Source organism: Falco rusticolus, chromosome 5 (genome assembly GCF_015220075.1).
Source record: "Falco rusticolus isolate bFalRus1 chromosome 5, bFalRus1.pri, whole genome shotgun sequence".
NCBI classification, from domain to species: domain Eukaryota; kingdom Metazoa; phylum Chordata; class Aves; order Falconiformes; family Falconidae; genus Falco; species Falco rusticolus.
Window position 1 is genome coordinate 41,332,620 of NC_051191.1, and position 144,179 is coordinate 41,476,798.

Here is a 144,179-nt window from a genome sequence, read left to right on the forward strand (position 1 = left end):
CTTGCCCTCTTGGCTCTGACGTGGATGGCCAGTGGCTCTGTGCCTGTTTCTCACCTTCACCCTGATGTCAATTCACCTTACTGGGCTTCTGTCAGGTCACTGGGGTAACTGATGTGAAGAGGTGATCGTCCCTCTAATCTCCTACCAGGCTCTTTTCTCAGCAAGAACCCATGTTGGATCCAGGACATTAAACATCTTGTAAGTAGACAGCATTTTCTAATTCTCTAACTTTAGGACCTTCCTGTTTCATTTAAATTTGAAGCTTTCTGCTGCTACCTCCATTTTTATGACATCCACTTAGAGCAAAAATATATAAAATGAAGTCCAGGGAGTTTAACACAATAATGCTACCTAGCAGATACTCTAGTTTAAAAAAGAAATCTAACATAGTTTAGCTTTTTTCATAAAAGTTTTGCTTTTTATTTTATACTTTGGTGCATTAAACAAACCTAAAAACATTATGATACAAAAGTGGATACACTGTGTGTGGTGAATGTAACTTGCAAGTGTTTTCAGAAACTGGAAGATTTTATAACAGAAAATGGAAAACTGGAGCGAATAAGTTGAGCAAAGCTGAAGCAACATGATCCAGAATACTATACTGATAGGACTATCTTCTATACGTGTGATGAAGAGTTCTTATTGTTAATTACTAAGAGGTCTTCCTAACATATTCCGATTTAGTACATCAAGCAAGGAATGTTTCTGCTGCCCTGTAGACTTTTTCCTACAGTTAAAGAGATCAAGTTCTAGCTATTTTATCATGTATTTGAAGGAATGACCCGAGTAAGGTAGATTTCTGATTGTCTAACAGTCTGTCACAATCAGTCTTTGCAGCTAATAGTTTTCATCTTGAAGACACTGTAGTAAAGTTACAGATAATTATATTTAAGTATTCCTCTGCAACGTATTACGTGTCTGCCTGTAAATGAGAACGAAGAGATACCAGACAAAGCTGGTGGAGTTCACTAGGCACACACAGTGCAATTCACAGAAAAGTTTAGCCCTGGGATTTCTCTAAATGTGGAAGGAGATAATTATTTTACAAAAAGGAATAAGATACAGAAATAATAGTAGTATTATGCAAGCAACACGGGTTAATTTCCACTGCCAGATAGTTAATGTCCTTGCCATATTTCTGAGTGAGTCTTTTACTATGTCTGAAGTATGATATAATGTATTACTGAGTGCAGACAAGAGCATATTGTTAGGGCATTCACTAATGCAAGCTATGTGTGTCCAAGCAGACTGCTAAAATCTGAAAGCAAAGTTTCCATGTATTGTCAAAAATTATCTTTTAGCAACTAGAGAACATAATTCTCCCCAGCATGCTTTTCACAAAATTGGATGCAAAATGTTGCAAAATCAGAAACTGTATCTAATGGACACAATTTATGAGTAAAAAAAACCCATCTAAATACCAAATATAGTGTACAGCCTTGAGTCATCTGTGACAACAATGTGTGTGTGTATATTTGTTACAGTTATTAGCAAAATCCTTTAGAAACAGAAGTTTAAAGGAACTTCATTATTGAAAACAAAGTTACATATTTTATGCATGATACATAAAGAAATGTTACAGGTATATCTACTGCATTTTAAAAATCTGTTTCTTTGTAGGAATATGTACTGAATATGTGTCTTACTGAATAAACTCCAAGAAAGGAGAAAAAAAAATCATAATCACTGTAAATGAAAATATTGTTTAGAAAAGGCAATAACAGAGCACATGACATTACTTCATCAAATAAATATGATTGCATATTTTAAAGTGACATTTTCTTATTGCAATTCCTGGAGAGCAATGCATGTAGGAAGAGGAGAGTGACCAGCATGGTCATTCATGGCAGTCTGAAAGCAGAGAAGATGGCAGGCACAGACAGTGTGCACACACTGATCCACTAAGTCAGTGGGTAATGGACATTTGACAATAACTTTACACTCATTTTAAGGAGCAAATTACCAAGTATTTTTTTAAAAAAAACACCTCTAAGGAAAGTAAGCAAACAACACAGATAGGCTTAGTGAATTAACTTTATGAAAAAGATGAATTAAGATTAATATATATTTTAGTCACCATAACCAGTTAAATTATTTGTCAAATGACTCATTAAAATGCATCTTAAGGAGGAATAGTGTTTTTCTCTGTTTAATATTAATCTTTCTGATGAGACTGATTTGCTTTTTATGAAAAGCCTGACTGATGCCACCACCTGCTAACTTGGGATCACTGAATCAGATTATTTCCTTCTACCACCTGCTGTATGGAACAGAGCTGGAATTCAGCTGATGTTTTTTACATACTGCCGACAAGATTGTAACTGTTTCTGTAACCTGCATTTTAATCTATGGGGTTCCCTGGGAATATTCTGGTAATTTTAACTAGTTCAAAATGCTGCAATTATGAACTAAAGAATTCAGAATCTGATGACTCACATTTTAAGAATAGTGTTTTCCTGTCTGAGGTTTGGTTTGGTTCCTTAGCAAATCCAAATACTGAATTTACTGTAGTTCTTCAAATTTTTTACTCAATTTGTACTTGTTTTGCAGCGGGGTCATTGGTAATAAGATGCCAAGCCATGGCATAATACCTGTAATAATAAAATCTCATTATGTATAAATTAGAATGTAGACTGTGCATGTCTTCTAGAAACAGCAACAGGAATTCAGAAATTACTGTAACTACTTTTTTTGCCTGAACAGTTTCACAGGAATGCAAACATGACAGACCCACATGTAATTTCTCCCTGTGCGCACTGATTTGATGTGGCCAGTCCTAAAGAATGGCTAATTTCCAGGTAACTCCGTAGATACACTTATCTGTAGTCCCACGCTTTGTAGCAGTAGTTTTCAGGAGGAAGTATGCATGTGAGAGAAGTACATTTCCCCATAAGAGGACTGCATGCCACTGAAGTCCTTTTCAGGCCTCTAGCTAATTCTGTGAGTAGGGAACAGTCTTATCATTTTATTAAGTATTGAATAAAAGTGCTCGTTATTGTCTCAAAGTGTAATGAAAGGGCTTATCGTTATGCATGTGTGGGAGACTAATGTTTAAATTACAGTGGAACTAAGGGTTTCTCATTCTTTAGTAACAAATGTATTATTGAATACAGAAGCTTAATATTTCTCTGGTTTTAGAAATAGAAATGTTTAAAAGAAGAGCAAACTAGTCTTAGGAAGAAAAGAGGGAATTAAATTGTCTTGTTGGCTCAAATTCAAAGTATTTTTATTCAAAGTATTTTTATTCAAAGTACTATTACTCAAACATTGTTCATTTTGTGACTCTCCAAGGTCTTAAATCAAATGGCCTGATGATTTTGCTTCAGGGCTTAGCAAACAGGATCTACAACACAACACCCTTTGCTTGGTAGGGAAGTCTTAGGATCATTAGTAACAGTTATTTGGATTTTGCTAGTGAAGTTAAAGTTTGTGTTCCAGGTTACAGAAAGCAGAAACACTCTGTCTAATACTGGTTTCAGCCAAGTGGCTTGGGTTTGTACCTCTTGCTTGCTGGAAGTGACTTTATAAGCCTTACATGAAGTAGAACAGAGGCATCTCAGGAAAATATTGTAAGCTTTTCTTAAATCAGTATCCTTGTACTATACCAAACTCCCACAACTTGCAAATTTAGTACACTTGGTGACCAGTCCATTCAGCAGACTAATTTTTAAATCTGTTCAGGACCATAAATATTCAAGGCCTATATTTTGGGTCCTGCTTGGCACTATATAAAATTATTCTTTTTGTTCAGTGGCTGAACCAATTTTTTATTTTAGTTCCTTTGTTCATACCTAATTTAAATATTTTTCCCCAATATTCTTGACCAGAGAATGTAGAAGAAAAAACTGGAAAAACTTCCGCCCTGATGCCATTTCTTTCAAGCTGCCAAAAGTCATGCAAATGACTCCAGCGATAATGAAAGAAGTTCTGCCCAGTAACCGTGACTTAAAGACCTCAACAAGAATGATGCAGGATCCTTGAGTTTATTTTCTGTTGCTGCCTTAATGAGATATGAAACCATGCAACAGAAAGCTGATCTAACTGCTATACTGTAACGGATTTTCCACTAGGGAAATGGAAAGTATGTAATATATAGTGGAACATCATCAAGAAAATGGGTTACAAGCATGCCCAGCTTACTTTACTGAACAGCTAATGGAAACACAAGGTCAAGTCTTCTTTGGAAGAAATAGGATTAAACATGGGGTTTCCTCTTGATGTATTCTGTAACTGCTGGCTGCTCCTTCATTAGTTTTGTAAATCTACAATTAATGCAGCCAAAATAATCTACTGAATTTGGATTTATTTATCATAATAACAATTCCTCTGTATTTTCCTTGAAGATGTAATCAATCAAAAAATCAGTTAGGGCATCACTACTTTCTGCAAAGTCAGCATCTACAATCGAGCTTTCAGAAAATAATCTTTCAGATTTAGTAAAGATGGAGATAGAACATTTCCAAGCCTTACAGAATAATGGATTCCAAAAGAGGTTGAAAATATAGCTGGAATGAATTAATGTTGTTAAGTTACTTAGAATTATGTAAGCTAGATAAAAAAATATCAAAATTATATATGACTTATCAAAGAACAAAACACTAAAACCCAAAAGTTCAGGGTTCCTCCGCCCATAACTTTGAAAGTTGAGCTTATATAGGCCTGGTACAATAAACATAGTTCTGTACATACAGTTTTGTATTGCTTTGCCATGGAAACCTTCATCCATCCTTTGTCTTGGTGGTCAGTTTGGTATTTTTCTTGTGAGTGTCCCAGCTGGGAAAAGTAGTGTATGAAGGAAGATTAAAAAATCATGTGTTTGAAAAAAGGAGAATCAAGATGTTAGCTTCTGGTGTGCTAATTCAGTGACTTATCAGCTGGCAGGAAGCTGACAACTCTTTTCCTAGAAGTTTCTTGCAAGACATGAAGCATATACTCTCCCCAGGAATAGCCTGTTAACGCTATACACTATTTCACTCTCCTTTTGTCTTCAGCAATTGTGTAGTCACAGTTATGAATTCTAATACATGAATGGTATTCTAACAATAAGTGAGAATATCTTGCCTACATAGATCTACATAATTGCCTACATAGATACTACAAAGATCCGTGTATTTGTGATGTTCGTCTGCATTTGTATCATATGACTATAAATCAGGACAGTAAAATTAGTGCAAAACAAGTTCACACCTCCTCTGAAACACAACACTGTGATATAAGGATGTCTCATGATGCTATTGTTGTGCTCTAAGTAATCTTTTTTATCATGCTATAGAGCCACACCTAGAACAGTGAATGAAGTTCAGATTCTTCTGGATCCTTGTAGTCATTGTGCAGCTCACTCATATGGACATATACTTTAATACAAATTTCTGGTTTTGAGGAGCTTAAGTCCTACGGAAGCTAGCAGTTCTAAATGGCCCAGGATACCACTGGGTAAACACAGATTTGAGTTAGCACTATTACTAATAATTTCACTTGCTATTAACAACTTGATGCTCACATTTTTTGACTGCTGTTTCTGTCTTGGAATGTTAAATTTACATTCCCTTGTGGACTAATTTTAGGGTACTACCCAGAGTGGGACTCTGGAAATGGCTGGTAGCTAGGAGAGTGCTATGTGAGCCAAATTATCCCTGGCATAACTAACAGGGTTGATATGAGAGATGAATTGGGCCCTAAGTCTCTGTAAGGAATACTTTCTCTCAAGCCAAAGCAACAGCTGCAGTGTCCTTGTGACTTAAATAAAAAAAGTTTGCTTTTTTGGCAGAGTGTGTGCACATGCCTTTGTCTTCACGGTACAGTAATTCTTATTTTTCTGAATGATTTGTATGGGCTCACTTGTACATCCCAGGTTAGAGGGCTTTTTTCTTATGCACTCTTCTCTAAGAGTATGCAGTGACCTACACTTGCCTCCCCTTGAAAGTTGAAATTCCCCCAGCTGACACAACAGGTGCACTGTGCTGATGGAGCGCAAAGATGGGGTGAAGTTCAGAGCAGGATTCCTGCCCCAGGGGTAGCAGAAAGCACAGAGCAGTTTTCCAGCTCGTGTCCTGGGACACTGAGCCAGGGTACGTCCATGGTGTGTGCACAACATTGGCTGTAGTACCTTGCAGCTGGCATATGCCTCTTCGCTTTCCTTCCCATGGGATTTGTAATGATGTCAAAGTGCTTGTCTTCACTTAAAACACAAATAAATTGTTTTAATCAATCATAAGCATCTTAAATTAGTAGCTATGACTGCCTGGCATATATTTAAATGATTGCAAATAATACATTTTGTCAGTAAGTTAGTATTTCATAGACAATGCTGCAAAAGTATTCATACTGAAAATAATGCAGGAACTCAATGAAAGCTAAGGGAAGCAAGTTCCAATTACATGGTATGGTATGCAGTACCCGTCAGTCTCTAAGCCTATATTTCACAGAATAAAACTGGGCAAAAGACTTAATGTTAAATAATATAAAAGTAATGAACTTTCAGTTACCTTTGATTGAGGGAAGAGTAAATGTGCAGGCATTAACATCAGAGTAAGCTACCATTGTTTAAAAAATATTATAGTGTGAAAGCAGATAGTAGCATAAATGTATACATACTGTAGGAAAAAATGTATTTTTCAGAAGACCTTTTGAATCAGCCTAAGAATGAAAGATTATTATATCAAATTGTTGAATCAATTTATAATATGGTTCAAAATGCTACTGGTTTCTATAAAATGTCATTGATTTCACTCCCTTTAAATTCTGTGGGTTCATGGGTTCATGAGTTCGCCTACAGGATCACCCCAAATTGCTCCCCTGTGCTCTGGTCTCCTCAGTATCCACACTGCACACACACTGACTCACTGACCAGATGGGTTGAAGACACAGTCCACTCCAGCTGCAAGCAGTGAGGGTGGATGAGACTATGCGAGGGTTAACTTCCTGGCTCACCAGAGAGTATCTCCCACAGCATCCCTGCTGTCCTCACACCTTCACCCTTCATTATACACTACTCCAATGCTTACAGACCTCCCCATCCCGTTCTCAAGACTAGACAAGACCTTAGAACTATGCTATCCAGTGTGGGTTGGCTTTTTTTACTTCATACTTGACCCGTGATAATTTTATTTTAAATGTCTTTTATTTGGAACCTATGTCATTTAGCCTCTAATTTACTCATGTCAGCAAGAATACAGTTGTATTTCATTGCAACATATATGCTGTCCTTATGTACTCCAGGGGTTTCACGGCTAGGTCTTCCCCTCCCCAAGCAGTCCCTGGAGTTGCAGCTGGGCTGGCAGGTGGACAGGCACTCTTGGAGGGAAGCTGAGGACCTGGCTGGATGGTGTGGGGTAAGGCAAAAGAGGACAGAGCAGAGTGGAGGAGGGCACAAAACAGCATTGGAACTATGTCAGGTTTAAGTTATTTGGAGCATGCCTAGAGTCCTTGCTGAAAGGCAGTCTCTGACAGCGTTTTTATGGGTGATGCTGCTGGCCCTGAGTTTCACAAAAAAAGCCAAAGATGCCTGCAGTGGCAGTGGCTGGGCATGCAGGAACAGCCCAGCTGCCACCGCACACAAGAGTACCAATTCTCCTGGATGCAGTGATCCATCCAGCCATCTCCCTCCAACAGCCCCAGCTTCAGCAGTTGACTGCAGATAGACTTGCACAGGAGGCATGGCAGGGTGCAGATGGGAAGATGAGATAGGCATGGAGCCAGGCTCGCTGCAAGGCTCAGCCTCTGGGCAAGGCCAACCTGCTCCAGACAACAGTAGCCTTGATCAACAGGGACTTAAGCCACTTTTGACCTGGTGCCAGGAGTCAGGTGGTTTTATGGTGTGTGCGTGTGGGTGTGTGTGGGTGTGTGTGTATATATGGTATAAATATAACCTTTGGGAATTCCCCAGATAAGCAACAGACAAGGTGATGAATAAGAGAAGTGACTGCAAGGTGGGCAGGTTTGTGCAAAGGGTTTGTTGTCCTGACAAGAACAGTAAATAAAGAGCCTGAAGGATTGATTTAAATTGTATTCTGCAAGACAGAAAAATGCCAAGTTATGATAATAAGGAAGTAAAAGATATACTTCATATAGTCTCCTTTTCCAAATAAAATTTGTTCATGTCTGACTTTTTATAACAATTTCACTTACTTAAACATTGGCTTTGCCTTTTTTTAACAACTGACTTTTACATTGCTACTATTTTGAACTTTGTGATTTTCAGCCAAAACCACTTACAAAAGACCACTTTAAAAAAATGGAGGCAAAACTAAGTTGAAGGATTTAATAGCTAATCTGTGGTAGGTTGTACTGGACCTAAGAAAGAAATTAATTAACTACTCATTGTGCATTTTTACAAATCCTACTCTTTTATCTGGTAAGCCTTATCTACTGCAGCATGTTAAGTGTACATTACAAATATTTCAATAATTATGACATAATTGCAATTCAGTTTGTCTATGCAATCCTAATGAAACCCTGAGGAAGGCAAGTGGTTTCAGTGAGCACAGAATATCCTTGTATTTCATTCACTTGCAAAGTAATTGGCACAACATACTTCATTCCAAACATATCCGCTGAAAGAGATAAGTGAAAAGCATAAACAGTGTAAATAGATGGATTTATTTCGCTAGCGTAGGAGGCATTTTAAAGGCAACTGTTCAATAGCAAGCTTTAATGTCAATGCAGATTTAATGAAGTCAGAATACATTACATTGCTGAGGACTGCATTTGGAGATGTAAACCAGCATAATTCCACTGTCTTAGCTGGAGCTTTAGCAGTCTGTGACTTCCAGCCTTGAAAAATCTTACCAGATATTCTCAGTTGCTTCTGCTTTATTCTCAGTTGCTTCTGCTTTCTTCCTCTTCTGTTTCTTTGTAGCCTAAGGCTATTTCCTCTTGACATCCCCCTGCCCTCCCCACATCTCTGTTCTTTTAGTAGATCTAATGATTCTCTTCTTCCTTTTGACTTTGGTCTCTTCAGCTTTCTCCAGGAACCTTTTTCTCTTTGTTTCATAGATTCAAAGAATAATCTGGGCTGGAAGGAACCTCTGGAGGTCATCTAGGCCAACTTCTTGCACAAAGCTGGGCTAATTTCAAATTAGTTCAGGTTGCTCAGGGCTTCTTTGTCCAGTTGAGTTTTGAGTATCTACAAGGATGGAGACTGCACAGCCTCTCTGTGTCCTTGTTCCAGTGCTCAACCCCTCATTTGAATTTCTATTTTTAATATCTCATTATGTATTGTTGCAGTTCTGCTCCTTTAAACAGCTTCCATAATTCCCAGCTTTGTTTCATCCTCGTGCCTGTCTCCGCCCTTCTACCTCAAAGTTGTAGCAAACATATTATTTCCATGCTTTCTGAATTTTCTGACATATTTCTTCATAATAGAAATACACTCCTTCCTTTGATATACAGGGTTATATTTGCTCCTCACAAGATTCAAACTGATGCCATATGGGTAGAGGTCAGGTTGAATGACCGCAGCTTATTGCCCAAAGCCATTCAGATAACATGAATACTACCTAAAAAACCCCTCTTATTTTCCTTTGCTCCTGCACAGCTAACCCATCTTGCATTCGAAAATCAGACTTGTGCCTAATACCTGCAGAGCTTCAGTGGTTTCTGACAGCGTGCTGGCTGCTAAGTATAAAAAGGTGTTTGATTTGAATACCTGACATTGTCTGAATCACCAGATTCACATTTGGAAGTTTGCTTCTTGTTTAGGATGAAAATTTGAAAAAACTTTTAAAAACAATTTGAAAGAATTGGCTTATTTGGCACTGGATTTTGAGCAGTAGTCCCATGGCATTGCCAGTAGCTACTGGAACAACATTGGCTATCTACATAAATATTGTCAATTTTAAATTGGTCTAAACAGTCAATCTTTAGACAGAGATGGACTTTCAATGTTTACTATAGAAGAGCTAGTGTTCCATTCTAATGGAGAATACAAGGGAAGTTAGCCATATTAACATGAGATTTAAGAAAAGTAATCTTATTGGGTTTAAAATATTCACATTTTGAAGTAAATATTGCTTTTTCTAAAAGATTATAAATGCATACATAAATTGTTAAAAAATTGAGTCATCTGCTTGTATTTCCTTTGAAGTGGGCTACAAGTAAGCTTCATGCTTTAAGTGGGAACACTGAACTTTGACTTCCCTGATGCTTAATGCTTCTCTTCATTTTTAGAAAAAACGACTTTTCAAATCATAAACAAGTGAAACCACATCTTAGTGGGTATTTGCTTATGCTTAACGAAACATTTACTTCATCACTGACAACCATTTAAATTTACAAAGGAAGGAGATAACGCTGCACTCTGATTACTGTTTCAATGACTGAGATTCAAAAAAGGGGTAAATTCTCATTTGCTGGAGAAGTCTCAGCCATGTGCAACAATTGCTCCTCTCAATTTAATTTCTTCCCATTGTTCATGCATTTTACAAGAGTCAGCAAAATCAAAGCATTCATCCTTAAACAGTGCTCTACTACTATATGAGCACCCCATGTGCTAATTTTCTGCAACAGGACATCACAGGCCACTGAAACGAGCCTTGTACCTTCATGCTTTTGTGACGGTGAGGATGGAGTTCTTTCCACCCACCTCCAACTCTTTCTCACCACCCAATGCTCAGAACCTGAATTTTGTTTACATGTCGTGATCAGTATTCTCCAGTGTATGCAGTTTAAAAGAAATAGATTGGAATTCTTGCTTCGTGTTGGATTACTTTGATATTTAAGATATTTGGAGACATAAGCTTTCTGGGTTTTCTCACTTTGAAAGAAGTCTTCAGATTTCAAATATTTGTTTCTTGTAATGACTGGCCTTGTCAGTGACCCACACAGAGCAAACAGTTTCATATGCATCTGAGAGCTGCCATCTTCAGACTATTCAAGAAGACAACTCAGTATTTCCAACAGGACTCAATGTTCTCAAGGTTATGCTGGCTAGCAATATACTTAGGAACAATCCAGGCAACCCTTCTACAATCCTGAACTCTGAAAGGGGATATCTGACTTGACTCTAGCAGTGAAGGTTCTTCCAGTACTCTTCACATTCATTCAAAGCTTGATCAGCTCATTCCCTTATTTCAGGAGAAGGAAACGTCCTTCAACTCTGTTTTACCTGACAAAGGTTCCTAAAGTAACAGGTGAGTCAGATCACAAAACAGCCTGAAGACGTAAAAGGCACTTCAGGCTGAAAGGCCATCCTTGAGGCCACTTTGCCTTTGACAGAGCGGCCACTGGCTCCTCTGGTACCCCAGTAAGAACAGAGGGAGAGGCTGGATGACCTCAGTTCCACTTGTGCACTCTGTTCCCTCCAGACATACAATAAGCTGGTTATCAGTTCTGAAGTTGTTTGTGCTATCTTGGCCACCAGTGCACCGATGAACAAATGCACTGAAGACAGTACTTGCAGACACTGTAAGCATTTCTGTTTAAACCTTTTATCTGACTCACTTTTTGTTGAAGCAGACAAGAAAAGATTGAGACAAAGCACTTAATACAGAGGAGACAAAAGGAATATTTGAAAACAAGTTGTGTGTGCGTTGCATATTTTCTGGAGAGCATTGGTGGCTGAACAGGCAGATCTCACTGCCTGTACTGGCTAGACCCCGCGCCGGCTCAGAAACCCAGCTCACCGTAAGTATCTGCACTGTAGATACTTTCGTTTAGATGGATGCTGCTGAAAATGATTCACCTATCTTTGACAGTCATTAGCCATCAACGAAATGGATTCTCCAACTTGTGGGTTTTTTGGTTCGAGGCGAGATTCCTGCTCTCCCCCTCCCAAGACGTAGGTTTAATCACAGTTATAAGAAGGACCAAACAACTGAAAATTACATTTCAGCAAAACAAATTCCAGAGCTGCCTACTTTTCCTGAAAAGGAACCATTGTACTTGTACAGGGATTGCCGTGGCAGGGCCTCCTGACAACCTCTTCGCAGTGCGGCTTGGTAACCCCCGGGCTCCATGTGAGGGGCGCAGGCCCCGAGTGCGGGCACAGGCGGTTTGTGAAGGCTTTGCCCAGGCACAATAATCGAAGCCCGCGGGGCCCCGGCGTTACAAGCCCGGCCTGCCAGCGCCCCGGCGTCGGCCTCTGCCGGCAGACGGGCTCCCCGCGAAGCTGCCGATGGCACCGCCCTCACGCCGCCGCCGAGGCGCAGGGTGGGGTGAGCGGTGGGTACGCGCGGGCAACACGGAGCCCGAGGGGGCGCCCCGAGCCCACGGCGCTGCCTCCGCCGTTCCCGGGGCGAGTTCGGTACCGCCGGGCTTCCCCCAGGCCCGGCTGGCTCCGAGCGGACACCGCCCCCGGGCTCTGCGGGGGCCGAGGGGCGGCAGGCGGCGGGAGCGGGCCCCGTGCCCCGGCCGAGGTCCCGGCGCGGGCGGGCGGTGCGCGAGGGGGAGGTGCCGCACGGCGGCCGCGCGCGGGGCTGCCCTGCGCCATTGGGCAGCCCCAGCCCCGGGGGCGGGCCGGCGCCCGGGGCCCGCTTTGAAGTGCGGGTCGGGGGATGGCCACCGCCTGAGGGCAGCTGGGCACCTCCTCGCCTCCCCGCCGGCGGCGGGGGCAGGGGCACGGGCTTGGGCACGGCAGGCGGCGGAGGAGGAGGAAGGGCCGGGAAGGGCCGCCCTCGCCCACCCCGGTGGCGGCGAGCGAACTGGGGCAGCGGAGGCGCGGGGCTGGGAGGAGAGGGAGCGCGGGCGCGGCGCGGCTTCCCGCGGGCGCGGCCGTGTGAGGGGAGCGCGGAGCAGCGGGGGGCGCGGGGAGCATGGAGGAGCCGCGCGGTGCGGGGCCGGCCCCGGCCGCCGGCGGCTGCTGAGGCAGCGGCCCGGGGGCGCTGCGGGCACGCCCGCCGCGAGCGAGCCATGCGGGTGGCGAGGTGGCTGGCGGCTCTGCTGTGCCTCCTCTGCCCGCTCCTCATCGAGTCGCGGGGAGCCCGCTTCCACCCGGGACAAGGTAAACAGGCGGCAACAAAGGCGGCGGCCGTACCGGGGGTCCTGGCCCCGCGGCAGACGCCGTGCCCTGTGGGGCAGCCGCCGCGGCGGCGGGCAGGGCGGCGGGAGCGTTTCCTCACGGGGGGCAGCGGGGCCGCCGTTTGGGGGGGGTGGCCCTTGGGGCGCCCCACGGCAGCCGCGCGGGACGGCGGGCGGTGGGGCCGGAGCGGCCGGAGCGGGGTGTCGCCGGGCGCGCTGGAGGCAGGCCCGCTGTCCCCGCCTGTCACCGCACCCCTGGCTAGCGCAGCGAGTGCCGGGTGCGAGCGAAGGTCGCCGCTGTGCGGTTGCTTCAGGCCGAGTTTTTTGATTTCTGTTGCAGAGACCTTAGTGAAGCAGCTCTCCTCCTATGAAATCGTCACACCTGTCCGAGTGAATGAATTTGGAGAAGTTTTCCCTCACGCGCATCACTTCAGCAGGAGGAAAAGGAGCTTGGAGGCACCACTGGAGCCCACCGCTTTCCGAACACATTACCAGCTCAGCGCGTACGGGCAGGTCTTCCAGCTCAACCTGAGTGCTGATGCGGGCTTTGTTGCCGCTCAGTACACTGTGGTGCACATAGGGGCCCCGCAGCAGCAGCCCTCCCCTGATTTGCGCCACTGTTTCTACCGTGGGCATGTCAATGCACAGGAGATGCACATGGCTGTCTTCAGCATCTGTGGTGGCTTGGTAAGCATGTTGGTTACTGCCTCCTGTCTCCATTCATATTCTTCTCACTGAAAGAAACATAGTGGGATGCCTTTGCTGCAGAGCTGAGCTGGAAATCCTCAGGCATCATTCCAAGTAGTTGGTCATGAAATGTCTTGGCATCGGCAGTGTGCAGTCATGATGATACTTTTTGGTGGGATATACAAATGCTGCTTTCAAAGGAGCCATTGCTGGCCTGCAGTAGAACTGGTTGGTGTAACTCCTGACACCAAGAATGTTATAATGGAGGAAAAAACATGCCTCAAACACAGTAAGCTATTGTTTTGATAAATTGATGCTGTTATTCAGCATCAGTTATGTGTGTGTAGCTTTATAGATACTGTGTGGTTATGAGTGAGGAATAATGGTGCTTGAGACAATGAGAACAACTAGTGTTGCTATCTTTCTTCATCTACTTTCAGCAATGCTGAAGAGGTGTGTCATGTTCTAATAGGTGTGTAGCCATGTTCTCTAGTCATGTTTCATATGAAAATGAGTGGGAAGGTTCCTCCAAATTTCAATAGGAGTGTGTCTATAAAACACTTCTGAAGAATTGAATTGAGCAAACAAATCAAAACTCCATTGATATACATCTTTTACTTATCCCTTGATAGCATTGCTTATGTCTTCCAAAGTGATAATGAAGAAGTAGTATAACACCACTGTCTATTAAAACAGTTGTACTGTGTTGCTATATTTTATTGTGTCCAGAAACAAGACTGATACCTAGTGCTTTACCATTTTCTGTTTACTGTTTACTGAAATGCTGAAGACAAGTATTTCTGATATGCACACTGTAAAAATACGATTTTGTAAATATTACTGTAAATTTAAGTTGAGGTTGTTCCATGGTTTCTGCAGTCACTCAGGAAAGTAAAGATGCAGAACTTTTTCTTTTTTTTTGGGGGGGGGGGCCTGGAGGAACTGAAAAAATCCAACTTTGTGTTCTAATCTCTTCTACAAGCATATAGAAAATAGAATGGAGTTGACTGGATGGGTGCAGGAAGGTGTAATGTGTGTTATAAGAAGGTGATGGAAAAGAGGATCAGAAATAGTTGGTACTTGAGAGAGACACCTCTTGTGCTTATTCTTGGATATATGCCACCTTGTCTTTGGATTGAGGTCTGTAGGCTTGGGCTTCTCCTTGGAAATTACTGGAGGAGTAAGCATTTGAAAACGGTAGTTCTGTATTTGTTAGTTTTGCCTATATATCTTGCTTTACAAACAGCTGTCACTGGTTCTTGTCTGCATTATCCAAAACCCAGTTCAAACCTGTACTAAACACCCCAATAGGCTGCACTAACTTAAAGAGGGAGTAGCAAAGAGGAGGAATCACAAATATGGTTGGTTGATCTCATGCGTTAGTAGATGCTTATATAACCATGGCATTGACAGTAGTATCATACTCTATAAAGAATAAATATGAGAAGTTTTAAAACCTTCTCTTTTCATAACTTCTGTTGTCTGTTCTAATTCTGTCCCTGCAAACCATTACTTTTGATTACTTGAAGGGATCACATGTGCTGAAAATAATTTTTCTGAAAAACATGTACCTACTGCACTCGAAAGTTGTCTCAGCTACCTATTATTTAGCATTTCTCAGGCTCTTCAGCACAAGACTCTCTTCAGTAACAAATGTCTCACTTCTCTTGTTTCTCTGTCTACTTTACTGGTACCTTACAGTTCGCATCATGTATGTGTCCACTCAGAAATCCCCAAGTGCCTTTAAACTGAGCCTTTGCCTCTTCTAGATGAGCCTCATGAACTTTCATTGCAGCTTCTGGCTGGACTTCACGTCCTCAATTGTTGCCTGGTTGACCAGAGTGCATTACTGAGCCACCAGCAAAGAGGCCTTGCTGTCCCAGTACTCTAAGGACCTTCTCTTGCTGCTCACTTTACCTTCTGCCCAGCAGACATGGTTTTGCAGGCAGTGTAGCATACCCAACATTGTGGCTGCTTTCCCCTTACTCATGAAGCTGGTAAGGTTTTCAGAAGAGGAAGCAAAGCTGTGCCATGGCTGGTGGTACACTTTGTGTGGGACATGCCTGTAGTTCCCCAGGGGAGGGATTGTGTGGGGATGAAGAGGCGGTTGTAGCTCGCTGGTTGTCTGTATCTGCGCAGAGTGCCCTCTGACCTGACTTGGAGCCTTCAGTCTAATGTTCCTCCTCATCCTCATGTATACAAAGTAAATGTTCCACTCCTCATGTGACTGCCAGAGGAGACTACTTTTTACCATTGAGACAAGAATGGATGTGAAAGGAGGGAGACAGAGGCCAGGTGGAATTTTCCTCTGAGACCTTGTCCTCCCTGAGTGCATTCCCTACTCTCAGGTGGGGCTGCCTTCAAAAGTTAGTAAAAAGATGTTTTTTCTCAGGGTTCTTACAATTTCATAGCTTTTTGCATTCAACAAATGTACCTGCAAAAGTAAGCCAGTCAGTTATTGCTCTTCTATTGAACAGTACCATGCTTAACAAATACACACAGAGATTTAAGTGGGACTGCTTCTGAGGTAAGATGCTATTGTGAGTGAGATGGTAAAAACTAGAGCAGTGACTCAGTAGCCCTGTATTATGTTTGAGTAAAATACCGGGGTGTTTTGTTGTTTTGTTTTGTTTTTTTTTTTGTAGGATCCATTTTCCTCAGTGCTGAACTTGAGCTTGGTGTATGGAAATTAAAATAGAAGAGATTGCTTTGTACTATTAGGAATAATTTTATGTTCCAGCTTTGCATATATAAGGCAATTGCTGTAGACCAATGCTGTAAAAACTAGGGAGGAAAAAAGGACTTGGACTTAGATAAAAAGGTACCAGAAGTTTAACAATGTAATTTTAAAAATTGCCTGAGTAATGTGAAGATAAACCAGGTACTTGTGTTGACTTTATCCTGCAGGCATCTATTCCCAAGCTCTGCACTGCCTTCATTCACAGCTTCAGTGCTGCTTCCAAAGTTTGTTTTCTTTTTCGCTTTCTCAAGTTGAGCTTGTCCTCATCCTCAAGCTCTGCTTTCCCTTTTCACTCTCTGTTAAGCTTTTTTCTGAGTGTGCCAAGAGCATGTGCAACTGAGTATCCATGGAGCATTGCTTAATGGCTCCTGGCACCCTGTATGCAGTTTTGTTCTGTTGCATTTCAGAGCATGCCCTGAGTTCAGGGGTGCAAATGGCAAAGAGGGGTTAGAAGGTCAGCAGGGAGTCTGTAGTAATTGCAAAGAGGGAGTGTGTAATTAGGGAAGTTTGGGATGCCGTCAAAGGCAGAAGGTCATTTGGAGTGATGGCCTGGGTGCCTAGTTGAACATCTGATCACATACAGGCGTATTTCATGCATCTTTAGAGTAATTTTTGAAATTTCATACTTTATTTTCCTGAGTTCTGTATTTTATTTTTTTTTTACTTTCACTGCAATAATCAGTTGCAGCTTCCTACAGATAGGGGAAACAAGATCTTCTGAGAATGTCCTCGGATGTATGTAGACTAAATAGACCTCTCAAATGTTATCCAGACAGCAAAATCAGAGGGAGAAGAAAAATGAATCGTTTGACAGCATATGGCTTAAAGTTTATTGACAAATATGAGCAAATACCAGTGAATAAAGTGTCTTACAGAGGGAGCTATCACTATTCATAGCTAGAATGAGCCTTCAATTCTTAGCAGCTCCTTGTCTGTAGGTTTTTTTATGTTGGGTTTTTTTTTTTAATATATAATCTTGAATGAATGCTATAAAAAGGTTGTTTAGTCCTTTGAGAAGCCTGGTGTTCTTTCTTGGAGATCAGGAATGTATTGACTGATGCTGAGGATAGTTAAAATCAGTTTTTGTGAGCTGGGAGAATGCCTAAGTGCCAAAGGTGTTTTATGTGGCTCTACTGTGAGAGAGGGAAAGGTAAGAAAGGAGGAAATGGACATCTGCTTGGATGTACAGCCTCTGTTGTATAGAGTAACGTCACATGCTGACTGACTGTCAAATGTTTGTAGGAAAGTACACAGGAATAAGATCTTGCATGGATTTGCTAGCTGTCAGCTTTCTGCAGTCTACTAGTGCTTTGTTCTGATGTAGCTTCTGGAGTGTAACAAGGTCTGAGTGACAAATTCCTTCCTTGAGAGTTAAAGGAAGCCCCTCAGTAACACTCCTTTACTGCACATCACAGTTACTTTTGTCTGGAGAATGGCAGGAATACATACCTAAGTGTGAAACTTCAGAATTTCCTCAGTACAAGAGGTTAGTTTTTTGTTATTTTTTAATATGGATGAGTGGATTACCTTTCTGGGAGATTTTGAAAACAATTCTGTCAGTTACTATGGATGAGTGCAGTGGTTCCTTTCAAGGAAAAGCAGGCAGTCCTGGAATTTATCTTAATGAAATGTATTTTTGAATTCTTGGGTTAAAAACCCCCAACCCAACAACAAATGTAAACAAAGAACCAAACCAAACAATTTGCTAGAAACTAGTGCTAGCATAGTATAGCTACCATCTAGTTTCTTGTGGAGATCTAGTGCAGGTAACAGACTCCAGACACTTGCTCCCCAGTTCTGTGCTTCTTAGCACTAATAACTTCAATAAGTTAAACTGCACTGGTTTTCCAATTAATACTTCGAACTCGAAGATACCCTTACCTTGGTGAAACTTAATGCTTTAATTTATGGGCTGTCACTTCAAAAAAAGTTACCTGCTAAATCTGAAAGGCAGATTAGTATTCAGCAGTATTCAGCATTCAGGTCACATTTATAAACCTATGAGCATCCATCCATGAGCCACATACTAGTTTTTATAGATTTTCATCTTAGTGTAGAGATTCCATCATATGGTGGGGAAAAAAAGTCATATTTAAATGTCAACTCAAGACAATCAATTCTTGTTTGCTCAAACTAAGTCTTTCTGCTGCTGACTGGCTGATGTGATGACTTCGGCTTAATAGTTCTGGTATACAAAGTGAGACTCCAGCCCTGAGTCTCTGCAACACAGCAGTCAAAAACTTCAGTGCTTCCATAATCATGCTGTGCATTTGTTCTATCTCTTACTAGCAGCACAAAACTGTTTCAAGTACAAGGATTGACTTTGTAAGTAAAAGATAAATGTTCTTTCTTTCTGAGTGTTGTTTTCATAGCTAAACAGAACAGACAAGGATCAGGAAGTAGACTGAACTCTACCTTCCGTATATTGAAAAGGTCTGGATAAAGATTTTTGTACTTCATAGCTTCATTTGAATTTTTCACTTTTCTTTTTGCTGCTTTCTTCTCTGATTATTTATTCTTTTGGTCTTGACTTAATTTCATTTGTTTTTTATTTCATTCACTTTAATTTGTTTTCCTATTAGTTTTTCCTTAATATGTATTCTCACAAGCGGGGCCAATTTTCAGTATTTCCACTTGTGTGACACTTGATCTAGCATTTTTCAACAAGAGTCTGTTTTAATGACTACAGTTTCCTGAAGCCTTCCTAGTCTTGCTCTGCTAGGCACGGAATGAAGGGCACACTTCTTTTGCTATCTCACTTGTTTTTAGCTTTGTTTTCCTGCATATAGACACTACATGTTTTTTCACGTGTCTGATTGTAGAACATAACGCTTGAATTTACTTGAATATGATCCTGTATTCCAGAGTCAATTTCTGCCTGGCTGCCTTGGCAAAATCACTATTCATCACACAATTTGTTATAAAATAGTAAGACAGTTCAGGTCTCCCCTGCAGCTGTTACAAAAACCCTGAAATATCCCCAGTACATTTTCCTCAAGCTCTTTACATCTCTGCTTTTCCTGAAAGTATTTCCACAGATACTATGCTTTTACACATGGAACAGCACAGATCAGCAAATGCAGGTGGTAATTGCAGTTGCAAACTGAGAAAATACACAGGGTTGCAAATTGTGCACGTGAAGGTCTGTCACTGAAAATGTCTTATCAGAAGCAGTAGGATCTGAATGTGTGTTTACCTTCTCAGCAGCAATTCTGCATGAATTGTCCTTTAGACAGGCTGGGACGTGCCTACATAACAATTTATGTCAAGGATTCTCAGCCATCGCTGACCTGCCTTTTGCCCACATCCTATGTCTGGGAGCCTTCTTCCCTGGCTGCTGCTTGAGCGTGTTATGTTTGCCAAACTGTTCTGATGGCTGCAGCCTGCTCTTAACTGCTGCCTTTACAGGACATCGACAATCTTTTTTTTCCATCATTTTGGGTTTATGTGACAATTTAGGTTTATTTGCTGGAAAGCTGTGGGCAGCCACAGGAGGTTGGATTTACTTTTGTGTGTGTACATCTATGTATCTGTATATAAGAGTGTTCATTAAACTTCCAGGAAGTATGCATAAGGTACTGTGCCTGAACATAAGTGACAGGGATGTCAGAGGTGGGCAGAGAACACAACATATGGCCATCTGCTGTCACTAGATAAGCTGTTACTGAAATGGTGTGCAAAACAGCTTGGTTTGGGGTTTTTTTGTCAATGTTTCCAGCCCCAGGTGGCAGTTAACAACTGTTACAGATCTTGGGAAACTTTGTACTCTTGGGGAATAGATAAGCTTTGCCCATGAGATAACGTATCTGCAATAGTCTCAGTTGTCATTCTGTTTTGGATGTACCCTCATGTAGAAAATGGCAAGACTGTGGTAGCGAAGTCAGACACTGTGAGAACAGGTTGTACCTTCTGGGTATACACATATTGACAAAAGTACTCAAAGTAACTTACTGTGTGGTTGACTATAACAGGTGAAAATCTAGCCATACCTTATGTGTACTTGTGATAAGTGCCTGATGGTGCATCTGAGGTTGAAAGGACTTTAGGGAGCTACTCATTTACAGTGAGAGAAAAAGGTAGTTCTGCATGTACTTAAAAATATCAAAGCTAGGAAGCTCTCTTTAAAGAGAGATAAGTTGCAAATGTAAATTTGCTTGACACTTACTGAGACAGACAAGATTATATGGTGGAGCTTTCTCCAAGATTAAGCATATGGATCCCCTAGGTCTGTGTTCTGTGGGAATACTTGGCTTCATGATGTTTTTAGCACATGAATAAACTACCTCCCCTAAAAACCAAGTCAAAGCCAAAAACTCTGTTCCTCCCAGAAAAAAACAACCAAACCAGAAAACCCCGTTATGTATATATATATATATTTTGTTTCACCAGTTGCAACAGGTATTGCAGAATAGCTGCCTTTCTATAATGAAATCGGTATGTATATATCTATGAAAAAAGCTGTTATACATAATTTTTGACTTGTCTAGCTTGTTCACTGTGAATTGTACATAAAGGTAAAAATAAATAAATCGCCTCTCTCTCTTCCTTCCACTCCAATGAATCTTCTTAATTGCCATGAACCCTGCTCTTTCCAGCTGTCTTTGAGATTGTTATTGTAATGTTCCCTCAAGTTGTCTGCTATTTAGCCAGTCTGTTGTTGTTACCAATTCTATTTAGAAACTCCTGGAATACCATTTTTACCAGTTCCAGCCAGGCTTTCTTGCCTGCAATAGACTTACAAAGCGATGTTCAGGGTACATAGTGCTGGCTTCTACACTTCCTGCAAGAATATTCTTTTTCCTATGCATTATGCCAGAGGTAAATACCATTTTTATTTTCTGGTATGTGTTTCTGAATGAAAGTAACTCAGTAGTAAGGATGCTGGATCCAGTGCTATGGTTATCAGCATGGCTAGATCAGCTGTGATCTAAACATACAAAGAGGTAACATCCCTGTATGAGTTTACATGGAATTCAAATTCCAGTCTGGAGTTACGTAATTTCATTTAACTAGTGGTTAGGTGCCTTTCCAGACCTGGAAGCTTCTGAGCATGAGTGGATACCTCATCAGTTCTGTTCAAGGTGTGATTAAGTGTGCTAAAGTTGTGATTACTATCTCCTCATGAAATCTTAACATCCCAGAATTTCTAAGGAAATGCAGTTAGATCATAGTTAACATGATTCCCCCCACCCCCAATAAGCTTTTAGGATTTTATTCTATTTCTCTCTCAGAACTTCAAATGTAATGTTGCTTTCAATCACTTCTAAAAGGGTGTTCCACCAGAAAAGTTATTCATTGTTGGATTTCTTCCCTGCTGCTTAGCTAGTGCATAATTTATTTTATTACTATTTGCTTATTTCTATTATATTGGTTCTTGTTTTAATTCATGTGTTAGCTTGCAAGCACTACTTCTTGTGTTTCTAGCTGAACTATCTTCTAGTAGAAATATTTTTTCCAGATGTTGGCTGTGTACCATGATCAGATAACCTCTAATAATCTTTTCTTCAGTGAACTAATTAAGCTATGCTGCTTAAGTCTTTCAGTAGAAAATGTTGTAACAGTGGAACAGGAAGAAGAAGGTGAAGAGCTTCTCACATGACTCGGAGCTTTGAATTAATGCGGGGCGGGAGGGGGAGAGAATAATATGAAAGGAAGGGATTTTGTAATTTGACCATGAATGTGTTCTTACTGTAAACCACTTGCAGGTTTTTCTGTTTGAGTTAAGAAGCCGTAGCATGAGGGGATGAAAAATACTAGAGCACAGGAGTGGAGCTTACCTGGGAGGGAGTCTGCCAGTTTAGAGTCATGTTTTCCAGAACTTCAGTTGTTCTTCTAGCATTTTTCTGAAACCTTTCCAATTTTGCTGTTGGACATATTAATTCCACATTTCTGAAACCTGTTATATATCCCTTATGTTTTCCATGTGTTCTACAAACTTGCTGTTATACACAAAGATGTAATTTTGTGTATGGGCATGGTACATACTTTAATCATAACTTCTGCAATATTTATTACTACTACTCTTGGAATAGAGCAAATACACTGATTAAGACTATATAGTTTGAAGCGACTTCAAACCACCAAGACATACTGTATATAGTGAGTAGCTGTTGATCCATTGAACCTTGATTTAATATAAAGTGTCTAACTCATCCAGAGTACTCTAAATCCAAGAAATAAATTATCTTTCTCATGTGGGTTTGCTCATAAATTTCCTCAATCTATGCATATGCATAGTCCTGCATAGCACTCCCTCTTTGGACCACTTATTTATGATGTGCAAGCGGCTGTTTTCGATTTTGTACTCCACTTCCACTGAAGAGGTCTTTTAAATGTACTTTTACCTCTTTATCTGAGAACAGAAATAGAATGTTTCAGGCAGAGTTCTTGTTATATGGTTTGAGAGGCATCTGTAGATGATAAGTAAATCCAGTTCATTTCTGATTTCATTTCCTGCAAATGCTTGGGCTCCTGTTTCAGCAACCTGCCTCTGTACATCTAAATGACTTCACTTTATTTGGTTTTACCAAAAGTATTTTTCGTTTGGATCTTCCAGCCTGTTTCCTTGTGCACCTAACTCACAGTAATAGCTCCACTTGTATCAGCAGAGTCTGTCACCGGTTTAAGTATCACTTTCATGAATGAACAACTTTAAAACAGTGTAGCTGGTCACTAAATTTTTGTAGATCTATGTGTTAGGAAAATGAGGAGATAACCATCTGTAGTTAATCAAAATCCATCTTTAGTCTTCACAGAGAATTTAAAGGATTGGAATTGGTGGCTTCAAGCTCAATGTCTGCTTGGGTTTTAAATGACAAATATACCCTTCTTAAGATAGAGTACTGTTCTTATCTCTTATCTTTTGCTCTTTCATATACAATATAATGAGTTCTTCATAACTTGTATAGGGGATGTAGGAAAAAAATTGTTGTACACTACTGGTAGGAGGTCTTCCTAATTGGTCAGTGGTAGTACTTACTTGTTTATCTATACGTTGGTGAAGAGAATTAATTGAGTAAATAATGAAAGTTTTTGTTGCATTATAGATTTTTGATCAGCTTTTTCTTCTATGCCTAAACAGTCAGTCCGGGGATACTTTGCCAGAATCAGTGGGCCAGAGAGTGAGCAAGTGAGAGGAAGCCTGGCACCATTTTTCTAAAGTAGTTAGTCCAGATATCTGGAAAGATGGGATCTCCAGTCTTAAAGACACTATTGTGCCTTCTTGTAGTAATCTTTTGATTTAAACCAAAAAGCTAAGAGTAATTCTGAGGTCATGAAACATAATATAGGATTCTTCCCTTCCAGCTGTCTGTTCTAACTTTTTGGGCTGTAAGTTTATGGTGTGTTTTGTATTTCTTGGGTATAATGGAGGAGACTTCATTCTCTTGCTTTCTAGGTACTTCCTCTAATAACTTACTGTGAAGATGAACACAGTTACTGCTACTTCTGAATATCTTTTAAAAAAGGGAGTATTACCTGCTTATTTTTCATCTCCCTAGAAGACTTTGGTGCATGTGTATTCAGCACAGGATTCTGGATTTCAGTTGAGATACACGTGTCGGTTCTGATTGAGGACTATAGAGTAATGACAGTTGAGCTACAGACATTGCAAGGCATTTTATATTGCGCATGCATTGTTAGGCTCAGCGTGGTGTGCAGGCTTTGGGGCACCATTCTGAGTTGCTTGATGGGCTGCTTTTGCAGGAAGCTTTTGCTGATAAAAAGTTGCTTTTTTGCCAGGAAAAACGGTTCTCTGTTCCAGGTGGCCCTTACTGTTTGAGTTGAAAAATATTGTTCTTTGGTCGGAGGGATAAATTCTTAACTACAGAGTGGGTACGCTATATATAACTTGCATTGCTAGTTCTTAAAGAAGTGTGGAGTGCATATCTAGAGGGGCAAGGCAGGAATACCTCTTTTGGAGTATCAGCAGTCCTAGATGGACTTGGATCAGTCATGATGCCTCATGATGACTATTCCTGATCCACTAGATAATGATGTGTGCATAAATATGGTTTAGAATTCCTAGATAGGATTTTTCTTCTGGCTGCACTGGGTTGTCTGAGCATGGGGTCAGGAGTCTGAGTGGAATTTTCATAGTCATCAGACTTACTTTTAATTTTTAAAAATTTATTTTTCTAAATTATTATTTTTTAATTATAAAACGTGTGCAATTTTAAATTTAAAATAATTTTAAATAAAGTATGAAATTTTAAATTATATTTAGTATGAAATTTTAATTTTAATTTAGTATGAAATGGTAGAAAAATACAGCCTTGTTCTTGCAATTCATCTTTTCCAGTGGAAGTCTGATATTTTGGAAGATGAGTTTAGTTTAAAATGTAGCATAAACACTTCACTTCTATGTTCTATGCTTCTACTAGTTCTATGCTGCTATTCTCATAATCTGTATATTTGTTGTAACTGAAACAATTTCTTTGTTAAATCTGAAAACCTGTTAGTCAGAAAAGCCATTGAAGGAGCAGATACGGAGTATGTGCTCTAGCTGTTAGAAGGAGTAGGAGGAAAGTAAAATGTATGTGTGGAATAAAGCAGTAGCAATGAAGTTTTTGCTTAAAGTATTTTAAATGCCTCTCATCTAGAAAATGGTTTTACAGTAAGTCGGGGGAAAAGAATTAGTTAGCATTTTAGTGTTCACAAATAGTATGGGGTCATATTTATCATGCTTTGGTAATTGGGACTTCAGTAATTTATGTAGTAAACATCAACTTGAATTTTAGCATGGGCTCTCACTGCTTTGCCCTTGAGTGACAGGCTCTTTTTGTCTGTCCCTGTAGTTTTACCTAGAATGTTGCACCTACTTAGGACTAACTGACAAGCTGTGGCATATCTGTTTTCATGAGGCCCTTTCCAGGGAAGCACATAGTGTTCTCGGTATGCTCAATCTTCCATCCCTTACAAATCATGTGCCCTGTAAACACTATATGTGAGAAGGCTGAACTGAACATAGGAAGGTTCTAGCATGAAGACTACTTGCAAAGAATTTTGCAAAGAAACTGAGAGGAAAAAGTGTTTCTGTGAGTTAAATTTGAAAAGTCTTGAAAGGAAAACAGTATTTAGCTGGGTCTCTTTTCATTCTGCAATGAAGGTGATGCAGAGCATCCAAACACCATGGGTTTACAATAACTGTAACTCTGGATGATATGTGTGCTATGTATTAGGCAAGATTACAGACAGCCTGACATATGCCTGAAGCCTCACAAACTTTTGAACATAGAAAACTTGTAACTGCTTAGAAGGATTCCAAAATCAAGGGGATATGATAATTCCAGTACAATATACTGGACACTAAGGTAGTCTGCAGCAGATCGTAAAAGACTATTTGTAGGTTGCTTGAAAAAAAAAAAATCAGTAACATATTTTCACTTTTCTTCTTGTGTATCTTGCTCTGCCATTCTCTCTGTAACCCTGAGTTTCAATGTTGAGATGAACACTTAATCTCTTAAACCATATTATGTAGATTATCACCATTCTCTTATTGGTCAACATGCTGTTAATACAGCAAAACAGCTGAGAGGATGTACTGCACCTGCTCGCTCTAGGTACTTAATTGGCTGAAGAAGTTGCCAAAAAGTCTGAAAATAATTTGATGAAATTCTTACGTGTTTTTTCTTCCTCATAGTCTTCTGAAATAAGGTACTTAAGCCATAGGAAACAGAATTTGGTTAGAAGCACAATGAGAAAGAAGAGATTCTCTTTTAGGATTTCATAACTGAATGGATTATGGGGCAGGGGGGTGGAGGGAAGGAGCTTAATTTTTGTTCTTTTTCTTTGTATATGTGCCAGTGCTTTTGTTGACAACCAAAAGAACCTGGTTACTATTACAGAGTTACCCATGTGTGTCTGCTATGGCGGGGGGGGTAAGTGGGTGGGAAATAAAGGAGAAAAATGTATTAATGAAACCATCAACTTTGAATGCCTGGAACTCCTTTCAAAGTCTTTAAAAAAGAGTATTAGATTAATGCTGTTTCTAATCTATGGGTAGAATGCAGCGTTGGAAGAAAAATATTATATATTATATACAGGACAGAAGGCAACAAATCAGTCTAGAATTTGGACAACGCCTAAATTCTGGATTGCTTGATGGTCTCCACTCCCTTTTGCACAGTTCCAAGCTGGTCCTGCTTGGTTTTACCTAAATTGTCTTTACTTTTGTAATCTCCTTTGTTTCATTAACTCTGTATAGTGATTACCTATGATACAGTGTTCATACACAAGCTGGTCTATTATGAGTTATTCTGGTGGAACAAGTCTGAAAGAATACTTCTCTTTGCCTCACCTTCAAGCTTCCATCTCCAGCTTCCACTGAAGTTTGCGCTCATGTGAATTTACTTCCATTAATTTTGAAATATTATAATGGCTTAATATTTCAATGAAAAATTTTTTCACATCCATACCTTTAGTGGAAAACTAAATCAATTGCTTCTCTTGCTTTCAGATGGGCACCTTTAAGGCACATGATGGTGAATATTTTTTAGAACCTCTGATGAAAACGGATGGAGGTGAATACGAAGATGAGCACAACAAGCCACATCTTATATACAGGCATGAAGAACTTAAAAAAAAGTATCAGAAATCCCATAAACCTTGTGAAGTTTCAGGTATAGTCATACTTTAAATTTCAATGTAACTTTTTCAAATGTCAGATGTTTAAAAAAAAAAATATTATTTATGAAAATTAAATCTTGCTCTTATTTCCAGATTGTTCCATTAGAACCTACACATTTCCTTTTTGTAAGCTTGGCGTCCATTTCTTTATTTTGTACCAGTAGATAATTCAAATATAGGACAAAATGTATATATAAAAAATAAATACATGATATTGCAAAAGCTTCTCTATGGGTTTACTTTTACACCTACACTGTCCCATATGTAAATGTTTAAAGGGTAGATCTGCAGAAGTGCTTGTTGCTTATATTCACTAAAGATAATGAACTTACTGCATGTCTAACAGGTAATACAGGACATCTGCCTTCCTTAATAATGGAACTATCTAACATTACCCTTTAATGTAGATTTTTGTCCTTATAAATATTTCTATAATCATACTACATATTAATAATACTTAATTTAGAGTAACTTACAAGTATGCTATCAGGATAGGTGACAAGTGAATGGTTGTACTTTCACAGATTCACAGTATGTAGGTTACTGACTAAGCAAAGTAACTAAAGAGTGTGAGTGTATGAAGTGAAAGTGACTATGAAAGGCAAAGCAACCATTAATACCATGAAGCAGTGGGTAGAAAGCACTGTGCTTTAAATGAGTATGTTTTTAGTGGGGCAGAAAACTTTCAGTAGTTTCATAGCTATGCATGTATCTATGTAGTTGGAAAACAGTATGATGAGAGACACGCAGCTACCATCACAGTACAAAAACTAGACAAGAGTGGGATTAGAAAGGATTTATTTGCAACTGTAGGTGTCAACAGACTCATTCTAAACACCGAGATACTATCTGCTTTGGGATATTAATGATGTAGAAGCCTTTGAAGATCCTGCCTGAGCAATAAATTTCTTAACCTTTACTATTACACTAGTGCCATTTAAAAAATATTTTTCGTTGTGTTGGAAACATATTTTTTAAGCCTAGTGACATAAATGCTTTTATTTTGCTTTTGGTAGAAGCATACCGGCTTTATTTATTTGGCTTCAAAGAAAATACAAATGGTGGAGGTTCACAATAGGAGAAAGCAGCTTATATTTGGTTCAGCTTGGCATTTAGAAACAATCTGTCTAATTAAAATTCTGCACCTTTCATTAGATTGAAATCTGTGTTTATGCATTCTGAATGTACTTGCACTTCAGGAACGTCTAAGCAAGGCTGAGTACATAAATATACCTATCTAAAGAAAAGGAAAATAATAAAATTTCAACTTTAATTTTCTTAAGGAATATCTTTCCTGATGTTTGAAAGTATAAATTACAAAAATAATGGTATAGCTTGGATAGCTAGTGTTTTTTTAATTTTGGAAAATTCTTAAAGCATATTTTATACTTGGAAACAATATGTTGAGAATTCTGCTTTTCCGTAGATACTAAGGCCAGAAAGCAATCATTATGATCATCTTGCATTCAACAAATTCTAGTGAAAGGTTATTTCTTTAGCTCTAATTTAGGAAGCTGATGCTACCTATTCATTTATTCTCATTGCAGAATAAGGAGTTAGTACTTAAATCAAGCAAGTGTTGTTATTCCCGATTCTTTTTTTTTTTTAATGATTAATATCTACAAAGTAGAGGTGTGTTAGTTTGTGTGGTTTGGTTTTGGTGGTTTTTTTTTTTTTCCCTGTTGCATTTCAGAATTCTATTAATATAAGCAACCTAGTGTGAGAAAAAGGCTCCAAGCATTAAGAATTTGTCATTTCCCCCCCTTTAAATTTATTGGAGCGAGAACAAAAGATTGCTCCCCCCAAAATGACAGTAATCCCTGGCTCACAGAGTTGCAGGAATATTCGTGGAGAAAACCCTTGTGTTATATTTCTGTCCTTCTAAAGAGATTTGTCTCCTTTAATGCTAGTCTTGCCTAGTTATTAAAGTCCTTCCTTCAAGGAAGAACGGAATATATCTGGCAGTACTTGTCATCATGAGAGTTTCTCTTTCTCTAATAAGTGAACCTTGACAGAGGATATGGAGAGGCATAGCATTCAGTACGTCTTTATAGTTTGAAATTGCACTGTGATAATTATTTCTAAAATTGTCTAAACTCATCTTTTCCTCATTTTGTTCTGGTTTCTTCTAAACTAAATTCATAATGAAAAATCAATTGGAAACCTTGGTACAAGCCTTAGTTAATTCAGGATAGGACATCTGCTGCATTTCCTCTGTCCATAAGTCCTGTTTCCTTAATACAGGGAAGCTCATCTGGGTTTGCCATAATATGTTTTTGATAAATGTGATACCTATTACCAATCCACTTGTTAGTTTCTGGTGTTTATAAACAAAATTAGTTTGATTTGTTCTGGTATTGAGTTTATCAATACATTGAGGTAATCTTTAAAATCCCACTTTAAATATAGATGCTTTTTCTCATTTTGCCAGTACTCTGAGGGGGCTGGTGTCTAGTTAGGTGCTTAAGTTCTGGAGAGTAGTGAGAATTCAGATGTCTTCTCAGTTAAGTAATTTTGTGGGCTGTTGCCAAGGTGACTCCCTGATCAATGCATTAATTTTATGTATTGGGCATCAGAAACCTCTGGTGGCTGGACCAGTGTAATTGGCAGTATTACAGTACTTAATTTGGAGGTATCAGGGTAGGTTCTGTATTTGCTTTAGAAAGTGATCCTACCTAATGGATATTAACAAAGCTGTCAAGGAAATCACTGAAGGCTTTTGACGTGTACTTGCTTATGAAGTAAACTCTGTATTTATATGATGTTATATAAATGAAAAAGTCAATAGGGACTTGAGTTCAAGACTCAGGCCTAATCTTTGCTATGGCTTGTTTTGACTGTTTCTATTGGTGTCAAAGGTTTGTGTGTAAAAAATGCCTATTTTGTCTAATTAACTTCATTCCCTTGCACTTAAGCTGTACTGCTTGTACTGCTTATACTGCATTCTAGGAACTGTATAATACTATCTTTTAACTATTTTTTAACAATGAATCCATATATGGTAGAACTATATAATAATGTACTAGACATCTAATTTGATGTTCCTATTACAGCTTTCCATGTTTTACATAATTTTGAAATTCTTGCACTGGTTCTCTTGGAAATAAGATCATAAATATAAGTTTGGTTTGTCTATTTTGGGCAGCCTTATGCCTGTTTCTCCTTAAATTTAGAAACTGTATTCAACAGTAAATCTTCTTTACCTTACAGAAAAAGAATTGAAGAGCACTTTACTACATCCAACCTTCAGCAGTTTAAAAGAGAGCAAGGTTTTACAGAAGTCTCTCAGTTTACAGTATGCTTTTAATAACCTATCTATAGAGGATGGTGCCAATCCACATTCCAGGAAAAAACGTTTTCTTTCCTATCCAAGATATGTAGAAGTGATGGTTACAGCAGACACCAAAATGGTTCGTCATCATGGGCAGAATTTACAGCACTATATACTAACACTGATGTCAATAGTAAGTGAACTTAGTTCATAAGTATTAGCAATTTCAGTTATTTATGTTCTGGTTTTTTCCTTCTGCAACTTCCCTGTCTTCTGATTTGACTGAATTCTGACTTAAAATGTTTATAGAATTTTTCTTTTAAAAAACCAAAACAAAACAGAAGTGGGGCCAGAACTTCAGATTATGCATCTTTTCAGTTTAATGCAGCAAGGTGTGTAGGTGAAATGCGGTGACCTATTTCTTGATCTGCTGTTGCATTAGAAGAATTCTTAAGCTTCAGTGAGTTAAACGTATAGATTAATTACAGCAGACAGAGGTTAAAAGGTATTGTGGAAAAAATGCTTGGCTGTAGTAATCCTAGTTTTTAAAGTAATTTCAAATTAATATGGGTCAGACTGAGTTGGCATCATTTAGTTGAGCACTTTCTGCGGTGAATTCTTTCTTGGACCAAAAATCACTTGTATTGATTCAGGACCTAGTACAATAAGCTCTATAAAATCAAAAGGTTTACCATGACATACGTTGAACCATTTTTTAGGCAAAGATGTGCTAAAATATTCTGCATAGTAATTATTTCCAGATTTCTGTCCTTCCACCCATTAAAGAAGCTTAATTTATATAAAACTGCATCTATCTTCGGGCTTTCAAATTAAAACATCTACATTTAGGTATCTATAGAGATACCGGCCTTAAGTAAGGGAGCTAGTCACTTGACCGGTTATAGACATCTTGTGGATGAACAAAATAGCTTTCTAGTTTCCACTGGGGTCAACTTGCTTCATAGGAGTGTCCAGTGCCATTTAACATGCCATAGCACCTCTGACTTGGCCTCAGCTGCTCCATTGCAAAGTTGTGAAAGTCTCCTCAGACCATGTGTCATACCTACCAGTTCTGTGTAGGTGTCTGATAATGTATAGCATCTCTAGTTAGGCAACTGAACAGAGTTCTGCTCACTGTAATGCCTAGATCTCCAGCTGATGGCAGTAGAGGTGCTGTTACCTATTACACAGATGTAGGCACCTAAATTTAGAAGGTGAAGTTTTCTTTAATTGGTTTATAAGAAAAATAATTAAATTTTAAGGGAGATTAGCATACTTTAATTTTATTAACTCTTCTGAATTTTTCCACTGGCAGTGATGTGAAAGTCTGAAAGTACACGCGTATATATGTAAAAAAAGGAGTATTGAAGGGTGTTTTTTTTTCCTTTAAATTAATTTGGAGTTCTTTTAGAAACAACTAATCCCAGAGATGCCTTTTTTAAATAAAGTTACTTTTTAATACAGAGCTGTACTAAGAACTAAAGTGGTCAAAGCATTATTTTAAAATAGAAGCTGTTTTTTTAACGAAACTTTACAATAAGAGGAAATGGAACATTTATTGTATAATTTTCATGAGGCACTGTTGTGATTATAGCTAATGTAATTCCTGGTGTGTTTTGGGTTTTTTTAAGAACAAATATTTTTCCTGCATGTGTAGATGTTAGACATTCAACCACTATTCCTTACAGTGCAATGTTTCCTGTGTCTTTTCACTTTACATAACTGGACTTCTAGGTAAATAGGATATGCATTGTATAATTTAGTGTTAATATTTTTAACTGTTTCTAAGATCTAGCATTTAACATATAGATGTATGAGTGAAAGAATACTAGTTCTTAGCTAAAAAGCTTGTGGCTTCATTCCTGCGCTTGCCTATCTATAGCATAAGACCATAAAACTAAGGCTTAGGGCAGTTATTGCTGGCTTGGAGGTAATGATACACAATAAAACACTAGATCTTTAATGTGGATTTGATATCTTTGAATACCACAGTTGTTAATGCGTATAAGAGCTGCAAAAAGGTATCAGCTGTTAGACATGTACATCTGTTAATTCTGAAAGTAATGTTGAAACAAGTTTAAGATGTTATTTCTAGAAATGTTTAGCTTTTATAAATGCAGATTATATTTTAAAATATAAAATCAGATCTTAATACTGAAAAAAATCTTTCAGAACAGTTAACTTTGTGTCCCCCCCTCCCCCCAATACATATCCCAGCTCATACCCCTTCTCCTTGAAGCATTTCAGCAGTGTTGTAGAATCACAGAAAAAGTAAAGTTGTAAAGGACTTTTGAAGTCATGTGGTCCATACAGCATTGTCAAACAAATCCAGTAATGCATATGAAGATACAGTCTTCAGTCTCTTCCTTTCTCTTCCTTCTCATTCCCCATAATAGTTATTTTTTCAGTAAGCTATTAATAAATGTGAAAAATAAGAAAACAAATAACTATACTCTTTGCTTTGTAATCTGTATTAGAATTTGTCAGTATGCAGGTGGGTGATTTCTTGATCCACAGCCTGTTAGTGTTTAAAATAGAAGCATTGTTAGTCTTGTTTCATTACCCATAAAGGCAAGAAATGAAACTATTAAATTTTATCTTTTCTGCCATTATACAGATAGCTTTGATTATTAAATTTAACTGGTAGTTGTGTCTGGTCAAGCAACTTCTCCCTTTTATGGGAAATTGTCAGGTTTCTGGCATTTTAAAAGACCCAAGTATTATACTCTACTCTTTTATAATCATTCTGAAACTTTTAAGGATATTCAGTTTTGGCTTGGATTTTAAAGAAACCTAAAAAGTTTAAGCATAAAAATACCATTGAAGTTTAATGAACTTAGACATCTAGCTCCCAGAAGAACCTTTGAAATCCTGGCCCATTTTTCTTTTTTTTTTTTTTTTTTAGAATCAACAAAGCCACTAGAGTAAACTTGCTGCTATAGGATACTGTTTTATGAGTGGAAAATAAGAGCTGAAATATACTGCTCAATATTTTTAGGGGTTTAAGTGTCTTGTCACTCATCCAATTCAACCCAAAAAGGCTTAACTCTCAGCATGCGAGTAATCCCATAGAACTGGAACTGGAATGTGTTTTCTCATTTCTTTAAAATTGCATAAATGTTGGCAAGACAAGTATTTACAGTATTTACATGTCTTGGAAATAAATGGAGTTCTGATTGAAATATGTATTGAAAGTCCTAAGGCAAAGGTATTCCTTGCGCTTTTATTGTATTGAAATACAAAAGTTTTGATAGAGTAGCATTATTTAATATGAAATTATAAATTAAATTTGTGATAGTTTAACTCACAACGTTCTTTCTTGTTCCTCCAAGTGCTGCATCAGCAGAACAGGCAGTATGTGCTGCCTTAATAGTTTTAGTAGCTGGAGGACTCTTTTAAGCATATTATGTTCTGACAGTTTGAAGTCCCTAACACAAAGGTTTGATTTTAGCAAGTGAATAACACATTAAGACACTGGAGTTTACTGTAACGGCACAAAACCCTCATCAAATCTGGGTCCATAATGCATTTTGAAGTGCTCTCCTCTTTTTCTGAATTTGGTACCTGACAATTACTGACATATTTTTAAGAAATGTTCTGTTTATATAGTTTGGGAATAAAAACTTTCTTGGTCTGTTCTTAGTCTGCTTGCAGAAAGACCTTTGTAATCTTGCCGTTCTGAAAACGTGACATGTAAAACCACCTGTGGTAGGGCTATGTTAGCCAGTTCAGATCGTGAACTTGGCTGACTGCCTAGTCATGTGAGTGCTAGAGTTGGAGCATGGGAGGGGAGCAGCCATGCATTCAATGAGAGGATGAAGGCGGCATCAATTTAGATTGCTTAATTTGCAGTGAGAATCGTAAAATAGCATTATGTGACTGTAAAATAGTACCATTATAACATGATATTAAGAGCTGGTATTTTTAATTTTCATCAAGACAGGTTCCTAACTTGGACTGTGCATAAAGAACAAAACCGTGGACAAAGCCATTTATGTAGACTTTCAAATATGTGCAAATCAAACTGCCATTGAAGTATCTTGAAATAGTTACTGTTGTTCTAGTAATATTTTGTGGCTGTGGTAACTTACTGAGATGTAAATTGTAAAGCAGCGAGTAATAGGTCTTAACAGTAAAAAAAATTCTAGTTGTAGTCTTGGTTATACTTTTTTGTTGTTGTTGCCATTCTGACAGCTAATAATCAGCACTGATGGTGAAATATTTACTATGTGGAAAGATCCCCTGTACCAGTGTGCTGTCCCTATCATAAAAAAACAGCTGAATGATTTTGTCATAATGCATATGGAATTAACTTAAAGAATATTTTCATACTTTCTTTGCAGTTCATACCATAAAGTGGTTAACAGTTTACCTTTCCATAATACTCTGGAAAAACATAGATGCATACTAGCATTTAAGAATATTTGACATTACTGATTCTGCCATATAGTCATCATTTAAAAATAGGCAGTAGACTTGAATAATTTATAGGTTAAAAATGTCATTTGTATGACTAGCATCTGAAAGGCAATAAATATTTTTAAATTCAGAATTTAGTTCCTTGCATTATTATTATTCCTTGCATCTACTACTCTAGACTACTAAGATTGTATTTTACCCCTTTTTCTCTTGGATCATTGTATTGCTACTAATGCTGTAGGAATGTTCAGTGATTTTTATCTCTTATTCAGTGAAATCTGGAGAGCCAGCACAAAGGCATTTGTTTCATGCTTAACTCTGTACCTTATCCTGTTTCTTCTGTATTTATATAAAACCACATGATCCTGTGCACTTTGACATGGTTAAAATGAAAATAATTATTTGATTATGAACCAATGAATATACATAGCTGGAAACCATTATTTTCAAAGGGTCATTCATACAAAATTCTCCGAGCTAGATGCTTATCTTGACATATGGATTTCTATATGGGTATAAAAAAAAAAACCTGCTATTTTTTGATTTGTGACTGTCTGTATTCCAGCTCCAAGGTGCCTGTATATTAAATGTCATGCCTCATACCTCTCTAAATCTTGAGGTCCACCAGCTAATACAGTTATTAGAGCCAGCAGTGTGCCCAGGTGGCCAAGAAGGCCAATAGCATCCTGGCTTGCATCAGGAATAGTGTGGCCAGCAGGACTAGGGGAGTGATGGTCCCCCTGTACTTGGCACCGGTGAGGCTGCACATCCAATACTGTGTTCAGTTTTGGGCCCCTCACTACAAGAAAGATACTGAAGTGCTGGAGCGTGTCCAGAGATGGGCAGCAAAGCTGGTGAAGGGTCTGGAGCACAAGTCTGATGAGGAGCAGCTGAGGAAACTGGTGGTGTCTAGGTTGGAGAAAAGGAGACTTGGGAGACCTTATCGCGCTCTACGACTACCTGAAAGGAGGTTGCAGTGAGGTGGGGGTTGGTCTCTTCTCCCAAGGAGCAAGTGATAGGATAAGAGAAAACGGCCTCAGGTTGTGCTGTTGGTGGGGTTTAGGTTGGATGTTAGGAAAAACGTCTTCACCAAAAGGGTTGTCAAGCATTGGCACAGGCTGCCTCGGGAAGTGACTTGAGTCTCCATCCCTGGAGGTATTTAAAAGCTGTGTAGATGTGGTGCTTGGGAACAGGGCAGTGATGGACTTGATGATCTTAAAGGTCTTTTCCAACCTAAATGATTCTATGAAATTTTGCAGTATGTGTGCAGGCATATAGTTGCCCATCTTTACACTTCACTGCTGTTAGTGCTATTTACTGCTATTGTTATTTAGATGATGGTGGTGGTTGTTAATTAGAAATCTAATGATTAGACTAGTCCTTGTCTCTGACTTTCTCCTCAGCAGTACAGGGTTCAAGGCCTATCCCTACAGTGAAACCTCAGTACTGTTTAATTATGACAAAGGCCTTCTGTAAGCTACCTGGGACTCTTCTCATGTATAAGAATGAGACATTCTGCCAAACAACACTTGTATGTCTCTCTGAGTAGCTTCTAATGGCTAGAAAAGCCTGGCTATGGTTGTGCCTTGTGAAATGATCTTTTTGGGCAGTTTCTTTCAAATACTGAAAGGAAGGATCCTTTGACATCTGAGCTGTACGTGATGGCATTTGATGTGATCTGATTATAGCCTTGGTGCATATTTTCATCAAAAGGTTCTAGATGATGATGACTAAGTCAACATTTACTGACTTACTGCAATATTAAAGGGATATCTTTGCAACCATCACAGCCCCAAGTTAGAGATAAGACAGAGCACAGCATTCCTAGCAGGGCGACTCAGCCTTTAAAAGGGATGTGTTCTTCCTTTTTGCCTTCACTAGAGCACAATAGGGAGTCATCTGGAATCTCTTCTTGGTTAACTTGAGGGATGGTAGATTGGAGAGGACTTGGATGAGGGGACAAGAGATGACCTAAAACTCATAGGAGGCAACTCTGAGGTGTGTAGGTGTACTTGCACAAGTCTGCATGAGAAGTGTCTGCTGGCTTTAGGTTCCACTGGTGAAAGCACAGGTATGTACCGAAATATGGATGGAACAGAATGGGAGTAACACCAGCAGAAATAACATAGCTCTTTCTCATTCTCTCAGTGAAGCAATAAATGCTGTGATGACGACTCTATCTTATGACTTCAGACAATTCTAGGGTCTTACAAAACATATGAGAGAATCAGCATATGACAATGGAAGAGGTGAAAGAGAAATTTCCCAGATCCCGAATATCTTACATTCTTTCCGCATTATAGTGATAAATGAGAGATTGCTGGAGCCTGCAAAAGACATCAGCTAAGAAAGTGATACCATGTTTCCTTCAGGGTTTATGAATGTTTGTGTTCTCCTGATATTATGGTTGTGTGTAACTGACAAGAGGAAAGAAAAAGAGGTTTTGTGATAGAACATTTAGGAAAAGAGATGAAATCAAATTCTGTTTGGTTATATAATGTATTTATCTTCCAGCCTCTAGATTTACTTGCTTGTTTACTAGTCCCTTTTCTAAATAGGGCATTTTGACACAATTCAATCCTGGTTTAATGGACAGTTACAACAGAGGTATCAAGAGGAACTAAACTTTGTTGTGACCAAGTTGCTTCCAGTCACCTAGAAGCCACAGCTGTAGTGATGACAAGATCTGGCTTAATCCTTGAGAATTTAATGAAAATGAAATCTGTGATTCTTCCACTGAAGGGTAACTAGCTTGATTTATGTATGTATTTCCTTTCTTTGTTGCTGTGAGGTCTGAACTGTTCTGTGGTGTGGATGCTCATTTTAAGAGTCTGAAAAATCTCTTGAAACTAATTTCCCTTTGTCTTGGCTATTACCTCCTACTTCTGTGAAGCCTGGATTTAGATCACTGTAAGGCTAGTAGATCTGGAAATTGCAAAGAAATGGTGTATTATATCAAATTCCTATCCCATTTTGTCATCATTTTTCATGAATGCTTCCAATAAGAGCACTGAAAGAGGTATCCTTACAAGACAGGAGCAGGGAGAACTTATGCCTTTATTTTTTTCATTACAAATAAGAATCTCATATTCCAGATCTTTGATACTTGCCTGCATTCATCTATCATTTCAGGTCTTAGTTGATGATTTCAGCCTGCATGGTTCCCTAGGTAAACCATCAAATTTGCTTTGTGGTTTTCAGCTCTCAGGATTTTTACTTTTCATACGTGTTCAACCAACCTGCAGAATATACCTTGCTTCACTGGTAAGGGCATCTCATTATCAGCACAGAATCTTGCCCTTTGATCTTTTGAAAGAATTAGTAATAACTAAATGATTGGAGGTCATGAAAGTGCCCATGAGACAAAGGATCCATACTTGGATTCAGATGTAGGGTTAATGAGAGCAGTGTTACTTTGACATTTAGCATGAGCTTACCTGTTTTCAGTAAGAGAGAAAGCGTGCTTCAGTTTCTGGCATAAACCACTGGCCTCTGACATCTAAGTGACATTATTTCAGGCATCAACTGTTCTCCAGACAGAGATAGCCAGTAGGTAATTCAGATAGGGCATTGCTATGGTGTTGAAAGTCCTGCAACAGATTTTCTTCAAGTGTGCAATCAGATTCTTCTCTCTTCTCTTCTTTGTATTTACTCAGTCTAATGCATACCTCCTCTGAGGTATGACTAAGTTATATTGGGTTTTGAAAAAATACTTCTGCTCAATTATTTTAAGTGGACATTGTGTCAAGAGGCAAGAAGGAGGACACCTGTCTGGGTTTTGTGTTCTTTGCCTCCTCTTTGTTATCAGATTTTGTTAGCAGATAACATCAACAGACAGCACTTAAACAACAGTAACAGATATTTTTTTTAAAAAAAAGGATTATTAATGTACACAAGGGAACATCCATCAACTATAGTAATAACCATAAACAAGAACAAGAAATGCTAAGTTTTAATCCCAGGAAGCCTTCAGCTTTGACTCCTTGCCCAGATCATTCTAATCACCCAGGATCTGAAGTGAGCCTTCCTCTCACATACTATGGTACAGGGGCCCTTTAAGAAACTGAGGGGTAATGCTGCACTGAAGATTGACAGTTGCAGTTTAAGCACTCGTGGTATTCTTTGGTGTTAGCTGAACCTAGTGAACTCCCCCATCCAGTTCTTAATCCCTTTGCCTATTCTACCTGATATATACCGTTGTAAAATGGGACAAATCCTGTATGTTTTGGTTTTTTTGTCCACTATGTCAAGTGTCACTACCTCAGATGACCTACATGCTCTTTACTTGTCAGTCAGTGAAATGCAGCTATTACCTGAATTTCAGAGCCTACTGTTCCAAAACAAGACATTAACTAAACAGTTTGCAAGTTAATGAAAAGATGTTTCTGACTAATCTAGTGGCCTTCTGTGATGAAGTGACTACATGAGTGGACAAAGGAAGAGCTACGGTTGTCATCTACCTGAACTTCTGTAACGCCTTTGATATGGTATCCCCCAACATTCTGACTGCTAAATTGGAGAGATATGGGTTTGATGGGTGAACTATTAGATGAATAAGGAGTTGGCTGTGTGGGCACATCTGAAGAGTTACAGTCAATGGCTCAATGTCCAAATGGAGACCAATAATGAGTGGTGTCCCTCAAGGTCCTGTATTGGGATCAGTACTATTTAATATCTTCATCAATGACAAACAGTGGGATTGAGTGCACCTTCAGCAGCTTTGCAGCTGACACCAAGATGTGTGATTGCTTGGGGGAAGGGATGAACCCCAGAGTGACCTGGACAAGCCTGGGGATTAGGCCCATGTGAACCTCACAAGATCAACAGGGCCAAGTGCAAGATCTTGCAGCTGGGTTGGGTCAGTCCCCATTATCAGTACAGACTGGGAGATGAATGGATTGAGAGCAGTCCTGTGGAGGACTTGGGGATACTGGTGGATGATAAACTGGACATGAGCTGGCAATGTGCGCTTGCAGCCCAGAAAGCAAATGGTATCCAGGGCTGCATAAAAAAATCCCCAACCCTAGCTAGCAGGTACAGGGAGGTGTTTCTCACCTTCTACTCCACTTTCATGAGTCCCCACCTGGAGTACCGTGTCCAGCTCTGGGGCCTCCAGTACAAGAAATATATGGACCTGTTGGAGCATGTCAGAGGAGGACCACTAAAATGATCAGTGGTCTGGAACACCTCTCCTGTGAGGAAAGGCTGAGAGAGTTGGCATTGTTCAGCCTGGAGAAGATTCCAGGGAGACCTTATTGCAGCCTTTCAATATATAAAGAGGACTCACAAGGTTGAGAGACTTTTTACCAAGGGCTCTAGTTGACAGGACAAGACGTAAACCAGTTTTAAATTGGAAGAGGGTAGGTTTATGTTGGATATAAAGAGAATTTTTTTTTATGATGAGGGTGGTGATACACTGAAACAGGTTGTCCAGAGAAGTTGTGAATGTGCCCCACCCTTGGAAGAGTTGGAAGTCAGATTGGATGGGGCTTTGAGCAATGTGATTTAGTGAAAGATGTCCCTCCCTGTAGCTGGAGGGGTTGGTCTAGGTAATCTTCAGAGTCCCCTCCAAGCCTAATCATTCTAGGTTTCTGTTACTATATTTCTGTAGCAGTGCTTGTTTCATCATTAAAATCTAGATATGAAACAGTCTTGCTTTGTTTACCTGTTCCATAAAATTATGTTAATGCTGTATGCATGTAATTTTCTTTACATTATAAGCCAATTTCTCGCAGATCTCATTTCAGATTCCTCTGACATGATTTTGGAATGCCATATGAACCCGTATTGTTTCTTCTTTGCTAAAAAGAAATAAAACTTGAAATAGTTTGGCTGGAATTAGCCTCCCCTGGCCTCATACATCTGAAAATTAGACCTCTCATCTTCCTCCATAGTAAAGGGATGAAGAAATAACTTATTTTACTGTCTTGTATGAAAATACATATATCAAAATATGTATCTTCAGAGAGGCATGTCTACACAACAGTTCATCCTTTCTCTTTCCCCATTGATTATTGAAGGAATTTAGACAGCTTTGTTAATGTTAATTACATGAGCCAAGATGAATGTGACAATTGTGTTACGTTACTCTAAGTCAACAAATGTACCTTGACTGTGGTATTTCATGGGGAGGATAAATACCCCAAAATATCCTTCCTAGGTTTATTAAAGTGGATCTTAAGCTATAAGAGCACAGTATGAGCTTGATAATTTGTGGTAATTTAAAATTAGTTTTGATAGTAGCAAAATGGTAGTTTATTCCTTTCATATTTGGATAACCCCTTCTGCCTAAATAGCGCTTGAGCCTTTACAGGCACCTTTTTTTTGATAAAGGTATTCTGAACATGCCTGTGCCTAGTTGAAGTCTTCAGTGTTTGAGAGGTGCATCTCATTCCCACCTCAGAATAATTGGAGATTTGCTGGTTGGTAACCAAGAATGGAGTCCATATGGGAGGAAGCAGACAATAGCTGTGCTGTTCTGAAATGTGTTCCCCACATGGAATCCAAGATGCAGGTTCCTTCCCTGCCCTTATTGAATCCTCCATTTCCAGCTTGTGTATCAACAAAGGATGAAGGACAACGCTATGCATTGTGCTCTCTCTAGTTTAGAGAAAGGGTGGGTATGAGCTGAGAGCCAGTGCTCTGTCAGCTCCAACTTTTCAGCAGAATTACTTGGTCTTAGCTACATAGGATTCATACACAGCAAGGCTGTGTTTTTACAAGCAATTTGAGCCAGTTCAGTTATAGGCTACTTTTGAAAGAAGTCTGCTGTTCCGCATGTTTCCCTCTGTCAGCACCTGTGTTGTGGGGGCTGCACCAGGAATGAGATCATGTTGATCAGTATAACAAAAAAAGAAAAAAAAACCCTGTTTTGCAGCTGGATTAGTTCCTTGATCCTGTTACTTTTGTAGTCTTGTAGTCTTAGCACAAGACAGAAGGGAGGAAAGCCAGTCCTTCTGTGTTTGGTGGCAACTCTTGTTTAGATAAGGCTGTCATTCAACAACTGCTTTAAGCCAAACTGTAGAATCCATATGGATGGGATGTCTGAAGCTGTTGAGAATGAATCTATTGAGAATGAATAAACTTATTATTGCTTTTATGAAGAATAACTTTCAAAGTGGTTCACTTTGGCGAGTGGAATTGACTTGAGATTTTTACTATCTGTCTGCAAGATTATATGTAAAAATGCCTGTTGGTATGTAAATACAAATTTTATGAATGAGGAAAGAAACCTTTGTATGTGTCTTGTATATTTCCAGTATGGGTTTACAACTCAGTCCAGCTTCCATTAAAAGCAAGGGCAAAAACTTACTGGTTCAAAGTTGCCTTCTGAAACCCTCTAATATTTTAGGTATCGATTCTACAAATCATCCGCATAAACCAGCTTACATCTATGACAGTTGCAGTAACGCTAATTTTGTCTTTCTTTGATATTTTGTCAATAAACTACAGGTTTTACAGTGTGTAGTAAATACACTTTTTACACTAGCATTTCAGCATGTTGTCTAAGTGTTTGGAAATGAATAGCTATTTGTATATTAAAACCTGGGCAACTATTTTGGGTTTGTTGCAATATCCTTGGGTGGAAAGGTACAGACCAATGCATGAGATGTCTGTTGTATAGCAACTTGTTTTTCTTTGATAACTTGTTTACGTGACAAAAAGAGAGGGTTTATCAGATGAGTTTCATATTCTAATCTTCTGACTTTCTTCTCTTTAGGTTGCAGCAATCTATAAAGATTCAAGTATTGGAAATCTTATAAATATAGTTATTGTAAAATTAATTGTAATTCACAATGAACAGGTAGGAAAACTAAATATTGAAAAGATTTCTTTCTAATAGAAGAAACTAAATACATGAATTTGCATTGTAATTCCGAAGTTTAAAATGTTTTAGTTTTAAATACAGAATATTTTCTTTAACTATAAAATTATCTTTTAAAATAAGAGACTCTATGTCAAATGTGAGGTTAGCTGCAGAACCTCTATTTAATGCCTGTATTTCCCCATCTCTCTACTAGCACCTCCTGTTGACTTAAATGGACATAATTTGAACTAAAAGTTTACAAATGGAAAACATTTGAATATTGGTATATATTCTTCCTGTACACAAATCGCCTCATACATCTGAAGTTATGCTTATGGCATAACTACCGAAAGTGTGGTTATTCACATAGAAACATGACAGGGAAATGAAAGCTTTTATAGAGGGTTTTCAGCCCTAACAGCTGTAATATTTTAAGATTGTAAGATGTGTACACTTTTCAAATACATGACTCTATATTTATTTATCGTAAATGTCTTGTCACTCTATTAAAAAAAATATTTAACACCTGGTGCATGCTCACACACATTGATTATAATAATGTGTTTCCATGACTGGTGACTTGTAGCTAAATTAAGATCTGATCCTGCAAACAAATCTGTGTGAGAGAACTCTTATTGTGGAGTCGCGCTGACTTCCTATCCACACACAGCCATTGTTTTGCAGGTTAGGGTCACAAATGACAAAGTAATAAGTGCAAGGGCATGAATATTAAACCCCTTACTTGTTTTTTTTTTGTTGTTTTTTTGTCTTTTTTTTTTTTTTTTTGCCATTTATTGCTTAGGAAGGACCAGCTATCACCTTTAATGCAGCTACCACTCTTCGTAACTTTTGCTTATGGCAGCAAGCACAAAACACTTTGGATGATGCTCACCCTTCTCATCATGATACTGCTGTTCTTATCACTAGGTACAGTATTTGAAATAACTGTTGTTACAGAGCTAGGTGAGACAAATGCTTTGGGTATTTTTACATCATTTTTTTAACCATTTCACTGATGTTTTTCATAGATAATTGAATTCAATGAAGACTGTCTTGCACTTCCCAAACGACTAATTATCAATACATGAGCTATTACTCTGACAGTGATATATGTTGTTAACTAACCATCTGATGAACCTTTCATTAAAGATGATGGAAATTACTTAGACCTGGGATTGCTACAAGGAAATGAAGTCTTTAGTGATTGTACATATATGTGATAGGAATGGAGTGTTGTATGTAATGGAATCAGCTGAATGATGCAGTGACTGTGAGCTCCTGGTAGCCCAGGCATAATTTGAACTAAAAGTTTACAAATGGAAAACATTTGAATATTGGTATATATTCTTCCTGTACACAAATCGCCTCAGTGAAGGTTCTGATGTTCATCCACTGAGATTCGTTTTCTCTTTTGCTGTTCATTTTCATTTTTTTCCCCTAGTGTTCAAGTTAGACACACTCCAGCACTTCCAACTCTGATATTTGTCCTGAATTTTATGTTGTTTTGGCAGATGGTCCACTACATAAGTTAGTTTCAAGTATACTGTAATCTTCATGTTTTTCAGCAGCGTTTCATGCTTGGTCTCCCTTTTTCATTGTAGAGAACTAACATAATATTTGAATTTTTATTCTTTGCAAGCCAGATAGAAGGCAATACCGTGAGCTTAGTCAGGTGAATTTAAATGACTTCTTTCACTGGAATGCAAATTGTTTGGACTGTAAGATTAAAAATTGAGAATCAGATTTGCAGTTGCTCTAATTAAACAGCAACAGTGAAATACTTTAAAAATGTTATTTTATTTGTTGTAATATTAAATAAATCTTTTCCTTCAAGGGAAGATATCTGCAGAGCTAGAGAGAAGTGTGATACTCTTGGTGAGTTACTCTTTTTTTTAATCAGTATGATTTTATAACAGAAAATATATGAGCATTTCCCTGTAGGGAGAAAAATCAATTAGGAATAAATCAGAAAATAAATGTAAAAATTAAGTCACATAGACAAAGAAATCAACTTCTCAATGCCATACTGCCCCGGTATGTACTTTGGTGCCAGGTGGCTGATCATTTTGTGTAAATCTGCTGCATAGTTGAGGCATGACTTTCAACTCAGGTGCCATAGTATTTTCTTCTAGAGTCACTCCTCCTACATGAAAATTCATTCTGTTAAGCTTTTATATAAGGATTCAATCTTGCAGGTTTAGCAGAGCTAGGTACAATGTGTGACCCACTACGCAGCTGTTCTGTAAGCGAAGAAAATGGATTGAGTGCTGCTTTTACTATAGCGCATGAACTTGGACATGTGTAAGTACCTATTTTCCGGCAGGTAATTTTTTTTTTATTATTATTTCATTTTTAGTATGACCAATCTCCTGTGATGGGCTCTATTTCTAGAAGGATGCAGTCTGCTACGTTCTTTTAGAAGTCATTATTTTTGCCCCTTGCAGTGAGCTAGCTCTACCCCAACCTAGAGACAGAAAAATAGTGAATTTTATAACCTGGTTTATATCTTTAATTGTGGGAAATACTGGCCATACAGCTGCCTTCTGTCCTTTTGTCATACGAACTGGTTGGAACACTGGGACAGGTATCTTCAATGTGCAACTACAGTCCTGTTAACTCCAGCTGCATTCTAGTGCTGATAGGAATTTACCTTTAAGAAAAAGCAATTAATGTAACGCAGAAATAATCTTCCTTGTGTTTGATCCTTTCAGAATACAATAGAGTAACACAAAGAGAAATACTTTACACAGAAAAATAAGAGGAGATGACAGCATTTTATTTTATGAAGCATACCTCATCAGTGATGGCAGAAAGGTGCTATACTCTAGCTCCATGAGGCATGCCACAGTGTAGGTAACGACGACGTTACAGAGCTCAGTAGCTAGCTTGTTAATTTTCATGTGCCTGGAAGTTCATTTAGATATATGCCATTTGCCATGGTACTTAAACCATATAAAAGATATACAATAAGAGGATGTGTTAGTTGCATAAATATTATGTTGATGTGCTCTGTAGTTTGTTTTTGTTTACTGAATAATAAGAGTTAGGATGTGAATATTGGGGTAATATGTTATGGATAGTCTAACGATGGCCTGTGTATTCAATTGAGGAAATGGGATGTTCATTTAAAGTGGCATACTCCCAAAACTGGAATTTCTCTGGTGAACTAAAGAACTATGTAATTGTAAAATTCTTCATGTGCCCAGCATTATATAATAAGGAGCATTTTGGATAAGGAGAGAATTTTGAAGGCATTTTTCAGATACCTATTGCCATAATGTCAGATAGTCATATTAAGTGTGTCCCATTAAATTTTAAGGCATTTTCAAACTCAAAACTCAAGCATTTGCTGCTACAACAAAGAGAGTTTCAATTAATTATTGCTGAATTTGTTTTGGAGTTTGTCTGTTTTCCTTTTTAGATTTAATGTGCCTCATGATGACAGTTTTAAATGTAAAGAAGCTGGAATTAAACATCAATACCATGTGATGGCTCCTACTTTAAATTACCATACAAGCCCATGGACCTGGTCAAAGTGCAGTCAAAAATATATTACTGAATTTCTTGAGTAAGTATCAATATAATGCTATGGTTTTGGGTTTGTTGGGTTTTTTTGTTGGTTTTTTTTTTTCCAATTCCATGTCTTTTTTAGAAGTATTTTAAAGGTATTGCTTAAATAGCATTTAGTGTTGTTCTTGGGTTTAACCAGTGACTTGTAGGGCCTCAGTCCTCCAGAAAAATGAGTGCATTTACTTCTTTGCATGATTCATAACCTTCTTAAAGTTGCACTTGGCATATAAGGCTATGAAGATTTATTTTTTTTTTATAAATATAGTGGCGTTGGCTATTGAAAATATCTGTACTATGATTTTAGTAGGTTAGAATAGGCACACTTTATTTCTGAAAGTTTTTCTTTAAAAAATAAGTGGTAGGTATAATTTGGCAGTACCATCTTTTTTCCTGTAAGAGTGTGAAAATGAGAAATGACAGCCAGAACACAAAAAACCTTAAGCTTTGTTTGGTGCATCTAATGCAAAATCCAATAAAAGAAAATCAAGTGACCTGGTTTATTTTATTAATTTTAATTAAAGTCATTATATAGGCATGCAAACCCATAACTCCACCAAGATATGCATGTGTAAGTGCTGTGTGAGTGGGCTTCCAATGAATTGAGTGTTCACATTTTGTTTCTGTTTTTACAACAGTACTGGTTATGGTGAATGCCTCCTAGACAAACCTAGTGGAAGAATATATGATCTTTCCTCTCAGCTGCCTGGGTCAGTGTATGATGTCAACAAGCAGTGTGAACTTATGTTTGGTCTTGGGTCACAAGTGTGTCCTTATCTGGTGAGTGAACAACACACAGTCACACTCATTCTATACTAAAAATTCCTGAAAGGCAGGTTTAGAAATGGAATTTCAGGACTTGGGGTTCTGGAAGAATTTGGAAGAAATATGTCTAAGTTCAGGTTATATTCTGTTGAAGGGGGAAGAGTTCAGTGGGCAGCATTGCTGCTCCATATACTAGAAATATATAGAATTAAAAAGTAGGATGCGGTCATTTTGATTTGTACATCTGTGAATGTGATTATAATTACTTTGGAAGATCTAAAACTACATAAATTAAGGCTTCCTGCCACTGCTGAAAGGGAATTAGTTCAACACTTTCTACAAATGTTTTCACATTATAGCTCCTATCTTACACTAACAGGTCTTTCTTATCTGCTTCTTTTAGTGCTTTTTAAAAATTTATAACTTGAAAGTTAATATGTTAATTCAAATATTTGTTCTAAATATTTGACCCAAAGTGTAGATTCCCTCTACTCTGTCAAGAGTCAAAAATATTTTCATGCCTGTTAGAATGTAATATTTGTATACTTAACCAAAAATTTCTTTAAAGCAAAATTGGGATCTGGAAAGGAAACTTGAGATTAATATTGAAAAGTTGTATTTTGAAAAAATAATGTGGTCAGTGCAATATAAAATAAATACAAATATAACGTTGTGACTTCATTACTGTCAAGATGTCATGTAGAGTTAGATTTTGGACCAACTTCTTAAATACCTCTACTAGTATTGCATGGCTTGTCGGAGCTGTTTAAAGGACTGAATTTCAGATCAGATTTGGAATGAATTAAGCGGAGTTTTTGGTGAGGTAGAATGTTTAAGAGGAGTCAGGCTTTATGGGAATATTATAGAAAAGTAAAGAAGGATTCAAAGAGCTGAAGATGGTGTTCCTGAAGAATGCTTTGCAAATTTTTTAATCCATAAAAGTTATTTGTCCATTAAGAGTTGAAAAGGAGGATTTCTCTTCCATTTTGTAGTCAGTGCATTTTAGGAAGAATTCCAGTTAGAGTATTTTTCTGGGGATTATATGCAAACTGTGCTGTATAGAATCAACTGTAACCTCTTACCTCCTTTTTTTTATTAGATTTTCTACTAAATTAGAAAGTTAAGTTATCTATTACTTCTAGTGGGATCACTTCCAAATATTCCACATTCCTGCCTAGCCTTAAATTAAATTAATTTTGGTTTTGTGAGGTTTTATCTGTGGAAAATGGTAGTACTAATAGCAAACGCTAAGCCCACATAGTGCAAGAAAACAATACAAATACCCAGCTAATGTCTAAAATGGTGTTACAGGTACAACAGAAGTAATCTTGTTTTCTTTTTAGAAACAATGCAAACGCTTATGGTGCACAAGCACAGAAGGTGTTCACAAGGGTTGTCGTACTCAGCACATGCCTTTGGCTGATGGAACAGTTTGTGGTGTGGGAATGGTAAGCCTTGATTTCTTTCTTGGTACTTGCGTATGGCAAAATTGTTGATGTAGATAAAAATCGGTGCTTGCTGTGTGGCAGTACCGCACCTGTCGCATCCTGGTTGTGTGAATGGTATCTACGTGATACCTGCAGTTTCTCATAGTCCTATAATATTGTGACATAAGTAACATAGGTGTCTGTTCAGAATAATTAAATAAATTTACAGTTGCCACATTGGTTAAAAATAGGTGGAAGACCTCAGGGGAAAGTTGCCATCTTTCCTTCTGTTTGAAAAATTCAGATCATTTTAACAAGTAGGGTGTTTTCTTCATTGGTAGTGCTCCAAAGTTGAATTTCCTGGATACAAACCATATCAAAAGCATGTTTCCCGCAGTTTGTCTTGTGCAGGCTGTTTCACTGAACCAGAACAAATTAAGTATGAGTGAGTTAGGTGGAGGAGTACACTTTTTTGGAAAGACTGAGTCTTTGGGTTAGAATCCTGGTTTGAGTAGATATTTGCCCATTTTATCTGTTTTACACAAAATAAGAAAGCATGTATCAGTACCTCTTCACCTACTCTAGTAAGTTCCTTTACCACACATAACTCAAATTCATATACTGTCTTGCCTATTGTAACATAATTCAGGATGCTTGGATCTGTTAGTGCTAAAAATCAGGAGCTGTCTTCTCACTTATACCCTAATGCATAGGGCTGCCTGGTTATATGAGGTATGTACTGAATGCTTTGGTTACAAAAAAAAAAAGAAGAAATGGAAGCTGGGTTTCCTATACCCAGTTCATTCCTTTATTTGGTAGAGTGTTTGGATGATGAGAATGCAGCTCACTCCTTCATCTGGCAGGTTGTTTTTGAATGCAGATCTTGATCTGTATCCTTGGATAATATAACTTTTCTTGGGCTGTCCATGAGGATCATGAATACCTAATCAGGACATGTAGTCAAGGGAGTTACAGAACCTTGATAGAAACTGTAGTGGTGGAGGCTAGTTGAATCCAGAGTTATCGGTGAAGATTTGAGGGGTTTAGTTTTGGATTTGTATGTAGTTTGGGAAGTGAACAGAAATTAGGTGGTTGAGTTCTATGCTGATCTGGTCTTTGGCTTTTCTATGTCTCAGTTCACCACCAGCACATAAAAGTATTTTCTTACCTGTCAGGGGATTGGGAGAATAAATATTTCAGAGATCTTTTACAAGCTCAGTTATGACACTGATTATCAAAGTATAGCTGGTTATGTTGAGCTGCTTTTAATAGTAGTGTGCTTTGGCAGCTTCAGGGACTGTGGGAGCAATGTTAACTTTTTATCTTTTGATAGTTTTAGAGGTTCAGAGATGATTAAAAAAAAATGTAGTCTAATTTCTATGTATAATAAGCTGCTACATTTCATTCAGTTATTACTAAATTTCCCCCAATATTTTTTAATCTTTACAGTTGCTTTTTTTTCTTTTCCTGTATTTGGTAAGATAGTAGTAGTGATCAATTTGAAGATACTGTCTTAATGGATCACAACTTAGTGGATAAACTGTCTCAAACAGTTTCATTCTCTCTTGCAAGATTAGGAAAAGGTATTTGAAGGTTACAGTGGAAGCTTTGCTTGATTAGATCCTATGCATGCAGGTGGTGTAATGTTTAACCTATTTTTCAGTCAGTCACTGATCAGAAAGGAAGTTCGTCTTTATGTAAAACTTCAGGTGTAATCTTTAGTTCAATTGACTCTAATTTGCCAATATCAGATGACTTCTTTTATATAAGAATACAAAAACCTATTTTGTGCAATTACTCCAGTGAGCCAGTTTTCTGTAGGAAGTGAAGAGCTAATTACAGTCATTACCTCTGAAAGATGTAAGAAAGAGCATCAGTTGATCTGACAAATTATCATCTGTTCCTGTCTAAGGGGTAGCTCCTTTCAAGCTCAGTCAACAAGTTCTGTTGATGTTAATGGAAATAAGAAATGGCTACTAGGAATTGTAATTAATATTTGCCAGCAAGCTAAATAAATTTAATAGTTGGCATTTACAGCATTATTGCTGTGATAAATACAGAAAAGATCTATTTAGGGCATTTGTAATTTTAGTATCTACTTTTTAAGCTTAGATTTGACACATGAGTATTTTCACAGTAGTCTTTGTTTTTCTTCAGGTTGGGTGTCTGCTTAGTGGATCTTGCTGTATGGACTGTTCTAATAGTCCTTGTGTCTTTCCTTCCCCCAAAATACAAGAAGATATAAATCTACTAATAGCAGGGATACTCAAGTGAACGAGTAAACAGCTTTTCCCGAGTGCCTGCACATCCTAATGGAATATCTTCTTGCCATATGTATTCTATTAGCATGCATGCATTTTGAAAGAGAATTGTTTTTCATGTCTCATGGTGCACACACCTGTAGAGCTCAGTGACTTCTTAATGTATATAATATTAGTAGTACATATGGATAGCATTTTCTTAAAATGTTAAAAGAAAAATGCAGCCTAACATTTCAGTGTCTTATAGAGAATAAAGAAAATATTTTCTTGGGAATTCGGACATTTCCTGTGTTAATGTTATTAATTATCTAGAATTAATGTTACTAAAATAGAAATTTTTTAAATTTTACTTCAATTTGCTGTCTAGTCAAATGTCTTTGAGCCAACCAAACTGTACATTTTTCGTTCTAGAGTTACTTGGAAAAATGAATTTATTTTTGCTTGTTGGGCTTCTGCTGAAGTACGTGAAAATTTCTCTTCACTTCCTCTTTTTATACATTCTGAGTGCTTAGGTATGACAATAGCCTATAAGTAAAAATTCTACTGTGTCCAAGAACAGTTTCTCACTCCACTGGTATTCATGTTGTGTCTTAGCACTTCAGATGCTTTTAGTTTGCCTGTTCGGGTTCATAAAGATCTGTAGGAAGCTTCTGCCAGCTCTTCTAACATCACATAGACCTTCCCTGAAGCAGAGGATGCAACATTTAAATTCTTTGGCCTGACTGGTACTTCAGAGACAAAATGATAGTAAATATATCTAGACATGCCATACGTAAACATTTACTAGTTCTGCAGTGGTGAATTTCTACATACCACATGACTACATTAATCATTGCTTGAAAAGTGTTTCTGGTGTTCTTTTGTAAGAGAGATTATGAAATATAAGGTACACATTCCTGAATTGTCTTCCTAAATACAATTATATGACTAACCATGATATAAAATTTTTATTAGTGTTATTTTATTGTGTAATGAGGCACAATGACATGAAAAATGTCAAATGGTTAGTGCTTTTTCATGTTTTGTCTCTGTAATCAAAGCTGCTATGGGAGTATCTTCAGAATTAAGATATGTGCCATGTGATTAATTGGAAGTAGCCTGCTCACTGGATGCCACAATGGATTTCATATATACAGTTGTAATTTTTGTTGTGATGGTATGAACTATATGTACAATAAAAAAACATAATAAATCACAATAAGAAAAGTATTTATATGCTGGGTTGCGGACCAAGATACGATAGGAGGCCCCTATGTATTACAAGACATATGAAAAAGTTATTTTCCATTAGGTCAGAAACTGGTATGCTTTAATTGGCCTGATTTCCTTCTCTTAACCATCATAATTCTTGTCATCATGTTTCAGGTAGGAGCTAATTTGATGGATGTTTAGGAAATGTGCATGACTTGAAGCGGTGCTAAAAGAGCTGCTCCCTTAGGTTTTCTTGTTACATTCTAGTCAGAAATTTCTTTGTCTTTTGAAATTTCTGCAGACCAGCAGGCTCTTGATATTATCTGTTTGGATTATGTTTTCAATTGTTTTCTTTTCTTTTACTGTCTGTTTCTTTTATGTTTTGGGAGGCTACTTGATTTGAGGGATTTTGTGGTGAGGAATTTACTTTCATTTATACCCTGGGATAGTACAAAAGACTTCTCCTTACCTTGAGCACAGGAAGTTTTGGAGTGGTTTTCCTTTCTTTCTGAAATTCCAAAGATGTGAGTTTGGCCAGTGATTCAGGTTTTGGCATCTTGGATATCTTTGTTCAGATTTAAAAACCAACAACAACCCAAACCCCATAAATTAATGTTAGTAGATAGAATCCCTAGATTCACTGGATTTGTTCATAATTCTAAATCTACTGGGTACCATCGACCGTAGCGTTGTTGATGTCATTCACAGAAAATACTTAATCTCATTTTATGGAGGACCTAATTAAAAGGAGTAGTAAGCTAGTAGTATTATGGAAAAGAATATCTATGCTATTATGTATAACCGAATTGGTTACAAAGCAACTGACTCCCAAACTCTCCTTACACATATCCATCTCCGGTTTACACCTGCCTCAGAATCATGGCTTCTTTATCATGAAGCAATGCAGTTTATCGCAGTGTAGTTTAAATGATATTCCAGTGATGGTAACTCATCTGTTGGAGTTCGTGATGTACATCTGAGCCAAAAAAACCCAAACCACCTCCAAATAATAGCTGGTGAAACTGTCTGTCTTCTAGGAGTAGCATTCTCAGAACAAGTCTTTTTTTTTGCTCTGAAAAGAACAGCAAAAATACCCAATAAAATGTCTTTTTTTAATAATTATTTTTGAGACACTTGAGAGTTGCACTCTGATCCTTCCTGGACTCCTGAGCAGTATACAAATATGCCCATATTCCATTGATTCCTTGGACGTTAGAAGGCAGAGGTAGGATGTAGTGGATTGAAGCTGGGTTAATTAGCATTGATAATATACAACTGTGGTCTGGCTTCAGGGGTGTTGGGTTGGCCGATGTAGATACGGTGCAGGTGTGGCTGGTTCTGTTAAGTGGTTGAGAGCGTGAAGAGAAGAAGCAGAGAGAACACACACCCTGGATGAGGTGAGGAGAAGGCAGCAGAGGGACTGTGTGAAGTGTGCTGGTATGAGGTGGTGAAAGACCTTGTTGCAACTTGATAGGTTGGAGAGTGTTGCGACAGTAGGAGGTAGCTATCTGATTCTGACCCAAACTTTTTCATGTCCTGGAGCTGTCCTAGTGTTCTACATAGTGGCATTTTGCTACTTAAACACTGAAAAAACACGTGTCAGAGAAGTCTGGAAAGAGCTGTTTAACAGCAAGAAGGAGTCCACGTAATACAAATAATAGTTTGATTGGAAAGCATATGCCATTTTGAGAGAAATGTTTATACCTTCTATTCACTGTATATTCATTGTATATTGAGCTAGTGTGTCTAAAAATATCTAGAATAACTATTGAGTGAATTAAGATTTGATCCTACTCCCTTTATAGCCACATAAAGTGAGGGATACAGAGACAGTTGAGAATGGGGATGCAAACCAACAAAGAAAGAATTGCTTTGATCAGTAAAAGGAGTACCAGTCTCTGATTCTGAAGTATGTTTTCTGCAATTCAGTTGTAGGTTACTACCCATGTATTGATTTCTTTTCAAAACCATTGCATTGCTTGATTACCTCTTGAATGTAATACATGAAGACAGTTAATCTGAAAGAATAATTAATTCTATGTGTATATATGTAGATATAAAAAATTTGGATGGATTTTAACAGAGTTGGGTGATAGGGGGATGTGTTCATCATCTGGGAGGTAGCAGAATAATTTTTGAACCATAAAAACAAGGTGAAGTATATTTGAGAGCTCAAACCAAGAATTTTTACTGTAAACTGGGATTTTTGTGAAGTACTTTTCTGATGTGATTTTGGAGAAGTTTTTTCTGTGGGAATATCCCAAGGGAGAAATAAAATGTGTAGATTTTCTGCAATAAGAAATTGAAAATGTTGAAAAAAATTATTGAAGTATTGTGGGTTTTGTAGATAACATCATCTGAATAATAAAGGTAGGCTTGTTCGAGAATCCATGGGGTTTTTTTCTTCCTAGCAGCTGGTACAGTGCTGTGTTTTGGATTTAGTATGAGAACAATGCTGGTAACACACTGATGTTTTAGTTGTTGCTAAGCAGTGCTTACCCTAAGTCAAGGGTTTTTCAAGTTTCCCATGCTCTGCCAGTGAGGAGGTGCCCAAGAAGCTGGGGAGGGAGCAAAGCCAGGACAGCTGACCTGAACTAGCCAAAGGGGTATTCCATACCACGGAACGTCGTGCTCCATATAGAAAATGGGGGGAGCTGACCAGAAGCTGCCAATGGCTGCTGCTTGGGGACTGGCTGGGCATCGGTCAGCGGGTGGTGAGCAGTTGTGCTGTGCATCACTTGCTGGTTTTTGTTCCCCCTTGGGTTCTATTCCTCTCTCCCCCTCTCTTCTTAATTACAATTATTATTGTTGTTGTTAATATTATTTTAACTTTATTTCAGTTATTAAATTGTTCTTTTCTCAACCCATGGGTTTTATCTTTTTCTGATTCTCCTCCCCATCCCATTGTGGGGGTGGGGGGAGGGAGGGAGTGGCTGCATGGTGCTTAGTTGCTGGCTGGAGTTAAACCATAACAGTCCTTTTTGGTGCCTGTTTGGTGGGTCTCAGGCGCGTGACCCCGGGAATCGTGCACAGCAGCTTTGAGAGCAAATAAATCAACACTGTGACCAAAGCCGAGTTAGCTCAGTTGCAGAAAGGGCTATTGCAAAATACAGAACTCGTGTCTACTTCTGCAATGCTTTGTCCTTTTCATTTTCTCCTCATACTTGGGTTCAGTGTTCAGTCATCTTTGTTCATTTTAAAAGCACAGCAGCTACCTGTAGCGTCTGTGGAAACATGCTGGTGTCTAGAAATACATGAATTATTTTTCCTGAGCCCCCTTAAGGCTGCACAGAGCTCCAGCGCATGAAGCTATGTCCTTATACACTGAACATCAGTGTTTCAGTCTTTGCCCGAAGACTTTAAAAACCATGTGTATCTCTGGGAGTAGTCTGGAAAATACAGGCAGCAAGAATGAGCTTAAGAGTCCTTTTTCTGCTGTGAGCCATACCAGGGATGTGTATGAAGTACTTGATTTCAGGAGTGCTCTAGGCCTGTTCTGCATGCATCTATCACTGTCCTTGGCTCAACTGAAATTTAGCATAGCCTGGCAATTAATGCTTTAATAATTTCTTTCAAAATTGCTTTCCTGGAGATTTAGCAAGTTCAATAAGCTAAGGAGATAAGTTGGAAGTATCTGGAATCAGTTTGTTAAATCATAGTTTAATCCATAGGCAAGAGTCAAACAGTTTATTATAAGCAGGTAATTAATAAATCAAATCTGGGTGCCTTTGAGTTCATTGATCCCAAATTTGAACCATTAACTCTTCCTCTCTCCTCTGAAGATATAATAATTGCATGTGGATTTAGATCAGAATTTCTACCTTTTTGATAGAAAATCATTTACCTTGGCTAGAACGGAGTTGCCACTTACTGCAATCAGTATATTTGTAATTATGAACAATACCCACTTTACTGATGCATACTTTATATCTGCCGTAACAAATGTAGGGGAAAAAATTATGAGCAATTATATTTAAGTATATCAAAGTTCTGTATGTCATGGTATTCTCAGTGAAGCAATGATTCAAGCAAGCACAGAAGAACATCTGGAATGCATCTAGTGCCAGAGTTTTCTACTGTGACTTCATCATGTTGCTTCTGTAGGAATGCAGCAGAATAATAGCTGAGACAAGTTTGTTGAATAAGCTATTAAAATCCCAGATGTGAACATGTGCTTTGCATTTTTATGGATCAAAATAATGCTGTTGTGGGTATAAAATTTCATTTTACAACTCTGTCTTTTCCTGAGATCTCCCTTCAAGTTACTGTAAATATTTTTGTGGGTGGAAGAAGAACCTAAACTCTAGATCACTGTCCCATATTTGGATGCAGTATTTGTGAAGGGAGATTTAGAATCTTCAGCCTAAAGTAGGAAATAATTATTTTCTAAGATGCTAATGACAGTTCTTGGAATGGCAGGTTCTTAATGTTTTCTGATACTTACTTTATGGCTGCACTATGTAAAAGTCTATGTTTCATTGCTAGGTACTAGATACTAGGTACAAGAGGGTTTGAGTACAAAGGTACCCTGAGAGAATCTTGAAAAAACTAATAAGAACTAACAGTAAGCACTACAGTGAGAAATCATATGCCCATATGCAGTGAAATAATGGTGCCTTTTCGGTGTTTAGTTAAAGCATTAATTTTAGCATCAAGCAAGTGATTTTCTGGCCAGTTTGCTGGATCATTTAAGTGGTTGATGACAAGATAGATCTAGCTTTTGTTCTGTGTTTGCTTTGGGCTTCAAAATCATCTTTAATGGTCCTGTTCTTAAAGGTAGCCTTTCTGGGCTTAAAAGATATGGCTCATGTGCAAGAGTGGGTGTGATGACAAATTATACAGGCAGGCAATTTTATCACCAACTTGGATTAAACTCAGGCAGAACTCAGAAAGGAGAATTTGATTCTGTGACAAATTCCTATTTTGAGAACAAAATGATTGTTAGCATATGATCATAAGTATCAATATAATAAAAGCATATACTAATTAGAAAAATTTGCTTCTAGGAATTATTTTATGCTGTGATAAAACCACTGAACAACATTTGAGTTTGGTGTTATTCAGATGTATTCAGCAAGATTGCATACATAATTTTGGTATGTTCAGCAAAATGTCTGTTAGTTGATAGTTCCTACAGTAAACTTATAACTCTTGAGAAATTCTATGTTAACATATGGTATCTTGTAAATATTCTATTTTAGTATGTTGTGCTTAAATATACCACTTCGGATTTTCTAAAGCATACAAGTGAATTAGAATTCCAGCTGCCATAAGTCATCAATAGGATTAGCGCTGGTAATTCCTGCAGGTTCTTTGGAAAAAAATCATACATGCACCAATCATAACATTTTCATTTAGACTTTTTGGTCATGTACGTTTTGAGTAACCACTGAAGTGGATAAGTATTTGCAGAGTCAGGGACTTAGGTGGCACATACTTAGAAGCAAGAGATTGATCACTTGATTCTTCTGACACCCCCCCCCCCCCCCCCCCCCCCCCAAAAAAAAACCAAACCAAAAAAACCCTAGTAATTACAACTTTCTATAAATAACAACAGTTTATAGATGTGGGGTGGTGAAGTCTCAAAACTGACATGACCACAGCAGACTAGTCTTGCAATCTTCATAATCTTAATAATGTAAATCCCAGGAGACAAAATTACACCTTTATGTAAATTTTTAGTTGGAAATAGGTAGTTCTTCAGCAGGAAGAAAATCTGAAGTAATAGACATTGCAATGTAGTCTCTTGCTCTAAGAATTATTATCTAACTATTCATTTAGTTTTAATGGTAATAGTAAATTTGTTAAATTACTAGTAAATATAAAATTTCCGTAAAATATAAATAAATAAAAATAAATAAAATATTTTACACCTGTTATAGCTGTGAAAGTCTTGAGTTCAAGCATGAATCTACAGCATCCTCTTGCTTCAGCATAAACAAGGTCTTAAATTCTTGTCTGCTTTTCCCAAACAATCCCACTGTTCAGCATCTGGTAGTTTTCATAGAGAGCAAAGAACTCTAGACAGCGGTTTTGAAAGTATGATTACTGGGTAAAAAAATGTTAAAGGAATTTGAACATTTCATAAAATGGCCAGGCCCAGATTAAGACCAGTGAGCCCTTTAAATTTTGTTCTTTCTGTGCCTAAAATTTGCAGTAACCTTTTACGTACAAATTTTATTTTGTTTGACAACTGTGCAGCACTGCCGCCATGGAATTTGTGTGAGCAGAGAAATGGAGACGCGTCCTGTAGATGGAGAATGGGGACCATGGGGGCCTTATAGCTCATGTTCGAGAACTTGTGGAGGTGGAATCAAGAGCACCACCAGGCTGTGTAATAGACCAGAGTATGTTTTTTACTATGTTTTACATTAGTGCATGATGAAGACATTACAAGATAACAGATTGGTTCAAAACAAAGTGAACGTATTGTGGGTTGTGCAAATTGGTTTGAAGCACCAATAAAAAAAAAGCTTGTTTCAACCACGTTTGAAAAGAGAGAAGTCTACAGACTCTAATATGCAGATAAATTTTAGATTCCTCTTTTCTCTCAACTATGTGATTCATATTTATAGATATTTCTAAAGGTTTATTTTGGAAAAGTCTTTTTCTCTAGTTTAAATGCTGAAGGTTTCTTTATACATGGAGATGCTTTCTTTGGAGTAAAAACTGCAAAAATAAATAGATATATTTCCTGGTAATCCTTTAGTGAAACACTTGATTTGTGAAACACTTGATTAGCTCTGATGATAGGCTTTTTCACAACATCACCACCAGTAATGCCCCCAAGGAACACTGGTTACAGCAGTGTCATTTACAACTTACCTTTATAATGCAAAACTTCCATTGACTGAATAATTAGATGTGGGTTTCATTCTCTGTAATAAGTGTTTATGCAAACTTTACCCTCAACTTCTCGGGAACTATAGCTGCAGCCTGGGTAGGTTCAGAGTTTTTCCTAGTCATGTCGTCTTGATACTATCAGTGGGAGAAATGAACCTTAATCAAATGACCCCAGGTGATTTTTTTCTTTGGTGAGGAAGAAGCAGTAGACTAGATTCCCATTAGGTATGCCTCTGTCAGTCTGTAGTAACTGATAGCATCAATATGCCATTGATTTATTCTTTTTTTCTTCCTGAAGAACCTGTTAATACTGAATTACTGTGTAGCAGTGTTATAACAGTTAGGAAATATATTTTAGACTTTACAGTAAATGGGGTATTTTCCTCAATTTTCCCTTATTAGCGGTTTTGATTCCCAAACTGAAACTGGTATCAGGACTCCAGGAAAGTGTGCCAGCTCCTAACTATGTCGTCTGTCTTTGTCACTCTGTGAAATAATAATTTCAAACTGAGGGAGGTGCTGCTTCTGTAAAAACAGGAACGTAATCTCAGCTAAAGGGATAAAAGCCATTAAAGTTAATAGTTCTTTTTTCCAGGCAAAATAATTGACTATAAAATAAATAAAAACATAATAGATGTTGATATTTATCAGTAGCCTGATTACCAACTACCTCAGCAGTAGTATTTTACATGGACTTTTATTTTCTTCACTCGGGTGTAAGTGTATGCATGGTGCAATAGAAAATGAATGTGTGGAAAAGTCAGTAACAGATGGCAGAATGCTGTTTTGAGATTTTCCCCTTTAGATCAGTGGCTCACGCCCCTTTTCATGGAAGACAGCAATTTTAGAAACTGAGTGTGTCTACATTTACCTATTTTTGTTAGACCAAGAAATGGAGGAAAGTACTGTGTTGGCCGCAGGATGAAGTTTCGCTCATGTAATACTGATTCATGTCCGAAAGGCAAAAAAGATTTCCGGGAGCAGCAGTGCTCTGAATTTGATGGCAAACACTTCAATATCAACGGTCTTACGTCTGCTGTTCGCTGGCTTCCAAAATACAGTGGTAGTAAGTAATTATAAGATTTTTTCAATTAATGAAATAAAAATGTTACTGTGAAGTTCTAAAACAGACAAGAAACCTGTTGGATTTTCTTTCCAGTTTCTATGAAAGATCGCTGTAAACTTTTTTGCCGAGTTTCTGGAACAACTTCCTACTATCAGCTGAAGGACAGAGTTGCTGATGGTACTCCCTGTGGAGCAGAAACCAATGACCTTTGTGTTCAAGGCTTATGCAGGGTATTTAAATCTAAACTTATTAATTATTAAAATCAATTTTAAAAGATGGTAAAGTAGATACTAAATATTCATTCAAATAACCATTATTGAAAATATGTGAAGTAAGATGTTTTGAATTTACTGAAGTTAATTTTAATCCCTACCAAATTGAAGATCTGGAAATGGAGGCAATTAAGTGAAGAACATTCAATTCAGTCTGAAGATTCACAGTCTTTTCTCATTAAGCTTCCTATGTGAGAATGTTAATATTGTCAAAGTGAGCAGAGAGAAACCGATCCAAAATTGGCAAAAAGGGAGTAAAGAAGTGTGCTGTGCATTTATTGCAATCATATTTCTGCTGTCAAATTAGTAAAAAAGAAGGAAAACTCAGGGTAGCTAGATTGTATTTATTATTCCATTGCAAAATCAGGAGGAACTGACCCTTGAAAGGGATCATTTCAGCATTCTTTGCTTAATAACAGTTACAGAAGTTCCACAAGATTTTCTTGGGAGAAGCAAGGTGCTACATTTTAATAACTCTAGGCTCTTGTCAAGCCCAGGTGTTTTACTCATCACAGTGAAACTGAGTAAATTCAGGGTGAGGAGAAAATGCAGCCTTTTTTATATCGTTGAATCAAGAGGACAGAGGAAATGACAGAGAATTGTCCTGTTTATCACACTTTTTAAAAAAAAAAAAGTTTAAGTAAAGATACATACACAAAAACTGTGCTATTAACCATCATAGCCTACATGTATTCCTTTGCTTCTTTTGCAATAATCACAGACTTTAAAAGAATTGATGACCATGTACAGATACGTGCTGCTTTTAGGTTTCCAAGGGTTTTTAATGTAAATATAACTTAAAATTTGTACATGATGTTGAATATATTTAATACAAAGTCTTTGCATACTGTTATATATTCTTAGGCAGTTCATGACATATTGTGTTTGGATTGTACATTCTTAGTACAACAGCACTGTTGTGTTTTGTCCTTAGATCACAGCACCCAAACCCATAAAAGGTTTTCATGAATTGCCAAGGAAGACCAAATAGATAGAGTGAATAAGAATATTTTTGGGGAGTGGGAAGCTTACATTGTTTGTTTTCATTGTTTTTCATTGGGCTGAGTGACATAGGGCTATTGGGCGGTGGGGGGGTTGTTTTGTTTTGTTTTTTGTAGCAAGCAGGCTGTGATCACATTTTGAATTCCAAGGCAAGGAGAGACAAATGTGGAATCTGTGGTGGTGATAATTCTTCATGTAAGACTCTTGCAGGTACTTTCAACAGTGCTCGTTATGGTATGTTTGGTTTTTTTTAAATCTTCATGTGCATTTTAGTATGGCTTAGAAATTTTTACATTTGAAGAAGTGGGATTTCAGTGTATGTTCTTTAGGTCCTCTGTCAACAAAAAATATCTCTGACTTTGTCACATGTGCCCTCTCAAGGATGCAGAGGCAAACACTGTTGCACAGTAACCCATTCAAGGGGCTGGGGGTGGGTGGGGGGAATAAATCTATCTTCTCCGTGGTCAAAACAAAAGACACAAAAGATACGATGAGGGTAAAAATAATTTGAAAGGAAGAATGCTTCCTGCTTTGCATTTTGCATTCCCTTGTCTGACACTCTGCAACTGAAGGACTTACACCAGTGTCTCCTTTTGGTAGTGTAAGAGATAGCAAGAGGTCTGTGGTGTGAGCAGCTGATGAGATTCCTTTTTCTCCTATAATGAAAAAGATAGCCTGTGAAATGTGAGCCTTCTCTTTCCAGAGAACACAGGCAGCAACGTTTGCTCTTTCCTCTTCATTGACATGTAGTGAATAAGAAATTTCTGAATAACCCTGGTAATTCCTGTTCCTTTGATTTAGTTTCTCCAATAGAGCTAGTGATAGTTCTTCTATATGTAGTCCTTTCTGGGAAGTATGGAGAGGCTATTGTATGTGTGTAGCAGTGCAGTTAAGTAGTTAGAGCATGGAACATAAGGACAGAAGTCTCCAGGTTAATATCAGATTCCTAAAGGCTCCTTGATGCTATTTCACTGGTTTAAAAAGACCACAGGCGAAGTGAAAATGATACCTGGAGAGGTGCCCAATAGGATCTTCATAGAACAAAAGAATTGCTGGTCAAAGAGGAAAGTATGCCCAGCATTCTGTTGGATTTGGGGGTTTGTTTGTTGTTGTTGTTGTGTTTTTTGGTTGGGTGTTGTTGTTTTTTTTCCCCTGGCAGATGGCTTGCACCAAGCAAAAAGTACCAAAAAACTTAAAGGTGGGATACAGCTACCCTTCCCATACAAATGCATGTAACTTTTCTTGTGTCTGTCCTGGGAAGTTGGAAGAAGATACAATGAGCTATTAGATACTGGATTTCTGAATAGGTGGTCAAAACACTGAAGGAAAAGAAGTATTATTTTGATAATTCTGAGTAAAGGACTGTCAATGTTTTTGTTTTCCACCGCTATGAAAGATTTTTGCTTATAGGCAGCATGTGAATTTTGTCACAAATAGATTTGATACAAGTGACATTTACATGAAATTGCCATTTACACAAATATGGTTGAGACTGTCACTGTCTGCTTTTTATCAGCTTTGCATTGTCACAGAAACTTATTTGTTTCTAACTGAAGTTGGAGGGGAAAAAAAAACCAGCCCACATTTTGGAATGAGGAAAACATTGTTCTGTTATTGTGTTTTTATACTTAGTTGAATGTTTTGAATTATATTTGAATTCTTGGAATTATAGCATGCAAAAGATGATACTGGATTATACTACTGGACAGTATGTTAATCATTTGGGGTTATCACTCAGGTGCAGGTTATCACTCAAGTAGCAGTGCAGCAATGCAAACAAGAGGTTGTAGCAAGCTGATCACTAAAACTTCAGTGTCCATGGGAGGGCTATGACATACATAGGCTAATGACTGAAAACATTGTCTGAAGACACATTCTTTTCCGGAAAAGTTTGGATCATTAGGTTCACAAGACGAGTATGTCAAAGTTTGTGCACGTGATCTTTTTATTTTAACTTTATTGGGTCCCCTTCCATACCTACACAAATCTTTTTACTAAGGCAGAATTTGGAATTTGACAATAGCAGCCTGTGGTACGTGTTTGTATTCATACACTTATAATGTCATTGAGTGTTTCAGCACTGGTGAAATGATCAGCAGAAATTCATTGCAATGATATACTTAGCTCCAGGTTTAGCAAACTGTAATCTAATTATGTACATGTGATTATTATGTTGGCTATTGCATCAAATTAAGAGTATCAGAGGATTTCCTGGAAAATGCTTGTTCTCAGTGCCTTAAGGTGTGATTCTTCTCCTGTGTATCCTTGACAATATGCTATGTAATTTTGTTTATAGTTTCCTCCCGTATATCGTCTTCTGTCATTCTGTTACCACAAGGTCTACAGCCTGTGAGATGAGAGGCTTTTGTGTGTTTTGGTTTTCTTCCCAGTCTATTGGAAGATTGACCAAAGGCTGTGCGTTTATCCAGAGCATGCAGTGTGTCAGTTTGCAATTGCAGTGCTGCCCCCAGCTGGTACATGCTATGGACCGGTGATTAGATAAAATGTTCATTTGAATGCATGGCATAATTTTAATAGATTAAAAGCACTGAGAAGTTAATGAATTATGAAATTGAAAAAAATATTACCATTTAAATTTTTACCCACAGAGGTGAGTCAACTAACTAAAGTGAATTCACAGCAAGACTGTTAAAACACAGCAAAATAGGTAGAAAAGTTAGCAAAATTTATATTAATGCTTCAGATTGCATGTTTTTGTTTATTTTTGGTTTCCAACATTTGCCATACTCAATTTTTCTTTAGACATAAGAGTCTTTTTGAGTTTGTGATGCAACTGTGAGTAACATTTTTTTTCTTTAACCTGTGCTTATAAGTGACAGATCTAAAAAGTAGATCTTGATGCATCTTACTTTGTTACCTTATGACAAAGCTACCATAACTGTAGTTGAAAGCATTACAAGAAATGATGACTCATTTGTGAAGCATTTCTATTTTGAAGGGAACACGCTAGGGTAATGTTTTCAGTAGCAGAATGTGAATCAAGCATGGCTAGTTTTTCTGATATGTTTGCCTATGTGCAGGCCTGCAACACTGCAATATTTGAGTATTTAGGACTCGATCTTTAGAGTGCTGTCATGCAATATTCTTGTGTAACAGGGGAAAACTAACCCAATTGTATAAACAGGGAGTGGACATATTTCATGTTAAATGACTTATTCAGACTTGTATAAAAGTTATGTGGTTAAATTGTGAGGAGCCACGATGTTTCCTGAGCCCCACTTGGTATACTTGACTGCTTTCTGGAGTAGTACTGCTCTCTAGAGATTTTTCTGGGTAGGCTGAACTCGTGTTATTGGTAAAGAATTGAAATCTCATTTCTGAACACAGGAATGAATTTTACTGAGTTATGAAAATAAAGGTTCAGTTCAACTGATTAAAAAACAAAACAAAAACTAACAACAAAGATATCTATATATGAAGATACATTACTTTCTTAAAACATGAAGGCATTCTACAGTGGTTGTCACTGGTGCACTGTAGGGTTTTGTGAATAAAATTTGTTAAATGTATGTTCATATTTACTAGTATTTGACTGATTTTGTATATAATTTGTGAATAATTACATTGCAGGTTACAATGTTGTAGTAAATATTCCCAAAGGAGCAACGAACATTGATATTCAGCAGCACAGCTACTCAGGGAAACCAGAAGATGACAACTACCTTGGTAAAAGCCTCCTGTGTATAACATTGCTGGATAGTTTTTGTGCTCTTGCCAGAGATCTGCTCTAGATGTGTATTATCAGAAGTCTGATAAAGCCTTTAGAGCAAATATCTAATTACATTGTATCATCATTTGCCTGAGTCTTGCTGCAGATACCAGTTTTCAGAAAAATGAGTGAGATGGTGTTAGGTTTCTGCTTCTTAAGTGTGTGTGTGTTTGTCAAAGAATAAGAATTATAGCACATTGCATCATTTTATCATTTTTTTACTTTGTTGTGACAATGTTAATTAAAACTCCACAAGTGAACTCAGGTATAATGCAGGTATTTGGGGGTTTAAGTGTTGGAAGCATACATTTTGTTTATAAATGAAGCAGTCTGACCTTCAGCAAACTTATCAGTTGTATCACATTTCTTTTTTTCTGTCATGTCTGAGTATAAAGATCACATGTTGATAGTTTTGCAAGTGTGTGAGTGGAACAAAGAATTAATAAGTATATTTACCAAAAATCTTGGTTGTTCTGTTTCACAGTACTTGTATTATACCTGAAGTGCCTGCGAGAATATTCGTGCCTATTTTCCTTCTCTTCTTCCATTACCATCCCACACAACAAACTTCGGTTTTCAAAATGTTTTCCTTGCCACCTGTTGCCCTGTTGTTGCACATGCACCTCGCAGGACACAGAAATAAATCCTCTACCCCTGACAATACCTACCATTTCTAATGTTGTAATGCTTGAATAGCGTGCCTTTACTAAAAATTTATTTTTATTTTTAAATTTAATTTTTAACTTATTAATCTTTAACTTATTAATCTTTATTATTGTAAAATGCTCACTGTATTAAATTATTATTATAAATGCTTATTAAATTATTTTATTAAAAATTTACTGTTAAAAGCCATTTGACTAGAAGTAGCTCTAGCGAATACAAGAATGTGGGCTGTAGAATAGGCCAGAAATACAGATATTTGTTGTTTCCTTCTACAGTAGCAGAACCTAACCAAATTTAAAAGTGTTGACTACAGTCAACCCATCAGCAGAACAAATATTATTAAAGTTGTGTTGTTAATGCAGAGAAAATCCATGACAGTTGCTCAGCTGATAGTAACAATAACCAAGTTACTGATGGTTAGGATTGCATTAATGCATTAGAAACTGTTTAATAGAACTTGAAGTATTATACATGGACTAAAATAAAGCTGAGTGTTGATGAGAAGATACATTATTAAGAGTTTACATTGATAGAACCTTTTAAATAAATAGATTATTTATTTCCAATATTTTATTTTACTTATAGCTTTGTCTGATATTCATGGAAATTTTATTTTGAATGGAAATTTTGTTGTAAGCATGTCAAAAAGAGAAATCAATATACAAGGAGCCATTTTTGAGTACAGCGGTTCAAACAGTACGATAGAAAGAATTAACAGCACTGATAGAATCGAAGAAGAGCTAACCTTACAGGTGCGTGTTTACTTTTTTCATAAGTTTGAAAATTTGTTACATGATCATTATGTTCATAACATGTTCAAATTCACTGAAAAACAGCTGTCATTTTATCTCAATTAAGGTTTTGTGTGTAGGGAATTTATACAACCCTGATGTGCGTTATTCATTCAATATCCCAATAGAAGATGGAAGTGATCTGTTTATGTGGGATCCTTATGGACCCTGGCAAGACTGCAGCAGGATATGCCAAGGTACTGTGAATTCTTTTATCACCAGAACCAAAGACCTGATGGCATTTAAGATGGCATTTACGTATTCAGGTTTTTCACCTCTATTAGTAAAGGAGAAACTCAGCACTCAGTAAACTTCAGGTGCGCAGTGCCTTTAAGGGCAGAATGGCTTCTGATTTTGGTTGCAATTTTCGGTATTTATGCAATGCAATTTTACATTCAAAACTACGTTTGTGTTCCTTTCTTGTGTAGCCGTAGGAGTGGTTTATAAAAAAAATATTTGAGTTGAACCAATTCTAATGCATCCTTAGAAAGCAGTGTTGTATATCTACTAATATTTATTAGGCTTCCATTATCCTATTTCCAGATGGTCATGGATTTGTTTAGTATCTTTCATATAAATTTATTTGTCTTTTTTTAGTTATCTGCTACCTGGGGCGAAGCTGTTTGAATATATATTTTACAAATTTTTAGCTGTTATTCTATAGGCCATTCCAGTGTAAAAATAAAACTGCAATATGTGTGAAACACAATGTGTACGTACACATATTTTTGATAGATACTTGTATTAGCAGGTACTAGAAATGCCTGTAGATATGTGGTGGTGAGTTTCTTCTCGTTTTGAGTCAGGTTGTAGAAATGTTCATGTGCTAGAGAAGCAGAACATCTGCCAGCTATGGTACTTCTCCCAGCACTCCAGACCTTTTAGGTACCCTGTGATCCAGTTTTCTGCTTCCTTAAAGGAAAGGATGACGACCTCTAAGTTAACGTGGGGGGTTGAAATGGTAATTAGCAAAGGACAGACATGATATATTTTAATACTTAGCCTAATGAGTAAATGCACTGTTGTGCTTTAGTTTTCTGGAAGCTGACATACTTTTGAGAACACTGTAGTACAGCTGAGAAGGCGGCAGGATTGTCCACTTGGAATGTAGTCAGCTGCACAAAGCAGAATCTGCTGTATACAATGATTAGTGTTAATGGGGTATCTCAGTTAAATTACTAAATGATGAATGAAATCCATTAGTGTAACAAGGCACTCTTATTTTAGCCCTTTATCTGCTTTTTTTGGTTCCATTTCAAGGTATTCGAAGAAGGAAAATGACATGCATACGTAAAAGCGATCATGTGGTGGTGTCTGATCAAAGATGTGAAGTTAAACCCACTGTACCAGATGTCTTTGAGGAGTGTAATACGGAGTGTGAATTAAGGTAAAAAGAGGTTCCTAACTGATGGAGCTATTGTGGTCTTCCATATTTTTATTGATAAAAATCAAAACAAAGGAATTTAGATTGCTTCATCCTCTGCCCCTACACCCCTCTCTACCTCCCTCATCCCTCCCACCTCTCCATCCTTTCCTCAAATCTGTTGGTATAATGGATTTATACATTATGTTTACACTCCTGAATCTAAGTAGAACTTTTCTAATTTTTGTTGGTAAAGTACACAGTCTTTTGTTAGGCTGTGAATCTGTTCTATGTATCCTGGCACAAAAACTTGTATTACTAGGTAGAATACATTTTTCACCAGAATTGTACCCACAACTGGAACTAATATGAAACAGACTTGTGTTTTTGCACTCCAAGAAAGCCCATGCTGAAGTGTTCAGAGGAATGAACAGTTAGAATTATAGTTTACATTTTTCAAAGTCACCTAAGAAATTAAGACAAAAGATCCTTTAAATTTAAAAAGATATTTTTAAACCTATGAGTCAAATTCTTTTATACTGCTTGGAAAATTCCATGATGAGGTAGATTTTACAGTTTTATCTGTTCCCTAAAATGCATATCTATATTTACATGACAATGCTTGGTACTTTCTCAGAGTGCTTTGTTTACTGTGGTCTTATTTTTTAAAACATATTTAGCTTTCAGTAACAGTTTATCCTTGTAGGTGGCACAGTGTTGGAAAAAGTGACTGCACATCAAAGTGTGGCCCAGGGTTTCGGTCTATAGAGATCCACTGCATGAAGTACTCTATTTCAAAAGGACTCAGTGCTCCAGTGGATGATAAGTACTGTGCTGATCAGCAGAAACCACCAGCCAGGGAGCCCTGCCACGGTGACTGTACGTTAACAAGCTGGCACTACACAGAATGGTCAGAGGTACAAATTCAAAACCTTATAATGTACCATTATAGTTCTGGTTAGCATTCATATCAAATTTTTATTTCTATATAAAAATTTTTTAGTTAGGTAACTAAAAGAAAATAATGTTTGACAAATGCAGGGTTGTAGGAGGAACTAATACCAATCTTCATATTTTAGCCACTTCCTTTTATTTTTTGTAAGAAACTGTCACTAGTTTTGGATGTCAGCGGAGAAGATCTGGTAGAGGTGTATATTTTATTTACAGTCTTAATAATTTAGTTCCGAGAGGATTTTGGAGAAGGGGAATAGGTATAATTTCAGCTTTAATCTTCATTAAAGAGTTTTTTTCTTGCAACTGCTAAAAAAAGCAAATTTAACTCAGGTGAGCATGTTAGCTATTTTGGATTAAATGTAAGACCCATTTGTCTAACACAGTCTTTAATGTCTTTCACTTTTAAGACTGATAATGTATTTTGACCTGATTTTATCACGTTGTGGTTCCTGTTTTGTAATATTGTTTATACACTGTAGTGTTCTAGGAGCTGTGCAAGAGGTGTCAGAACCAGAGAAGCTTTTTGCATGAACAACTTGGGTCGTCATCTTCCTGACAGAGAATGCCAGGAACTTCCAAGGGTTGTAACACAGAGTTGCAATGAATTCTTATGTCCAAGCTGGTCTGTTAGTGAGTGGAGTGAGGTAAAGTAGTGTGTAAAACTTAAAGACGCCTTTGGTCCTGGTCATCAATATTAATAAAGCTGCTTTATGTGTTTGGGGTTTTTTTGTTCTGGCTATTTTGGGGCATATAATGATAAAAATACAGAAGTCCTAGGATTTGGCTGTTATATATCCCAGATGAACAAATGGCATGAGAACTTCAGAAAAACACACCTAGAATTTATTTTTCTCTGAAGTTTTGTTACCTTAAAATGAGGTAGTGAAGCTACTTAAAGTACATCTATCTAATGTAATACACATGCCTGCCTTTTTTATGAGGCAATGAGAGCCATCCAGCCAACTGAAGAACATAATTATATCCATTTTATTATAGATTATATGGGTATAAAAGAATCATGGATAGTTTAAAAATTTTTCCTGTGAAAGATATGATATATGCACTTATATTTTAAACAAGTATTCTTTATTCTAATGGAAATAAACAATCTGTACATTGTTCTCGTATTTTTGTAGCTTTAGAAACTTAATAGTGATCCCTTTGTATTAGTATTTGTGTTGATGTTTACAGGAAATGGAGAGTTCATAAATTAACTAGTTTTGTTGGACTAATTACATTCAAGCAATATTTTTGTTATTTATGTGATCTTTAAAATCCAATTGATTACTAAAAGAAAGTGAAGCCGTTAATGCAGATTCATGTCTTTATGTCCTGGTTTTGGCTGGATTCTGATTCTAATGATTTTACAGTGTCCTGTGACATGTGGCAAAGGAATGAAGCATCGTCAAGTATGGTGCCAACTCAATGATGAACAACTGAGAGATGGTTTCTGTAATCCAAATGATAGACCAGAATCAGTAGCACCATGTGAACTTCATGAATGTGCGTCTTGGCAAGCAGGGCCTTGGGGATCAGTGAGTACATAAGGATTCCTGGCTTCTTGTTTTCTGGGTCAAACTATGAGTGATCACAAAACAGTATGTTTTAAACATTTTAATTGGATCTTCAGCAGTTACTTTAGTTAAATTGATTCACATGTTTATTTGCTCCTATTGGCTATCTAACCTGTAACTTAGGAACACCCACATATAAGTTAAATGCCTAAAAGAGTCATTGACCCTGAGCCTTAATATCAAAGGCACTTTTAGATATGAATGTATTACATTCCAGAATAATGAAAATGTAGATAGCAAACTGTTCAGATGAATGATACAGGTAAAAGATGAAATATTTATAGGTGTTTGGGCATATTTAAATGGTAGTTTTAATTAAGATAATAAAAGCGTATGCTAATAATAGAAGGCAAAAAGTCTTAGTATTTTGTTGTTATGAATTTTTTTGACCTTCGGTGCTAAAAGATCTGCTATCTCTTTATGTGAAAGTGCTATTGAAAAATGTGTTCCTGTTTGTAATGGTGCTTATCTCATGTATACCAGAGTGGCTCCAAAATTCTGGAGAAAAGTGAATTAATTTGTGAAGGAAACATTTGTCACCAAGTAGATGAGAATTAATTAAAAAATAATAAGGTACTCAATTTCATGGAGCTTTCTTAAGATCAGGTTACTCAAACCAGCAGAAATGTTGGATTATTCAGTGTTTCTTGGATGTTAGTGAGAATTCATAACTGAATAGCAGCTGATGCTTATTTCTTACATATAGCTTGATAGTAAAATACAGAATAAATATACCTTTGGAAATTAAGTATATTTTTAACTTAAACATTTCTTTTGTGTAGAACTTTTGTCATGTAATATTTTTTTCCACATTAGAGATAACTATGCTGTTACCTAATATAACATTGGATACCTTTTGAGTAATCTTTTGATCACAAGGTGCTGGCTTTCCATTCCTAGAAGCTAAATGTAAAAATGAATCAAAAAATTAATTCAACCTTATGATACAACTATTCTGAATAAAAAAAGCTACTTGTATGGCCTGGCTGGAACAGACTGTACAAGCAATTTACCAATCCATGTCACTGGAGATGAGCTTTTCATTGCCATTTTTCCACTGTACCATCTGGTAATAGCTATCCACAACTTGGGTTTTACCAGTATTTGTGCTTGAACCACAATGTTTGTAGGATGGGATTTATGTCATCATATTTTCAGGCATCTGATATTTTAGGTGCCATCTTTGAGTGTACTCTTGTCAAACTCTATAGTGAAGGGAAAGACATTTAACACCTGTAGGTAGTGATTCATTTGGAAACCACCCCTTACTGCCCCCATCCTCCTCCTTTCCCTATCCCAGTTTTTATTGCTGAGCATGATGTTATGTAGCATGGATTGTCCCTTTGATCAGTTAGGGTCATCTGTCCTGGCTGTGTTCCCTCCCAGTCTCCTGCCCACCTCCAGCCTCCTCTGCAGGGGAATAGAAGGAGGAAAATGGGAAAGCCTTTATCTTGCACAAGAACTGTGCAGCACTAACCGAAATATTGGTGTGTTATGGACACTGTTTAAGCACCCTATGGTCTGCCATGAAGAAAGTTAACACCATCCCAGTAATCTTCCTATTCATTCTAGAAAGAGTTTTAAAATAGAAAATGTAATTAAAAATTATATTGATTATAAACAGTGCTATTTCAAAATATGTGAAATTATTGACTTTAACAGTGTGCCGTAACATGTGGACGTGGATACCAGATGCGTGCAGTCAAATGTGTTACTGGGACTTACAGAGTTATTTTGGATGATGACAGGGAATGTAATGCTGCTACTCGTCCCAGAGATAATCAAGTAAGTTAAAAAATACCTTTCAGTTGATTGTATGTTTTAGTTAAAAGCATCTAAATATAAGTGTTGTCTGCTGACTCTTTGAAGGAACTTGCAGGAAACTAGTTCTAACATGAGGAAAAAAAAAAAAAAAAACCTGAAACTATTTGCTTTTTTCCTGAACTTCAAATTTGGCCTAGGTAGTTAAGTAAAAGAAGAGTAATTTGGAGATGGGAGATTAGGAAATGTGGTATATGACTGAAGGGGTCTGAAGGCCTTTGATTGTTTGGGGCAGGGGGACCTCCAGCATGTAGAATATTAATATTATAAGGAGACTGCTTGCCATGATGCTTAATAACAGCACCTAACTGGCTTGGTATTCTCTAAAGTTCTGCTTGTATGCAGTTCTTCAAGGAATGACATGGCTACTTGAAGAAAGTTTCAGTTGTTGGAACAATACTAATTCAAAACTGTGTAGACACGAATTATGATTCGGTGTAGTATTAATATGTTTCTTTACCTTTTCTTCTTGTCTCAGTTTACTTCATCGCTTGCCTTAATTTAAATCTATCAGTTTTCAGAAGAAATGTTTTTAATACAGTCAGTGGGTTTACCTCTAAATAAAAACAATTGGTGTCTTAGGTGCTATATATTAATATGTTGATCTAGCCACCAGATTGAAACATCCCGTTTATATCCAGCAAAGATGGTAACCACATACCTCCTTGAGGAGACAGACTCCTTCTGGTCTCAAGGAGAAGAGGAAAAGAAAGGATTCTATGGTCCAGAGTAAACCAGTCACAAGTTACCAGCCCTCTGATGGCTTCTTGAATAAGATTTCAAAATATAAAAGCCAAATAATTGGTATAAATTTACCTCCACATATGTGTGAAGACACTGGATTTGAGTATGCTTTGTATTTTGAATCGTGGTACCTGTTTGGCTGCTGACTGACACTGGGTATTTCTGTGTTCTCAGTAGCTGAAGTTACAAAGGACAGGACAACACATCCACTGTCTTCACTCAGTTCTTTGGTACTGCAGGTGACTATGAAATAGAACACGGTAATGTCTATGCCCCTTGTCTCCAGCAAGTTGCCCAACACAGTTCTTTCTCAAAGTGCAGACATTATGAGTTATTACTAATGCTGTTTAACATTTTCTTGCCTCTCAGTTTAAGCAAAACACAAAAATTCAATGAAAAACCTTTGAATAATGCCAGGGAGAAGTTAGAAGGTGATATTTGTTTGTTAATGCTGGCTTATTGTAATGGTAGGATCTATCTCTGTGGAAGCCATTTGCTTTAACATTTGACACTTCCAAAATATGTATTTGAAAGCTGTTGTGTTTTGTTTTCTTCGCCCCCACAGGAGTGTGAATTGCCCTCTTGTCCAGAAAATACAAAATTATGGACTACTTCGCTTCCTCTGGTTCATGTGGGAAAGGTGACCCAATGGAGATATGGATCGTGGACCCCTGTATGTAATGTAATCGTGGTCACATCTTGCAGAGCAGTCCTCCATTTGTTCACCCATTTTTCCATAAAGGTCTCATTAATATATTTTCCAGACTGAAATCTGCTTAGGAAAAATTTTAAAGGAATTCTGTATTATTTTTTTCCCCCTAAGAACCTGTTTCTGAAGGAGGAGATAGACATTGCAAGCAACCACTGTGTGCTTCACATCTAGCCAGGGAAAATAAGGAGGAGAAACAACAGGAATTTAGGAGCTGGGGTTCTGAGCAAAATAGCTTTCATATGATTGAGAGTGAGCAAAGAAGAGGGTGGTTGTTTTTTTTTTAATAATTGGTTGGTTTCTGAGTATGGAGAAAACCTTTTATTCTAAAATATGTTTTTTATCTTTTATATGAATAGCAATATTAAACAGTTTGGGTCTTTAAAGGTCTAATTTTAAATAATTTGTAAAATGAGCATTATAAAAATGGCTTCTACACAAGCTTTGTTTAATGTTGGAGGTTTTGATTTTGATAGTGTTGAAAATGAAATTTATTTAAGAGCAATGTGAAAATTTAAAATTATCTATAAAAATATGGGGGCGCCTGTTAATCCCTTGAGGTTCTTAACAAAGTTTATAGCACAATTATATCTTTGTACAGCTATTAACTAAATAGCAGTAAAGAGTGCATAGACGAAAGAAATTCAAGAAACTCTTCACTAAATCCACCTTGAACTTCTCAGCTATAAAGGCATCAGAAAGGGCTCAATGGAATATGCTAACATAAATTAGAGTGGCAAATGGATTGTGAATATCAGTTTTCATTTTTAAAGTTGATGTAAATAATTGCTTCACTGTGTAATAACTAGAATGTTCTGGAAGTTACTTTCTAATGTTTCTGTTTTTAATAAATAAAAATCTTGCCTTTGCAAGGCAATATAATATAATGTGTAATGATTCCATGTTATAGTTGAAATGCTGCCTGTTCAGATACACTGAACTGCTTCACAAGAATTAAGGCCATGCAAATCAGTTCCAAGCTGATGAGAATTCTTAAGGTCTTAAACCATCTGGCAACATTTCACTTTCCTTCCTATATGTGTGGCTCTATCAACATAACATGGAAATCTGGTTCTCAGCTTTTAATACTAAAGTCAAGCTGATGCTGAGCTATGTTAGTATTTTAGATGACTGCATGATCTTGTTTTGGTCTCCTAAAGTGCGATGAGCTTGGATTATTCTCTGACAGTGCTCTGCATCCTGTGGGAAGGGTGATCGTGCTCGCTATGTGAGTTGTAGAGATGCTCATGGAGGAATAGCAGATGAATCTTTCTGTGCTCATTTACCACGACCAGCTGAAATTTCAAGCTGCTTTAGCCCATGTGGAGAGTGGCAAGTTGGAAATTGGTCCCCTGTAAGTATTAATTGTAAATTTTTTTCCATGTGTATATTCAGGTTATGGGTCAAAGTCTCTGATTAGAAATGGGGACTTTGTATTCTATGCAAGTGTGATACAAATGGCACCCCTTGAAAAAATAAAGTATGCATTTCTTAATGTCAAAAGTAAATATAAATGTCTTTGGTTATTAATTATCAAAGTTCTGTCACAAATGTTGGGTTAATTTTTGGTCAGTGCACAGTTACGTGTGATACTGGAGTAGTAACAAGACAAGTTATCTGTGTCAACTATCATCAACAAATCAACGAGAATTACTGTGATCCTGAAGGCCGCCCTTCCAAAGAGCAGGAATGTAACATGCCACCATGTCAACCAGTTTATCATCATATTCCAAAAATACATGACCATCCAAGCCATTTTCCAGAAATAGGTTACCTTCCAATACACCATCCACAAGACAATAAAAACCAGTGGAACCATCCCTCTGTGGGAGGATATCAATGGAGAACTGGACCATGGGGAGCAGTAAGCATTATTTTTTTTTTAATATATTAATTTGTTTTCTCACTTGTGTGTTAACATTTCTAGAAATGTTATTGCAGTACAGATTTGGTCAAAAAAGCAGCACAATAATTTAAAAATTATTATTATTAAGAACATATTAAATTCAAAATATATTTTCCTGCAATTTCGACTTTTAAGTAGTTCTAAACAGTAGTAATTTTAATTAGAAAATTTCAGTTTTGAAAGTTAAAAAAAATAGAATTTTAAGTTTGAAACAACATATTTTACATTTTTCTGATTATGCAATGGTGATACATCTGTTTACATGTTTTGGTAGTGCTCTAGTACTTGTGCAGGTGGATTTCACCGTCGAGTTGTAGTATGTCAAGATGAGGAAGGAAGAAGTGCTAGCTATTGCGATGAGGCAACAAAACCTCCAGAGTCAAGACACTGTGATTCTGGACCCTGCCCACGATGGAACTATGGAAACTGGGGAGAAGTAAGATCATTTCACTTCCAAAGGGAAACGTTATTTACCGCATAAGCTTAGAAATAGTAACATAATTATTTGACTGTAAATGGAACCGAACACTATTTTTTTCCTTATTTAAAAAGAGTGTGTTTCAACCTGTTTAGATAAACTTTGTTCTTTGTTCTAATCCAGAACTGGGGTGTAGATATAAGCAGTATAAATATACATCCAAGTAAGTATTATTTAATAGCTCATTAGAAATGAGAATTGGTATTTTTGTCTCGTATTGCAGAATTACGGGAAAACTGAAACCCCAAAACCACATTGTATATGTATTTTACACTTAGTCAAAGTTAGACTGTGAGAAAATGTGCCCAGTGTGTGAGTTTTCTTTTTCCTGGCAGGGAAAACTAGTTTTAGGACCAATTTCCATCTTTTCCTCCTGTCAGAGAGATATATGCACATTTATTCTCACAAAAGGTTACTTCTCCTTGATCGAGTAGATTCTCTGTAACTGAGACTTTTTCTGCTTTTTGTAGAAAATTACTTATATACCAAAAATATGTTGTTTGGTAAACATTTTGGTGGGAGAATTTTTTTTTCATTATATGAGATAAGACCGTAAGTCCTTATTCTTGGATTTAGTGTCCAGGGAATATGTAAATAAACATAGTAAATAATACCATGTACTGATTATTGCTATATCTTTTTGGTTTAATGGTATGTGATGACTCTCTTAATAAAAATATTGGATATAAAATTCTGTATTTCAGTGTACTCAAACTTGTGGAGATGGAATAAAGACAAGACTGGTGATTTGTCAGCTTCCTACTGGCCAAATGCTGGGTGATCAAAACTGTGAAATCCTAGACAAGCCACCCAATATGGCACAATGTAATGTGCATTCTTGCCCTGGTGATGTTTCATGGCATCGGGGACCATGGAAATCGGTACGATAGCATTCACTAATATTTTTTGCTTTCTTGGTCTTTCTGTCGCTCTATTTTTTCCTTGTCTTTTAAAAATGATATTATTTTATTTCATAACAGTGAAATAATAATGCATGTGGAATATATTCTATGTAGTTTTATTAAGCAATTGTTCCTGCAGTCACTGAATTAAATGAGAAACAGCCATTTCGGTGGGAACAGTATCACGGTCTGTAAAACATCATAGGGAATATTTTGAAAATTACCAGAAATCATCATAGCTAATAGCAATACCTAATAGGTTGTTCTATTTTGGAGGGTTGTGATTTGATCTGTGTTTAAATTTAAAAGTATATGCTGTAATTTATACTGTAGTATTACCTACATGTTTATATTTGTAAAAAAAAAAAAGCTTTTTAGTGCATAACTTTTTTCTAATAGCATATTTCTAAAATAACTCACACATGTATATTACACTCTGTCATCAAACATTTTACTCCATATTACGTGTACATTTGTGTATAAAAGTTTATATTTGTGGTTTTGAAACAGTGACTAATTAAAGCTGTCTATGTATAATTATGTATGTAACTATAATATGTTATTGTCTACATGTCACTGTCTGTTAATGTGTAAAAATGCCTACAGTAATCACCATTAATCTTTAAAATTGCCACTAGTTAATTATTAACATACTGAAGTAATCATAGCAAGCTTTACAATATAGAGTATGTTATATTTCCCAAGCTGTGAATTTGAAACAATATTTATTATTGTGCTCAATGATGAGGAGAATAATAGCAATCGAAGGAGGTTGGATCCAGTTCTGGTTCCATCGAAATCAGTTAAAGACCTGTCATTAACATCCCTGGGAGACTGGCTAGGACAACAGTTTTAATTTTTATTTTTTTATTAATAAAATTCTGTAATTTGGTTCTTTGATCTAACATGGAAGCATTTTAAAAAATATTGTTTGATTTCAACTTTATATAAACACTAATAAATTACCTAATCTATTCTAATTTATTGCCAAAAGACTTTAAAATGAAAGTTTGAATTAATAATTTACACAGTTATCTCTTTCTTCCACTGTGCAAAACAGAGCTTTGGGTTTGTGTTTAACAGACAGGGTATCTTGTTTAGCCATTAGCCAAATATTAGTAGTGACTAATGCTTAATTAATGTATGCAGTTCAGGTGCTGAGAAGACAAGCAGGGCGTTTAGCACACAATTGCCTTTGAACTTCATGTTTGTTTTCCTTTTAGATCAAAGGTTATTTACGGCCAGTTCATTCCCGGGGTGATGCTGCAGTTTGTCCTGCATTAATAGGTTACCTGTAACCTAACATATGGGTTAGTTTTGCAAAGATTTTCATGTTGGTTTATATCTCAATTGACATAATAAACCATTTTTAATCTTTGAAAAATGAAGTTCAGAATGGAAGCTAGTTATCAGAGAGAGTTTGTGGCTTCTTTTTTATACATGACTGCAAGCTTTATGGTTATTCAGTCATAGTTTTAATTTCATCATGCTGTCACGTGGTGGTGTGCAGAAGCAAATGTAGCTGATTCAGGAAATAAAAGCCGACTCACATATTAACTATGCTGTCACTTCTTAGTAATTTAGCTAGTTTGAACGCTGCCAACACAGAAACTTCAGTTAATTTTTGTTGCTGTTTAAATAGAGCAAACTTTATTCGCTGAGGATGACTATGATGAAACAGCAGTAACAGCTTTAGTCACAGACACAGTTGTAGCCTAGCACAAATGACTTTTTTTAGCCTTCACCTATGGGTGTTTGACTAGAGAGGTGATAGTTTGGCAATAGATCGTGGCTCTGTCTATCTTACGCCTTTCTGGCGTACAATATGCTCTAATATAGGGGAATGTTAATGACTGGCCACTTTCTGGAGGCTGGAGTCATCAAGCATGTCACATATACACTTACTGACTTCTCTATAAAGACAGCAAGAACCGGATAAAAAACTATTTACATTTTATAAAAGTATTGAGTAATATTTATGTGTCTGCACAGCAATGCATTATACTTTTATACCTACTAGTGAGATGTCAATGTCAAAACTTAAGTATAAATGAAATGTGAGAATTCCCACGTGTATTGCCATGACAGATTCTTCTGTCTTTTACTTCTGGCATGCATGGCATGTATGTAATACATGGAGAGAGTGAGTAGAAGGAAGGGAATTCCCGAGTAATTGCTTTATGTGGAACAACTCCTTGACCTCCTTGAATATTGGCTCTGTGTCTGGCCCAGCTAATTCACAAATGGGTATCAAAATTACTTTAAAAACTTTTTCTTCATTCTGATGTAGCTTTGTCTAAACTATATCTGAACTAAAAACTTCGCTCATGGATTATTCTGGCTTTTACATATCCAGACAGTTTCCTCTTGGATTTATATTCAAGCAGAAATAGATTCAGAAAGAGACAAATAATCTAAGACTAATTCAGAATGCTGAGTCAGGAACCTGATCCACCATGTAGAAGGATTGCTCTAGTTTATCAGTTGTCAGTGTCTTTTATGCTGTCTTCCATACTGGGGCATTCTATCTTTTTCCGTCAGCTATCCCTGTATATATTTGAGGATAGAAGGCTTCTAGCAACATGCCTTGTAGGTACATTTCTTTCTATTTTTCTTTGACTTTACACAAGGTAATTCAAGTAAAACATACCTTGTAAATGCAGAAAAGGGCAGTTGCAAGGAAGGCTGTGGTTTGATTTGAAACCAGAATTCTGGTGACGCTTTCTGCAGTTTAGCAGCTATGGGCTGTTACACTTCAAAGCATCTGTCTGTGACCACCAGAGCTGACTACTACAAAGCTTAAAAGCTGTGTACTCCTCTGCTGATCTCTGCAGTTGTCCAAAGGAATATGAGGCAAGTAAATCTCAAATTCTAAAGGCTCGTACCACTCCAGGACACTTTCTCAGAACTATTATGCATATTCAGAAACTTTGTTTCTCTGAATCTTTGAAAATTCAGAAAAGTCCAATGTTTTCATATCACGATATCCAAGCCAGAAAGAAGCGCTAAAGTTTTACAGGGAGGATGACTAGGAAACACATCCTTTTGCCTGGAACTTGAGTTTGTTTGATGTCATTGAGAGACCCTGTCAATGACCTTTTTAGAATGTAGCTTGCAACTTCCACCCTCTTAGTTTTGTGCAAGTTTCTAACAGAATTTTCTTTAGTGAAGAGCTGAATCATGCTGCTCTCATTTTTTTAGAATTTTTTTTCCTTTCTGCCTTTTTATCAAAACCCAAAGGAAATGGAGTGGGTCTACACCCAGTCTGTGCATCTTGAGGGACTCTGCCTTGTTTTCAAACAATATTGGTGTTGATTCTTAATGTAAATGAGGAATGGTTGTCTAATATTTATCAGCCTAAATGCAAGTCTTTCAAAATTTGAAATATTTGATTTCAAGATTTCACTGCCTAGTTGGCATGTTTCTAAGTACACTACCTCTTTTTTGATATACAAAAATTACACTATAGATATGTGTATCTTGATATATACATATTTATAATGTATTTATACATTAAGTAATACTTGAGGTAAATATAGCTGCTTACTTTAATGGAGTTGCACCACCAGTAAATTTGCCCCATGCATCTTAGATGTTTTTCTTCTAGACTACTCCGGTTTCATTGGTGAGCGATTGAGACAATGAACCACAACTTCATGAAAGAATGAATAAATTGCAAGCTAAAAAGTATGGAAACCATATGTCACAATATATAATGTCAAGAAAAATTCCATAGCGTTCTGAACAGCTGGCTAAGAGTACTTTTGTTCTAGTATAGATTTTTATTGTATCCCTTTTTTCCACAGCACGTTATTGGGTTTTTGTGTTTAGACCATGCAGTAAGATTTCTGGTTTGTTTTAATTTTCAGCAGAGTGGTTCAGATTTTCTGACCCTAGTGACAAGAAGTTGGTTTTAACTTAAAGCATGAAATGAGGGAGTGTTACAAATTCACAAAGATACTGTAAGGTTTTAAAACTGAACTGTAATGACTAGAATTAAAAACTTCTTCTAGAAGAGTTGTAGAATAACCTGTATCAATTAAGTTGAAGAATGCTGCTTTGTTACTTTCAGTACTAAGCTTTTTCTCCACTGCACAGCATTTCCCATATCCACATGCTTTAGCATTCTTAGCCAAACAATCATCTGTTACCTGACAAAAATTATGTGGGAATATAATCAAATCAGCTGTTAGTTGGATCAATGGTTATGTTTAGATACAACAAATCTTCAGATATATAGTGCAGATAAATGTACACTCTTGCAAAGCTTTCATTTATAGCACCAATGTAAAGTGGCTATACTAGAGAATAAAATAATTTTAGCAGTGCTTGGTTGGGAAATAATTTGGCACGCAGTAGCAAGTTAGGAGATTTCCGGTGCCAAAGCCTTGACCTTGTACCTGGGCAAAATGTGTGATGTGAACATACATTTTGTTTTATTCTTCCTTCTGCTGTTTAATAGGTGATAACTCTTTTACTCATCTAGTACACTTTTCTCAGTGCAGTTTCTTTTATGGTACCTTCACTTCAAGGATTGTATTTGACTGCTAACTGAAATTTCCCCTTTTTATCTCAATTTCTTTTAAGATTTTGGTATTTACCTCTTGGTTAAGTGGTCATATCTTCCTTTCTAGTCTCTTTTTCTATGCCTCCTAGGCAGGTACTGTACAACAGAAAACAAGTGTAAATTTTGCAAAATTCCTGATACATATATGCTTTTACTGTGCTGTGTACCTTTCATTTTATTTATTTTCCTAAAGATTTTATGGAGTGTAAGGAGGAGTTACACTGGGGGAATAAAATAGGCTATTCATATATAGGAAGACAACACCTTTTGGCTTCACATAGTGAGGAGAGTTTATTCACATTTTTGGATGACAAAGATTTTGCTGTATTTAGGAGTTTGATTTTATTTTTGGTCCCAAATACTTTTTTCAGTGCTTAGCAAAACCCTTGGAAAGCCAGGTAGCCAAACAGCAAGGTTCCTGTTTAGGCAGTCGTGGTAGAAGCTGAGTTACCTTGGAAACTTTATACTTCATTAGGGCTTTCATTCTTGTATGAGTGGATAGCAACCTAAATTTTATCAGAGACATTTTAATCAGGTACGTCACAACTTGAAATACATGTTTGCTCCTCATACTTTCTTGTTCCTTCAGAGAGAATACATAGCTGGATTACTGAATCCAGATTGTAACGGTGTTTACCTAAAGGTCGTTGGAGTAGTCTATTATCAGTAAATCTTCATGGCACGTTTGAAACCAGATGGCTTACCGTGTGCCTGCCTTACCTGAGCAGATGCAGCACCAGAAGCTGCTGTAATTTGAAGTTAACAACTATTGCCACAAAAGTGAACGGTTAAGCCTTTGCTCTGTACCATCTTCAGTTTTACCTCAAATAGTCTTTTTGAGGTGTCCTGGTTTTCTCATCTGCACAGTTTCACATGTCATTGTGCAGCTTTCTTACTAAGCCCTATCATTTACAGTTCAGAGCGTAGCAAAGTTAAGGTCCATCTTGAAGTTTTTTTCTGCTTGACTTTCTTGAAAACATCTACATTTGGAATTTTGTTTGAATACTAATGGAAAAGAATTACACTGTCTAATGTGAATTAATTGTAGTGTAGTCATCAGCACTTTGTTTTCTTACATTTGTCTTCTTAGCATGTTGGGCTTCATGCTCTTTTACTTCACATTTATATTTTGGGTTGAGATATGACGCATCCAATTCTTTTTGAAGTTAAGACTTAGGAAGAGTTTGTCCTAAAATTTTACCATATACCAATTGTGAAGTCAAATAATAACTGTAGAATTCTTTTCTGAATTACTTTTTAAAGTTTTTAAAGATAGTTTCTGTAATTAAAGGGACCTTGGATTGGAAGTGGACCGACACAACTTTTCCAAGAACAGTACTTGTGCAGAGTGCTTTTACACTGTTCTAACACTATTAAAAGAACAAAACGCTGACAACAAACTAGTCATGTCAATTGTACTTTGTTGTTAGTAAAGAAATTAAGTATCCCAGACAAGTGTTTCACTCACTAACTGTTCAAATTATATTTTCTAAAAAGTCCCACAAAACTACAGTTTAGGAATATTATTTTTTCTGAGTTACTTGGGAACAGTCTAAATCTAACTGTGCTGAGATGTCTTTATGGTCAGTGATACAGGCAAATTTTGACCCTTACAACAATGTTCTGTTTGTCTGAAATGTTGATAAAGATTTTTATTTGTGTTTCTTTTCCTCACTTTTAGGATTTTTATGTCATTTCATAAGTATTACTTGTGATTTCAGAGGAAATAGGCATAAAAAGAGTGGATCAGCTAGTCTTCTAAGTTACCCTTTAAGTGTCAGAAACATCTTGCTGCTGTTACTTACTGCCCTTCAGACATATAATGGAATATTCTTTAACATGGCTGTTTTTCTAGTTCTTCAGTTTTCTTTTAGTCGCTCCAGAATACATAGTTGCTCATGTAATTCTGTCTTTGCACTAGTGGAAGAAATCAGTTATTAATGACTATAAATTTATTTAATAAGAATTAACATCCCAGTCCCTTTCCAGTGTTGTTACTGCCAGGCATCCCATTGACTTCTGTAGGAGCAGAAGCAACCCAAACTTGCATAAGTAAAATATTTATTTGTTTTCATTTTAATGCAGAAAATCTTGCTGTGTATGATAAGTGCCTTAATTCACTTCTTCTAATGTGTAAAAAGTATTTATATCTTTTAAATAATCTTTTATATTAAAAGGGAATTCAGAATCAGTGAACTTGGTTTTCAAAACCAGCTTCAGTCCTTTACCTCTACTTCTGCTGCTGCCTAATGTTGAACTTCAGAATACCTCATTACCAAAACAGCACATTTATTTAATATCTCACTGGCTGAAGTCTTAACGTTAGCATATGCTATTCATTTTTTTTAAACTTTGGAAATGGGGGATGCCTTTTCAGAGATAACTGATAACATATGTCACTACCCAAATAATGTCATAAACCAGACTTTGGATGGTGGATTTCATTTAGGGCAATTCTGATAAAAATGAAAGAAAATACTTGTTTCCAAAATTCAGAAACAAATATTTACTGTTCATCAAGTTCAGAGGAAATTTCTCCATTTTGGTGCTATGTTGCCTGTATAGCTTGAAATAATAAATAAGTTATAATGTATGTGTGATAATTTAATTTAATGACTGTGACTTGTGTCTGTGAAATACAGTTGCATTTTAACCCCTCTTTTTTATGAATGTTGTGTGGCTTTGTGTTTATACTGAATGTGTCCTTTATTAAGGAATGCTAATGTTTGAAGTCCTTAAAAAAAAAAAAAAATTAAAAAAATACGGGGGGATGGAAACTAACCACTTGAGCTGAAAGTTAGTGGTTTATTTTTACCATTGAGTAATCTTTGTGTGGCAGTGAACTTCATATATTTTGCTGACATTGTTTTCATGGGGGGAGGCTTTTATATTTGAACAGAAAAAAAATACATAAACCTTGTTACTGATAAAAACAGCAACTGATGCCATTGGACAAGTGGACTGGAATAGGTAGTTGGCACATGATCTTTGATGATAAAGCTTAAAGATGCTAGCTGTTGAACCTTTTGCTGGAGCTATAATTTTATTGCCCAGTCCTGCTCCTACTTAGTGACAAAAGACATACCGAAAACCGAGGATCATAATGTAATGCTTAACTCTTATTCTCAAAGACATTTTTTTTTTTACATTCCTAAAACACTTTTGCATGAGGAGGTTTACAGAACTTTAAAACCCTCCATGTAGAAAGAGGACAAGTTAAGAGGGGAACATAAAGTAAAACAAAAAAACACCCCAACAAAAAGCAAAGCAAACAAACCAACCAACCAACAAAACCCCCAAACGAATAGTGTTTCATGGAAGGGGAGAAAAAGCAGGTGGTCCTTAATACCATTCCTGAATGCACAGAGCCATTTAATGAGAATAAAAAGCATGTGAAGCTAGTGATATATTTATTTATGTTTTGCAGAGTTAGAGCTTTCAGAAAAGCTGAAGGGTTCTGGGTAGTCAGATCCATGTGAAAATCCTTCTGAGCCACCTGTATATATGTGGCAGTTTTCAAAACCCAGTTACAACTCATAAATATTGGTTCAAAGTAGTTTTGAGATGCAAATTTAAAAGTTATTAAACCTCTATGAAAGTTTTAGCACTTCCTAACACTTATGAAGTTTAATACACAAATATTTTGGTTACCTGGCATGGGCTAGGATATGAACAAAATGTTTCATAGTTCTCTGTTCTGGGAGTTCCTAGTCCTTTCTTCGAAAACCAGTAACTGTGGGAGACTGGTGACTCTGCTAAGATAGACTGCTCTATTGATCAGTGTATGTTCTGGCATGCATCTGTCTATGGCCCTTTCACTTCAGTGAGAGCAGGATCGGGCATTTAGATTTCCTGCTAGATCAGTCCTTCAGAAGCTTGCGTGCATGCTCACCTTTGTGCACGTCTGTAATGTTGGAAAAATTGATCTGTAAGTAAACTGAAAATACACAAAAGAGTGGCTTAGGTTGTAAACAAACTGTAATTTAGCATGTGAAGGTAGGTAAAATGTCTTTCTTATCACCTAAAATATACCCATATTTTCATACCCAATTAATAGATAACACATTTTTGTTATTTTTCTTAATTCTTTAGCTGACATTTAGTGAAGTGCCATAGAAGAAGTTATATTCGTGTATGCTTCTAAAAAGTTTGAAAAATTTCTGACAACACTGTATTGTTCCAGTATATATTGCTAATTCCAGTTCTTTTTAAAGTTCAAATACAAAACCTTAATTTTTAATCAAATGAAAAAAGTGAAGTGGTACTTTTTAAAGACACGCAGAGCTCATGTATTTGTTATTCCTTCTATTTCTGACCTACTGTTTTGCTGCTGCTACCATGATTAAAAATGATAAATCAGACATTGCAGGTGCTGGGGTCCAGTGTTTCTTCTGCTCATGTTTAGGCTTTTACAAACTCAGCTAAGACTGACTGATCTACCATTGTAAGACTGTATTGTCTCTAGTTACTTTTGTAACTGGTTAATCGAAAGGACTCTATCTCTTAATTTCATGGATTCTTCCTTTTTGTCTTAAGTTTTAAATTGTGAAAAGAATATGCAGAAATGCTTTTTTGTGTGCAACCCCTTTAATTGTGCAAATGTAGCTTCCGCACCAGAGATCCTCCATAGTGTTAAAAATACAGTCCAACCTTTATTATGAAAGCCTATGAATAAAACGTCACTTTCAAGAGGCAAACATTACTTTTCAGTGAGAGCGCGTATTATGTCATTCCCATGCATTTGTTGAGTTTTCCCAAGCTTCACAAGAGGCAGGAAGCTATCCTCCCTGTGCTGTGGTGCAATCTGTTAAACTGTGTCTGTTTGCTGGAAGCAACAGTGGGTTCACTTTGGCTTGTTCTTTGGCTTTTGCAAAGGTTTGTGAACACAGCTGCTGGGTGGACGCAGATATATCTGTTGTTCTTCATTTGGAAAATGTGTCCAGAAATTTATTCATTTATTGGAAACAGAAAACCCCTCCGCATTTATTTTGCTCATGCTGGTTTTCCTTGATATCTCCTATCTCCATTCCTGCCACCCTTCTTTCTTGATACTTGCACTTTACTCAGTTTGTCTCCAGTACTGATGCCTCCATGTAATTACTTAAAGGTATTACTAGTGCTACGTGACTGTGGAATGAAGATGACACTTGCTGAAGTCTGGCCAAATAAGCAATTTCTGTCTGCAATGGTGTCATGGTAAAAGTGCCTGTACCAAATACATTCTAGGAGGCGTCAAAGGCAAAGAGCAGGATTGCTGTTCAGTCTTGTAAATTTGGCACAAATTTATACTTGTAGATTAAGATTTTCGCAAAGACCTAGTGAGGGACTAGCTCTGTTCCTGTTTGCCACTGATTTCAGGAGAAAAGGTAAGGCAGAATTGTCTGCTGGGTTTTTTAAATTTACCACTGTTCCTGTATTTTTAATGGTGATTTGCCTCAGGCATCCGTTGTATATATCATTCAACTGAAAGATCATAAAAGTTCCATCAAAAAAAAAAAACAGACATGTTGCAGGAATGCTGACAGCAATGTAGTTGATCTGTTCCCTCCCTGCCAGCAATTAAGCTGATTGTACATCTCATTGTTTTAATATACACTGTCGTTAATTACAGTGATAATGTTGCTTGAATGAGGGCTGATGTGAAGTTCTTAGCAGAGGTACATGCAGACCTTTCAGTGACGCTTAAGACCTGCACATGAGGTAGTAGAGCCTGTCAAATGGCTGCTGAAAGGTGGTAGAAATACCTGTTTCTGACTCTCACATGGTAATAGGATGCAACAGATTCAAATCAAGAAGAAATAAGGCAGGAAGAATGTACAATTCAGTTTTTACTGTAATTGAGAGATGAAGTGGAACTATAAAGGAAGTGTTAAATGAGATACAAAATGTGATATGCCATTACTATTGAAGGAGAACATATTAATCATCAACTCATGAAATCGTGATTATTTTTTTTTACATTTTCAAAAACATCAAGCAGACATTAACAGAAACACACGGTATCTTCAGTTAGCTTGATGCTTGGTTTTGCATGTCACTGATGCTCTCATGTAACAAGGTGAGCATGCTTGCCGCTGGTAGGTGGTTTGCTGTTAGGTTACTGTTGTGTCTGATAGCGAGCTCTTCTTCCAGGCAAGCTGAAACCTGAAAGAAGCTAATATCTGGGGGGAAACTGAGTCTGATTTTGGGATTTTGACTCAACTATTCACATTTGAGTCCAGTAAAGTATGATACTCATTTTCTGTGAAGAATTTCCCTGTTTTTCTAGCCTTTCTTATTTTTGCCACTGTTCTGTTCATCTTGTTTAATTTCCCTCCTCTTCTACTGTGCCACACAATCTTCCATCAACAGCCACGCTAATATCTCCACAATCTGTGTGAAATGGCTTTGCCACAACATCAAATACAATAAAATGTTTCTCTCATGCCTTGCATTATACTCGTATGGAAAATGAGAGGATGGTAGTCTCCTCCCTGTATGCCACGTTGACTTAATCTTGTCCAAAAATTGAGCCAAATTTTAGCCCTTGTTATGGAACTTAGACTTTAATATTGCCGGGGTTCAGATTTTTCTTTCTGAATTATGCGATCTCTACTTTTTAGGCTTTACAGTGAACTTTTATGAAAGGCTTTTGCTTTATTTATCAGTTGTCAGTCCCCCTAAAGCTTGAGATTTTTACCTGGCACCAAGAATTTTCACTCTACAGCAGCAGAGTACATCTCCAAACAAGTCAGGACAAAACTTTTGTTTGAAAGAAAAAAGATAGAACTTAGTCTTGAAACAAAATGTTGTCCCTGTAAGTTGGAAATTAATTTCTGAAAATGAAGAGTAATAAGACTTCTACATTTTTAGAAAAAATAAAAAAAGGAAATACAGGAAGCGTAGTTATATAATATGTAAATTATGGTCTGTCATTTACAGCAAAAAGGTTCTTTTAATGAGGACACCTGAAGTAGCATATGTGAAATACAGTTCTTAGGGCACTGAATTATTATCTGAGCACGTCCTTGAAAAGGACTTGGATATAACTGAATATCCACCAGGACCTAAAGATACAGGCAATTTAAAAGCCAAATCCTATAATTGCTAAAAATAATTTAGCAGCTGTTTTGGTGGTTCTTGTGTTGTTGTAATAGCTAAAGGCTTCTTTGAAGATCCAATTGTGCTACGTGTATTATGTAGGTAAAACAAAGAGGAGGTTGCAGACTGGAAAAGCTTAGTCTCGTTATGAGATGTATGTAGGCAGGTTGGGAATGCATAGCACAGTGCAGCCTGGCTAAGTGTCACAGTAGGTGAGGAGCTGAGCGTGGTAACAGCATGTTTTTTTCAAACGTTCTCTAGCTGGCATGAAAAAGGTTGCCAGGCTTTTGACAGCGATGTGCAGAATGGTGGTATTCGTCGTCAGGGGGAAAGACACGACAGGGCTTTCAAAGAAGGATCTGGTCATCTGTTTTGTTTGTGCTGACCTTGAGGTACTGGATAGTGCCTTGCAACGTCAGAGAGATTGCCCACAGTTAAAAAGACTTATTCACAAATCTAACTAGAGTGAATAAACTAAATTCTGTGGTTAATCATTACGTGGAATTCCAGGAGTTCTGGGTTTGACTTTTCCAACAGCTGCAGAGTCTGGTTGTTCAGCTGCCATCCAGGCAGACTGCTGTTTTGCTGAGAGGTCTTCCTTGTTACTGCTGCTGCCGGCTGCACAGGGCAAAAAAAATTCAGACCATGTGGTGGCAACTTGAAATATTGTCTAAATTTCCTCTGTAGCATCATCAATAGAGTTTGAGTTCTGTAAGCATGAAATCAGCTTACCTTCAAGATCTGTCCTGATGGTTCTGAGTTGAATGGAAGGATTTGTTTGGGTTGTGTTTGTTTTAATCAGAATGTCTTTAAGAGGAATACGTTCCTAGTAGATGCCACATCCATGCTCCTGTAGCAGTTTTACGTTCCTCTTATCCACATCTATCCTCAAATCTGTCTTTGATCCTCTTTATTCCTTCTTTATTCCTATTTTTTTATGTATGTAAGTGGTTTTTCATTTATGTCCACCTATTAAATATATACACTTCAGCATGCTTTAGAAATAGTTATTCAGGAGTTTCCTGTTATCCTTCAGGTGAAAGTTGAAACAAAATTATCTTAAAAAGGATCCAACAAAGGCTGCCTTTTAAGGAGCATACAGTACTCAATCCTGTCAGAACAGGCATGGTTATGGACAGTGGACAGGTCAGATAACCTCAAAAGAGTCGCTGCTGTCTCTGAGTGCTGCAGAGCACTCCAGAGTCTCCTACACCCACACTTTGGAGAGCACGGATGTTCACACCCACAATACGTACCTGGAAGCCCTGGGAAACCAACATGGATGGTCAGAACTTGGTGTGTGCCACTTCTCAGCCTGTTATGCAGCCAGACCAAGAAAAAAAAAAAATGTAGAAGTGCTTCACGTGCTGACTTAAGAGAGAATGATTTCTGTCTGCTTTTCTTGCTGAGAGGAGTGAAGTTAAGAAATTCCAGTATCAGATGATGATACTGACTGTTGATGAATATACTTGGAGTAGATTGTTCTCTGATTTCCATTCTGCTGAGAGCAGAAGATAATGGCAGTTACTTTGCTTGAGGGCCATCCTTCCTGAGCTGCTGTGTTGAAAAGAACAGCTTCTAAAAGGCACATTTTCCTTCATGCAAAATAATAAGGGAACTGACCTTTAGCACTTAAAAAAAAAAAAAATCATGTATTCTACTCCAAATTTACTGGATTTTATTAATTACAATTAATTACAGTGAAATTTTTGGGGAGGAAGAATGGTCTTCAAATGGAAGACTTTGAAGTAACGCTGTAACTAGGTTTAATTGAGACCAGCACTTGAAAGCTATCTGAATACAGAAGAGGTGTTCTCATAAGTACTGTAATCTTGATGCAAACTGATTTTTGTATAAAAATAGTATCAAATGACACTTCCTGCATGAAGTTTAGCTCAATGTTAACTACAAAAACATGTTCTATCTGCAGAATCTAGCTATAAGTAACTCAAGTGTTAAGTCTTTTTTTGTGGTTGTGTTTGTTTTAATCAGAATGTCCTTAAGAGGAATACATTCCTAGTAGATGCCACATACATGCTCCCTAAGCAATTGAAATACTAGGGTGTATTTTGGAGGATCCAGTCACAGAGGAAGGAGGATGGCTTTGTTCATGTGATAGAATTAAAAGGCTCTGAGGCTCGAGCCTACCTACATGTCTACTCATAAGAATATCCCTACAAGTCAAGGCAATAGAGTTGCTTATATTGGCTGGAGAAGGATTTGGGAATAAACCTTCATTTCAGAGGCTGTAACAAGTTTTCTCAACAATTTAGGTGAGGGAAGGTGGTTATGGAACCCTGGGCCACCCAGGCTTAGCAAGGAATCGGAAAGGACTTCAGACAGCTATAACAAGTTCATGGACGGCTAATCCAGCCTTCTATTTTTGTAGGCAGTAGTAGTTGCAACAGCTAAAAATTGTGCCTTTTTTGTGGCATAGAACTGGCACCCTGTCCTGTGAAGTTTTATTGTAGAGCTTGAACAGAAGAATATCCATATATTTTACCTCCATCTGCCTAAAGCCTGGGAAAGAACAACAGTTACAACATCACAGTTACCTGTTTGGCTTGGAGAGGTGTTCTTAGACCATGTATTACTGGGTTGTCTGTACCTGGTTTGGTTTTCACGTGTGCTGCAGTACCTCATGGTATGCTTTGCAAAATGGGTTTGACAAGTCCAGCAGTAGGAATATGGAGGTTTACCCTGCGTCACTGACCTTGGGGGACCATCCGTCAGTGTCATGGGAGCCAGAGCTGTGCTGTGGACTGAACTTTTGCAACTAAGCTTTCGGGATAATGTTTGTGTTGCATCTTGCTGAAACATGGGTAGTACTAGTTTCACCTTTCACATTTTGATGCAGAAGAGGTCAAACAGATTCAAGGGGTACTATATTTCCTCATGCAAAGGCAACAGGGAGGAATTTGCAGCAGACGTGGAGGCTGTTTAAGAGCTTTCTACAAGTACGCATCACTCAGCAGTAATTCATCAACTTAAGGGAAATGGAACTTTTGAAACTCACTGGGCTCAGCTGGCTGTGCATGTGGTCATTAGAAATACAGTCTAGCTTGATTTAAATAATAGGAAAAGAAATTACTGAGCTTAGAGATCCAGTCAAATTGTGTGGTAGGAATGTCATCTAGGTAGTGTTTGGATCAAGGGTAGCATTGCAGCCCTAGTGGGAATATGGTTCACAAATATAAGAGGGGAAGCACATTTATTATTAGTTTACCTCAAAGATCCTGTGACATTTGCAGTATGACTGGAAGTATTACCGCAGAAGGTAATTTTCACTCTGGATCTTGGCTTCCAAATGCAATCTGGAACTCTGCAGAGTGAGAAGGACGCAAAGAACTCGAACAAAGGATGATAGTACTGGCTATATGTTTGCTGAGTATGTGCTTTTTCTCATGGCATGTTTTAACTCTGGTGCTTCAGTTGATACACAGCATACAGTCTTGGATGCCTCCTCGTAAAAAACATGCAGGCAGTTGGAGGGTTCAGAGGACAGCAACGTGAATGGTAAAAGACTTGGAGGAAAGGCTGGGGTAGCTGTGTTTTTCAAGACCAAGTCTATAGAAGAACAGACTGAATGAGGTATTCTTTCGACACATAATCAGTGGTTACAAAGAGGTGAGTGTTTCTGGGTGTGCTAAGGGTAGGGAAGTAACCACCTTAATTAACAGTAAGAGGGACCGTCATTAAATCCTAAGAAACTTGTTCTAACTGTAAGGATGGTCATACAGTAGAAAAATGAGTGCAAGGGAGTCTGTAGCACCCCTGTCATTGAAGGCAAGACTAATATACTGCTGTCAGGAATGGTCCAGGTATAGCTGACCCAAATTCTGAGCAGCACGATGGAATGGATGAAGTCTTTGTGTCCTCCTTAGCCTAGTCTTGCTCCCTTCCATGGCTGTAGCTGCAAAAGCACATTTAGAAAAAGTGGCAAAGTGAACTTAGACTGCAGCTGCAATGAGGTTCTTAAAATCAAGACATTTTATGAACACCAAAGGAATGTGATACAGCACTGAACTTTTGAAATGAAGCTATACTTAATGAAGTGACTTAACATCTTCAGAGCACTTCTGTAGTTAACATAGGTGTAACTTACATGTAACAGTAAATCATACACCTACCTTTTTGGAGTTTAATCCACTCTTTCTCAGCAATGATGGAATGTTTGGTCTTATGTAACCATGGTCCTTTCTGAGTGCTTGAGTTAAATGGCACAAATGTTTGTACTTGTTATAGTAAAGAATTTGGAAGGACCTAATTAGAGAGTAGTACATAGTAGTCTATGTACTTAAAGGAAAGAACAACTTTTTAAGTACTTTTTAGCAGAAAAATGCCTATTTCATGTTTCATGTTCAAGCATCACAAGGACCTCTGGGGAGATGCAGCTAACAGAGAGGAGGCAGGCACAAGAGCTAGTTCTAATACAGTAAACAAAAATTTGAAGTAACTCAACTAAATAATGTTCAAAGTAATGTTTTATTACTGTCTTCTACAGTAGTGGTCCCAGGCTACTTCTGATGTATTTTTAAAAGATCCCAAACAGACTTTTGGGTCAAGCAATAGATCATGAAAATGCAGCTTCAAACAACTCTAACTACTGTGTTTAACCTTGTAGGTTTGTATATGATCCATCATATAAATTTGTCTTTAAAAAAAACAAACAAACCCAAACTGAGCTTTCTTTCCAGTCACAAAAGTGCCTGAAGGGGGGTGGGGTGGGGGGGCAGGAAAAAAAAAAGAGGAGGAAGAAAATACCTTTTAACATTTGTAATACGTTTTATCCTTTTCTACCTTACTTTTCTAGTGCTACTGTTGTGGCTTAACCCTAGTAGGCAGTTAAGACCCACGCTGCTCACTCACTCCCCCCTGGTGGGGGAGAGAATCAGAAGGATAAAAGTGAGAAAACTCATGGCTTAAGATGAAGTCATTTTAATAGGCAAAGCAAAAGCTGCACCAGCAAGCAAAGCAAAATAAGGAATTAATTCATTACCTTCCATCCACAGGCAGGTGTTTATCCATTTCCAAAGAAGCAGGACTTGGGAAGACAAAACGCATCACTCTGAATGCCCTCCCAGCCCCCCTTCTTCTTCCTCACAGTTTTTATTGCCGAACACAACATCATGTGGTCTGGGATATCCCTTTGGTCAGTTGGGGTCAGCTGTCCTGGTTCTGGCCCGTCCAAACCTCTTACGCACCCCAGACTGCTTGCTGGTGGAGCAGTGTGAGAACCAGAAAAGGCGTTGGTACTGTGGAAGCACTGCTCAGAAATAACTACAATACCCACAAGTTATCAACACAGGTTTAGTCAAAAATCCAAGACCTTGCACTATACTAGGTGCTAGGGAGACAATTAACTCTATCCAACCAAAACCAGCACAGTTACAGTACTGCTTTTAGACAAGTCGTTTATATTTTAAGTCCCTGTATATCTAACACAAATGCAAAGAGAAACTGCTGTATGCTTTCCATTTAGTGGTCTGGTTTTAGTACCCAGAAGCCCACTGAGCTACCAGCTAAGCTACAGAAAACACTTCCTTGAAATAGAAGGCTAAGAAAATTTAGAACAAAATCCACCATGTAATCCAAGATCTTCAACTTTTCAGTGAAATAATAACAATAGCAAAAGAATCAAAAAGCTTTCAGTGAAGCTCTGTGTGTCAGCTGCAGAAATAAGCCTAAATTTGGTAGGAACGGATGATGGCATGCCTGTCTGAGTCTGTGCCACAGAAGGCACCAGAAGTTCTGTCAGGCTGATCCTCACAAAACTTTATTACAATGAAAAAGACCTGAACAGATGAATCTTACTTACCAACATTATGGAATGACTTTGAACAATAGTAATCAAGTCCAGCTTTTTACTGTAGATTTATGCTTTTAAAAGAACCTGACATATGGGAAATATTACTTCAGCCGATGTTGAGACAAGTGTTAGAATTTCTCTGTAAAATGGTTATGGGATGGTTTTTTCAACTTGCATTTTTTGAAAAAAAATGTTTGGATTTCTTTTGAGATTTAAAGTTCTTATGGATTTCTTTTTCCCTACACATGCAATATGCAAAAAAGAGATATGGAAAATATACTTTCCATAAGCCTCCAGTTGTGTGGAATGTCATACAAGTTGAAGCCACATTATAGATGTATTGAGCCATAAGGACTACCTTGTTCCTGACCATGTTCAAGTTTGAGTGGAAGGAGGTCAAGCAGCAAGAGAGTTAAGTGCAGTTCTGCTTTTCCCAATCAGGAGAGTTAAGCCTTGGGAAGGTCCCTGTCGGAGCATCCGACAGAACAGACTGGGAGCCAAGCAGTGAGAGGATGATATTCCACAGATGGCATGGTAATAATGCGTTAGGAGCTCCGAGAAGGAACGCAGGCTTATGAAGGGCAAAATTCAGCCTTGCAAGAAATGTGCCATAGGCTAGATGCACTAAGGGACACAAGTGGCTTCCAGAGCACAGGGGAATTTGACGGCGCTTTCTTGATGATGCAGAGCTGAGAGGCAGCCAGGCAGGTAGGTGTCTTAGGTCAGTGTGTGCAATATACCACTCTCTAAGGAAAACACGGGTGGTGGGGGTGCAGGGCAGTGCCAGACACCTCCCTGTAAGCTGTATTTAGATGCCTTAAGCCACTTGGGAGTCCCACTCAAGGATCATGTATGGAACCTGTATTTTTCATTTAAAGAACTGAGCAGGAGCTATGCTCTGCCCTTACAGGAAAGTTAAGAGGTGTCCCTCACTTCATATTGATTAAAGCTTCTGATTCAGCATTTGAGGGACTTGATTTCCTTTCTTTGGTATTTATTCTCCGTGCTGGGGTATGGGTAACCCTTACCTGCTTGTCAGGAGTCTCCAGTGAGCAGCTGTGCTGGGCAGGAGTAGTCTCTGTTTCTCTTGCTGAAGGTGGGTGACTGCCTGGTGAAGAACACACCTGAGCCTGCCTGCATCCGGTGCCAAGGCACTCCGGGAGGAAACAATCCCTTTAAGAACTATTTTTATTATTCTTTATTCCTTATTATCTAAGGAATGAAGTCAGAATATGTCCAATTGTAGGACAATACCTACAGAGTAATATACCCTCTTGAATTTTCTGTTGATGATCCTGGATCACCTACATCCAGGGTGAGTGCATTAGCTTTTTTGTGTGTTAAATAAAAAAAAAAAATTGGGAGAATTTCTCTTTCTTTGGTTGCACTAAATATTATCTTCACTGTGTTTTGTAATGTGGCTCATTCACCTGCTGTGTGCTCAACATACTTTTAAAGAAATTGCTGTTTCTAACTTGCTAGTGGAAATAGAGGAAAATCTGTTCCCAGGAGGCTGATTGTCCTTATGGGCATGGCAAGTGCTGAGCTGGCCAGCCTGGTAAAAGGACTGTGTATGCTCATAGAATTTGACTGTTCAATACCAAAGGAGCTTTTTAAGTTGTAAACCCATAATATTAGTATGCCAGTGAATTACATCTTGCACAGTGAAGTTTTCTGTTTTCAGTGTAAGATCTATTTAAAAGGAGGTTTCAATACATGGAAGCAGGATCAGATCTGTAACTTGAAGTATAAGTGAAAGAATAAGATAGCAAATCTTATAATAATAATAAAAAAATAACGAAAAAAATACATAAATGCTGTCTCAGTCCTTCTGGAAAACTTACAGTTTGTAAGGTTTTAATGCATTTTTGATTGTTCAATGTAATCTCAACCTGCTGAACATGGTTTTTTGAGTTGTTAAAGATAACATTAACATGGAGTACAAAATCTTCTTGGAAAAAGTTATTTAAATGTGCATATTTTCTTGGTATGAGTTGGCAATATTCTGTAACATTGTCTTTTATAGCAAGGAAAAATATAATCAGATTATCTATTCAAAGTTACGTTACTGGAAAGTTAAGTTATATTCCTTATATTTAAATGATTTTCTAAAATACAGAAATATTTTTAAATAATTTCTACTTACAGATTTTAGGTATCTTTCATTTATGTTTCTGCATTTAATGTTAAGATAACATTAGGTTTCAGCTAGCTTCAAGTCATCAAAGCTAAACAGTATTTGAGTGAAAGAAAGTTTAAGTAGTGTTAGAAATAACTGTTCGTAAAGCCTCTGTTATTCTTAACATCCAAAATGGAATTTTCCTTTCTGAGCTCCCGCTTCAGCTTCCCATCTGATACGATTAAAAACAAAGGTGGATTCTATTAATTCCTGTATAAATGTACTCTAATTATAAAATTCAGTAGAACATCTTTATGAAAGAGAACTGCAAATAATCTCTTTATACAAGCATTGCTCTGTAACTACTAAAAAGTTCTTATAATAGGCTAGCTTAACACACATCTTCAATTTCTTTCTTTAGAAGAAAGAACAGTAATTATAAAGATTAAATTAAGCCATTTAAATAAGAAAGAAATGTAACTCAGTTGAGTTCGGACCAATTTATTTTTTTTAAAAAAAAAGGGAAAAAAAAAAAAATAGCCCAACCCAGACCCAATTTTAACCTTTGTGGAAGCGAACATGCAATGTTGTATCTGGTGGGTAGAGATGTTTTTGGAAGATCTTTAAAAGACTGAGATGCAGGATAAGAGATTTCTTTGCATATTCTATTGTTATTAGCAGCCATTAGCCCTGTACAATAAATCTCATTTTTGTTGAGTAAGAGATACCTGCACAAGCTGTATAAACAAATATGTGTGTATATATACTGAAAAGTATATATATTAAGGCTTAATGTTGAGGGTAATGAGAAATTAGAGAGATTATTCTATGCTGTGGTAGCCTCACCTCCTGACGTGGAGACCTCTTAGGCCACCTGCTTCGGCTGCAGCTCTCGGGCTGGAATGCTGTCCTCGTAGACACTAGGAGGTCTCTGATGGCCCTCCAGAGCCTAATTTGTGCTTCCCAGAGGAAAGCCATTGAGGACGGAGGGATATGCGGTGTTTTCCTAACACATCACAGGAGGGGGTTAAGTAACTCTGTGCTGCACTTACACACTACTGAAGTATAAAAAGGAAGAATCTTAAGGTTTTGGGGGTCCTTTATGTCTGCACTTTATGATTGAATTTCCTGAAAAAAAAGCTTTAAGTGAGAGTAGAATCAATTATCAAGATAATATCAGTATTTTAATTTTCATGTATACATTTTATCTTGCCTGCTTTCATAATTAAATCCTCTGAGTTCAGAGCTGAGTTTTCTGAAAGGCTTTTCTAATGATATAGTGCAGAGTTTTAAGTTTTCTGACCTACGTTATTCATACATAAAAGTTTCAGGTAATTTTTGTTATTTTCCTATCTTATAGTAGTTTCTAAATTAATGAAACAGAAATTGTAAAAATGCATGAATAATATTTTAAAATGAGAAATTGAAAGGTTTTGCTGAGAGCAAAATGATTTAATTTAGAAGCAAACGTTCTTATTTGCTGGAATTATATAGCAGACATGTAAAAGGCAAGTTGTGGCCAAATTACTAGTCTGATCTTTTTGCAAATATAATTATAGTTGCATAAGAGAAACATGCTATCCATTGTATTGTGGGATAAATTAAATTTATTGCTTTATTCTGCAAATATTAAATGCATGAGCAGTTTCAAATAAAACTTTAAGATACGCATATAAATCTTTAGGGACACATAGGAATCCTTGTGGTATTGAGGACAAGTGAGTCAGCTGAGATTTTGTTTAACAAAGGGTAGTTATTGTTATTGCAAAAAATGTTTCTTACCTAGCAGGTTAATTTATTATAGTTGCTTGTTCTGTATTTTGAAAACTTTTCTCCAGCTGTTGTTCTCAGGCCAGGTTTTGTACTGAAAGCTTTATGAACCTCATTTTCTGAAAATAGAAGATATATGTATTTTAAAAGTGCTTGGTTAAGTTAGCATGTAATGCTAGTGACATAGATGATGATGTAAATTTAGATTTAAGTCCTTTTTTTTCACATCCACTTAGAAATTAAATTTTTATTTTAATATTAATTCTCTACCTGATTGTGTAGGAAATATTTGTCCAAGCGTAAAGTAAGGTATGGAGGAAATCCTAGAACAAATTAAGGATGTTCTTTTTCCAGGAAGGGAATTTTCTCCATTGATCAAAACTTTTTGATAGGATGGTGTGAAATAGGACAATTACAAGATTAAAAAAAATAAAGAAATACTTAAATGCTTACATTCACAATTCTTGTGGTCTGAGATAAGTCTGCTGTGTAGCCACCTAATTGGGAAGTGCTTCAGATGTTCCTTCTTTGACTGGAAGTTCCCTAGGACCTGCAGCTCTGCTTTGCAGGCAAATAGGACAGCCCTAATCTGAAGAATTAAAATCAAGCCTCACTAAAGTCTCACAGCAGTCCAGCAATCTAGCAGAGGAATGGCCCTTTCTGCAGAAGGGACTGATCAGTCAGACACGCTCTAATCATGTGTACTGCCAGCGTGGGTGTCACAAAACCCATCTGCAGCCCCGCTGGTTTTACATGGGAGAGAGGTCAGTCAGTCCTAGAGCTCCAGAAAGTTGTGTTTCCTCCAGAAAGTTCCTAGGATATAGTATACCAGGGTGGTAGGGCAAGGCCATGCCTCCAAGGACTGCACCATAACCTATAGTGTCTTACCTCTTCTCTTGCCTTTTTGCCACATACAGCAAGACACCCAAAGCTCATGGAAAGGAGGTGTCAGAGCAGACTTTGTAGGCTAATAGCTGAAAACATGCATACCCACAATTTTGCGTTTTCTTTTCTTTAATGCTTTTGATAAGCATCATGCTTACATGAAAATAGCAATGTACATACTGGAAACAGAAGGCTGCTAGAGCATGTTCTTGTGAGGTCGTATTATCTGTCTGCTGCATGGATATGGGTGGCTGAGCTCAGGTGTTTGTTAATGATGACGTCAATGAATGAGCAAGACGAGAGATGTTTGGCATCTGTCAGTAATGCTCTGTATGAGAGAGCTTACACAGAAATGTCAGATACATACAGTAGATGTGTCATAACACAGAAGCTTATTCTAATAATCATAGAGTCCATTTTGGGTGAGGCCACAGCTTTTTCTGGTTTTCTTATTACTTTGAGATTTTTAGTACAGTAATGAAATACACTTCTCTTTTCAGTGTTCTGTTTCCTGTGGAAAAGGTTTGAAGTTTCGTGATGTGCATTGTTTTAATAGTTTCCAAGCTAAAATAGAGGAACGAAACTGCAGACATTTGAAAAAGCCACGAACATACAAAATATGTAGAGCTGGAAGATGTCCTGCTTGGAAGGCCAGCAGATGGAAAGAGGTATGTAAAATCTGCTAGAATGTTCTCTATGAGAGCACAGGACGAGGTCATATTTATGCCACACTGCTTCAATGGAAAAATTTGTCAGGAAGGGTTTTTTAATATGCACATCACAATGAAATCTACAGTAGTTCATTATATTTCCTTTTTCTTTCTGTTAAGAGTAATTAAAAGTAATTATCAGTGAAAACTGGAAGTATTTGGTAATCTGAATCTTGGACTGGACGGGTACTCTAGGACTTTCCTCAGCTTACCTTGTAAATTCAAAAATAACAGTAAATTTTTAAAGTTTACTTCTTCAGTGATGAATTTAATATCACAATAATTGCTGTCATATGAATTACTGAAGTGAAGCCAGGTTTGTGAAGAAAGGATGAGAAAAAGGGCTTGTAGTCACAAATACTGGTCTTTTTCCTGGTTTAGTCTTGTAAAACATCTCTCACCTTGTTGTGAAGCTGCGTGGAACTGAGTGCATCCAATATTTTGCATTTCACTCGCTCTTTCAAAATAGAATTCCCCACGTTCATAAAGACACATTACCGCTCTCCACAATCTGACCACACTTCATAGAGCAATATCTACTTTATGCTCAGCCTTGAGTCTTCAGGCAGGTTTTGGGACCTTCTAGCTGGGGGAAAAGGGGGCTGTCTATTTCCACAAACCTTAGTGTTGTAGTGACGGACCTTTGGCTGGGATGGAGGAAAAGAGGCATGTGGCAAGAAGGATTTGAACCTTTTTAAGCGCCTCAGGATTCAAAATACTTAGTACCACCTGCAAAAGAAAGAGAAGTATCCTCAAAATACTGCATCATTTGCAAGATTTTTCGAACCTGAAATACTGAGATTTTTTCTTTGATTTTAATATTTGCATTTCAAAATAACAGACGAGGCTGTCAGTCTCTAATAAAGGAATAATGTAAACTCAGAAATTAAACTGTTTGATCTCGCAAAAAATATAAGCTTTTTCTTTGCATACGCCTATAGTGATCGCTCCTCCTGTGAATTAAAAGTAGGAAGATCAGTCTAGGTAACTCTGATGTATTTGTTTTCCATATTTCTTGCAATTTTTTATTGCAATTGTAGTTTTACATTTTCAACATATATTTCTTCAGATATAATGAAACACTAGTATGGTAGGGGCTGTGAGGTGTATTTTAAGTAATATCCTAAGAACTTGTAATAATGGTAACTGTACCACCTTCCTGGGACTGTCTCTTTTCACACTGATGTGACAAATTTTGATCCATTTCAGTGTTCTGTATCCTGTGGAGTGGGGATTCAGCAAAGGGACATCTACTGTCAGCTGAAGGATCTGGGTCAAGTGAGTGATGCAATGTGTAACCGTGATACCCGGCCTGCTAGCAAGAGGCATTGCTGGCTGCCTGCCTGCATGCAGTACCAGTGGCTGGTAGATGAATGGGAAGATGTAAGTAAGGCTTTCAACTTGTATGAAGTAACTGAATGATGTCATATTTTTCTTGTTTTCCTTTTCACATTTGGATACATTTCTAATAGCTGTTACGTTGCAGAATAACAAGTGACCATGTTCAATATTTGGAAGGTCAGGCTTGCAAAACTAAAAAGAGTGACAAAAAATGTCAAAGGCTTTGTTTACTCTCTTATACAGGATTTGCTTGTTTACTGTGGTAGACAAAAGCTCTGGCAGAGCTCTGAGCAGGTCCCTATTGACAGAACTCTAATTTGAATACAGAGTTATTTACATAGAGCATAAAGTGTCTAATAAAACCTCATTACTAAATATCATTTTTAAAAAATCACTTCTTAAGACTAGAAGTGAAATGTCAGCTGGAAGTAAAAACCTTGGAGGTAAAACCTTTAGACAACAGGGTTTTCAAGAAGTTCTGTGTGAAGGTCTTACCAGAAAAGATAAGAAACAAAACAAAACTCAGCATTCTCCCAAACACACATTTTCATATTTAAGAAAAATCTAAAGATACCTTCAGGAGGGAGCTGTAATTCTTAAAGATGTGATGACTGTTTTCCACATGCTAAAAAGTTACAAACTTTTGTATCCATGTATGCAAACATACAAACATACATAAAGAGAGAGGGAGAGAGGAGACCAAAAACTATGCATAATACCTGAAACGGTATACGGAAGAGTTTGTCTCTTACTGTAACATTAAACAAAAACCCAGTTTGTGCATTTGTGGCATCTTAATAATCTGTGCTGTTCAATTTCCTAGGGAAATCCCCCTGCAACTCTGAATATGAAGGCTCTAAAGTCTCAGGGACACGATCCCGTGGAAGTGACTACTGTTAATATATGTCATTTGTTGGTGCTCTGCAAAACCTGGATTATATTAATGCAGTCCAGACATACATATATTCCTCTGTTAAGCTATACTGAGGGAAAGCTGGCATGTTTCTTTGAAGTGTTCTCTTCTCATATGAAGCTGTTAAGATCAGGAATTAGTGGAAGTTGTGTAGAATGTCCTTTTAGCACAAATACACACTTTCAGAGAATGAGGGTGAATTTTCCTTTCCTTCAAACATTTGTATACTCCAGCTGGGTATTTGGAGCACTCCACTACAAATGCATTGTGTTTCACTACCTCTTCTGGCCTAGTTCATAACTTCTTCCACCTGGATATTGCTGCTTGCTTGAAATTCCTGCATATAGTTCCCTTCTTTCACTAGACTCATATATAGCCCTGCGTATATATGCGTGTATGTATATATACATCTGTATGTATATAGTACATCTAGTATTAATAGTAGTTCAAGTGTCTGTCCATCTGTATTCCGCTCCTGGTGCAGTACATCATCCACCGAACTCGCAATATTTTGCGCAGCTGTCTCCGCTCTGAGCGCTTGTGAGTCATTTCCTTGCCTCACCGGTCACAGCATAGCAGAGAAATTTCCAGATCTAGCATTTCTTCAGCGTGCAGCTGGGAGGCTGGCTGCCAGCAGCTGCCAGCATTCTCCCACCAAATATGCATTTTTATACTAAAGAGAAGAATGTCTGCAAGGCTAGTGTATAAAGCATGATGAAAAGAACTCTTCTGCCTGTCCCCATTACCTCATGACTGGGTTATTCCTTATGTGTCCAATATTCTGAGCTGCTGCTCCATGCTGTTAAAAGATTTCTGTAAGTCCCACTAGCAGACCACGTTCAGGCTCCATCCCCTGGTGCAAGTCCTTACAACATTTTCATTCTCTGAGTGACGGGGTTTCTTAGAGGCTTAATGCAGGTATGGCTTCTGCTGCTGGGCCACAACCTCTTGTAGATCTTCTGGATGGGTAGGTGCACCTCTCGCTGGTTTAGTCTAGTTGCTGTCTCTGGTTTCCTGCAATCGTCTTTGTCACCTCACCTTTTCAAGAAAGAAGGCAATCGCTCAGGAAGATTGGGAGGTTATAAGCACTTGCTGCCCTAATCATGAGTCAATGCTTAAATTTATCCTTAGGTCTTATGACCTTACCTCTACCTAATGCAAGTGATATTTTTTGTCAGATTTTTTTTTTTCCCTCAGAAACCTCCCCACTACAAAGACTGCTGACAGGCTGTTGCTCAGATGTGATAAGGTTGTTGTTTTTCCACATCAATAACATGGTATTATTGATTGTTTTGGCTATTAATCTGTTGCTCGTGTGAAAAGAATAAAAAGCTAAAGCTTTTCATCTGAATGATGGTTTAGCTGGGTGTCTTTATGTTTAGAGCTTTCGGGTCAAATGAAGTTTGCAAACCCAGGTGTATATTTTGCAGCTCTTTTCAATAGTGTGCTTAGTGAAATCTGCAGAGCAGTTCCCTGGGGTTCAGTTCCTTGCTCATCAACTTTGCAGATGATGCTAAACTGGGGAGTCTATTTACTATGCCAGAGGGCAGAGCTGCCATCCAGAGGACCCAGATATACAGTAGGAATGGGTCCACAGGAACTTCATTAGATGCAATGAGGACAAATGGGAAGCGCTACCCCTGGGAAGCAGGCACTCCTGCGGCAGCCCAGGCTGGGAATGGACAGCCTGTGGCCCCGGTGAGCAGCTGCGTGTGGGCCAGCCCTGTGCCCTGGCAGCAAGGGCAGCCAGCAGCTTCCTGGGCTGCACAAACAGGGGTGCAGCCAGTAGATCAAGGGCAGTGATCATTGCCCTCTGTTTCTCAGCACTTACTAGATCATATCTAGCTTCTACATCCAGTTTTGGTTCCCCAGTGCAAGAAAGAGATTGACAAACCAGAGTATATTCAGCAAAGGATCTCCAAGTAGGCTGGGAGCTGAAGCACTTGCCAGGTGAGGAGAGGCTGGAGGATCTGTGTTTCCTCAGCCTGGAGAAGAGACGGCTTTGGGCAGATCTAGCAGTAGCCTTCTAGTAACAGCAAAGATGTTAACCAAGAAGATCAAGCCAGGCTCACCACAGTATCCTATGGTGGGATGGCAAGAAGCAACAGGAGTAAGGTGAAGCCAGAAAGGTTCAAACTGGATATTATGATGAAAATGGATATATGGATGAAAAATGGATATTCTTCTCCAGGAGGACAAGTCAGGCAGTGAAACAGACTGCCCGGGGAATTCGTACAGTCTCCATCCTCTGAGGTTTTGAGGATCCAGCTTGATAAAGTTAGAGGTTTCTTCTGGCAGAGCTGTTTTACTATACAGCACCTGTTCTTTTTACTTCAAGTTGCTTCTTTGAGTCAATAATAATAAAATTTGAACAGTATTCTTGACCTATGTGTCAGACCCTGATGACTCTTCTAATTGACTGCTATTGGGTCCAAATCACTCTGAAGTTAGGTTTTGGTCTGACTGTAGTAGGTGGTGGTATTGATTATTGCCTCTGCTGAGACTAGAGTTCATGTATTCAAGCCTTCCTTCTTTCTCACATCAAGTTCAAACAGGTTGGTTGAGGCATCATAGCTGAGGACATGCTGTTGATATGTATTACTTAGCCTGTACCTCCACTTTTCTGGATTCTGAAGGCAGCAAGGTTCTCATTCTGTCCTGGCAGAACTATGATGACCCTCCCATCCTACCAGCTTGCCATGGGGAGAGGTCTGAGGACACTCAAAGGGCAAAGGCTCAACAGATACTGCTGCCCAAAGCTGCCACTGCCTTCATTAACAGGTGGTTTTGTTATGTTTTCTTTTCTTTTATCAGTATAATATCATGTACATGCTTCCAGGAACTCTTATTTTGTTTTCAAGACCAACTTATTCCTTTCATTTTTCACTGAAATACCTTTTTTGGTTCTTTACCCTCTTCGTACCCTTTTACACTCAACCGATCATGTTGGCCTGATGTTTTCATTTTCTCCCCTCTCCCACCCAACAGTTAACAAGGTCATGTCACTAAATGCTCTTGGTTTTTCAGCTGATTAGAGGTACCTGAACCTTGAAAACAAAGTAAAGGATTTTTATTCAGTGAGTTAGTCTGGCACTGATAGCAGCTGCCATAAAAGGTATTGCTGTCTGGGTTTTACTGGTGTGTGGTGATCAGTCAATAACTTTGTTGTGTAAATGGCTAGTTTAAGTACAAAACCTGTGACTGTTTTTCTTGCTCTCAGTGCTCAGCATCATACAGAAAAAAGGAAATATACCAGAAGGTTAAGTGTGTGGATGAACACCAGATCCAAGTGGATGAAAGCTTCTGTGATTCTGCCACAAAGCCTCCATCAACGAAAAAATGCAGGATAGCTCCCTCTAAATATGTTGTGCTTACAGCAGAACTGTCACAGGTAAACTAATTATACCGCTCTCACATCTTTTATATAATTTTATGTTTAAGAACATTCTATTGCTGTAAAATGTACATCATGTGTGTAGAGAGAAAAAAAAACAACCCGAAGTATTTTCACCTGAATGTGGATGTATAAACTTTCTCCACATTGAACCTTCCAATCAGCCATCATTATTGTAGATTTTTTGTAGGTTAAGTAGATAAAGATTTAACTTGTAGATTAAGATCGTTATCAGTCTTCTGGTAGCCCCTCTGGGACCTGTGAACACCAGCTAGAGGATGGTTGCCCCTACCAGCAAGGTTCCTCTGCTGGCTCCCCAGAAAATCTCTTGCAAGCTGATCTCACTGAAGTAAACTAAAATCTTTTCCTTGATTTCAGTGAAGTGACAGATCAGTGCCTTGTTTCCCTTACACATCCGCACTACCTATGTGTGTGTGTAGTGCAGCTGAGAGGGAACTGCTCTGCACCCTCCGTGAGCTCTGAGAAAAGGGCAGCATGGGACTTGCCATCTCTTTGCGTGCATAACTGTTGTAGACCTTCACCTCTACATGCCAATGCACAGCCCCGAGGTGGCACGCATCAAATTACAGGCTTTCGCCAAAGCCAGGATCAAAGCTGACTTATCTGGAATTGCAATGCTGCAGAAAGGTTCAGTTTCACAGAAATAATGCCTGTGCTTGGGGATTTTATTTTAGTGCTCAGCCAGCTGTGGGTTTGGTTACCAGCAGAGGATCACGTACTGTGTTGGAATCCATTCTGTTCAAAATCAGCATGCCCGTGGCCTTCGAACTCTAGTGTACCGAGAATGCCCAGTAGAGCCATCCCCATACATTTATAAATGTGATATCAAAGAATGCTCACAAGCAGCTACCTGGAGAGTGGGGAAGTGGACTAAAGTGAGTACAGATGTGCAAGCTCATTTTTGATAGCTGCCTTAAACACAAATGAATGCCAAGACTAATTTGCTGACATAATTATATTAATTATTTACTCCCTTCTAAACTAACTCTTGACTATCCGCATCTAGTGCTCAGTGTCTTGTGGAGTGGGGGTAAAGGAGAGAACTGTGGAATGTATGGCTGAAAATGGCTTATCCAGTGACTTGTGCCTGCCACATTTAAAACCAGATGCCAGAAAGATCTGCCGTGAAGAAGAATGTAAGTGACAGCTGTAATTATCAGCTGAAGTTAATGTTTTCCCAGGTTACTTACAGAAAAGCTATAAATACGCTTGGAGCACAGTTATGCAAAAGTAAGTCCTAAAACTAATTTCTATAAATGAAATACATTAATATATGATTTGATAATTCATTTTGAAGGTGAAATTCTTACCACCTGCAAAGACATCCAGATTAAGAAAGGGATTAGAAAGGATGGTGAATACCTACTTAACGTTAAGGGAAGGATAATAAAGGTAATCTTAATATTTATGAGTTTTTATGAGCACATATTTTTATGAAATAATATTTTTCCAATAAAGATTTTGCTAAATGGTTGTGTTTTTTTCTTCCAGATTTATTGCTCAGGCATGCACTTAGAGAATCCCAAAGAATATTTGACATTGGTGAAAGGTGAAGCAGACAATTTTTCTGAAGTATATGGATTCAGGTATAAAAGTGGTTTTGCAACTTCATGAAGTGCATTTATCCCTTCCAAAATAAAAGAATAAAATGATATTTACCTCCTGTGAGAACAGATGAGTAGAATTCTTTTCTTGATTTTCTGTTTGGGCTATTCAGGTTTATGAACACATATGCAGAAATGTGTATAATTCCAGGCTGAAATTGTGTTAGTTGCTCTAAATTTTCTGTCTTAACTTTAGTAGAAATTGCTTCAATCCATATTACTGTTTCAGCTGAGCCAAGATTAACAGCTGAGCTTCTTGTTAAGTAGCTGTTGTTCAGTATTTTTATGTGGCATAGTGCAATGCAATTATTTTTCACTATGATGTTATGTTATAGAAAAATGTCAAAAGGAATCTTAAATTTTTGCTATTCTCTAGGCTGCAGAATCCATATGAATGTCCTTTCAACGGAAGCAGAAGGCAAGACTGTGCCTGTCGAAATGATTACCTTGCAGCTGGCTTCACAGTTTTTAGCAAAATAAGATTTGATGTAGCTTCTATGCAAATTAAAAGTAAGCATTTTGGCAAGTTTAGCATTCTATTGAAATCTATAACAAATTTAGCATCCTATTGAAATTGCACATGGTCATAATTATCAAATTACCATTTTGACCCACTTATAGATCCCGTTGGGCCATTTTGGGGCAAACAAAACTCTTATTTCCATTAGGAATTCAATGGGAATTTCAAAGAAAAAAGAGAAACCACCACTAATCCCCTTGTTAGTTTGTGTCATGAGTCTTACAGTTCATATTTTACATGTGAACTAGCTTCAGTTTCTAAGGTTTTACTCTCATTATTCCATTTCCTTTTAGCCCCTGGCATGTTTTTCTTGGAAAAGTCTTCTATGCTGTGGTTAGTCCCTTCTCAGACCTTGGCAGACATAGTAAATGTGCAAGGAATCTTGCAGCACTTCCACCCCTGCCTCAAGGCGGCAAGGTGGCTGACAAGCACCTCACTTGGAGCTGTCTCCAAGTGCGGATCCATCCTCCTCCCAGTCCCCTCTTATCTCAGGAAGAGAACTGGGCTTGTAGGTTTGACTGGTATTGCATTAACCAAAATAAATATTTAAAACATAAGTTCTAAAACAACACATCAAAACACACAAAAAAACCCTCCAAACAAACAACACCCCCCCCCCCAACCAAACTAGAAAACCCCGATGTTAATGCCTTTTCATGCTGTTTTACCTGAACTTTTAATGCAGCAGTTTCAGTGCTGAGTAATTTTCTGTTTTCTAGCCACAGATTTTCTTTTTGCTCAGACTCTACTTGGGAGAGCAATTCCATTTGCTACAGCTGGAGATTGCTACAGTGCTGTCAGATGTCCACAGGTATTTAATTTCTTACCTCCTTGAAATGTGCATGTAAGAGAGGAAAAAATAAAATCTGTTTGACTGATTTGGAGCTGTAAAGTTCTAAACCAGTCTCCTGTTCTGTCTAGTCTGTGTACTACATTAATGAGGTGTTTTTTTCTTACTCTTCTCCATCCTGTTCCACCATCTCCCCTTCACTCCCCCTTTTCTCCCTTAAATTGTTTACTCCACACTTTCCCTTTAGGGTCCATGCATGTATATCCAGCTTTCTATGTATTTCATGTATTGCTTTCCCTCCCTGTGGACATGATGTATCCTTTGTTTCCCCTAATACCTTCTTAATCTTTCTTCTTTCCCAGTGACTTTCTGTTTCTACAGTCTTGCAGAATTTTTCTTCTCTTTTCTCTCTTTCTCTCCTGATCCTTCATATCCTTGAAGACTAGCAGAGGAAATCAGTCCTGTTTAGCAGTATAATATAAAATGTATATATCCATTGGTGTGCCTACATTAGTGTTTTAGTTTGGATTGGATGGTGCTTTTTAAATTAATCTCCGTATTGTCCCAGTTTACTGTCTGTTGGTTCACATCATGGAGTGATCTTGAAAGACATGGACGGGATGCCTTCTGGATGAAACTAAATCAAAGAGTGAGCTCCAGAAGAAGGATCTTAATGCACTCTAACTGCTAATGAGGATTCAGTCTACGGGACTAGATGAGAGTTAGTCTGAAGTAAAACCCTGATCTGTGTAATGTATATAGACCTTGGGCTCTCTGACCCAACATTTCCACTCTAGGGACCTGCTCGTCATGCAGTGCCCTTCTTGCTAATGCAGACGTAGCCCTAGTCCGCACTAGTCAACCCAGGCTGTCTTTGGAGTCTGTTAGCGGAAATGGGATTCCCTAGAAAACAGATCAGTTTATCTTACCCTATTAAAACACCTTACCATGAGGTCAGTGGTCATCTAGAAGTGTATATTTCTTTTCGCTGATGATAAAGAGAGTTAAGATTGACTAGCTCAGACTTGTGTGGAAGTGAATTCCTGCTGTCCATCTGTCCTAGGTGCTTAAACTTAAGACAGGCTGTGTGGGTGGACACATTCAAGGGCAGCTAGAGACAATTTACATACAATTTAGGTTCAAATGAAGTGCCTAAGTTAGGCAGACTTAACCCCTGACAAGGAAACAGTTGGATTAGATACCTTCAACCTGCAAACTCTTTATGCTTAGTACAATACAAATCTATTTGTAATCTGCAGCTTCTGTTGGGAAATCATTCTGCTTACATGGTTTTGCATTGATGCATTTCCATCTTTAAGAACTGTACTGAAACTGATGTTTTAATGCAGTAAAAAGGCCCCCATTCCTGTGCTTTCCGTCCTTCAAATCTGTTCCTGACCTTGAGTATGCTGCATGACGTGTCAGACAGCTGATAACCTGTCATTATAACTGTACATAGCACCTCTCATTTGTTTTTGCAAAATGGTATCTTTGGGCCTGTTAGTTGTGAAAAGAATTCCACACTGTTTGTATGCATTTCCTCCAGATGCTTGATCCATTAAATGGAAATCTTCCACTACGCTATCCGTATAAACTTAAGTTAGTTCAGCCTGAGTATACGAGTGCTTAAAACAAATCTGCCATACCAAACAATGTAAGACTGAATTTTTATGAAGGAACTTCAGTGAATCGTAAGAATAAAGGCTGAATGCTGTATTTTTATACATGCACACATACATATACCCACACAAATATTCATATATATATATATGAAAATAGATATATATGACAATATTAAGCAATAAAATAGAGAAGCTACCATACATAACAGAAATGTTATCTTTGCTAAAGCTTTGATCTCAGAATTTAGGCCATTTTAACCAAGTCTGAATATGGAAATTTGGGTCTTCAGTGAATTTTATGAGGTGTTTTCTGCTTGTAGCAATGGCTATACTGACCATTAGGCTCTTTGTGGACATCGTACTTCTTCCCAACATATTGCACTTCAATGTGAATGCAATTTAATAATTTTCTGTACCCGTTTGTTTATAAAGCAGGGCAGTTTGTTGCTTTGATATATTTCTTGTTCTCATATGAAGTGACTCTTCTCAAGCTAGTTTTCAGAGTATATATTTGCATAGGCACAAATTTTAGAATTAATAAATTGTTTTGAATGGTTTGTATTTCAAAACATTCAATTTAGCAATAAATTTATCTATTTGAACCTCGTCTTACATTCATGTTCAATTATGTTATTTCTTATACTAAAAACAAATGGAAGATAAGATGAAGATGCTTGGACACTGTACTTGCAAAAATTTGAGAATAGATGGCAAAGACGTGATTTGTCCAATTTCCGGATAGCAGTAGGTCCTGATCGCATTATTTCCAAATGTTCAGGCACTTAAAAAAAACCAAACCAACACAAAAGTCTTCCAAGAAACTCATCAGAAAATTCCTCATTCTTGCATGTTGAACATCCATATCTTTTGTAATTTAAAATTTAATATGTAGAAAGAAGGCTAAAATAATTTGAATTGTCTGATGTTAGTTCTGTGTTCAGACTCTGCAGACATGCTACAGAGCAGCTGATGCACAGGTACTACTCATTGCAGAATAACCCATTCAGGTGTCTGTACTGTGTCCAAAAAAAGAGTATAATGCAGTGTAGGTAACCTTTAGTACCTTTGAGTACTTAATGTCTAGATATACCCTACATGATATGCACAGATATGCCAATGTAAAGTATTTTAGTGTTTTGAACTCTGTTTATCAGCTCTGTATCTTACCAATTTTTTTTTTATTATTTTTTTTTTGTGTGTGTTAGGGACAGTTCAGCATTAATTTGGCTGGAACAGGTCTGAGATTATCCAGTACAGTTAGGTGGATTGCTCAGGGCAACTATGCAACTGCTGACATACACAAATCCCACGTAAGTCAATGTTGTTCTCCTTTACCTGCTCAGTTGAATATTACACCTCCAGAGCTGCAAGTGATGACTCTCCTAGTGAAAGCTAGTTGTGAATCAAAAATAGTGTTAAAGGTCTCTGACACATCTAAGTGTTCTTCCAGATGCAGTGCAGAAACCACATTTAATCACACTGCCCAGAATCTAATCCAGATCAACACTGCCTGCTTACCCTTCTCTTACAGATTTTTAAGAGCCTATTGTTATAGTAACCAGGTTTGTTAAAAGTTTCGAAGATACTTAATAATACTTCAAAAAAAACCCCAAACCACAACACCCCAACCCCCCCCCCCATTTTATTAAAGATACCCTACTACAGAGGATCCTTACAGGTAGGATTGTGTGGGAAACCAAAAGAACCGTTGAACAAGAACAGTAAGCATGTGCAGTTTAAGACAGCATTGGGTGGTAAGCTGGGAAAGAAGGTGTACAGTGATACTGAGAAAGGATCTCTGCGCCTATTTTGCTAATTTGATGCTGTATTTGTAGGTACGATATGTCAAAATGCCTATTGTGTGCAAACCTCCAGGAGCTTTTTGTACAGCTGTGATTTCAATCACTTTTCTTGATTGACTGTTCTCTGTCTGATCCTCAGGATGGTACTAAAATATATGGAAGATGTGGAGGATTTTGTGGGAAATGTATTCCTAACACAATTATTGGTCTCCAGCTTCAAATACAGTGAGAACTCTGATGTGGTAAGAGCATCAAAGCAGGGACATCTGCCATTTAAGTGCAAATTGTAGGTGCTTTGTATATATATATATATTTAAATTCTTTCATCTCTGTAATGGTCGTTACTGCGGTGCTCACTACTAAGAATTCCTGTTTTCTTCAGTGTTTATTCAGGGATGTGTTGTCTGTTTTGGGGCTAGTAAGTGCATAAATCACAACCATAAACCTTCAGGTTTTAATGGGGAGGCATTCATTCAATGTACAGTGTGTATCAGCAAGTACATTGCACTGAGATTACTACCATTGGTAACAGTCTGAATTGTACTATAATTGTAATATTTTACCTGCCACTAATTAGTGGAATTCTTTGTGCAGTATTCCATAAAATTTACACCCTACTGCTGTTCTTGATCAACTGTACTAAAGTATAGAAAGGAAAGAGTTATTGCTATATAGAGAAGACTGGTAATAATTTCAAATATGACAGATTTTGTGAAACCTTTTAGGAGTTATCTGTCACAAACTTACAGCAGAAAAGCATATAACCAACATACTTGAGATAGTTTCTATAGTCCTGTGTGTTCCTCTGTCAGTAAACATTTTTTTCCTCATCCATTTCATTATTTTCTTTGTGGTGCTCAAATACTAGCAGTAACCCTGAGAAGCGTGGTTTAGCCTTTGTAGTCTCTATAGCACCTGTTTAAATGTCTAGGCTTAGTTTTGTTGTGGTTACAGGAAAAGAAAATAAGGAAACAAATTGTTTGGAAATCTAATTTTGAATCCATACTTCTCATCCCAGTGTACTGTTAAAATAGTGCATTCTCTTTACCGTAGCATCTAATATGTGATTGCACAAATATGTATTTAACTAAACACTTCCCATATATGCCTTACTCCTTTATACTGGCCGATGGCATATTAGTAAAGGCTGTAGCCTGTGTCCCTCTTGTATTCTGATTCTACAATTTTCAGGAACCTTGGTGAAACGCTGGGCAGAAGCCGCATCAGGCCCCACAGTGGTTGTGGTGTCAGTTTCATTTTTCAGTGTTTGTAAATACAGTTCTAACATCTGCTAGTTAAAATTCTTTCCTTCAGAAAAGTGTATGAAAAAGTTACAAGGTTTATAAAACGGTCTAGCTCTTGATTAGTTGTGTTGTGTTACTTTACAGTCCAGAACTGTAGAAATGTACTCATATAAAGATAATGCATTTCAGGGCCACTCTCAGGTATTCAGAATAAAATTTTCTACATACATTATGTACCAGATAACTATATGTGCTTTTTCTGACAATGTGCATTCTGTAAACCAAATATTTATCTTGCATGCCAGTACAATTGGTAGATCAAATGGCAGCTGTATCATATTTTTACCCATGAAGAGTTAGCCATGAATTAACAATATGTATTAATTAAAAACAATACTGTACCACAGAAGTGTAAGCAGCTACTTTTTAGATAACACATGTAGGTAACTATTTTGTGATCTCTGCATCAGAAATGTATTTTTGCACTATGTGCCTTATATTAGTTGTAAACATTAATAAGAATATAAAACATTATTTTCCTAGAAGTGTTTACATTTATAATTAAAATCTCGTAATTTATAAAATATTTATATAATAAATATGCTTGTGCGAATGGTACCAGTGTAGTTTCACTTTTTTCTTTTTGTATTCAACACATAGTACAAAATGTTGCAAAAACACTTCAACTTGTTTATGCACAGAGTAACTACATTCTTAATACCTCTTCACAGTAGCATACATTGACGTATACTGGAATTACTGCCACACAGGCAGGTTATAGTCATAGCAGTGTTTTCCATGGAAGCACACTCTACTTCAGAGGTATGAACTCTTTGTCTGTGTGTTCTTAGTCATCCCCCCATATTCACCTACACTTGGGGGGTTGCCCTGTAAATCATTCACTGAAATCATGCAGAAATCCAAAATAATCTTCCTCCTCTTTGTGCTGAACTTGGATCAATTCCTTTAGAGCATGGTCCCTTGGCATCTGCTTTGGCAGAAGGGGAACTGCAGTCCACCTCCATCCCCAGGAGGACCATTTTCTTTTCAGCCCTGAATGTCCATTTAAGAGTTAGGAAGCGCTCAGCTCTGCTGCCATGAAATCACTGAAAATCCACTACAAAACAAAGTTACTTTTAACCCAATATTCAACACGGTGTGTTTTTATTGGGTAATAGTAGTGATTTTTGAGTAAAAAAGTATTTTCTATAATTAGAGCAAACCCTGTGGCCCAATGTCAACTGCTGCACAGAACAGCACTGTGTTTTATTATTTGCTGCATATTTTCTTTCTTTCATCCTTGCTTTCTAGTTTCAGCCCTAGTGCAGGGAGAAAGACCTTGTGTGTTCTGGCATTTTTTTAATTCCTTGTTTTGGGATTTTGATTTTGTTGAGAAAAAGGACTTAATCACCCCAATTCTAACCTCATCCCAAGGGCAATTGGAGGAAAACGGGAGCCTGATGGTCAGCTCTGAAGAATTCGGAGAACTGATGATGCTGATGTGTTAGAAGGTTCATGCAATAAAATTAGAATCACGGTCTGTACTTGTAGTATGCTGTTTCCATCTCCTGTAATTGACATTGCTGTGGATTTCCATTGCACTGGGCAGCTGAGATGCCTGCCAGTGTAGCAGGGTGCTCCGTGACAGTGCTGTGAGCTCCACCTCGTGGGGGTGTGTGCGCTGAGCTGCCCACGGCTGGTCACAGTCACACAGCTCTCCAGCTTTGGCTGATGCTTAGGAAATGAAATGCTGAACTATTCCATACAGGAAAAAATAGTAATTCAGGAATGCTAATAGTTAAAAGTGATTGTAACAATATTTTGTCAGATGTCTTCTAGGACGTTTTCCCATCAGTGACAGCAGCAAATACTAGGTGACACAACTGCACTTACTTGCTTGTCTGTACACACACACACACACACACACACACACACACACACACACACACACACATATTTAGTGTTTACCTGAATATTGAATGCTGAAGATGGACTAGTAGATCATAGAATCACAGAACGGTTTGGGTTGGAAGGGTACTCGAAGACCATCTAGTTCCAACCCCCCTGCCATGGGCAGGGACACCTTCCACTAGACCAGGTTGCTCAAAGCCCCATCCAGCCTGGCCTTGAACACTTCCAGAGATGGGGCATCCACAGCTTCTCCGGGCAGCCTGTTCCAGTGCCTCACCACCCTCATAGTGAAGAATTTCTTCCCTATATCTAATAAAATTACCCTCTTTCAGCTTAAGGCCATTCCCTCTGTCCTATCTCTACATGCCCATGTCAAAACTCCCTCTCCAGCTTTCCTGTAGGCCCCCTTTAGGTACTGGAAGGCTGCTGTAAGGTCTCCCTGGAGCCTTCTCTACTGCAGGCTGAACAACCCCAACTCTCTGAGCCTGTCTTGCTAGGAGAGGTGCTCCAGCCCTCTGATAATCTTTGTGGCCCTCCTCTGAACTGGCTTCAACAGGTCCATGTTGTAAAAAAACCCTGTTGGTCACATTTATCTAATAAAATATCCCTTGGTGTACTATGGAATTGTATATTGCCACATGGCACTACCTGTGATATCTCTTGAGGAAGATACCCTCTAGGTGTCTTCTGCCAGTGTTTTCCCAAAGGTTATATCTGGGAGGTAGCAGAGGAGCTGGGAAACCTGTCTCTGGGTCCACTAACAGGTCTCCATTCTAGCTGAATTCATACTGGTGTGGTCTGTTGTGCCACTCTCCCTGTAGAGAGAACCAGCATGCGCCCAGGTGTTTCATCCGGGGCACACTTAAGTGTGCTGTACCCTCGGCCCATCATACATTCACCGGAAAATTTGTGACTCTGTGACTTCAGCATGCATATGTCTCTGTGCAGGTTTCTGACGGATGGTCATGTATTTTTCTTATCCAGCTGAAAGGCTATAATATCTAAGACATATTAAAAAAAATTAGGGAAAGCTTTGGAGCTTTTCTTCTACTGCTGTACCCTGGAATATGTTTAGCATAACTCCTCAGATTTGTAACTATTTGAAATAACAGTTACATGTAACAAGAAGGGGATTTATGTCTTTGCAGTTTTATTGCAGTAATACATGAGATTCCTGAGAAATTCAGAATCTGAATAAAATACTACTGTCTTGCAGGTCTTTAAATAAACTTAGTGAGGCTTGTGAGAGGTGTTTTTTTATTGTTTCTATAAAGAAACAGATAGATGTGTGAAAACTGATGTTCTGTGGCTGTCAAAACTGAACTGGGGTTAGAAGTGGAACAGGAATGCAGTGTAATATTTTAATCTTAACTTTAAAAACAAAAAGCAGGAAAACTATGTACAAAAATACATAGCAAGATAACTGAATATTTAAATAGGGAATGTATATTAAATAACTGCAATGTTTATACATGATGCTTGCGATTTCATAGTAATCCATTTTGTGCAGTTAATCCAATTTGGTCGTTAATCCATGTTGTCCTTATTTATAAATTGAAAACATTTCCAATTGCCCTCTAAAGAAGCTCATCAGAACCATTTCCAAAAATGAACTTTCATAATACAATAGACTTCCAAATTTCTGCTTTTGTAGAAACTGAACTGTGAAATGCTAAAGGCTGCCTTAAATGCCTTTATACTTACTCGCCTATTGAACAGTTATGCGATATCTTAGTCAACGCAAGTAAAAGTACAACTGGAGGTCAGTGTGGCAGAACCAATGTGATATAATGTCCTCCAGGCTAGAGAATGGCAACCCTGAGGAAGCACTTGTATCCCGTGGACCAGCTCATGGTCTCTCTTGTAAGGCCTGCTTTGCTCTCCTGTAGTACTTGGCCATCTTTTCCTGAGCCTTTATGTTTTTTTCAGGATGGTCTCGTTGTCTCTAAGCATTAAAACACACTTTGGCAGGGGCCTCATCAGCTTCTTTCTCTCTCTGGTATGCTTTGGAAGTAGGCTGAATAGATCATAGGAAAAATAAGGTATTGCTTTTGAAGTACGTTCCTGCTTCACTGGTTTTTCTTCCGACAGAGCAGGAACTGTGATGACAGCAGGGGGAAATTACCTGCATTTTGTTTAAACACAAGAACAAGCTCTCTGACTTGGAGCTGAATCCGACGTTTAATCTCCACATTCACAGAATTAATTAATTGTGCTTTTGCACAATTAAGTTTATTTTGCTATACCGTATCTTGAAAGGCTTTTCTAGTCTTTGCTTATCCTTTAGATATTATTGCTTTAGCAATCTGTGCTCTGTTTTTGATAAATTTTTCCCTGTGTTCAGTTATGACAGATATTCCTTTGAATCGCCTGTATAAAAATACTGTAGCAGCAGAGCAGAGCAAAGATCTAACTGTATTTATGTCTATATTCTGCTTTTAAACATGAACAGCTGTGCATGCATTCATCTGTCTCATGTCTGACTCTGTGCTGCCATCCAGAACCTTTTCCTTTTTAATAAACAAATGTTTCCTTCTTTAATCTGTGTGTGTGTTTTATCTCTGTTCCTGCAACAAAATTTTCTCGTCCACATATGTTTTTCAAATCTTATTTGTATAATTAAACAAAGCATGCAACAGGGAGAACCCACACTGTAAATGGTAGAGGACTTCTCTCTCTCCAAGTAGCTGAAATAAAACAAGCTATTCTGTCCTGCACATCATTACTATTTTGTTTTGGAAAGCAAAACCCCACAACTATGATTACTGAAAGACTCTTTTTGAAATCACTACATGGTCTTATTTTACAGTCTGATTTACAGAAGCAAGAAACGTTCAAGGAGAGCTCATGAATTTTCTAAACGCTAAAGGCGTTAAAGAGTGATTCATAGCAGCAGCATATATTTATGCCTGGTGAGATGAAATCCTTTTTTGCACTTCAGTTGTCTCTGGTGATTGTTCATTGATCATGATAATGACATTCATGGTCAGTTCATCATTCTGCATGAGTTTTTTGATGTTCCTTTGGAAGCTGGAATAATTAAAAATATGGTTGCACAGAACACAGATTGATATTAGTGCTTGTAAGATCAGGGGCAGAAAGTTTCTTTTTAGTGCCTTGTATTTAAAATGTCTTGCGGAAAAGGCTTATTGTAAAAACATTTATTTAACACTTCTGTGAAGAAAACAGCAATCCTGCTAGCATTTGTGTTCTTGGAAGGTCTGCAATTCGGGCATGGCTAAGAAAGCTGCCACCAGTAGCCCCTTTCATCAGGCTTTACAAGGTATTTAACTAAGAATTCTTTTGCTCTTCAATTATTGTTTTCTCTCTCAGGTTTATTACTACTCTTGCCCAAAAAGTAATACTGTACCCAGTTTCTTAACTAAATTCCTGCTTGTAACTTCTGAGAGAGAAGGGAAATAGAGGAATAAATTCACAGTTGTTACCTCAAAGGGAAAACACACAACCTGTGTGCTAACATAAAAGCAGCATTAGAAAGGTCACAGTAAAAAAAGACGTTTTGCTTCTGGAGTCCTCTCTTCCATGCCAGGATTAGAGATTCATTGCTGCTTTTTCTTATGTGGCTGGGTATACTTTTGGTATTATACTGTCAAATACTTACTCAGAGGGATTATTTTGAGACAGATCTATGGAAAATGAAGATGGGCATGGGTAAAAAAGGGAGATTTTCTCTGGATTGGAAGTACACACCCTCCTGCAATGTGTTTGCCTGGCCAGCTGTCGACAGCATTGCTTCATATGAAGTCTGACGTTCAGAATATTTTCAAAGTGGCGAATGGAGTGAACTCTGGAGAACTGTTTCCAGCAGTAACTTAGACCCCAGAGGGACAGGGAGGGCTTTAGCTCTAAAAGAGAAACAAGCTCCTAGACACCTGAAAAGCTTAGCTAGCCCATAATCTAACAAAACCCTCACCACTGTTATCAGTATTGTGTTGTTATTGCCATAATAAATCATATATGTTCTAAGAATCATAAAATTTTAATAAAGAAATATATCTACAGGCAATTCCATGCTGTGCAGTGTCTTTTTCTCTCTGTGTGTTTTGTTCTGTGCACTGCAAACATTGTTTCATATCTTTTTGGAGAAGCCTGACTTTTCTAAGGAAAACAACCTTCTTCTGGAGAAATTAGTTCTTCAAATTTTTTTCTTTCTGCTTCACTCACTGAAAAAAAGTGAGGTATCATTTTTAATGTTATTGCCCTAGAAACACATGTTCAGACAACTGTGTATTTAAATACTTCTACCCACTCCCCACATACTCACTCCTCAACAAGCCAGTGGCATTTTCCATGTCAAGGGGCAGAGGCTGGCACAGGCATAAGAAGCAACTTGGCAAAGTTTTTTGTTCCTTTTTATAATGTACCACATTACAAAAAAAAAAAATAAAATATGTGAATTGGTGTGACCACAGTTCAGTACAATAAAAGACTTCTGGCTCTGATCCCACCAGTCACCATACCAGGGTATATTTCCAGCCCTTCACTGAATCCCAATAATACGCATGTAATTCTGCGCTGATACACAGATCTAGTGTGGGGATCCAGTTCCCCGCGCTTGAGAGCTCAGGCTGGGGATTTTTTTGGATGTTTGTTCCTGGCCATGTGTCCTCCTCAAGCATTTTGTCCAGGACAAAGCATGTGGTTATTTTTCAAACTACACTATTACTGATAGGAATACAGGAGAAATGGTGTAACACAGTAACTACCGTGGTATTTTTTTAATCAGGAGCTGCTATTCAAAATTTCTATCTTATTAGAAATGTTGCCAGTTAAATTCCCCACAGCTACACAAGAATCACTTGCTCTGAAAGCAGAAATTTCACGCAAGGTTGAGGGCATGCTTTGCTTTAAAGGTCTATCTAGTTGTATTTTGTGCTGCGTATTCACACTGCCTTTACCATATGAGCCAAAGCTAAATGATGCGATCAGCACCATGCTGAGTATGAGCTAAAAATATCAGAATATTAGGTACGAGGACACTAAAATGATCTCTGGGCATGCAGGAGGCAGGCGGTCATCCCTACATAGCTGCAACTAGTACATGATAGTCCCAAACCTAGTTCTTCTTCCTAAAGCAAGCATGCTCCTAATTGATGAACTACCAAGCATGTCATAGAATCTCCCTTGCATATATAAGACCCCTGCTTGTTTGGCTGGGAAGTGATTTGTTTTTCTTTGCTTAGCTCAATGACAAAGTCCTTGATTCAGTGCGCTGACCCTTTGTAGTCAGGAAAGGGCTAGTCCGTGAGCCATGGAAGAGGGAGCTGCTGCCTTCCAGTGGGGACTTCAATGGTCAGAGCAGAGCTCACGCCTTAGCGTCCATCACCTAGAGGCAATGTGGTAGCCTGTTCCTGTTCCCCAGAAGCACTGGCCTTCTGTCAGTCTTGTAACCAAGCCCTATTTCTTTCTGCAGGCACTGTCAAGGAGCCTGGGTGTCCTGTGCGCAGCCGTGGCTCACATGACATGGCAGGGCACCTCCGGGGCTTGGCACTGGGGTGTCTGCTGTGTCTTGCTCAGGACTGATCTCCTTCGTCCTGCTGAAGGTCAGAAGCCACCTGTCTTTCAGCCTATTGGAAATAGTAAGAAAAATCAAATACGAAAGATGTCTTCTTCATATCTCCAGCTGTCTAGTTTAGGGGTTTTGACATTTACTAGCTGTAACAAATTCATAGGTTCATCACTGTAATAACAAGAGGCTCCAGCTGACATCAGTGGTCTATTTTATAATGTCCTGTACATCCAGAGGCCTCAGGGCAGCAATGAGAGATGTAAGGTGACAGACGCTGTTAAGATTTGGGAAATAACGTTTGATGATTTCCCATCCACCTCCCTACACACCTGCATTAGAGTCAAAGGTACTTCTTAGCAAGAAAATGTGACTATCAATCCAGATGAGAAATATTAAACAGGCCTCACCAGGCATCAAATACAATCTTGTCTTCATGGCTACATCCACCCCACTAAGTAGTGGCACAACCCAGTTCACCTCCATACATCTGTAGCTATAAACTCCCACTCCAAGGCAGGGGTCCGTGCTTGCTGCAGAGAGCCTCTGGCACATGCTGCTCCAAAACACACCTGTGCACCGTCTGGAGAGCAGTACAGGCCAAAACAGCACCAAGAAATGTGGTGACAATTTAATGCTACAACCGGCAAGACAGAGGTCATCCCATGCCCCAGCTCCTGTGTAATTTGCCAGCCCCAGAGCAGTCCTGAGGCTGAGAGTGAAGAGACCCTCCTTGTCCCTCTTGCACATAGCTTACGCTCTTCACCTCGGCTGCATAGCAATATTCCTATCAACATTTGCTGCAAAAACCTTTAACACACCCAGACGGGGGAGATGCAGGGATGAAACATGCTTGCTAGTATATTCCCATGCATAGGTCTGTTGTGCTGGGTCACTATCACCCTTTCCTCTCCTCATTAACATCAATGCTAAATTAGTTCACTAATTTTCCCTGGGTGCATTTTGAAGGAGGGGGATGCTCACTTGAGGAAAACATCTTGAATTTTTAAGAAGTTGCAGAAGACTCTAATTCTGGCAGATTGCGAGGGAGAGGAAATTTGTGGTTTTGAATAACATAAAGTGGCGCCAGCTCCTCTCCTTTTATTCCAGGGGAAATTTTATTAACAGTTGGGACATATAATCTGACTCCAGATTTCTCTAGCACAGGACTGCTCAGATCTGACACCCTCAGCTAACACAGCAGCAGCAGGAGGGCTGGCTGCGAGGTGGCCATGGGCAGAGCTGGCACAGAGGGATGGATGGTCATCACGAGCCTGTGCAGTCTTGGCCCTTCTCTTAGGAAAGCACAGTGCGGTTTTTGTTTGCTAAAAACCTGTTTTGCTGTGCTGGGTGCTGTAGAGCAGCCCTGGAAAGAAGATGCTGTGTCTTTTGGTGGCCATGGGCAGCAAGGGAGCAGCACTGTGACAGCCTGTGAACGTGTGTCTGGAGCAGGGCGCTTACCCAGCCCGCCCCTTGCTGCTGTGCAGCTCTCCCACTGACTCACACTGACTCAGGGTAGAAACCCAGGACAGAAGTTCACAAGTTAGGACTGGGAACATCTGGTTTACATTTACCCAGAAAAATTTGCATCAGACACCAACTGCTTGGACCGATGGAGAGAGGGAGTGTGTTTCTCAAGCATCTTCAGACTAGGCAGTTTCTGAACTTGAAGCAATAAATCAGATAGCTGAAACAGAGATATTCTCTGAGAAGACGTGGCTGTTTGTGTTAGCAATCTGATTCTCTTCCCCCTTTATTGTGCCAACTTTTGAAGAATTTGCATACAGCCTTTAGGAGAAATATTTGGCCTGCAAATGGGTGAATTTGCCCAGCAGCGCAGTAAAACTGCAGGAGCTCTAAAACGCTCATTTTACAGTATTGTGTGCACTTACACCAGTGCTGTATTTAGAGCAATTGCTTCCTCACTGTTCTCTTCGGCACATATTGGACCCACAAGCTGAAATCAGGAGCACACCAGATGTTACCCTAATGTCCCACAAGATGGTGACAAAATAATTCTAATTACACAACACTTTGATTTGTGGTACATACAGACTTAGCGACTCCGAATTTTTCCTTACCATGCAGTTGCATTAAACTCTGCTTATAAAACATACTTTGGGCATATTTTAATGGCTTACTCATTTGGCAGAGGTTCATTCTTTTAAGTATGTTGTTGATTATATTTTAAATTAACTTCAGGACTACATCGCAGGTTTCATTCCTCTCACATAAGGAGTCACAAGTTCCCTGGATGCTGGAGAAAGAAAAGCACTTTCATTGCTTCTGATCAATCCCTTTGCCAGACTGCTTACTCTCCCTCTCTGTGATTTTTTTGTGTGTGAGGTCTTATGGTCCATAAATTCTTTCCCTTTTGAATTAAGCATGAAAAAAAAAATCGGCTTGGCAAATTAGGCATAAGAGAGGTGGCCACTGCAGAGCAGGTACATGCTCTCTGGAGGCAAGGCCAGGAACAAACATGGTAGGGAAGAGCAGAGTCTCTAGAAGCACAGGACATCTGGAAACCATCTCCCCTACTCCTAGCCCCCAAATAGTTTTCTGAGATTTTTATTTTTTTTTTTTTTTCCTCTTGGAAATTGTGCCCTCAAACTGGGCACTGGAGATGGAGCAGGCATCCCATATTATAAACTGCTTGTCTTTGAAGAGTAAGCATATTGTCCAATATTAGAAACAGTTGCTTCCCTGGGTCCTATTGTTTTAGAAACAATAAAGGAAACAAAAGTGTTTTTTTAGCCTGTCAAGGGATAATAGAAATACCCTGTAAATACTAGCTCTTCATTTTGGTGAAGGCAGGAACCGATTTTCATAGACTGAATGGCTCCAGCCCTTCAGGTGCCTGAAAAATATTGTAAAGAAAATACATTCCCAGCTGTAGCCATGGGTTTCTGTCAATAGATGGCAAGATCAGACTAGTCATTTGGCTGAGACTTACAGATGCATCTCAGTGACTTGAAAGCCATAGGACTAGATTTTCAAAGGTGTTACACATCTAATTCCCAGTGATTTAAGCATTTAATTAGTGTCTAAATATGGTCCATTTCTGGCCAGAAGTACCACTTCAAAATTACTTACGGATTCAGGAGCCAATGCTAAATGCAAAGCCTGTGTGATAAAGCAGGGCCCTGCAGACACCCAGCTTGTTCTGAATAAGCTTGTTTGACTATCAGCCGTGATGCATCCACACGAGCACAGCAGCCCGCCCAGGAAAATCAGCCCTGCTGAGGCATGTACTCAGATCATCTTCAAAATCTCACCTCCCACCCTCAGCACTGCAAAGCTATTTGCTGTGAATTTCTTCCCTATGGATTTTAGCCACAACTAACAGGCTGATTGTGATGCACTTAGGATTTGTAATACTACATAGGAGATTCAGCTTGATTTATTGTAACAGTGTTTAGCTCCTACCCTGGGAGATGGGGTGTAGCCTGTTGGAAAAGCACACTTGGATGGTACTCTAAGAGGCGGCAAGTTAAATGGTTTGAAATCAGGGACAGCCCTGTCCTCAAAAGCAGTAGCTTAATAGGGCTTGGCAGGACTTACCGTTTTCCTACTTTAATTGTAATTTGAAGAGTTATTCTCCCTGTCTCCATCTCTCAGTCTCCCTCCCTCTCTTTGTCTCTTTCTTCAAATGCCATGTGATCAAGATCCCAGACCTGCTCTGTAGCAAATTCCCTCACAGGTGCATCTTCACGTTGCACATTGCTCCACACCTCTGCTATTGTCTGGTGCTGCATTTGACACCTGGCAGCAGAGGAAACCCTGCCCTCCCCTGCCGCCACGGCTGCGCTGAACAAGTTCCTGCTGCCCACACCCACTTCTAGCAGGTTTTTACATATGAGCAAAGCGGATGGTCACAGGCATAACCTTGTTTGTCTGGAAGTGGGCTATTCACACTTGTATAATTTTCAGGTAAGAAGATAGGTGCCTAAACCCATGTTCAACATATAAATAAGCATGACCTAATTTTAAGCATCTGCCATTCCCATGGCCTTTGCAGACATTATTCAAATGTGCAGGTTTTGGCACCCAAGTGGGAAAGTTTTGTCTTATGTTTCCAGAGGCCCGTAAGAAAGCTCGTCTGTGTGCCGTTATTTTAAAGGCATAAATACAGTGATCTGGAAGCAGGCTTCTGGATTACCATCAATCCTGGGCAAAACACCAGAGTTACTGATAAAGACTTCTCTTTGCAGCAGAATGCCATCAGCCGTGCCAGCTGATATGGTTTTATGGAAAACAGCTTGTCAGACTTACCTAATATTGCTTTCCAAGCTATTTTAGCACCAATGTTTTAAGACATAAGGTTGACTGGTAAAGGTTTTAAGACTGATAAAATTTATTCAGGCTTCTGCAGGGCATTTAACACAATCATTGTGGTGTATTTCATTAGCAGAAGCAACAAAAATGTAACCGTAGAAGATAAAACATCCTCAGATGACTGTTTTTCTAGTCAGGCCCTGCCAGGAGTGGTTCTTGGCTCTGTACAGTAATAAGGGAGAAAATCATTAAGCTATGAATGAAAAATGCCACAGAAAATGCAGAGTCCTGCCTCTCCACTCTTAGTTGGCTTTCCAACTAGAAGGCCAACTAGGTTGGGTTGCTCAGGATCTCATCATATAGTTGAGCTTTGCACATCTCCAACACTGGAGATTCCACAGCCTCTGTGAACCCTCTTCCAGTGTTTGACTACCCTCATAGTGGGGGAAAAAAAGTTGTATCTTACTGTCTAATTTGAATTTTCTGTGGTGCGATTTGTGTCTGCACTTCCAAATGCACTTCCAAAAAGAGTATGGTTTTTCTTCTCTATACCCTCATTAATTTTTTGTAGACAGCAACAAGGTTTCCCCCCAAAGCCAACTCTTTGCTGGACTGAACAAGCCTGGCTCTCCCAGCCACTCCTCTCCCTGTGCTCCAGCCCCTGACCAGCTTGGCTGTCCTCTGCTGCACTTGCTCCAGTTTGTCAATGTCTTTCTTGAACTGGAGAGGACCAAAACTGGACAAAGTGCTCCAAGTCTGGTTTCACAAGTGCTGGATAGAAGGGGATTTGATAACTCTAAAACCACTGAGAGTACACCTCATCCTGTTGTCCAGATTGTTTATAAAGATGTTGAACTATATTGGCTTCAGTGTTGATCCCTAAGGATGCTGCTGTTAACAGGACACCAGAGGGACTTTGTCCTGCTGCTCACCATCCTTAGTCTTGCTGGTCACCATCCAACCAGCCAATTTCCACCTATTCTGTTTGTTCAAGTCTCTTGCCCATGTCTCACCAGTTTGGCTGTAAGGATACTGTAGAAAGTCCTGTTAAATTCAAAATAAACAAAATGTCCTGCTCTCCCCTTGTCTGACTGCCAGCCACCTCATCACAGAGGGCAACCAGGTTGGTCATCACCTCAGGAAAACCCACTCTAGCGGTTCCCAAGCACTTTCCCATCTTTTACATCCTTGGAAATGGCTTCCAGGAGGATCTGCTCCATCAGCTTCCTGGGACTGAGGCAAAATGGTCTCTTTAGCTTCAGAATTAAATGAAAGTTCAAATATTTCTGTGTATTGGAAACAGCTCCCAATTCTCCTGTTCAATTCTCCTTGTTATAAATGATCTGAATGATGGGACTGAAAGCATTCTTATCAAGTAGATAACACTAAACTGGGTGGTGAGGTGAACATGTTGGCAGAGAGACCACCCTACAGACAGATCTGGACAGTCTGGAAGAGAGTGCTAACAAGAACTGTACGAAGTTTAACAAAGACAAATACAAGGTCCTTCATGTGGGATAAAACAACCAGAGTCCAGTATAGGCTAGGATCTGTGTGGCTGGAAAGCAGCCTTGCTTAAAAGGTCCCGAGAGTTCTGGTGAACAGCAAGCAATGTTGGATCCTGGGCTGCATCCAGAGGGGCATTACTAACAGAGATAGAGACGTGATCATCCCACTCAGTGCTTATCAGGCGACACCCGGAAGAAACTGCTCAGTTCTGGTCCCCACAACCTGAAAAGGATGCAGACAGACTGGAAGGGGTCCAAAGAAGGGCCACAAAGATGATCAAAGAGCTGTAGAACCTGCCCTTTGAGGAAATACTGGAGTTATGTCTCTTCTCCTTTAAGAAGAGATTACTCTGATGAGGTTCACCCAAGCACCAGGGGGAATCTCATCACAGTATTCCAGTGCTTAAAGAGCAGCTACAAAGAGGATGTAGGCTCTCTCTTTACAAAGAGCCACATCAAGAAGACAAGGGATAACAGGTACAACCTGTACCAGGAGAAGTTTCATCTTGATATAAGGAAGAAATTTTTTACGGTGAGACCAATCATGGACTAGAAGAACCTCCCCAGGATGTGGCAGAGTCCCCATGACTGGAGGCTTTCAAGATGTACTTGGACAGGGTGTTAGATAATCTCATCTGGTCTCCCCTTCCTCCAAGAAGCTGGGCCAGATGATTTTTTGAGGTCACTTCCAACCTGGGCTGTCCTACTATTCTATAATTCTAATTTACAGGTCCTAAAAGAGTGTGTGATTTATAATTATTCAGTTTATGATTTTTAAAAACAACTGTAACTAAAATTGCACCATAATCAGGAAAAGACATGAACGTCCTGAGTTCTGTATCACCGTTATCCAAAAATGTGGCCAAGTATTTTTGAGCACTATTCCTTTCCCCCTTGTGGACGGTCCGATACATCGTCTGTTCACTTCCAGCAGATGTTGCTCCTCATACCACTTTCTATCAGCACAGGTATGCTCGAGCTGGAAATTGCTAATTAGAGCAGAAGTGGAGGACAGCCACAGTCTAGGGTGGCATGTGAGCTGCTTTTGCAAGCCAACACGCAACTGGCAGCCGCCAGGCCCCAGGGAACGATGGCAAGGGGAGCAAGCACGGGCTGAGGAACGTCATGTCTCTCCAGACACTGTGGCTTCTGAGGGAGATATGGCGGTGGGGAGACTGGTTCACGTCCTTCTACTGTGCTTTACGGCCTGGTGAAAAGACCAGCCTCCTCCTCACCAGCTGGCAGGCTGGGTGTGAAACACAGCCCGCTCCGCTCCGCAACATCCCATACACCAGCACAGGGACTTCTGGCAGGGAAGGGAAACATAAGGGGGAGAGAGGGGGCAACCTGTGACCTCTCTAACTGCCTCAGCAGGATTTGGCAGAGCTCTGCTGCCGCAGCCCTTCAACGCATCAGAGGGTCCCGTGCAGTGCTGCAATGCCATTCCCTCCGTGTCTTCAAAACTGAGCACTGTCATTACTTCTGCCACCTCCCTTGCCTGCCTTCTAAAGAAAAAAAGGTTGCTTTCTGAAATTTCTGGAGCAAGATGTTCTCTGAAAGCTGCCTTTTGCTGATCCCACCCTGAAAACACAAAATGTTACAGCATTTGGGAACACGAGTAAAGAAGAAAAGCTCAGTGCTGGATTGACGCCACTTTTGGCAAAGGATAAAAGACAGTCTGCCTCTCTCTCTCTCACTCACACAAACAAACAGGAAGAAAAGCTCCCAGGGGCACAATCAATTACAGTTCATATCTCTTCTGGGCTGTCAGAGATAGTCACTGGCATGGGCCCTGCTGGAGTGCAAACCCAAAAGGGATTTACAAAAACAAATCCTCAGCTGGTGTATACATTGCATACCAGTATAGCCCACAGCAATTTGTAGAATAGGAGGAAGAAGACTAATATATGATGATACACAGGCACAAGGAATATTTTTGTCTTGATTGAATTTCCTCTAGCCTTTTGTAGTGAACTGAGTGAAACAAAGGCTCTGCTGTTTCATGCTGTTCATTAAAAGTTTGACGTTTTTGGAAATCTGACTTAGTCCGACCAGGACAGACATAACCTTTACACATAGCTGTAGATATAAATGCAGATACAAATAAGAAATTCTTAAAATATTTAACTTGGAAATTTGAACATCCAGTCTGAAATGCAGACTTACTGATGGTGTATGGTCTTGTCCATTCTCTTTCTGCTGGAATTGGCTGTAAACCTAGCCAGAATATGGATACCAAACTCAGAGAGAAATCCCACTGGAAGGTAACTTGAAAAATTCACCAGACCTACCCTGACAGAAACAACAACATGCGTTTTATCAGTTACAACTGGGAAACACAATATGTATTTGCAACCAGCACATGTATTTGCAACCAACCCAGACTTAAATGTTTATTCTGCTATCAGGTGGTCAGTGCTAGGTCGTTGTAACTCCAGATTAACACAGCTAACGTGAACAATAGGGAACTGTGCTGCAGTCATGTAGCATGGCATGTTGACTTGATTTGGTTATACAAAACACTGGGACGAGTAGTGGGAATTTTCCTGCAGGAATATGTGTGTTTGATGTTGGAAAAGGACTGAAAACAAGCTGGGCTGAAAAGCCATGACTTGAGAGCCATCCTTGTGCAGCACATGCTTTGGGTTTGTTAAGACTCGAGCTGTTACTGTAAAAGCCCCCTTAGGCTCCTGCCAAGCTCCAAAGCCTCCTCTAACAACAACAGATCAAAAGGACTACAAATTTTTAATTTGTAGTCCACAGGGTCCACAGGGACAGGATGAGAAATGTCATGGGCTGTTGTTAGGGTGATGTGGGTCTTGACATCCGCTGTGCGCTGCCATCCAGGAAGGCACCAGCATGTGCTCCCGGCTGGCATCACCTCTTGGTGCCAGCTGCGGCATGTGAGAGGTCCTGGGTCACAGTTGTGATCAGGGCAGGGGGGTGCTTACCCCAGACCTGCCACCAACAGGGACATGCGAGCAGCCCCAGCCACAAATGCACCTCAGAGAAAGGTGTGTGGCAAGTGTGGCCTCAGCCCATGGCTTTGAAATTGTTTACTCCTCTATTATGGCTTACTCCTCCTGCTAAGCACCAGCAAGAGCTTTGTCATGGGTTAACTGATGGGAGACGCAACCCAGGGTTTGTAAGGTACAGAGGAACTGACATGTCAAAGCAACATAAAGAATAGTTGAAACCCTCTGGATAAGGGTTACCATCAATTACTTCATCTTCTGGGCCAAAGACCAAGGTCAGGCACAGTATTTCAGTCACTGCTCTGAACTTTTGCACCAGAGAAATTACAAAGACTGTGCAAGTTATACAGACTCGTTAGACCGTTATACCACCGTCCCCAAATCACCACGCAACTGCTTGTGAAGGTACTTGTGAAGGATGCTCTTTGGGGCCCCTATGGCTGCGGGGCTGGTGCAGTCTGCTGATGCTAAATTCATCTGGGTCTGTACATGCCTGAGCAGACCTGGAGAGCGCTAACATGGACTCATGTCTCCATTTGCCCCCCATACCCAAACCTCCAAGGTTTTCCCAGCACTTCAGGCTGTAGCCAGCAGGTAGTGTAGGGCAGTGCAATTAGCTTTGCACCTCCAGCCAGCTACCTGCCCACCCACCCCCTTCTCAAGCCTGATGCAAATGTGTTGTTTATTTATTTTGATGCTACATGCACTTTATGTCACACCCTTCATAAATTCTCATTTCTGGCCTCGTTGCAGATTTTTGCAATCCAAGTGCAGAGGTGCTATGTGTGGGTGCAGGGAGGGAGGTAGTAGAAATTGAGACCCCAGCTCTGGGGGGCAGCAGGGACCCATCTCACCCAAGGGGGCCTGGGGAACTGCTTTAGGTTTTAGCAGTCAAGGAGGCCCCGACCCAGGTGGTAGAATTTCAGTAATAAATTAAAAAAACAGCTTAAAGCTGCAACAAAGACAAGTTATGAGTGTAAATTAGAAGCCTAAATCCCACTCAACGGCTCTTAAGATCTGGGGCAATAATTTGAGCCACATGTCTGATTATCGTAATGGTATATTTTAGCATTGCTTGTAACTAAGCTCAGTCTTCACCGTACTCTGCACCTCCACATCTGCAAAGGGCATCTCTGCATTACAAGCCTGGGCAGCTGGCATGAGCAGAGGAGCCCAAAGGTGGCATTGGTCCAGGGAGTGGGAGCAGGATCAGACCTTCTGGTTCTGAGCAGGGGCTGCAGGTTACTGCAGTTAGAGATGAAGAGAGAGCCACTAGAGCAATTAACAGCCTGGTTTCTGGAGAACAGTCCTTTCTAGGGAGCTTTGCAGAGGTGCCTGTGTGGCCATTTCGAAAACAGCCTGAGCTACACAATGCTTGGTCCTACCATCCACACCACCCCTGCTCTGCAGGGCAAGACGGATTTACCTAGCCCACACTGGGATGCCAGGCCTCTGTCAATGGCTTCAGACACGCCTCCATCCCAAGGAAGAGCTTGAAAAAATTAATTCATTCAAATTTTCACTAATTGTTACAGGTGGTTAGTATGTACACGCTTCAGACTCTGCTGGGCATGGTACCTTTGTGCGCCACTTTTCATGTGATTTCCACAGAGTGTGGCAGGAGTTGCTGTATTTTGAGAGTTGCTGTATTTTGAGAGGTTATTGAAAAAATAATCCACTGAGGAGTATAGAGAAGAATAAATGGGAAGGGGAGCTCAGTTTTGCTTTTTTTTTTTAAAAAAAAAAAAAAAAAATCTAAATATTGTGGAGTATGTTGTGGAAAAATTTTAGCCATCTGTCTAACGGATATTAGTAAAGTGGAGACTGTGTTAAAAATAAAGTGCCAGGTTGTCCTCTGCAGAAAGTTAATAAAAAGAAGGAAGTGAAAGACTGCTCATTATTTTTAATGACTTTGCTTTCCAGCAGAGTGCCTGTATCTCCCTGCCTTTACATTCTGCCTTATTTCAGTTCATTACAGCACATTCAACTGCTCTGGAGAATGATGGCTTTGTTCTAAAGCACTGAATTTATCAAGAGGCCCCTGGCCCAGCCTGGCCAGGCTGTTAATCACAGCCCCGCTGCCAGGAGGAGGATGCTGAGAAGAGCCTGATGCATGGTGTGTCCAGCCAGGACGGCAGAGAGAGCCGTGCTGGGCACTAGTGCTGCTGAACATCATATGCAAAGTCGTCATCGGAGTAGATTAAGCGGTGCTTGGTGATTGTCTGAATGTTTTCTGCATGCACATCTCTACATTTGTCTCTCTTACTGGCTCCATCTGACATGAACCTCTCATTCCCTGTCAACGGGCATTTGCTTTATTAACTATAAAATATAGGACACGATTTGCAGTTCAGAAGATGAAGATTCATGAGTGTGCAACTTGGAGCACAGTACCAAGCAAAGCAGAGCATCCAGCTAAATCTACAGGCTCCTTGCAAGCAGCAGACAGCAGGTAGAAAAACTAAAAACAGAAGCTGCATTTTTGGATTTGAGAACCAACAGCTTTTCTCAACAGCCTTGCTTGCGGGAATCCACGCTGTGATTCTTTTAATGTAAAACTCTTCTGCTATACACTCTTTGCATGAATCAAGGCCCACATTACAGACAGGTTTTTACAGTACTACAGTTACAGTGATGTGTTTGGAAACAAGATGCACATTTTCTAGGGCTCAGAGGAATCACCTAAAAAGGGGGTCCACAACCAGGCTCCAGGGTCTTTCCAGGGTTTTTTTCTTACAGATCCTTAAAAATCTATTTGCTAGCAGATTTTGTTGTCCCGTTCTGCCTCCTCTTCTGCCTTATCAATGGTTGTGGCCCTGCAGCAAAACCTGCATCCTGCATCTCCTATGTAACATGAGTGCAGGGATCCTATAAATGCCCTGACGAAGCCACTGCGTGGCTTGGAGCAGCAGCAGGGAATGCAGGGAGACCTCACACAGCTGTGCTCACAGCTGGAGTACCTTCCTGGATCTTTCCATGGTTTTCCTGTAGCTGCCACTCACAGTCCCAGCTGCTGCTCCTGGGGGTACAGAGGCTCTTGGGAAACCACAGTCGGGCAACTCCTAACCCCAAGGGCGTTCCAGTACAGATGATGCTCTGAGGGGCCAGCTGCCCTCTACCTCTAGACCAGCCTGGCCAGCAGGAGGAGGATTGGGTTTTCCTGGGGCTGGGGCAAGGGTTGGATGGGGTGGCAAGGAGCCAGTGCAGATCTTTTAAATTCTGGGCACAGCAAGCTGGCTGATACTTTGAATTTGCTTACCTTTTAATGCAGAACAAGGCCAAAACTCATTTATATGGGCTAATCACATTTTTTTGCCTGTCTTAATCCAGGAAATGAAAACTGTGACCAGAAGTGTAGTCTCCTTGTCTAAACACTGGCATGCTGGTGTTTAGAAAAAAAGGACTCCACCATGATTCTTCCCAATTGCCTGATGAGTGAAATGAGAGCTTCAGCCAGGGAGGAAAATGATCTTGTTCCTGTGTGAAAACTCAGCAAGGAGTCAGGCAGAACTTTTTTGGGGGTGGGATGGGTTGGTGGTTTCTTTTCCAGCTCTACCAGACATGAATCCTGGCTGTACCTTGACAAGATGCTACAAAGCCCTCTTCTGGTTGTAAGCTAAGGAGAGAAACATTTGATAGATGTCTACTGGCAAGCTAATTACAAGAGAAGGGATTCCCTGGATTGCAGGAGAAACAAGAGGAAGGAAATCAAAATGTTTGGACAGATCATTTAAGATTTTCATCCTGAGAGCGAGGGAGCGACCGGTTTCATTTCACAGAGGCTAATCCTGCTCTAATTGACTTATTGCAGTCTGAAGGAAAACAATCTGTGTGGTCATGACAGCACAGTCAGGGAAGGTGTGATTGCAGCTGCTGGGAGCGGGGACAACATGGGGAGACAAAAGGTTGCAGTGTGCAAAGTGATATGGAATAGTATTGATCACGTGCCGATCAGGGTGGTGTAAAAGCCCTAACTGGGTACACTGGTTAGTGTTACACTACGAATTGGGGAGCATAGAGAACAGGATCGTGATTCATTTTGACTCAGTTGTTTCAAACACCTTGGTCTTCTGTGAGAAAAAGCTCAACTTCTTTCTAAACACAGACCAGATGACAAGGGATCCCATGTTACAAAAAAGATGAGAGTAACTATAGCTTACCCATGAACTACAAAAAACAAGCTACATGTTTACAAACCAAACTCAGGACAGTGAAATCCTAGTTTCATGAGAGGCAATGTCGTGCACGTAGTACAACAGAGCTTTAAGGGCAAAGATGCATCAAAATACATTAAATCTGGGAGCCAAGCAAAGGCTGAGATTTGCATCTTTCAGCAATGGGAAAATCTGTTGTGCTTTCAATTAACATGGGAAAATTGTTTTGAGTCCCTAGTTTGCATAATTAAAATACATAACTAGAAAGGAATTCAAATTTGGGCTAAGTTATGCTGAGGAAACTATGTTCAGTTTTGATCAGTTTGCTTGACAAGGACTTTTTGGTATTAGAAATCACTGAAGATATAGTATTACTAAAATAAGAACTATTATGGAATGCCTAAGGGATACAATTAATTATCCAGATAAACTTTTAAATAAGCAGACATAAATGCGTGCTAAATTACAATAAAATTCCTGTGGAATTACAGATTTCTTCCATAACCGGCCAGATGACCTCATCTCATGAATGTTATTACTGTGACTACCACAGTTGTCCCGGAAAGTTCAGAAGACACAGTGAGCTTCAGGTATGGTTAGATAGTATGAGTGTATGGTAAATTAAAGAAACCAAACACACAAGAGAATCCATCAAACTGTACAACTGTATAGAAAACTACCTTCTAGCTCTTCAGATAAACTTTAAGATGTATTTTCCTGCCTGAAACTGGTGGAAATGCCTTTTCTCCAGAAGGACCTGAAGGCAATGAGCAAGTGTTGAAACAGGTGACTATGTGAAGATCCCATCAGATATTTGATTAATAGCTGTGACTTGGCAAGGAAGGTGTAAAATTCTGGTACCTTCTGTTGGACCATGTTCTCTGAGATTTTGGGCTTGGCTTTTCAAACTGGGTTTTTGTTTGAGTGTTTCCAAGGGGAAACTAGTAAAAAAAGAACAGCCTAAAATTAGCAGACCAGAAGTATTTTACATCGTTGGAGTATGTGTATGTGCAGGTGACAGGCACTGCTAAGTAAGGAAAAATCTCATTGGAAAGGCAGGAGCCAAGGCACGTTACTCAAGTTTACAGATTCACCTGGGATACAGCTATGGGGGAGAGAAAAATTTAGAAATGCTCCTCTCTGAATACAGCACATTGCAAACAGAAAATGAGACGTGTCACCCAGCTGAGTGCAGGGACTCATTTCACTCCACTGGTTCAAGGTGGGAACACTTCTGCCAACACTTGGGGCTCTGCTCGGCGACTGAGTCAAGTGTTTGATCTATAGTTTGTCAGGGAGGGCTTGTAATTCTAAAGCTGCTCCAGAAATGCATTTCCTTGTTGTACAGACAAAGAAATACATCTGCACATCGTAGTACAGTACTCTGAAGTTAGAAAATCACAGAAATTCTAAAAATCCTTTAAAAGTTTGGTCTTACTGCAGACTTTTTCATGTGGAAGAACCAGCTGTTGTACCACATAGTAAAGTAAAAACCAAAAATAAACACAGGTGGTAGAGACAGGGAAAAAAGCTCTCAGAGAGATTGGTGCATTTCTCACTTATTGGGACATTTCCTTGATTTTAAGCATAATTTATTCTGTTTCAGCCGCATGGTTTCTGCACATTTCCTTTGAAACATCTGTAATTCTTTCTGGCAGAGATCAGAGGCAATACAGTGTTGTCTCATCTGGGAACAGTATCCTAGGAAGGCAAAAATATCCCAAAGCTGTAAAGAAAATAAAAATAATAAGTTAGTGTTGAAGGTCTTGAATGAAAAACCAGACTAGATCAGAGATAAGCAAATCTCCTCACCAGGTGACTTGGGCAACAAGGAGGAGGAAGAGGCTGGTGTCAGCCCGCCCCACGCCAGCCAGCCTGGGAGAGATGTCCCTTCTCAAGCCTCTGGGACTCATCAAACCCCATTTCTGGTGGGCTTGTGTTTCATGGATGACTGACTTTTTAACTCGGTTATAATTAGTAAGAGCAAGGCATGAACTGTCTCCTCAGTGGAATCCATCCAGGAGACAGAAACTGTGACTGTGGAGTCAATTATTTGGAGATTAATAAGGCAAAGCCCTGAAACGTGCTTTCTGCAGAGCAGGGCCCACCAGTTGCTCCAGGATCATTGGTTTCCCAAGGAGAGCCCTCCGGCATGAGCAAAGCACACAAGCTCCTCAGCCATTGCTCAGCTGTGGGGGTTCAGCAAGGGCTGAGCACTGGGCACAGGCCATGCGTATGCCCGCCGCATCCCGCGCAGCATGGGGTGGGACCTCAGACCCCAGCAAGCTGACGGGTCCATGCAGTGTGGTGCCGTGCCCTGCAGAGACACTCACCGAGGTCAGTCCCCCGGCCACATGTCCACATCAGCATAGCATCCTGCCTGGCCTAATTAAAGAAATTAAGCTAATTAGGCCAGGCACAGTGCCATATTGATTAGATGGTAGAGACACAGCCCTGATACCTAGATGTGTTAGCGGGATAACATAGCACTTGGTTTGCATGTTACCCAGAGCCTTTATTGTCTGTAACTGTCAGCATGGTGCTGCTCGCAAAGCACTGCCTTCGCATGGACTTTAATGCAGCATTGTGTTTTGTTTTTCTTTAATATTCCCCAGAACTCAACAATCATCTCCCTGTTTTGCGGGCACAGTTCCTGAAATAAGATTAACTTTGTCTCCAGGGGTCACTTTCCAGCCAGCAAACCAAAAGCCGTGGAGGAGAACAAAAACAAGGCGAAGAGAAAAAAAATCAGGCTGAGTTGCAGACCTTCAGTTTAAGATTGGAAAGCATTTCAGGGCTTGTTACAGGGAAACATGCAAGCTCACAGACTAGGCTTTTTATGTTCAAGTCCTCCATGCTCATCTAACTGTGAGGAGCTGATGGTTTCCTGGCTGGGGGCTGTCCCTGAACATATAGATCACTGCATGGATACATTTCCCGATGGATCCTACGGCGCAGCGTTCTCTGTCCAGACCCACCCTGCAGCACCGTGCCCTGACAGCAGCCCTGCTGGCTCCGAGGTTGTCCTGACGATGACAGCACAGCTACAGTAACTGTGGGTGGACCCATCTTTTGTGTGGCCTCCGTTTGCCGCTTCCATTTTCATCATCTAGGATGTTTCAAGAGGACAGACATGTATTATTTTCCTGAATTATTCTATAGGGGCTCTAAAAATGTTAATATTTATGGGTCTGACTAGCTGGGAAATCAGATTTCCTCATATCATGGCGTAACCATTTTGAAGAGCCTGTTTCAAGGAAAAGTGAATCCCAAGGTTCAAGCAGGGCTGAGAAAAAAGGGAATATTTTATTATCTATGATCTCTCTGATCAAAGCAATACCAAAAGCATTTCTCTGTCTGCAGAGATAACAATGAAGAATGTGGAGTAGGCAGAAAACCTAATGCTCATTCAATAATATGTGTGCCTGTACTTTTGAACCCCCTTCCCACCAAAAGAAAAAACAACCAGCACAGCTTCTCAGCCTGCAAGCATGTGCACACATCTACGTTTATCAGGCTGTGAACATCTCCATTTTATTCCATTTCATTCTTTAAAGAAATGCAAATGGACCGAATAAGCAAAATTACTTTTTTCTACTCCCTCCATGGAAAAGGTGACGGAGCTGTTTGACGTGGGAGCAGACGAGAGGGGGCACTCACGCCTTTCCTACATGAGGGCTTTTGATTTATGCTGTGTTAGTTGGTAAGAAATGTATCTGAGAGAGTCCTTGTTGAAAAAAAATGCAGGAAAAAATACCAAATTAACATAACATCACAAAGGAGCAGACAATTTGTCAGAAAAGGAAAGAAGAAAAATGTAAGTCTTGTGGGTAGCGTTAGAAGACATCCTGGTGCCCTGCGCAGGGAGGCCTGACTGCAAATCCGCATGGGTTGGAGGATGAGGTGCTGCAGAAGCAGAGGTGGAACTGAAGCTCCCATGGGCGTGAAAGACAGTTTCCATCTAAAGTGTAGTCCACAGAAGTGAGCTAAGGCTGGCCTCAGGCCCCTTGCAAGCTTTTATACTTTCAGAGCAATGAAAAAGGGCAGGATAGGGGCTGAGAATAGCTGTAAGAGATACAGCCTGAAGGGCAGTCCTCATTTTACTAATGAAACGGTTTGAGCTGCCTACACTAGGTTGCTCAGGAAAGTTAAATAAATCAATCAGCTAAAGGTGTGAAGTCAATTTATGTAAGTTATAGCATATTAAAGCTCCACGTGAATAGTTTCATTCATTGCAAATAGCCTTAGATAACTACAGCTTAATTTTCTAGATTAGCAGAAACAAAATATGTTTCGATAGCAAAGTAAAACAAGATGGAGGGAGAATAAACATCCAGTTAGTAAATCAGTTCTGCATCTATGGTCTGTCTTTGGTTTTAGCAGCAGAAAATCCAAGGCTACTCAGAAAAATAGTTTATCATGCATTATAAATACCATCTAACAACCTTAGCTGCAAAAGTCTGTAAGGAGCAGAAAGCATGTTACAGCAACTAAGTGCAACCCTCACAGTGTTTGCTGTGCCACTGTGAGTCCCTTTTGCTGCCCACATTTCTCTGTGGGCACCCTGACTGGAACTGAGCCATGTTCCTGCTGCAAAGAGCGGAGTCAATTAACTGTGAATTAACTTTTAACTAACACAATTTAACTACATTACCAGACAGTGATATTATCAGAAACATAACTAATTCTTTTATTAAAAACTACATTCATTTGCTCAGTTAAGCGAAACATCAGTCAATCAGAAACTCTGCCTTGCTCGGTAAGCTTCCCCTTTCTTCCCTTAGCTCACAACCAAGCTCTTCTCATTTTTTTTTCTTTTTGTTCCAGTAAAATGAGTCATGGTTGTGTCTTTTTTATCTTTTGTAGGCTTCCCCACATCGGTCTCATTGTTGTTCCAGGCTCTTCAAGAGGTTTACTCTGCTGTATACAAATGAAGATCTTCTGATGCTACAACTAGGCGAAACAAAAATAAAGTAACTGGCTGAGGTTCGTGAAGTGCACCTTCTTCACAAGGAAACCTGAATTCTAAGCGACTTCTGAAAATCATCAGTTCCCCACTGCAGCTTTGTAGACTGCTCATTAAAACCAAGACTGCAATTTTCAAAGCGAGTTTCACTAGTCACTTCAGACACCTTGCACCAAATCACTACCTGAGAATGAAATTAGGTAAGACAAAGAAGTGTACAGAATATATGTGATATCATTATAGGTCTGATTTTTTAAAAATTAATGGCCATGTGCAAATGCATTTTTCATTGAACTACTCTATTGTTGAAAATAAAGTCCTACCTCAGACTTTTCCCTAGAACATGTTAACCACAAATGTGTTAATGTCCCTCAAGGGTCACATTTTCCCTTTGGAAAGGGGAAAATATCAGGCTTGCTTTAGCAATTTTCTGACTTATTTTAACAAGATGGGTTTGGACATGTAACTCTAAATTGAGTATTGCTTGGTTTCCACGAGTCTTAGCGGAAACTCCACAGGGATGTGAAAGTGGGAGGAGCAATCCAATGAGAAAATGAGAGCACTGCAGTAACACTGAGATGTTCGGGGCACTCACTTTAAAAAAAGATGTAAACTCCTGTTTGGGGAAAAAAATGCAGGCTGAAATTAGATAAATGAAAGTTACAAACACCAAATGTGACCTAAAAAGTTACAGAACCTCAGGCTCCATGATCCTATCCCCTAGTTTACAGGCAATGTATGTTCCCTTTATAACACATTTGCTGTGTAAGACTGATAAGATACCCTGTATATAACTAAGATATTACTAACTTCATGGATCACTTAAGGAAACTATAAATAGTATATAAAACAATAATCTTGTGATGGTTCTGCATAGTCTTTTCATTAACCTAAGAAGAAAACTGTTCTCTCCTTAATTCCCCCTTTTCCCCCAGTAAGCTGGTGGGAGTGTTATGAGATATATAGCATTTATACAGTAGAAGACAACTGGGTTGAGGCCTATAGGCTCCATCACATCACATACTTAATAATTAGGTTATTTCTTCAACCTTTTTCTCTGACAGCTTTGTTTTACCTTCATATTCATTGTTGTAAACTCACATTGCCCCAAAACCAGACTAAAAAATAGCAGAAATAGTTTATTACAAGGAAACAACATTTGAAATGTATTGATAAATGAATCCTTCAAGCATTTTAACAGTGAATTTACTCGCGGTTTCAGAGAAAGTTCACGCAGTCCAGGAGCCAACTAGCTTTCAAACCATCTTCTTGAGGTCTGGGCAGAATGCTTCAAAAAGGCTTCATGGGATGGCTCATGGAGGCATTTGTCTTATCTGTAAAAGATGCTGAGAACAAGGCCATGCCATACTAAGCATCAGAGGCTTTTTCCAGAGAAAAGAAATTACATTTGTTGAAACATATCTAAGGGCTGAGGTTAAGAAACCATAACAGGACCAAACCAGAAGTCTTCAGTCTATCAGACTGAAATTTCTTTCCTCATCCCTATAATTACCTGCAGGAAATCAACAAAATAACTACTTGTCTTTTTTTTCTTTTTAGGACAGTTAGTTGCCATTTCAAGCAAAGAGGCTTTAGAAATGCTCATAGGCTACAGAGAAGAGTCATTTAGGGTTTACGTCCCTGCTTCCAGGCAACCAGCCTTCTAAAATCCCCTCTTCAACGCTTGCAAAGATTTCCCTTTTACATTTTCACTCAGCCACAGCCCTCCTGGTCTTCAAGGCACCATCCTCTGCTCTTCTAACTCCTTAACACTGGAGCTATGTTCTCAGTGTCACAAAGCCTCTGGCTTGCCCAGAATCTTATCTGTGTATGCTTGAAAAGCTACCAGAGGAGCAGATGCAGCACAGCACCCACCAGCCTCCCTTGGGAGCCCGGTGACCCCACACAGCTGTGCTCTCATCCCCTCGTGGCTCTTTGCCTCTGACAACTTGTCTCTTCCTGTGCCACTCAGCCCCTTTTCTTCAAGAGTAAGAGAAGGAGGCTCACAGAACATCATGAATGTGCCCAGACTCAGGCTCCAGGAGGTGGTAGCCCTGCAACGGGGAGTCCTCAGGCTTGGTTGCAATGCTGCCACAAGCAGAACAACAGCAACTTCCAAAAAGAGGGAGCTCATAACTGCTCAGCAGAGAAGTAACACAAAACTGTGTCTGAAATACCTTACAGGATAGCTAAATGACTATTTCAGAGACACCCTTTTTGCTAAGAGCTGTTTCAGACTAAATCCCTGAAAACTCATAGGCAACCGAATGTGGAAGAACCATGGGAAGTCCTGCAAGGTACTGCCAGTGACCTGCTTTCAGGCAGAGCTTAGCATTGCTCAACGCCTCCCAGCATCAGGCTGCCTAACAGTCTTCTCAGAGCTTAATTTTCCTCCCACACATTTTTGTACTATTCTACAAATTAGACACATTTAAAAAAAATTAAGGATGGGGAAGAAGTAAGAAACAATTAAGCCCCTGACAATAAGACAAATGACTCAAATAGAGAGAAACTTATGCATACATTTGCCCATAAACAGCAAAAGGAAATTCTTAATACTGCCCATAATGTTTTAAAAGCTACTGGGAAAGCAGGCAGAGGAGGGTGAGGGCAAAATGTTCATTGTCCTTAAGCAGCAGCTGAAACAGGCTCTAAATTAATCAGGATTCTTAGAAACTCTAATAAGAAGGGACTGATGAAAAACAGCTGCACCCAATCCCTATAAAAACCTTCAAAAAGAAGGGAATTAAGTGATAATGTTGGTGGAAGGGCATATCATCACAGGATGGTCTCCTGCTGCTACAAAATGCCAGAGCAAAACCAAGTACTTTTCCAAGTGGAGATAATTATGATGAGTCTCAGCTCTGTTTTCTGTTCCTGGACTTGATTTCCACTCTTATGGTGTGGTGATACAGCTCTCATTTGGGCAGACTTTAAATTGTACCAAGCGCTTATGAGTAAGAGCATCCAGTTCTAATGTTTATTAAAAGTGGTATTCAAAACACCTCCTCTGCCCCACCACAGATATTTGCGTGAGAAGGATGTGTTTCCAAAGTATGGCTTTGTAAAGGAGGGGGATAGAAGGAAAAAATAAAATATATATGCTTGCCATTAAGCGTTGAATGTCTTCAGTACTGTAGACTCAATAACTTGTAACCCAGTACTGGTGAAGCAGAAAGTATCCCACAGAGAGGTAGGATATAAGTTGATGCCTCTCAGGAAACCAGTTGTCTGCACAAAGTAACGTTTGCAGAACAGTGAGAGATGATGCTAACAGGTTTTAGTACATTTCAGCAAAAAATAATATAATAGTTTGGTGAGATTAATGGTGCAACAAGGTGATGTACAAACCCAGTAGTTTATGGAAAGAAGGAAAAATGGCTTTTTGCTTGGTTCTCCCAAAAATGTACATTGATATTTTTGACAGAAAAGCGGTTGTCTCTCTAACTCCCCTTGCTCGGTGTGACACTGCTTCTGAGTGGCCCCCAGGATAGACAGATGTGCAGCCCACAGTGGAACTGCAGCCTCCACACACACAGTTCCTTGCCTCCGTGGGTTTACAACAGCTTTTCCTCAAAGGTCTGTAGGATTTGAGAATATGGATGGCCTATAACTGTGAAATTTCCCTTACTGAAAAGACACCTGTAACATTGACTCTACAGATTTAAGCACCCACATACCAAGGTCTGTGTTTTACCTCCAAAAGGACTTTTGGTGACTGTATGAAAATGTTTGCACGTGAGACTTTTCATCTGATTTTTTTGCCCTGGAACAAATTGCTTAATTTTTGTCGCCTGCAGTTTCTGTGGTGTTAAGATTATCTTAATGCTCAGTTATACTGCAGGCTCCATGAATGAAGATTTCAGGACTCCCATGTGGAAACACACTGTTGCATCAGAGTTGCTGCTTCTCCTCTAACCCAAGTCATCACAATAGGAAATGACTCCTGGGTAGGAGACATTACATATAAACTACAGGCGCTCATCTAACGTTCCTATGGAAGCTCAGTTATTTCTCTCCGAGCTAATTATATGACAAACGTTGATCTCACGATCAGTTATCTGCACAGCAAAAGCAGGCTAAAACAGCAAGATTTTTGCTTACGTCAACAGTGTGGAGAGGCAAACAGAGGTACGAGCACTACAGAGGGGTCATCAAGCAGGTACTCACCCCCGCTGGGGGCTACTACAACTGCCTCAGCTTCCTCCGCTCCCTGCCTCGTGTAATCCCCAAGCCTGTCATTTCTCAGTTTAGCTAAATGTTGAACCCTGAAAAAACATATTTGATAATGCAAATGTGTTTAGTGATGATGGCCCATTCTGAGGACCCTGTAAGAGTCTTAAACATGTTTGTTTTAATTGAGGTAGGGTAGGGTTTGTAGTGCGATAGAATGATGAAAACAGCTCCCACAAACAACTCCTCTCATCTCCTTTTCTGACAGCCCCTTTCTCAAAGCACCAATATTACCCACTTAGAAAATGGATTTATGCCAACATTTAAAGCACTTCTTCTTCTTTCAGCACACCAGATGGTACCAAAAATTCAAAATATTTCCTACAACAGCTGTATCTTTGACAACAAGATTAATACAAGCCGAAATACCACTGTTGTGTGTAGGTCATAATGACCAGAGTCTTTGGTTCTATGTCTAATATAACAAGGCGTTTTATAGTTAAAGAATAGATCTGATCGACTCAGTATTGTGTCAATCATGTGACTCTGTCTGGGTTTTCAAAACCAGATGCAAAATTTAGTGCCTTTATAGTTTAGCAGCTGGTCTGATAAGAATGTAAAGTACACCTTTCCCTAGAGCTATAATAAATGTGTTAACACTTTCTTACAACCATCCCTTTCCTACAACTCATCATTTTCTTGCCCCAAGCTCCTTCGTTATGTATTTGATGACATAAATCTTTTAAGCGGGTTTTGACCAGCAGCTAACTTCCCTTACTGTCTGATATCTGGACAATAAGATGCATTTTCTTCGTTGGTGTTTAAAGAGGAGGAGGGGAATACTTTCAATTCAGACAAAACAAAAAATGCAAATGATGTACTTGCAATTTCCATCTCTTTAACACAAATGTGTACAGTAGGGTTTTTTAAATGATCTGTTTGTTAGATCATTAGATATAAGGCATGCAGCTCTCAAAGTTTTAGTATTTTAAACAGTGTGGTAGCTTTGACAAGCCGTGAACTGTGAGCAGTAAGGGCAGGAAACACAAAAACAAAACTCAAGCCCATTAAAAGGGTGTCATATCCAAGCAATGTAATGAATGCTGTTCTGTTATCCGTATATGTTTCTACATATATGTGACCATTCTTGAAGCTAGCACGTGAACATCTGCTTAAAAAATTCAATTACTTAACAAAGCTGTAAAGCAAGAAATGATGGTTAGCTCTTGTAGAGAGGGAGGATGGTCTGGTGGTTATTGATGCTGCACTCAGCCCAGGGAGGGACAATTTCATGCCCCTCTGCTGTCACAGACTTGTGAGACCCTGAGCCACCTGGACAGGGAGCTTTACATCCCAAAGTTGTCTAAGGCCTGAGGCACGTGGGGGACCTGTCATGGGAACAGACACTAAAACCCCAGCACCTTGGCTCTGGCCATCCTTTTCCCAGTCAGACCTTCCTGCAGTAGGTGAACATTGCCTTCCCCACCTCTGTGTGTCTGCCATTGCCCTCTGCCGAGCGCCAGCCTCTGCTTTCCCACTGGCACCTTCCCTGCACAAATCACTCCTCTCATCTTCCCGCAGTGCAATTCCCACCCTCAGCTGCAGGATCCCCTGTTCTCCAGGACTCAATTCCTCATTCAGCACAAGCATACACTAGCACAAGGCATCTGGCACTGAAATGATGCAGTTGGCCTGGCGCTGTCATGCTGGACGTGGAGGTGATGAGAGAATGGTTGTTATTTGCAGATATAGTGCTTGAGCTATTTTTAACCATCTTCCTTTGGCACAGCTGCAATGCTGTCATATTATCAGTTCAGCATACTTGAAAATCAACATTCAAGAAGCTAAGAATGAAAGCATATGGATTTTTAAAGTATTGATAGAGTTTTGATATTTTAAAAAATGAGACAAAACTAATTTTGGAATGTGCTTAATTTAAAATTTTGCAGTCCCTGCTCTCAGC

At 38.7% G+C, this 144,179-nt stretch overlaps 1 protein-coding gene across 1 annotated transcript; it reads left to right on the forward strand.

Annotated features, from left to right (window-relative positions):
• Positions 1-12,488: 12,488 nt before the first annotated feature.
• Positions 12,489-113,261, forward strand: ADAMTS20 (ADAM metallopeptidase with thrombospondin type 1 motif 20). The gene is made up of 39 exons (XM_037390125.1): positions 12,489-12,937; positions 13,295-13,641; positions 26,838-27,000; positions 30,218-30,471; positions 42,418-42,501; positions 43,307-43,431; positions 44,339-44,379; positions 44,700-44,805; positions 45,926-46,072; positions 46,710-46,851; positions 48,180-48,284; positions 57,917-58,062; positions 59,443-59,624; positions 59,718-59,854; positions 61,015-61,132; positions 64,490-64,585; positions 65,880-66,046; positions 66,153-66,282; positions 67,346-67,472; positions 68,155-68,365; positions 68,882-69,046; positions 69,773-69,937; positions 71,639-71,761; positions 73,107-73,214; positions 74,440-74,604; positions 74,824-75,114; positions 75,431-75,592; positions 76,339-76,515; positions 99,267-99,434; positions 100,686-100,859; positions 104,951-105,121; positions 105,820-106,020; positions 106,152-106,281; positions 106,443-106,537; positions 106,637-106,731; positions 107,126-107,259; positions 107,989-108,080; positions 110,887-110,991; positions 111,623-113,261. Exons 1-39 carry the CDS (start codon positions 12,847-12,849, stop codon positions 111,710-111,712), a joined length of 5,730 nt encoding a protein of 1,909 aa, XP_037246022.1. The 5' UTR covers positions 12,489-12,846; the 3' UTR covers positions 111,713-113,261.
• The last annotated feature ends 30,918 nt before the right edge of the window (positions 113,262-144,179 follow it).

Coding starts and splice junctions, on each gene's coding strand:
- ADAMTS20 (XM_037390125.1), top strand. CDS start 12,847: ATGCGGGTGGCGAGGTGGCTGGCGGCTCTGCTGTGCCTCCTCTGCCCG. Junction 13,642..26,837: donor TCAGCATCTGTGGTGGCTTG/GTAAGCATGTTG, acceptor TCTTGCTTTCAG/ATGGGCACCTTTAAGGCACA. Junction 46,073..46,709: donor TATATTACTGAATTTCTTGA/GTAAGTATCAAT, acceptor TTTTTACAACAG/TACTGGTTATGGTGAATGCC.